At 33.8% G+C, this 128,392-nt stretch overlaps 22 protein-coding genes, 2 long non-coding RNA genes and 2 pseudogenes across 29 annotated transcripts; 17 read left to right on the plus strand and 9 right to left on the minus strand.

The window, feature by feature from the left end:
* Positions 1-2,249: 2,249 nt before the first annotated feature.
* Positions 2,250-5,544, plus strand: LOC133669334 (probable protein phosphatase 2C 73). Its single transcript, XM_062089428.1, has 6 exons — positions 2,250-2,524; positions 3,734-4,053; positions 4,135-4,443; positions 4,629-4,746; positions 4,826-5,049; positions 5,163-5,544. Exons 2-6 carry the CDS (start codon positions 3,811-3,813, stop codon positions 5,361-5,363), a joined length of 1,095 nt encoding a protein of 364 aa, XP_061945412.1. The 5' UTR covers positions 2,250-2,524; positions 3,734-3,810; the 3' UTR covers positions 5,364-5,544.
* Positions 5,545-6,890: 1,346 nt separating this feature from the next.
* Positions 6,891-13,369, minus strand: LOC133669607 (phospholipase D zeta 1-like). The gene is made up of 19 exons (XM_062089806.1): positions 12,727-13,369; positions 12,163-12,264; positions 11,902-12,020; positions 11,680-11,821; positions 11,156-11,500; positions 10,795-11,037; positions 10,602-10,718; positions 10,346-10,485; positions 10,026-10,175; positions 9,644-9,800; positions 9,058-9,555; positions 8,791-8,901; positions 8,530-8,676; positions 8,247-8,444; positions 8,073-8,174; positions 7,825-7,956; positions 7,572-7,637; positions 7,380-7,441; positions 6,891-7,285 (listed from the first exon to the last, which is right to left on the minus strand). The coding sequence occupies exons 1-19, from the start codon at positions 12,949-12,951 to the stop codon at positions 7,033-7,035; spliced, it is 3,309 nt and encodes a 1,102-aa protein (XP_061945790.1). The 5' UTR covers positions 12,952-13,369; the 3' UTR covers positions 6,891-7,032.
* A 1,280-nt stretch (positions 13,370-14,649) lies between these two features.
* Positions 14,650-18,477, minus strand: LOC133669789 (uncharacterized). Its single transcript, XM_062090071.1, has 8 exons — positions 17,872-18,477; positions 17,734-17,800; positions 17,597-17,636; positions 17,200-17,332; positions 16,767-16,838; positions 15,909-15,989; positions 15,142-15,203; positions 14,650-15,060 (listed from the first exon to the last, which is right to left on the minus strand). The coding sequence occupies exons 1-8, from the start codon at positions 18,163-18,165 to the stop codon at positions 14,994-14,996; spliced, it is 816 nt and encodes a 271-aa protein (XP_061946055.1). The 5' UTR covers positions 18,166-18,477; the 3' UTR covers positions 14,650-14,993.
* Positions 18,478-18,796: 319 nt separating this feature from the next.
* LOC133669788 (geranylgeranyl transferase type-2 subunit beta 1) lies at positions 18,797-22,437 on the minus strand. Its single transcript, XM_062090070.1, has 10 exons — positions 22,300-22,437; positions 22,104-22,157; positions 21,856-22,006; positions 21,590-21,706; positions 21,178-21,244; positions 20,906-21,054; positions 20,227-20,360; positions 20,046-20,144; positions 19,853-19,928; positions 18,797-19,260 (listed from the first exon to the last, which is right to left on the minus strand). The coding sequence occupies exons 2-10, from the start codon at positions 22,155-22,157 to the stop codon at positions 19,166-19,168; spliced, it is 942 nt and encodes a 313-aa protein (XP_061946054.1). The 5' UTR covers positions 22,300-22,437; the 3' UTR covers positions 18,797-19,165.
* A 4,826-nt stretch (positions 22,438-27,263) lies between these two features.
* On the plus strand, positions 27,264-28,623 carry LOC133670267 (F-box protein PP2-B15-like). Its single transcript, XM_062090795.1, has 3 exons — positions 27,264-27,620; positions 27,714-27,832; positions 27,937-28,623. The coding sequence occupies exons 1-3, from the start codon at positions 27,345-27,347 to the stop codon at positions 28,403-28,405; spliced, it is 864 nt and encodes a 287-aa protein (XP_061946779.1). The 5' UTR covers positions 27,264-27,344; the 3' UTR covers positions 28,406-28,623.
* Positions 28,624-29,727: 1,104 nt separating this feature from the next.
* Positions 29,728-32,324, plus strand: LOC133669849 (F-box protein PP2-B15-like; annotated as a pseudogene).
* A 6,574-nt stretch (positions 32,325-38,898) lies between these two features.
* LOC133669850 (pectinesterase inhibitor-like) lies at positions 38,899-39,417 on the plus strand. The gene has a single exon (XM_062090178.1). It carries the CDS (start codon positions 38,899-38,901, stop codon positions 39,415-39,417), a length of 519 nt encoding a protein of 172 aa, XP_061946162.1.
* Positions 39,418-40,287: 870 nt separating this feature from the next.
* LOC133670301 (small nucleolar RNA snoR69Y) lies at positions 40,288-40,390 on the plus strand (annotated as a pseudogene).
* A 3,679-nt stretch (positions 40,391-44,069) lies between these two features.
* On the plus strand, positions 44,070-48,497 carry LOC133669970 (uncharacterized). Of its 3 annotated transcripts, XM_062090313.1 has the most exons (8): positions 44,071-44,350; positions 44,435-44,549; positions 44,680-45,078; positions 45,315-45,584; positions 46,491-47,014; positions 47,118-47,242; positions 47,383-47,543; positions 47,643-48,497. In XM_062090313.1, exons 1-8 carry the CDS (start codon positions 44,151-44,153, stop codon positions 48,180-48,182), a joined length of 2,334 nt encoding a protein of 777 aa, XP_061946297.1. In that variant the 5' UTR covers positions 44,071-44,150; the 3' UTR covers positions 48,183-48,497. The 3 variants fall into 3 exon arrangements, with proteins under 3 accessions (XP_061946299.1, XP_061946297.1, XP_061946298.1); XM_062090315.1 differs by lacking the exon at positions 47,643-48,497 and having other exon boundaries at positions 44,070-44,350; positions 47,378-47,525; XM_062090314.1 differs by lacking the exon at positions 45,315-45,584.
* A 4,330-nt stretch (positions 48,498-52,827) lies between these two features.
* On the plus strand, positions 52,828-56,778 carry LOC133670130 (F-box/LRR-repeat protein 3-like). Of its 2 annotated transcripts, none has more exons than XM_062090607.1 (7): positions 52,828-54,117; positions 54,504-54,587; positions 54,692-54,796; positions 54,888-55,287; positions 55,452-55,581; positions 55,664-55,958; positions 56,337-56,778. In XM_062090607.1, exons 1-7 carry the CDS (start codon positions 53,479-53,481, stop codon positions 56,580-56,582), a joined length of 1,899 nt encoding a protein of 632 aa, XP_061946591.1. In that variant the 5' UTR covers positions 52,828-53,478; the 3' UTR covers positions 56,583-56,778. The 2 variants fall into 2 exon arrangements, with proteins under 2 accessions (XP_061946591.1, XP_061946590.1); XM_062090606.1 differs by having other exon boundaries at positions 52,829-54,117; positions 54,462-54,587.
* Positions 56,779-58,873: 2,095 nt separating this feature from the next.
* Positions 58,874-60,845, plus strand: LOC133669394 (putative pectinesterase/pectinesterase inhibitor 22). Its single transcript, XM_062089510.1, has 2 exons — positions 58,874-59,886; positions 59,982-60,845. Exons 1-2 carry the CDS (start codon positions 58,932-58,934, stop codon positions 60,650-60,652), a joined length of 1,626 nt encoding a protein of 541 aa, XP_061945494.1. The 5' UTR covers positions 58,874-58,931; the 3' UTR covers positions 60,653-60,845.
* A 1,189-nt stretch (positions 60,846-62,034) lies between these two features.
* Positions 62,035-62,532, minus strand: LOC133669851 (uncharacterized). The gene is made up of 2 exons (XM_062090179.1): positions 62,334-62,532; positions 62,035-62,213 (listed from the first exon to the last, which is right to left on the minus strand). Exons 1-2 carry the CDS (start codon positions 62,530-62,532, stop codon positions 62,035-62,037), a joined length of 378 nt encoding a protein of 125 aa, XP_061946163.1.
* A 1,418-nt stretch (positions 62,533-63,950) lies between these two features.
* LOC133669490 (uncharacterized) lies at positions 63,951-67,988 on the minus strand. Its single transcript, XR_009833899.1, has 3 exons — positions 67,346-67,988; positions 64,464-66,264; positions 63,951-64,342 (listed from the first exon to the last, which is right to left on the minus strand). It is a non-coding gene; the product is annotated as an uncharacterized LOC133669490 (long non-coding RNA).
* LOC133669489 (probable pectinesterase/pectinesterase inhibitor 21) lies at positions 64,455-66,292 on the plus strand. The gene is made up of 2 exons (XM_062089653.1): positions 64,455-65,493; positions 65,595-66,292. Exons 1-2 carry the CDS (start codon positions 64,455-64,457, stop codon positions 66,290-66,292), a joined length of 1,737 nt encoding a protein of 578 aa, XP_061945637.1.
* A 5,807-nt stretch (positions 67,989-73,795) lies between the features above and the next one.
* Positions 73,796-75,710, plus strand: LOC133668966 (uncharacterized). Its single transcript, XM_062088979.1, has 3 exons — positions 73,796-74,439; positions 74,896-75,137; positions 75,225-75,710. Exons 1-3 carry the CDS (start codon positions 73,975-73,977, stop codon positions 75,469-75,471), a joined length of 954 nt encoding a protein of 317 aa, XP_061944963.1. The 5' UTR covers positions 73,796-73,974; the 3' UTR covers positions 75,472-75,710.
* Positions 75,711-76,382: 672 nt separating this feature from the next.
* LOC133670017 (large ribosomal subunit protein eL18y-like) lies at positions 76,383-78,656 on the minus strand. Its single transcript, XM_062090410.1, has 5 exons — positions 78,533-78,656; positions 78,341-78,430; positions 77,934-78,062; positions 77,646-77,828; positions 76,383-76,744 (listed from the first exon to the last, which is right to left on the minus strand). The coding sequence occupies exons 1-5, from the start codon at positions 78,533-78,535 to the stop codon at positions 76,586-76,588; spliced, it is 564 nt and encodes a 187-aa protein (XP_061946394.1). The 5' UTR covers positions 78,536-78,656; the 3' UTR covers positions 76,383-76,585.
* A 2,723-nt stretch (positions 78,657-81,379) lies between these two features.
* On the minus strand, positions 81,380-84,061 carry LOC133670018 (uncharacterized). The gene is made up of 8 exons (XM_062090411.1): positions 83,905-84,061; positions 83,739-83,820; positions 83,583-83,650; positions 83,408-83,505; positions 82,593-82,729; positions 82,347-82,414; positions 82,012-82,075; positions 81,380-81,629 (listed from the first exon to the last, which is right to left on the minus strand). Exons 1-8 carry the CDS (start codon positions 83,913-83,915, stop codon positions 81,612-81,614), a joined length of 546 nt encoding a protein of 181 aa, XP_061946395.1. The 5' UTR covers positions 83,916-84,061; the 3' UTR covers positions 81,380-81,611.
* A 3,491-nt stretch (positions 84,062-87,552) lies between these two features.
* Positions 87,553-90,817, plus strand: LOC133669398 (bidirectional sugar transporter SWEET16-like). Its single transcript, XM_062089518.1, has 6 exons — positions 87,553-87,755; positions 87,840-87,876; positions 89,036-89,243; positions 89,863-90,024; positions 90,129-90,248; positions 90,371-90,817. Exons 1-6 carry the CDS (start codon positions 87,722-87,724, stop codon positions 90,689-90,691), a joined length of 882 nt encoding a protein of 293 aa, XP_061945502.1. The 5' UTR covers positions 87,553-87,721; the 3' UTR covers positions 90,692-90,817.
* A 1,116-nt stretch (positions 90,818-91,933) lies between these two features.
* Positions 91,934-94,556, minus strand: LOC133668926 (uncharacterized). The gene is made up of 3 exons (XR_009833826.1): positions 93,980-94,556; positions 92,563-92,677; positions 91,934-92,199 (listed from the first exon to the last, which is right to left on the minus strand). It is a non-coding gene; the product is annotated as an uncharacterized LOC133668926 (long non-coding RNA).
* Positions 94,557-96,409: 1,853 nt separating this feature from the next.
* LOC133669397 (bidirectional sugar transporter SWEET16-like) lies at positions 96,410-98,938 on the plus strand. The gene is made up of 6 exons (XM_062089517.1): positions 96,410-96,590; positions 96,675-96,711; positions 97,184-97,391; positions 97,687-97,848; positions 98,030-98,149; positions 98,263-98,938. The coding sequence occupies exons 1-6, from the start codon at positions 96,557-96,559 to the stop codon at positions 98,632-98,634; spliced, it is 933 nt and encodes a 310-aa protein (XP_061945501.1). The 5' UTR covers positions 96,410-96,556; the 3' UTR covers positions 98,635-98,938.
* Positions 98,939-103,351: 4,413 nt separating this feature from the next.
* LOC133669974 (uncharacterized) lies at positions 103,352-107,279 on the minus strand. 3 transcript variants are annotated; one of them, XM_062090325.1, is made up of 5 exons: positions 107,039-107,279; positions 105,032-106,828; positions 104,645-104,940; positions 104,497-104,559; positions 103,352-104,118 (listed from the first exon to the last, which is right to left on the minus strand). In XM_062090325.1, exons 2-5 carry the CDS (start codon positions 106,680-106,682, stop codon positions 103,489-103,491), a joined length of 2,640 nt encoding a protein of 879 aa, XP_061946309.1. In that variant the 5' UTR covers positions 106,683-106,828; positions 107,039-107,279; the 3' UTR covers positions 103,352-103,488. The 3 variants fall into 3 exon arrangements, with proteins under 3 accessions (XP_061946309.1, XP_061946310.1, XP_061946308.1); XM_062090326.1 differs by having other exon boundaries at positions 105,032-106,831; XM_062090324.1 differs by having other exon boundaries at positions 105,032-107,279.
* Positions 107,280-109,758: 2,479 nt separating this feature from the next.
* Positions 109,759-110,775, plus strand: LOC133670260 (fasciclin-like arabinogalactan protein 12). Its single transcript, XM_062090788.1, has one exon. The coding sequence runs from the start codon at positions 109,852-109,854 to the stop codon at positions 110,650-110,652; it is 801 nt and encodes a 266-aa protein (XP_061946772.1). The 5' UTR covers positions 109,759-109,851; the 3' UTR covers positions 110,653-110,775.
* Positions 110,776-112,008: 1,233 nt separating this feature from the next.
* Positions 112,009-112,727, plus strand: LOC133670269 (uncharacterized). The gene has a single exon (XM_062090796.1). The coding sequence runs from the start codon at positions 112,158-112,160 to the stop codon at positions 112,644-112,646; it is 489 nt and encodes a 162-aa protein (XP_061946780.1). The 5' UTR covers positions 112,009-112,157; the 3' UTR covers positions 112,647-112,727.
* A 3,905-nt stretch (positions 112,728-116,632) lies between these two features.
* Positions 116,633-118,492, plus strand: LOC133669587 (bidirectional sugar transporter SWEET16-like). The gene is made up of 6 exons (XM_062089786.1): positions 116,633-116,943; positions 117,052-117,088; positions 117,183-117,396; positions 117,508-117,669; positions 117,970-118,089; positions 118,188-118,492. Exons 1-6 carry the CDS (start codon positions 116,910-116,912, stop codon positions 118,338-118,340), a joined length of 720 nt encoding a protein of 239 aa, XP_061945770.1. The 5' UTR covers positions 116,633-116,909; the 3' UTR covers positions 118,341-118,492.
* Positions 118,493-120,882: 2,390 nt separating this feature from the next.
* On the plus strand, positions 120,883-122,994 carry LOC133670156 (bidirectional sugar transporter SWEET17-like). Its single transcript, XM_062090650.1, has 6 exons — positions 120,883-121,161; positions 121,266-121,302; positions 121,405-121,615; positions 121,896-122,057; positions 122,183-122,302; positions 122,614-122,994. Exons 1-6 carry the CDS (start codon positions 121,128-121,130, stop codon positions 122,782-122,784), a joined length of 735 nt encoding a protein of 244 aa, XP_061946634.1. The 5' UTR covers positions 120,883-121,127; the 3' UTR covers positions 122,785-122,994.
* A 1,495-nt stretch (positions 122,995-124,489) lies between these two features.
* Positions 124,490-125,225, plus strand: LOC133669359 (uncharacterized). Its single transcript, XM_062089459.1, has one exon. It carries the CDS (start codon positions 124,503-124,505, stop codon positions 125,118-125,120), a length of 618 nt encoding a protein of 205 aa, XP_061945443.1. The 5' UTR covers positions 124,490-124,502; the 3' UTR covers positions 125,121-125,225.
* The last annotated feature ends 3,167 nt before the right edge of the window (positions 125,226-128,392 follow it).

Here is a 128,392-nt window from a genome sequence, read left to right on the forward strand (position 1 = left end):
TGTATTTTTTTTTTTAAAAAAATTAATGTTCTGGCTGGCAGAAGAATCAAGAACGTCACCCTTATCTTATTTTGTAATAATTCTGATTATTATTATTATTATTATTATTGTTATAATAACAGCCATGGTAATGAATTTGAATATTCATTATTTTGTAAAAATTAATGTTTATTTTGTTATAATAATAATAATAATAATAATAATAATAATAATAATAATAACCGTGATTAATTTCTATGTATAAAGAAGTGTGTTTCCCTAATGTGAGCGAGGCCCACTACGTGCTTATCAACTACATAAACTAGTATCCTAATCGGGAAGCGGTGTCTATGCAATCTAAGATATTTTTTCTTAAAAAATTTGGAGGAAGATATCTAGAAAACTTGAACTCCACATTTATCATTTCCTTAGTTTTTTTTTTTTTTTTTTTTTGCCCTTAATGCACAGCCTGCTAGGTTTAGTGCCATGGAGTTTTGTGTTCTTGACCAAGTACACACAAACCCAATAAAGGATCTCAAAAATAATGCCCCGGATGCATAATTTCAACATCGCATCTGGATCATGGAAATAATAACGTAATTATTGTGTGGTTAATTAAGGATAATTTTGTTCTAAAAAATAACATGGGTGAAGAGGGTGCATGTAGGCACAATGACAATTACACTCTTTTTATTGCGTGTTTGGTATCGAGTTACCTTCACCGTGCAATCTTTATTACCGATGAATTTTTAGAATATGTTTAGTATTGTGGTATTTTTTATAAATATAATTTTTTTAAAAATTATTTTATAAAAATTATTTTTAATTAATATTGATTTGTTATTTAAAATATATTTAACATCGAGGTGGAAACACTATTTTTTATTTAAAATTATTTTTTTAATTTTTTTATATTGTTTTAATGTGCTTGTATTAAAAATAAATTTTAAAATATATAAAAAATATTATTTTAATAAATTTTAAAATAAAAATATTTTAAAAAATAATTTCTATTACAGTGTTAAAGGTGTAGCTCATAATTAATCCAAGAAATTCTTCGTACAGTAATTAATACTTTCCTGCAAGTATCCAAAATGTCAAGTGGTTTTTAAAGAAGGGCACTGAGCCATTTATGAGCAAATTAAAAGAGGAGCTAACTCAAGATACATTGTCAACTTATATCACTCTCAAATTTAATAAGTTAGGCTCTCCAAAATCTTGTTATATATATTGTCTTAATAATCCCATAAATTTTGCTATTATTAAAAAAAAGTTCAATAAATGGGTAATCTCTCCTTTATCTCATAAGAAATTCAAAAACATTGATTTTAAAATAATATTTGATTATTGTTTTTGAATTAAAGAAATGGAGATAATTGAGATAAAAAATATATTTTATTTATTTTGAAAAAAAACAAACTATTACAAAGATAAATAAATTTATTTTTTTATATCAATGTCTTCATCTATTCAACCATGTAAGTTTATATATTTCAGGACCCGTAAAATTAGTTGAGGTGTGGGCAAGCTGACCCGGACATCCACGTTAATAAAAAAAATATTTATGTACTTTCTATATCCATTTATTTATTCTATTACGAAATTCTAACCAAATATAATTTTAATAATATTTTTTTAAAATGAGATAGTAATTTCTAGAGATATTTTGAATTTTTAAACAAGGAAAGAACTTTCTATATCTACATTTCAAACATTCAATTCAATAAAATTGCAATAAAAAAGGATGTGTTTGCTTTTCAGCTAAACATGATCCATGAGTAAAACCTTACAAATAAACTCAAGGGTCAAGAGTTCAATCATCAAGGAAAGGAAAGGAAAACAACATGGAAAATCTTTGCCTTGGAAAACCCAATTTTCTTTTTGTCATAATTAGAATCATTGATAAAAATGTTCAAAAAAATAAATAAAAAAAGTCAAAATCCATCAACTCCTTATTTTTTTTCAATAATTCATCATAATTCATACCTTAGCTGATCCTATACAATAATTTAAATAAAAAATCCAGCTAAATTGTTAAAAAAAAATTCCCTATAATTGATCCTATCTCCATTCCTCAACCCTTGAGCCCAAATTATTAATATTCTTCAATATTCCAACCCCCACAAATATAAAATATAAAATACAAAATACACTGTAAAGGGACTGAATGAGAACTGTTACTTAACAGAAATTCTATAAATAGAAAAAACAAAAGCAAAAAAATAATAAAAAAAGAAAGAAATCAAAGTCCTTTACAAGGAAAAAAAGGCTTACTACAAAAGCAAAAACAGTGTTTTGTTTTTGTGCGTGTACGTTTAACAAAAGGATTCTTTCTTTCTCCCTGTCTGTCTTTGTTATCTTCTCCAAAGATAAAAAGAGAGGAGGAGAACATTATTATGGACTGTGATTTATCTCTATATCCTCTTTCTCGAATTCTCAGCTCATTTTGTCCCATTCCCTGCATCAACTTCCGGCAGATGATGTCATCTTTCTGGCAGCAGTTCCCTCTTCTCTAAGCTCTTCTCTGCTCTTCTTTAGCATCAAGGTCTTGTACTGTTTTTGTTCGTTCTTTAGTTATGGTTTAAAGGGTTTCTTTTGGTTTTGAAGAAGGACTCGGTAGCCTTCATCATTTTGTGTTGTGTGGTTTCATTGCTTTGGTTTGTCATGGATAAAGAGCTTAAAGCGATGATTTAAGAAGCTTGAATGAGCTTCTTCTTCTTTTGTTTTCTTTTTTATGAAACGTTTTTATGGGTTTTTTTCGGTTTCGGAGAAAATGTGTGAAAGTTGAAAAAAAAAAGATTTTGAATCTTAAGGTTCATATTGTTTTAATCTTTAGTCTGTGTTAGTAATTAACTATATACCTAAATTTTGACATAAGCTGTAAAAATGAGAGAATTTATCATTAATATTTCAAGTTAAAATTAAGCAAAGATTTAATCACTATTGCTTAGTAAAAAGTTCAGCTTTTTTTTTTTCAAATTTAAGAAGCTAGATTAATGATGAGTTTATGTTTTCTTTTTATGATTTGCCTTTGCCCTCATTTTCTTGGAAAACTAACAATTCTTTATATTTGTTGCTGAAGAATAAAAAGAGTAAAAGTGTGATGCCCTTTTCCTTTCGTTTTCTTTGATTCCTGCATATGCCAAATATATAGTTTTGGACATTGAAGTAGCCAGGTCCATGTGAGTGCAAATTGATCTTTGTGAAATATTCTCTTAGGATTTTGCTGATGATACAAAATATTAGAAGAGATGAAATTCAAGTTTTACCCTCCTGGTTGAATTTTCTTCGCAACCAAACACAAACAGTAATGGAATAACCTGGAAAGTTTAATGACAAGTTGCTTATTAGTTAGGCTTCTTTGTTTTTGGTTTATTGTTCTGTTGTTCTTGACTTTTCTACAAAATTCTAGATGCAAATAGCAATGTTGGGATTCAATGTCAGATTGAGTATTCAATGTGATGTACTGATATGCTTCTGATTCAAGTTTTTTTTTTTTTTGGGTTTTTACTGTTATTAAATTGTAAGATTCTTTAGCTTTCTGAGTCTGATAATGTCCTCTTTTTGCTTCACTGACTACTAATTGAATGTGATTTAAGTATCTAGCCGCCCTTTTGATTCTCAGCTAAGAATTTTGAGTCAAGAATACTGTAACAGATCTTTCTGATGAATTCTTTATAATTTCCTTTCTTTCTCGTGATCCTACACGGTTGTATGTGTTAAATATTTGTTTTTTTTTTTTTTGAATGTTCAGAGTTTTGAATCTACAAAAAGCTAGAGAACCATACCATATTGTGGTCCGTGGTGGCCATTTGAATTGAAACAAAGACGATGGGGCATTTTTCATCAATGTTCAATGGATTGGCAAAGTCATTTACAACAAGAAAAGTGAAGAGTAATGGGAATGGTGATGGAAGAGAAGCCGCAGAGGCAATGGTGAAAGATGCAAAGAAGAATGAAATGATCTTAAGATCATCTGGCTATGTAAATGTTGATGGATCGAAAAATTTTGCCTCAGTTTTCTCAAGGAGAGGCGAGAAAGGAGTGAATCAAGATTGCTGCATTGTATGGGAGGTAAGCATGGAGCATTGACAGTAATGTATTCCTTAAATGTGATTCAAGTGTGTTATAATGTCGTCTCTGTTTGTTTGGTAGGAATTTGGGTGTCAAGCAGACATGACATTTTGTGGGATATTTGATGGCCATGGTCAATGGGGCCATTTTGTGGCGAAGAAAGTCCGAGAATCGATGGCTACATCTCTTCTGTGTAATTGGCAGGAGACTCTTGCTCAATGTTCACTTGATCCAGAAATTGACTTGGAATCGGAAAAAAAGCATCAAAGATTCAATATGTGGAAACATTCCTACCTAAAAACTTGTGCTGTTGTTGATCAAGAGCTAGAGCAGCATCGGAAAATAGATTCATTCTATAGTGGAACAACTGCCCTGACAATTGTTAGACAGGTGAATCAAGTTCCTAATTCCTTTTGAGTCTTTTTTTATGCAATGCTTATAAAGTCTATACTCTCATTTTGGTTTTCCTGTATGTAACAAATAATGGGGAGAAGCTACCAGGAAAAGATCTCCTTATAGCTCAAGATTATGCTAGGATGCCAATATTAGGTGTCTGATAATGTTTTTTTTTGCAGGGTGAACATATTTTTGTAGCAAATGTTGGCGACTCTCGAGCTGTATTGGCTACAACAGCAGATGATGGAAGCCTGGTACAGGTTCAGCTTACTGTAGATTTCAAGCCTAATTTACCCCGTAAGTTCCTCTCCTTCATTCTGTCCAGCAAGGCAATATAAACAAGTCATTCTTACAGTAATGTTCATCTTGACTGCAGAGGAGACTGAACGGATACTTCAGTGCCAGGGACGTGTATTCTGTCTAGATGATGAGCCAGGTGTGCACAGAGTTTGGCAGCCAGATGCAGAATCACCCGGACTGGCAATGTCCAGAGCCTTTGGCGATTACTGTGTAAAGAATTTCGGGCTTATTTCCGTGCCTGAAGTTACACAAAGGCATCTAACTAGCGAAGATCAATTTGTTATCCTGGCAACTGATGGGGTATGCATAAGTAGCGTACTAGTAGAATTAGTTTTCAATAACTAACGTCCAAAATCTTAATCAAACCTATAAAGAACCATAACAAGATTGTTATTCTTGCTGTCATTCTTTAGGTATGGGATGTAATCTCCAATCAAGAAGCAGTACAAATTGTGTCGTCGACAGCAGATAGGGCAAAGGCAGCTAAGCGTCTAGTTCAGTCTGCTGTCCATGCTTGGAAACGCAAAAGGAAAGGGATTGCCATGGATGATATATCAGCCATTTGCCTCTTCTTTCACTCCTCCCCTCAATCTCAAACAAGTCCATGCTGTTAGCACACCAAAATAGTGATCATAAAATGTAAATGAGCAAGGTTGTTGTAGCTTCTCCTTGATGTTCATTTACTTGAGACATTTCAATGTAGTTGATTAGAAAAGGTGTTCATGCCATGCCAGTATCGCCCCCTAGCTTTTTTCTTAAAATGAATAGACTCGAAATCCGAACTTTTTGATGCTAGTTGAACTACAACTCATCGACTTCTTTAGCTACTTGGTGACATGAAGAATCTAGTAAGAAATGAAGTCGAGGTGTAATCGAAAATCAGACTAGGTTTGAAACAATTTGATGCTACAACAGCCAGCTACTTCAGTTTGTATACATTGGTCAAGAATTTCTCCGAGAGACAAATCCCATTGAGCACAACTTGCAGCTGCTTCAAAATCAGAAACGACGAAACCAAGTTTCTTCTAATGGGCCTATACTATTAGCAGATCAGTGAATTTTTTAAACAGGCCTTTGCGGAAAATGGCCCGCCATAAATTTATCATGACCCAGTTTTATTAAATTATGACTTGGCCTGTTATATATATATATATATATATATATATATATATATATATATATATATAATTTATCAGTTTTGGATTTATTCGATCCAAAAGAAATTTTATTTTCGTATTTGGATATTTTGGTTTATTTTTTTCGTTTTGTTGATATAATTTTCAATTATCTTTTGCTTTATACCTGGTTAGAATTATAAAATTAGTGACTTGCACTACATAAGAACAATTGATTCCATCGCTTCATAATTTTTCTAAATATTTTCAGCTTTCAAATTATCGATCAAACATAAAATTTATGATAGAAGAGACGAAGATCATGAAAATAGAGATAACATCTCTTCTATATTTTAATTTTTTATGTGTTAAAATTACATAAATTCACCTGGTTACTACCGCTCTACAGCAAAGGAATTTCTCTTTCGTCTAGTTATCTGTGTCCTGAATCTGATCATCTTTGTGCCAACCCTTATGTGCATGATCTGTGTTTAGCGTGGAATTAATATTGTAGCATGCATGCAATCCCATTGTGTAAGCAATTGGAGAACTACAAGGAAGACCGGAATATGATAGTGGGAATTGCAGGAAAATCCAACGCTTCATCAATCATATCTGGTGCACTCTAACTAGTTAGCGCTGCTAGCACCATCTTCTCCACTTGGTCCAGACTCCTCATCAGTTCTCCGATCATCTCATGCAAACCTGTGCAAATTTCACAGATTTTGATGATGGGAAGATCCTCGGCCCAAACCCTTTGGATATAGGTTAGGTAAACCCCAGACATGCGCGTAACCAGCTCAACGTGACTGCCGGTTAAAACATGACTCGAAGGGAACCGTGTATGTGTTAAAATCTGGGATTTTCATTAGGAGTTCTAGTCAGGTTCAAATTATAGAAATGGTGGGATGCGATTTGAGGAGGCCGGAGATCGAGAGCTAATCCTTTGAACAGGCCGAGGCTGATCGGACCTCCCATATAATACTTTTGAGAATGAATCCATATGTAATAATATGGAAAATCATGTAAATCAAAGCCAATATGCTTATTAGACAAATCCCTCACAACAAATGTTTTAATCTTTACATCTTGTTAGTTTAATCAGTTTTTTTGTTAATGCTTTTGCTGTTAATCCTATCTTCTCATCTTCTACTTTCCTACTTGATAATTAATGAAATACTTGTGGGGATGCATAAAATTCTCCCTCATTGAATACTGGTCTTAAATCTTCTTGACACATCATGAAGTCTAATGGAAAGGAAACAAGATGGCCCTTTACTAATTTTAGTCTTTCAATTGGGTCCATCATCTTAATCTCTCCATTTTCATTGCGTTCTATCTTCTCAGGAGCTATTCCTAAGTCAATGGTTGTGTGGCCAAGTTTTTCCTTCCAATGGTTCATGCTTTGTCTGAGAGCAGCTCTGCATTGGATGGAAACGTACAAGCTATGTGTGTTAGGACATTGTATGGAACTAAACAAAGAGGGGAAGACAGCTACGTTTCATGTTTAATTACCTCGAGTGGATATGATCATTAGGAAGACAAGCAAAGACATCCTGGTAAATCTTTGAGTTTTCCTATCCAAAATTAGAGCATTTCGATTACGTGTCGTAGCAGCAAAGAAAAGGAAGATAAGAAAGAAATAACGTAAATGACAATGATCAATACTTTTTTCAGCAGATTTATGAAGCATAAATTTCCACTCACCTTTGCCGTTGCCAACCATAAATTTCTATATGTTGTCTCTGCTACAGGATCACTGATTTTATCTATCTGAAGCAAGCAAGAATATATACTTTCTGTTATTGATTGCAATGAAATGATCAGGAGTTCAGGACACTATACCGGTGAAATTCAATTTAAAATCAGGTCTGAAAGAACCTCTTTTATGAGATGCCTTGTACAAACAAGGGCGTGCATAGTCAAACTATTCATGTGGATCAACTTTACTGTTACTAACCTCTCCTGAAGAAAGACCAAGATGCTCAGACCACAGCGAGCGCCGCAGGCTATAAGCAAATTTTCCAGCTTTCCAAGTTTCCCCGTTCATTGATGATTCAACAAACTCCTTGTCTTCAGTAACTATCCCAATCTGAAACAATGGTTTTAGTCAACTGATCAGGAAGCATAGCAACTTGAATCAATATGTCATTTTCCAAGTTATGAGGAAACTGCTATGTGCCTTATACAGCAACCAACAAGCAATACCTCAGAGTCTCTCGATCCAAGCAAACTCCTATCATTGATGTTAGATGATCCGATATACGCAATCCTGTCATCTACTATCATAACTTTGCTATGCACGTAAACCTGTACGCAAAATGATCAATTAGAGGGATGGAAAAAAAGTAATATATTAGACAAGTGATGCAAAAAAAATACCTGACTTGTGACCAACGGACCTCCCACAAAAAGTCTACCATACGTCCTCAGACCATAAAAAGAAATGTAATCATGTGTTTTAGGGCCAAGCAATGTGTTAAGATTGTACAGAATTGAAGTCTTCTTCCAGGAGATGGTCCGATACTGCCAATGCATGATGGCTCTAACAGTTGCTGCACCACCGTCATCCACACCTCCCTGGCAATGAATTATCCAGCTCATGACAAAGGCCAAGTATTCAATGCTTAAAATTAGAATTTAAAAACATTACCAAGAGTTTTACCTGGAAACCTGGTGAGAGTGGTATGACAATGATGACTCGAAAGCACTTATTTTCTTTGTAAGCTTGAATAACACGTTTGTATATTGCATCCAAAACACGATTCTGGATAATCTCATCTCCACAAAGTCCTGATATGAAAAATTGATTCTGCAAATCAAGCAATCAACAGAAATAGCAATATAAAGCCTCTGCAATATAAGTATCAGGAAATTTATACAAGACCAGAAGGAAAAATAATGGTCAATCTTAAAGTTTAAATACCTCTATGTAGATAAAATGTTCGGCTTTTTCAATGAGAGAACAGTAAGCCTTATGGATGCTTTCTTCATGTTGACTGGCTCCTGTTGACCACTGACTGACACTTCTGATAACCTGCAGATGATATAGTTGCTCACACTTAGAGGAAATAAATAAAATTTTACAGTTAAGATATGAGAAGGCAGTCACAAATGTAGATCTTGATAAAAGAACAAGATCATGTAATATATTATGAGAAAATATGATGAACTTCAAAGGGTGTAATCTAACCTGACAACGACATGAGACACGTGGTCCAACTTGTCCACATTCGCTGGCAGAAACATCAGGAACATCTTTTTCAGATGTTTCTGATGACCGATCTGAAATCTGCATTATGCTTTCAAGATCCACAAAATCATGTTCATCAACAGGATTTTTCACTGGTGTGTCTTGAGCCAAATTTCCATCCTTGGATTTTTGCAAAGTGAATGAAAAACTATCGCAGTGCCAAGCTGATTGATCAAGACTATCGTTATTCATGTTTTTGGCAGTTAACTCGTGATTAACACCATTAACAACTGTTGCATCAGCTTCCTGAGGTAAAAGCAAAGGGATATCTCGGATTGGAGATACTGAGGCAAAGTAATCTATTCTGCTGATGTCTTTCTGGTTTCCTTCTCCATTCTTGCTTTCAATATCTATACTTCTTCCCATATAATGAGGAAGGACCATGTGGTGGCGAGGCATCAGTAGTGGAATTGTTTGCTCATTTGGTGCTTTGCTTCTCTAAGAAGAGATCAAACATATAAGAAACTGAACTTTCTGAGTGTCAGTGTAGAATGATGACACAAGAGGTAGGAATCATGAAGTTAACCTTAGCATGGTTCCAGCGTTGAACAAAGTGCCTAGCAATATCACGGCAAGGCGGTCCCCAGAGAGAACAATGGACATCATGCCATGGCATTCGAGGATATTTTCTACGGTCCAGTTCATCCTTCATGACGTCTTCCCAAGAATTTGGTTCTGATTCTCTAGCCAAGCAATGTTGTGGAAATATTAGAACAAAATTTTGTAAACAAGCCTCCACACTACCATATCTATTACATATGACGATGCTAATCTGTCCCTAATTCTCTCTCAGTCATCACATAAGAGCTAGTAAATTATTGCATGATTCAAGAAACATCATATCACCGAAAATGTAGCTGAACCATAACTGTCATTTCAATTTAATATTCTGAAGAAAGGAAAAATACCTTGGATTATAATAGTCCTTTCCAGGCCATATGTCAGCAGAACAATCACCTACTCTATGTTCAATAGTGTCATAACGGCCAAAGCATAAATCTAATCCTCCAATAAAGCAAATCTGGTAGTCGATGATCACTAGCTTTTCATGGTGTGACCTGCATGTGACATGATTGATCAATGAGCATACGCAAGCAATCAAATTAAACGATGTACTTCACATGAATATCGACATGAGATTTTCTAATTCTTCCATTCTCTTGATAACTCTAATCCAAACACAAAATAAATAAAATTTCATACAGAACTTTATCCGCAAATCACATACCATGAGTAGACACCAGTTGAGAAATGATCAGGATGGCGCAAAACCCTCAAATTCTCATGAATGTTAAGAAGCCTTTTCTTGCTGTACATACTGTTGATTTTCAAAGCAATAGAAACCTCCTTGTAGAGAAGGATATAGATCTGCAGGGTCATTCAACTTCAAAGTTAAAACTAACACTGTTTCATTGCAGAATGTTAAAGGTAATAATCAGAGCATAATAATTCTGAAGTTTGATGATAATTATTTTCTTACGCACCTGAACCCCTTCCTTAGCTTTGGTTTCTAGCAAGGAATCAAGCCGGGAGCTAGCATGATCTTGGAAAGGCCTTCTTAGATACAGCTCAGGGCAAAGCCACCAGCCTGTGATAAATATCTGCATATAAATTTTGATCAACAAACTCATGCCAAATGTTGAACTTAATATGTCAAATGCACAGAAAGAAATGAACCTCTGATCTTGCATTCTCTATTGCAGAAGCAATTGCTTCAAAAGCTGCATGCCCATCCACAAACCACTGAGCCTGACTCCCATCTTCAGCTAAACCCCTTTGAGGAGCATAGGAACCATAGCGGTGAGAATGACACCACCCCTCACTTGTCCTTAAACCAGCATCTTCGATTGCAGCAATCCATTCTTTAACTTTACTACCACTTTTGCTTCTCAGGTTTATGCTCCGATTTCCAGCAGAAACCTTTCATGTTCCACAATTTGTTGGTAAATGTAACAACAATTGGAAGCAAAGGGCTCAGACCATAAACCTTACATTAGTATCGCATAGTTGCTTGGACAAAATTTTAAAGACTGCTTACCTTAAATGCATAATACAAAGGATTGCGTTCCTTTATCTGGCTTGCTAAATATACTTGGTTTCCTCCTTTGTCATTTGAGTTTGGCAGAACATCAAAAACAAGAATATCTATGATTTTTGCGTTGAAAGGATCTTCCAAAAGGGCCAAAAACCCAGGTTTCAAAACAGCCCACACCTTCTGCCAGTTGTTGTCACAGAAACCGAACCATTGGCAGGGAAAACATGTTATATCACTATCATCCTTGGAGATTTTTGAAAGATTCTTTGCCATAATGTAACCTTCTTTCAGCTTTGGACCATATTCCCTCGAGAAGGACAACTTAGAGACCTCCAAAAATTTGCAGACCTACGTCAAAAAGGATGGCATGAATAGATGAACAAGAAAGCATTGTCAAGTAGAAGAAAAGTATCTCGACATAAGGATCAAAGGGATGCAGATTATTTCTCCGATTCCAACTTAATTAGAGTCCAGTCTATTCATGTATAGAAATGAAGGAAAAACCATGTGGATTCAAATTGTCTTACCACTGGCGAATTTACGATATCCAAGTTTCCTAGGAAATGATTCAAATAATTCTGCATTGCCACCTTTGCTCTGTCTGAAATACCCTGCTGCCCTCCTAGTGCCGGACGAAGAAATGACAAAGCAGCAATGGATGGGACATCTCTGCATTATAAAACCACGTCAACTACAATGTACGCTAGATGCAGTTGCATGTAATGCTACCAATTGAACAAAGTTATCACCTGTTTCTAACACTTTCTTCTTGATGATGAACTGGAACAGCACCGTCATCCGGTTCATCAGCATCTTGCATGACTGCTGCGTGATCTACTATTCCTAAACTGTGGAGCCATTCTTTAACCTTTCAAAGGAAAAATATATAAAGATGAAATCGAAAATGCATTAAACAAGATAATTAAACAGTGCAAAAAACAGAACAAGACTAAAGGTGATAGAAATGCCATCTATTGGAAAAGAAAATGGCTTATTGCATTCTACCAAACCTGCTCTTGTTTCTCATGAAGTTCCTCGATAAGTGCACGCTTCTTCAAAGCAAAATGTAAGTAGAGAACTTGTGATGCTTTCTTCAGTAACTGCCACTTGAACTGTTAACAAAAACATTATCGTCAGCCTCATTTTATGCGGATTCATTCAATTGATTTTGAGAGAATCCAAGCACTACAATAAATTTAGCATTCCTTGAACAACCTCAGCCTTGATTATGAGATATAAAATTCTAGTGAATCCCTTAGCCCTGGTCTGGATAACCAATTGATCATTAATCTAGTGCTGTTCTAGACCACATTTTGTCCTCCTTTTCCATTGAAAAAGACCTGTCATCCTCCAGCACCACTCAAACCAACCACCTTGTTCCTTCTCATCAAATTCCACACAACCAGCTATTATTTTAGCAAGAAAAACAGCTCTGGAAATTTGATTGTCTTCTATATTGCACGGTCATGTCAGTGGCATATATATATATTCACCAACCACAATTTAAAAACAAGAAGACTGCCTTGCAAAAGAGAGAGAGAGAGAGAGAGAGAGAGAGAGAGAGAGTTGCATGCCTGTTTGTATTGTAATTCAATGGTGTAAGACAGAAGCATGGGGCTAAAATCTCCAGCAGTATCAGGTCTTAAGACAGAAACAATGGTTGCTTTTGGCAATTCATCAAAAATCCAACCTGGTTCAGGGAATTGCCTGAATGAATAAGATGGATGCAAATTTGCATGGACATTATCAGAATGCATAGTTCCTGCTGCTAACAGTGGCTCTGTTGTTGCCGTTGGCATCCCTCACCTGTTCTTCTTCTCACCCCAAGACCCTCCGCTTCCTTCCTTTTCCAGTCACCCTCAAATTATTACAGAAAGAGAAATATATAGAGAGAAGGGTTTTTGTTGTTCGTGTTAATGTAAAAGAACATGAATTGTCTAAAGAAGAGGGATGTTGTTTTCTTGGTTTTTATGTGTTTTAGGGGTACCTGTTTTTTAAGGTTCTGTATACCGGGAAAGTTAAGGCAGGTAGTATTTTTTGATCTGGTTACTCATACGGAATAGAGCTTTTGTCAAACTTGTTGTTTGATGGTGCCATGTGTCGGTTATGATTTAAGGCTGCTAGGGTCTTGTGTTTGTGGCAGTTTTAGAGGTTGGTTATGTGGAGATTGTGTGAACTCTATCGTCACGAGATGTTTTTGACTGCAGCAAGTGATGATTTTGATGTCTTCGAGGGTAAAATAATTTTTAGGTTTCTCCAAATTAAGGGCTAGAATGCCTGGATTAGCCCTGAATTTTCTTGGTGTTATCAAGCTTGAACCTTCCATTCATCAATGATTATGGCTTTTTTCTCATGAATGAGGTGAGGGACAGAGGGTAGTTTGGTAAAGGAGACCATGATGGATTCCTACTTGGACAAGTTGAAAGACATTCATGTTGCAAATGGCATATCCCATGGCAGAATCCCTCTTGGAATATCCAACCTTTTGTGCTTACAACTCAAAAGAATATGCTAACAGATGGACCTTATCATTAGTTCATTTACTACAATTCAAGAAAACCCACATGGACTGGATTAAATAAGTCTAAATATAGCATTAATAGCATCTAGCATGAACTTGAATCTTGATTCTTTATTCCATTCAAAAAGGGTAATGCTTTTTTTTAGATTATCTGGCAATGATTGCGACGGCAGCAGCTATATGGTAATCTGCTGGTTTTTTTGTGGTTCAGGCAGGTTCATGATGGAATGTATAATTCTCAAGATTATGCTTTAATCTAAATAAAGAAATTTAAGAACAGGAAGCAACATGTGGCTAACATTTTGTCCAATGGAATTGCTCGAAAGGAAAGATATGTTGTGTAGGTTGCTTTTTTGTTCAAAACCCTCCAGCTTTTAAAACTTGCAAGTTTCAACATTTGACTTGGCTACGCTAATATGCTTCCAGGTTTCAATTATGAGGATATAATGGGAGGAAATATTTCCTGTTGACTTTTTTAATTCTATTATAAATGTCTTATTTTTAATAAATCGAGAAGTGTATTTAATTTTAATACATGTAATTGTTTTTAGTTAGTGTTTCTAGACATAAAAAATAGATACAAAACGGAAAAAAGTTAGAGAAACAGAAATAAAAATATAAAATAAATTAATTTTTAAGATGATTTTTAAATAAATTTTTATGCTTTCAAATAAAAAAAAAATTCTTATTTATCTTGACTGTCTCCTCCGTTGATATCCATTGGCATCCCTCACATAAAAAGCATCCCTCACATAAAAAAAAATACCTCAGGATCAAACATTTATGTGTTTTTTTTAGTTTTATTTTCCCAACTGGGGCACAAATCATAGCCCTAGTCTTTTGGTTCTACTTTTGCAAAAATAATAAAGCTATCAACTCATTTAAACCAGACTCAGAACAGAAATCTACAGCCTTCTCACTTCCAACATTCAGTTTTCCAAATCTGTGATACCTCTCTTTTCTGACCATGAAACTATTCTGCAATCTAAAAGTACTAGTGATGGTGAATTATTACGAAAAGGGAGTTGCTACAATGCCTATCTTCACAATGCCGATGCCCATCTGAACCACTAGATGTGAATACAATAGCAAATCCTGTGGTCAAGATAGGTATTGGCATTGTGACAAAGCAAAAAACTTTGGCATCCTAGATTTGTCCTGTGTAAAGAAATGTAAATCGTTAATTCTGCAGGGTTCAGCAACTTGGCAGGATTCCCAGTATAAACTATACTACAAGAAACTAATATGAATGGTCTCAATATATGTGCAATCCTGTGTTTATTGATCTTCTTGTTGCTACAATATCAAACTAAACATTTTTCAGTCACTGCTCCAGTTTCGACATAAACAGTGAACCTTGGCAAGAGACGCCATATAATCATCAGACCTGGAATGAGAAATGCATCCATGAATTAAGCTGCTATACTTTTGAGGTGCTAGTAAATGTAGATGGATTTAGAATTCATACCTTTGTCCATAAGGAGACCTACATGCAGCAATTATTTGAACTTTGGCTGCCTCTGGTTCTTTCTGTATAGGTGAAAGTGAACATTAGCTGCACATATCCATGTAATGACGAAGCTTTCTCACACCAGCAAGTAACACACTTTTATAGTATAAAATCATCAATTACATGAGCCACTAATCATGTTTCAAGATTTGGTATTAAATCCCAAGAGGCTCAATTAAAGTCCAAATGCAGAAAGAGTTTTAAACAAAAATCAGATAATGATGATTTAAGTCTTGTTGTCTTATAGGATCGAAGCAATGATCTTACAGAAAAAATTAATGAATTAAGTCCCATTTAAACTGCTCTAAAGAGACAAAGAAAAAAAGGGTTGCTTCAAAAAATCATGAGAAATAAGCTAGATTTTTCATCTGTTTTTGACATCCAGAAGCTCATATTGAGAGAAACCACTACTGTCAAATGCAGGTTTCTTTGTTTTTTGAGCTCCGTTTCTGCCAACGCGAGACTTGACTAATCGGTCTTGAAATTAAGATCAGCACAAGGTTTCTGTTCATAGTTTCCGAGTAAAAATAGAATGGTGATGTGTCAGGCACTGGAAGTTCTCATTTTATACCTTCTGTAATTGAAACTATGGCAGCAATATTTCTAGAATCACAGGCACCCTTTTAGCTGCCTAATGTTTTCAATTCATAATAAAACTGAAATAATTTCCGCAGGCTTCAAAAACCAGATATAAAGGACGCTATATTTACATGTTGAGGACAAACCTGAGCTTCATGATATAGACCGGCATATAAAGATGCATAAAAATACTCATTCCCCTGTCCATTTGAAAATGCAGTGGCAAACTGCAAACAAAATTCCAATGCTTTAGTCAAATGCAATAGTCCAAACAAATGCAAGCAGGCCCATATGCAGAAAATAGAAAAATAACCGATAAGGAATCTCTTAACATAAATATTCATCATCAAGAGTTTTGAGCACTATCACTCTAGGAAGTTGATACTCTTATAGATCCTAGAAGATAAATGTTTGAAAAAAAAAAAAGATGAAGAAAATCAATCCCATCTAGGAACTGAGCACAGTAGTGATAGTGACTGTCCATAGACAGCCATAAGTAATCTGTAGACTTTGAATAGTCAATTTATAGAGTGGAATCGAAAGCTCTTCAAAATAACATGCAGCTACTCATGGTCCAGATAAATTGACTCCATTCAAGAACCATTGATGGAGGTGATTTGTTGAAGTTCAGCCTTTACCTTGTTCTTGAAGATTTTGTTTCATTACATAAAACTTCAGTTGACAATCCACTAGCTTAGTTTAGACCTTTCAATTGAGGATGGTAAAGAAATGATTGAGGTTGTATACGTTAAAAAAGGATTCTTAAACATGGGATATCTTAGAACAGATCCTTGAACATATTCTAATGGATATGGATTCTTAAGCATTATACAGATTTAACGAATGCTTCATTAATAAATATCGAATCAAATTAGATATTAGAACACCAAATAGTATCACCAAAACGTATTAACCCAGAAGAAGGATTAAGATGAATGGCCGACCTTACAAACTTCAAAAATAGTTCAAAAAAGAAGCAATGGGGTTGGATAAACAGTCCACACCTTTTCTGGGTCACCACCATCTTTAAACATGTTATAAGCTTCCCGCATAACGGGTCTTGGATCCCTACCGACCTGCATTCAGCTAGTAAGCTGCTTCACTTGAAAACATGTGAATAGATGCCCTTGGTATAAGTTAACCAAATTACCAAGCGCTATTACCTCCACTCTTGGTTATAAACCAAAACCTATACATGCATCATAATATAAATTACATTGCTGTGACGACTCCATGAACCACTGGTCAGAACTCAGCATGCATATATGCTGCTTCTCATGTATAAGAAAGCTTCCAATGGAAGATGGTAAAGTGAGGCATCATTTTTATGCACATTCCATTTATTAGAAAGCTTCCTTTCAGCAAAGCTTTGATTACCACCTTCCTTATCCTCATAATTTGGTGATTTTCTCCAGTAAACACTCTAGAGTAACTTACCTCAAGAAATCGCTTCCTTGCTTCATCAACTCCATACAATTGAGCTTCACACAGAAAGCACCATATTGACTCCTCCGTGTCATTTGGATTCTGTGCAACATCTATTCGAAACTGCTGTGCCCCTTCTTCAAACCTATTGATATGGTCACCACATTTCAATCCCTTCAAATTCATCTCAAATACTCAAAGAAAGAAGCAGTATATTCTCCTAATAGTGTCCGTGGAAACCGGTGAAAATTTGCGAAGGAAAATTATGAGGCCAACTAATTGAATTAGGCTTTCCCATAAGGCAATTTTCCAAATTGATATCGAAAATGAGAATTCCTTCTCTTTTCCAATTTTTTTCCCGGGAACCAAACAAGAAATAAAGGAAAAACAATCATTAAGGAATTAGTACCTATCAGCATAGTAAAGTGACAGCCCCCTCTGCCAAAGATCTAAATCACAGCCACCATAACTTCATCATTATACGCATTATATCAACATTCTCAACAACCCTCAGAAAACAAACAATCAAAATACCTAGAAACTTACATGCTTTTTGACGAGTATCCAACTCAATTGCCTTGTCAAACTCCACTAAAGATCCCAAAACATCACCCTTCACAACAACGACAAAACATTTTAGAATGGAATAAACAAAACCATAACGATAAAGTACTCAAAATTAACCTGTCTAAAGAGTAGCATTCCACGTCTAATAGCCATAACAGCTTCACGGGAATTGTTGTTGCCTCCTGTTAAGGCATCCCAAATGCCAGAAACTGAAGGGAGAAACAGTCTTCTGGTGAAAGTTGGTAGTGGGTTTTGAAGGTTGTGAATTCTTGAAGGAATGTTAGTGCTGAAGAAGTGTGAGTTGGTGTGAGTTTTGGGTGAAAATGGAAGTGTAGTAGTTAAAGAGTGCTTATGTTTCGAGGATGAAGAGGGTGTGGGAAATATGTGATTGAAGTTATGGGTTAAAGCCATTGAAGTAACAGTAGAAATGTGGACACCAATTTGACTGTTGGAAGTTGTGAATGTTGAGATTGTTTGGGTTCCTGTCTTCTTGGGTTTTGGACAAACTGTGGGAAGTTGCTGAGAGAGAGATAAGGAGCTAAAAGGTGACCGAACGTAAGGCTTAAACTTGACTTGAGAGATTTAATCTTTGAATGGTAATTCAGTATTTCATCACTGTTGGTTTTTAATCTTTGATGAAAAGACCGTTTCTTGGGACAAATAAACGGTGGACAACGCTAAGGACAGAGCCATCCTAGCAAATCACATGATGGTCTCTACAAATTATGTGCACAGGTGGTTCACGGAACCAGGTTGCGCCAATGCAAACAGCCATGAGGCCCATGACTGTTCTTGAAAAAATCCGTACGTGTTTGTGCTGAAGATGACATCCTGTGAGCCCATCATCCTTGAATTAACTCACCTTTCAATAAACTGCAACTCAATTGGCATGTTGTCATATATCCCCACTCACTGCAAGGACAAGATTCAGGTTCGAGTTTCCTTGTAATTACAAAAAGCAAAATCCAAGAACGGACTCTCCTGACAACGTTAGAATAACATTTTCAAAACACCAATGATGACATGAAAAAAAAGGGAAACCTAAGAATAAATGGCCGTCTCCAGTTTATATGATCGTCTTGGTTTAAAATACATGCCTCGAAATTGTTTTAGTGGGCTCATTTAATTGGTTGGGTGATACAGAAAATAAAGTAAAATCCCAAGCATACATGTTAACCTTTAAAGTTTCATATTTCCAACCAATTTGTGACGCTTCCTTGTTATATACAAGATAAGGGGAAAAGCATCCAGCGACGAAGTGTAAGATGATGACAAACTGGTTCCATTGAAGATCCGAGAGTTATTAGGAATAACAAGAGAATAGAGTTGGCACGTCTGGAAGAGAACTTCAGATGTGAAAAGATTAGTGAAAGTAATATCAGCATGTTCTTGTTGAATGGTTTTCCCATAACTATTTCTGGAAGAAAATCCTGTTTACAACATCAACGGGTAGAGCATGAGCTGGATCTATGGCTTTCAATCCTGGATATTCAAGAAGCGAAAGCCCTGCATCACAATAAAAAGGAAAACAACACAGTGAAAACATGACATCTGCAGCATGGATAAAAAATTAAACCAGGGATATGGCACCAAAGTAAAGTGAAACAATTGACCACAGTGCTTTACCATGCTATGCTATGCCAAATGTGAAATGACCGACAACACCATTTGCTATTCTACACTGGATGAGCATGCCATTCTTTTACTGAATATCAACAATCAGGTAGGAGCTTAGTAGGAGACCATATTATCCTAATCTAAAGGGAAAGAAAAAGGTGGTTTCTAATGGCAATTCAAAGGCTATCTAGTTATTCAGCCTCAAAGTTCTAGATAAAATATGCAGCCTGAAGCTTTTCACCCCTCTTGCAAAAGGTCTTACTAGATGAAGAAGATGACAACAAAGCCAAAGCTTTAATCCAAAACTAGTTGGGGCCAGTTATATGGATCCTCTTGCTAAGATGAAGAAAAGACAAAATACATAACCAGAAGAGATGTCCAAGATGCTGACTTCAGGAATTTAAGATAGAGTGAGTAGTCCTGGTGGCTTTTAAGAAATGTTTGCAATGAAAAAGGAGGGAATAAAAAGCCATTAAACTACCAGCTACTCCGAAATATGTATGGTATACATCAACAGCATCTTCTGGTCTATCTGAAATTCCTCCATTTTCTGTATCCTGTAAATTTCAACAAACAAATATTAGCAAAAGTCATCTTCATTAGAACATTAACATCTTATGGTTCTCTTGATTATTCTGGAATCATAACCATAGTCCATTCAGTTCAAAACTGACCTGACAGTTTAAAATGAACTTAACTAGCTTGTCCTTATTAATCCAATGAACTCTGTCAATCATAATCAGGCTAGAAAGAACCCACCATGAATAGCAAACCTGAAGAGATTAAATAGTCATAATCAGAAGAATATATAAGAATCTTGGTGGAAAGGTACTTGTATTTGGAAGAAATGCCCACATCAGGAAGTTTCTCGGGGCGACCATTTAGACCTCCAGATTTGACTTGGCGTTCACATAGCCACCAACCAAGGAGGTCCTTGTCAACATGATGCAGAGACCCCGTAATAGCAAGGGCACCCACACAACAAAAAACTACAGTCACAACGAAGAGAAAAAATTTAACATACTTCAAATTAAATTATATCCAGACATGCAACATCATAAATCCAAGGTGATCGAGCTACAATTTGCAGTCTTCAAGAACATAACTTCATCGAATGATTCAGAAAATTTTTAATTGCAGTTAACATGAAGTTTCATGCAGCAGTCTACACAAACTTAGTTGCTCCAAATACCACTCACTTAAAATTACTCATGCTGTCATTCTCTTCCACTAGCTCCCACCTAGATGGAGTTTCAACATAACTTGAGAAATCAATGAACTATTTGCTAATCTCACCTCATTTTAATTAAAGCTTATGACAGTCTCACCTTCCATTGCTAAATTAGAAAATATGATTGAGTACAAATATCAAAACATTGGTGATCAACTTCTTTTACCAAATAAATGATCAAAACGATGCAGGTTCACATGGTGGATCATGGATGCAGTTTTAATCGTCACCCAAGACTACGAAACTGAAGGGTGAAAATTCTGCTATGTTTCAGAATAAAATTCCAAGTGATGTGGAACATACTCTGGCCAGCATGAGACTCTCCACCAGGAGTGCATCCAAATCCACCATCCACATTTTTGCAACTTGCGATGTAATTAACTGCCTTCTCCACGTTTATTTTATCCAGACGATGCAAAATAGACAGACAACATATTGCAAGATATGAAAACCTGGGGGGGGGGGGAAGAGGAAAAGAACTGGCCTGTGAGATAATGTTTACAAGTATAACTACTCATTCCAAAAAGCATGAGAAACTGATTAGCCCAGATAGAAGGGACTGGTAGAAAGAATACCGGGAGTCTACTTCTCCCCACTCGTCCCCAGAAAATGATCCATCTTCATTTTGCAGCCCACTAATATCTGGCATAAAGTTGAGCAAACCAAGAAATGGATGGCCTGTGATATGTTGAATTGGTATGCTTAATATCTCAATTCTGTTAGCCTCATATTTTTGGAAGTCATCGACCCAAAAAATGAATGTGCATTCAATCAAGAAAAGCGAGGACAACATTAAATTTCAAACAATTGGTACTTTAGTGAACTAAACAGCTAATTATGTATACAACACAACGCAGTTGCCATATTATAATGTACTTACTCTTTATGTGAACTAAATTGCAGCGAATGATGAGTTCCTAATAAACAAAATCTCAAATAAAGGACGACCAATCTCAAAGCTCACTAAAGAAAACCAAATAAGGATACAATTTGCAATTTTATCAGCATCCAGAACATTTAGCTTATCAAAAAGGGCCAAAACTTGTACAGCACTAAGGGTATACAGCAAATGGGGGTCGTGCCCAATATTACCAGCAAATCCACCTGCATAACAAAAAGCAAAACCACCCATCTTACTGTAAGGATCCAATATTTTTACTTGTTTATCTTCCAAGTTGCATGACAAATATGTAAGAGCAGATAAATGAGATTGGTAATTAATGAAAGCAAACAAAGTCAAGTTCTTGACAAACCAGACTCATGCTGGCACTTCATGATCCATTCAATAACTTCATTTGAATCCAAAGCATCAAGCTTTCCTAAAAGATCCAAAGTAGCCAATCCCCAATACGCTCCATTCATTCTTAAATGCTCCAACACCACCGATTCGAAACTATCCTTTCTCTACGCCCACAATGAAACATAACCAAAAGATTCAAACTTTAGTAACTTTATTACACACAAAAATAAAAAAGACAAATACTTATAGTAAAAAACAAACCTTTTCAACTGATAAAATGTACTTAACATGTTTATCAACCACCAACTCTCCCATCTGTCATGATCATACAATTGGTCAAGTTGAGGTCTTTACAAGTGCAGAAACTAAGAAAAATTAAATTTTGACAACAACCCACAAGCTTATTCTGCAGAAATAAACAGATGAAAAGTGATGTAAGCGAGAAAAGGAGAGTTACCAGCGGAAATCTTGGTGGTGAATCAGAGGGAGGGACTAGGGAGGGAGATGGGGACCGGGGCGGGCGAGAGATCAGAGAAGCTAAGCTAGAATCTTTTATGGCCTATTCTTTTTTATATTTTTTGGGCTGATGGAGGCCCATTTAATGTGTGAAGATTTTTTATGTGGGTTTGTTTGCAGCAATTACTTTGAGCAAGATAAGGAAAGATGGGCCCATTACACGGTAGGAAAACAACATCATGAAAATAGAGAAAAGGAAAAAGTTTATTAGATTAATTGCACTTTATTTCTTCTTTCTATTATTGATATTTTTAATGTGATATTTTATTTTATTTATTTATCTCATTTACTCTAGATTTTTTTTATTAATGTGATCTCTCCTATATGATTTTATCATTTTTTTTCATTAAATGTAAATACATGTCAATAACATAGAATTTTAGACTTAAAATTTTTGAAAAAACATTAGAAAGAATGAGAAAGATCAGGAAAACATAGAAATAAATTTGAAAATTTACTGTTATTTTTTAAAATATTTTTTTATTTAGAAATGCATTAAAATAATAATTTTTTATTTTTTTAAAATTATTTTTGATATCAGCACATTAAAATATTTAAAAATATCAAAAAATATTAATTTAAAAAAATAAAAAAAATAAATTTTTTTAAAATGTAAAACCAACTGCACTAGAAGTATTTTCTGGCCCCGCCCGCCGCTGATGTGTCGATATTTGTTATTTTAGTATAAAGAGTGAAAAGACCGATAGGTTATTAAACATTAAATGACAGAAACAACTTGCTTGCAAGAAGAGTGAAGACTAGTCTGGTCCATGTTTTTTCAACAATGAAAATCAAATCATTCATGTCAAAATTAGACGATTTAAAAATTATTTAAGTTTATCTTCCTGTTCCCCGATTTTGAAATTGAAACTTCACATGATAAAATAATAATAATAATAATAATAATAATAATAATAATAAAGTCTCAAAATATTATCCAGGCTGACGAAGCAAAATTAATTTCATTAAGATAATGTCTGGGGAGCTTGCTTCAAATGGAATTTGTAAAAAATTTAAAAAAAATTATATATTTTTTAGTCATTTTAATATGCGAATATTAAAAATAAATTTTAAAAAATTAAAAATATTTTTTTAAAAAAAACAAACATCTACAAAATGAACACAGAATGTACAAGGAAAGTGCAGATGGGGATAAGAAGAATAGAAAAGAACTCGTGGTAAGCAATGGCTGGCTGGTTTCTAAACACTTGTTAACAGCCCCCAAAACATGATCTCGAGAGTTCTCTGTTTTAGGTTTACCTATATATGTAATTAATTAATTAATTAATTAATTGTACCATGAATATGCACACAATTCATGATTTTGATTGAGTAATTGTTTTTGTGTTATAATTAATAAATTTATTATTTGAATTTTTATATATATTTTTAGATTATTTTAATATATTAATATTAAAAAAAAATATTGTTTTAATTAAAAAATACTCTTAAAAACAGCGGCTGCAGGCACAAGTTAATGCAAAAATATTTTTGTTTTTTTTTTAAAAAAGAAATACGCAATGTGTCATTTCAATCGACATAGACGTGTGATAATGTAATCTAGTGGGCAATTTGCATTGTCATTTATAGCATTTGCCCCCATATAATTTCCTGCATTTATTGAAAGCAGATTTTTTTAGGAATAGATACCCATTAATAATTTAGATTAGATTAACTTATTTGGATTTAATAATTTGATTGTTTTTAATTGTAACTAGGATATTTACTCATGCTACACATTGAGTTAATAATAATTTTTTAAAAATATAAAATAAATATAAAAAATATAAAGCGCTAAATTCAATATAGCTGTAAAGTCAATCACAAATAGTATTGGGTTTGATTACAGAGATAGATCCAAGCCTTGGATCTGACAGGAATATCAGATCCAATAACATTAAACTCGACTAGTAAGGCAATTGAATTTGATTGCCCAGCTAGATTCAATAGCTTTAGATAGAGCAGCCACTTAAGAGCCTTGGGTGACGACCAAGTCAGACACAACAACATTTTTTAACTAAAAATAGCAAAGACAACACCTCTTAGTGCTATAATATCATCTACAGTGCAGACATTATATGCTTACAGTATGGTCCATCTTGGATCTGGCTGCAGAGTCAGACCCAGACCCAAAAAGTCTCGGGTCCGGCTCACAAGGTAATTGGGCCTAAAGGCCTATCCGACTCAAGAGCATTGGGTGGCGGCCAAGCTAGACCCAACAATATTTTTTTACTAAAAACAGTAAAGACAACACCATTTGATGCTACAATGTCATCTACAATGCAAATACTATATGTCTACACTGTGGTATAGAGTGCATATACTCTATGTATAAAGTACCCGCATAATGTTTTTTCTTGGATCTGGTTGTAGACCTAGCAGTGTTAAGTCTGGTGGTCAAACTAGACCTAACAATACTTTTTTTTTTTTAACTAAAAACAGAAAAAACAACGCCTCAAGTGCTATAATATCGTCTATAATATAAACACTCTATATTTACAGTGTGATTCATAATGCAATGGATTTATATTCACAATACTTGCATAATATTTTTTCCACGACTTTTAAAGTATAGTATAATGCATTGATCTAATGATTATTATTTTTTATTTAAATCCTGGACTGATATTTAAAAGATTTTATTTTCTTAAAAATATACTGAAAGATATATGTTTAAGAACAGATAACCCGAAACAAAAACTTTGTCACGAGCTCATCTAAAAATACTTTATATTATAAATAAAAATAAAATATATTTTCAAACCAGTTTACTTTTAATAGACTTAAATCAAATCAAAGGTATTATAATACAGTGAAGGGATATTAAAGTGGAGGGTGCCATCAAACTACCGAAATCGGAGGCTTTCCACGGTTAAATCTATCATAATGGGGGATCCATGGCAGGTCTAAATATTTTCTATGTGCTCTAAATGACTAAACTTTATACGAAGGAAAACACCGTCGTTTTTACCGTTGTTTTTATGAAAAAAACCAACGGCGTTTCCCTTCTTATAAAGTTTACTTTTTTTTTTTTTTATCTCAAGTGTTGTCGGTGGCCTGCTAATTTTGAACCCACTAGGATGTGTTTGATATTGTATTTTAAAAATAATTTTGAAAAAATAATTTTTTTTAATTAATATATTTTTTATATTTTTAAATTATTTTAATATACTGATTTTAAAAATAATTTTTAAAAAACAAAAATATATTATCAATATAAAAAATATTTTAAAAAAAATTACAACCATCAAAACTACCTTACCACAAAGAAGAAAAGAGATGGAAAGGAGGTCGCCGTCTCAAAGTAATCATTAATCTGGAGAAGTTATTTTTTGTCTAATTAGTAGTCAAGGTAAACTAATCAAGTCTAGGTTTCTTCAGGATAAAGATTAATATATTGAATGAATTTTAATGAGTAGATTGATAAAATAAAGTCTATTTATTTATTATTTTTGCTAAAAACAGACCAGCCTCTCCTTGATCAACTATTCCTCTTGCATCTTTCAAAGTTGTAATTAATAAATACTTCAATTCAAGGCAAACACGGTTGTTCTTATGAAGTTGATTATTCCTGCATCCAGAGTCTGTCAAAATTTGGTGACTGGCTATAGCTCACCAAGCAGCCATTTTTGAACACCACCTGAAGCTCTGGTGGTACGTGTGGCAACGAAAGGGTAAACATGCAATCAACGCTTCTCCAATACCTTACTACTAATCAAGTAATTAACTGCTTAATTAACAAGTAACAGGCCAAAAGCTACTCTTAATCATCACCATTTTAAAATTTTTATCGTTAATATATACGGAGCCCTTGTTAACTAAGGCTGGATATAAATTAAGCAGCTCCATTACATTAACCAGTTAGGAAACTAATGTAAAATAAATAAATCAGGATTCACCCAACTCACACATGAGTTTCTCATCTGATAAATTAAATAAAAACCTTGTTAAGATTCTAGTCAAGGCAGACATATCTATAAAAGAAAAACTCAATTTTTGAAAATCAGTGCGGGGGGGCTGTGGAGAATGACAGGTGAGGCAAGAATCCAGGCAGAAAAGGGTAAGAACAAGTGACTCACAAGTGGGTTTGGTGGCTGGCCTTAGTTGTTTTTTGGCCATGTTAGACTGGCTAATATCTATTATGGTGTGCCATCCAATACCAGACTAAATTTCCAGGTCAACCTTTTCAACGTCAACCCCAATTTTGTAAATTCTGAATCATAAAACGTGGTACTAGGATTGAACAATAGGCATATGGTTCCACTTTAGAGCACTAGGGAAAGTACTGCTGTTCTTAGCTTCTTCGATAACGCGTACATGTGTAGTAAAACCTATGACCAATATCATGTTGGTGATGAATGGAGAAACAAAGACTGGGTCACTGATTCTTAAAACAACGTGTGCGTTGAAGAAAATCAAAAATAAAAGAGAGATGTTTTGTAGTTACATTCAAGGTTCTGATATATGATTATATTCTCATAGAAACACAATTGAAAAACAAGAAAATAAATCAAAGTAAATTATAGCTAGGAAATATATACATATTGTTATTAAAACTTTATGAATTTGTTAATTTTAGTGTGAAATAAAAGAAGATAGCATAATTTTCTACGAACAACATAACTTTTTTTTTCAATTTTTTTTTATAATAATATTCATTGACAATAACTCCTTTATCTTGTCTCTTTGTGCAATCAAGTACTGTACTTGAATCCTCTCAGCAATACCTCACGTACCACATTACATATTCTTTTTACATGTTTCTCAAAATTGGGGTTGGAAAATTCAAAAGCGTAGACTTCACAATTGTTTTTTTTAATTATTATTATTAAGCCGAGACCCTACCACTTGCATTGCTGTATATAAACTCAAGGAGAGCTGCACCTAAACCACAATCACATCTTATAGACAAAGACATTAGTGCCTAAAGTCTGAGTTTTTGTCATTCATTCTTTCCTCTCAAGAAATTAACTTGATTAGCAAATCATGGAGGGCTTGATGGATCGTCATGAGTTTAACATATTGCCAGAAGGCTGTGTTTCTACAATTCTCTCCTTTACATCTCCACAAGATGCATGCAAGTCTTCATTGGTTTCAACTATATTTCAAGCAGCTGCAGATTCTGATGTAGTTTGGGAAAGATTTTTACCTACTGATTATCAAGATATAGTCTCAAGGTCAATGGTCCCTTTCAAGTTTTCTTCAAAGAAAGAGCTTTTTCTTCTTCTTTGCAACTCTCTTCTCGTAGATGGTGGCAGAAAGGTATAGATTCCTTATCCTATTAAAATGGGTAAAGCATAACTTTAAGAGATAGGATTTATTTAATCCTAATATCTCATATATTTTATGATGCAGAGCTTCAAGCTAGAGAGATCATCAGGCAAGAAATCCTTTATGCTATCTGCAAGAGATCTTCACATAACATGGAGCGATGAATCCCCGTATTGGCACTGGGCTTCTCTGCCTGAATCAAGGTCGATTTTCTTTCTTAATTAATTATCTCGAGAGCCAGCTTAAAACAAAGGCAAGTGTGTGCATTGATATATATATTTACAGTTCGCTTTCTTCCTTGTTCCAGGTTCTCTGAAGTGGCTGTGCTTAGAACAATGTGTTGGCTAGAGATTGTAGGCATGATTAAGACTCAAATGTTAACCCCAAACACAAAATATGGAGCATATCTTGTTCTAAAAATCACTGATCGTTCATATGGGCTTGATTTAATGCCATCAGAGATATCAGTTGAGGTAGGTAATAATCAAGTTTCAAGAAACACAGCCTATTTACGTCTTGCCAAAGAACATGCCAGGAAAAAACAGATGGAGAGCCTGTTTTACGGGAATCGCATGCAGGTGTTAAAATCAAGGGTGGCGGAAGGGGAAGGAAGAGTCCCAAGTGAAAGAGATGATGGATGGTTGGAGATTGAGCTGGGAGAGTTCTTCAGTGGTGAAAACGATGAGGAAGTGAAGATGAGTTTGATGGAAGTAAAAGGTCATCATTTGAAAGGTGGACTTATCATTGAAGGGATTGAAATAAGGCCTAAACACTGACAAAAATATGAATATTTTTGTTCGTAGATACTGCTCCATTAAATTCTTTTTCAAATCAGCTACTTTTCCTTCAGAAGGGATAAAGATTAAAGATCAAGAAGACAACAAAATGCTGAAGTTTTGTTCCATCTTTTTTTTTTTATCAACATTTGATTCTTTCATTTGATTCTTGTATACCAAGAGAAAAAAAATAAAATTATGTGTATAGGTTTGTTACTTTTTGTTCCGTCGATGTATCTCTAGACTTTGTATTGATTCTTTCCTTTTCATGTTCCGAATACAATGCAACCAGTCATTTGCTTGACATCACAAGGAATTACATGCCCCACTTGGATCTCTTTTGTTTATGAAGCTATCCCACTTAACTAATTAGTTCTTTTGGGTAGTATGGTGCGGTGTAAACGTTGAATCTATATTTTATTTTAATCATAATTTTAAAAATATTTAGTTAATTAATATATAATATAGTATTTTTATATGAGTCTCACTTAAAATTATCTATTAAAATCTTGATTATTAAATAATTATAATTTATTTATTTTCTTAAACCTATTTTTTTCAAATCGCAACAACAAAAACTATCATAATTAATCCCAAACATACATTTACTAACTTGTAATATTTATGACTTATAATTTTCTTGATTGAAGGTTTCAAATCATTGAGTTAATATAAAATCATTGAATATATCTTTTAAGTTTTTTGGATTTGAGGTGATTCTTTAATTAGTGTTTTTTTTTAATCAAGTGGTCATGATGGGATGTGACTTTATCATATTTATTTAATTAATTAAATTAAAAACTCAAGTGAGATAATTATGGATTTGTGTAATTAGTTTTAATTCTAAATAACTTTTTATTTAAAAAAATATATTAGATGATTTATTTAAAATCATTATAGAGGTCTCCTCAACAAATTGACTCTTGGATGGAGAAAAAATAAAATTGACATAAAATTACAAGAGGGTTAATGTTGTGATTATCCGTTATTAAAATTGCTCATGGCTTCTATAAAGAGAATTCAATCCATGAACACGTGAATCTTAGATGCCCAGAGATGTCCTCATGTCTTCAATTCATGTCGTCATGACAAGAAAAAACAAGAAAAATGTCGTCACAATAACGATATAAATTGACTTTTGTGAACTATAAATATAGCCATGTTCTTCAATGCATCAAACAATAAAATAAAACCCAGCAATATTCTGTATATTATTTTCAAGACCCATTTCTTGTCTCTTTGTATACTGTCTAGAATTTTATTTTTTTAGTAAAAAAACCCTATGAACTTCGATCTGCTGCCTGAAGAATTTGTTTTCACACATGATATCATCTGCTTCTCCTCGTGATGCTCGATGTGCTTCCCCTGTTTCCACGGTATTGGTTAGGTCCTAATCTGAGTCAGACACAGCGTGGCAGAGATTATGAAGATGTTCTTTCCAGATTAGCATTCCCATTGCCTAATTACTCTTCAAAAAAGGAGTTTTTTCCAGGTTATGCAGCCCATATTTAATTGATGGGGGTAGAAAGGTAAAGTTAGTTTGAGCGCATATATATATATTATTTGACAATGAAAAAATATATCAACATGGTTGATCGCGTTGATAAACAAAGTTTAAGTTGGAATTTAAGACATAAAAATTTTCAAATCTCAGTGTAGGGTGGTTGATATTCATAGCTTGATTTGGAAGCATGATAGTGAGGGTTTTACATTACATTATTGTCAAATAAAGATAATTATAAATTATTAACAATATTAATGTGCATAATCAGAATATATAAAAGTTTTCTCTTTGTATTTTTTTCAAAGTATATCCAAAAATAATTAATAAAATCTTACTAACTACTTTCTAATTAAACACCATATAATTTTCCTACCGACATAATCAAAATTAAGACATACACAGACTAATCAAATCATGCCATACTTTTTTCAATGCTCTAACTACTTTATAAAAAAACAATGATAATGTTTGGTAGAGTGTATAAAAATACAATATAATAGAAAAACAAAATAATTAACTTTCATTGTTCTATCAAATTGCATTTTATTACATTCTACCAACCAAATCAATAATTACTTTTAATTAGTTTAAGAATATATTAATTTCCAGTAATATTATCAAAGATTCTAGGACAGTTTTTTCTCAAGCTTGGTGATCCATGCACAGGATGTATGGATCAATCTTTAGCTTGGAGAAAGAAAAATACCATAGTTGACAGCACCGTCAAGCCGAATTTGGATGCACAGGCAGTGGAGCAAATATGAATTCTAACCTTCAGAATTCATATTTGTTCCATTGCCTGTGGATGCATATGTGGGCTTCATTAAACTGTTTTTGCACAGTAAATCGTCGGGGAGGCTGTAAATTTTGCTTGAGTTCGAATGGCTCTTTAGGCCTTTAAGCTCATCAGGAAAAAAAAATAAATCAGTTTTAATGTGTAAAAATCAGTTTTTGAATTCAATTGTTCTTGAGTGGAATCAAGATGGTTGATAATTCCAAAGCTTATCCTAAATTTAAATGTTTTCCTGCGTTTGACCATTGCCAGCTTAAGCTTCTTTTTTCTCCCATTCAACTCTAGCCTTTTTATTTGAAAAACAAGGATATTCCAGCAAATTCAATAGCTTCAATATCATGCAAAATGTAATTTTGCATAATTGATATAAAACGGTAGTGATTATTTTCCTTTTATGATGAACAGAAAATCTCATTGGAAAACTCAACAGGTAAGAAATGCTACATTTTGAGTGAAAGGGAGCTTTCAATTACGTGGGCTAACAATTCTCTCTACTGCTCCTGGAAACCCCACAGCCAGTCAAGTTTACGCTTCACCATAATTTTCAGAAAAAAAAATCACCACCATAGTTAATATTTTAAACCAAGCATGGTTTGATTTTTTTTTTGTTTTTTTCAGATTTTCAGAAGTTTTCGAGCTTAGAGCAATTTGGTGGTTACAGATCCATGGCAAAATCAATACCGAGATGCTATCTCCAAAAACATTTTATGGGGCCTATCTCATGGTTAAATATGCTGGTCGAGCTTATGGATCAGACACTCTACAATCACAAATATCAGAAGAAGGTGGCAACTTCAAATCAGTAGGCAAGGTTTATTTACGCCGGCGCCAAGACAAAAATGAACAAGCTTGTCTCTTGAGTAGGACCAGAACTTTAAGATCAAAAATTCATGAAGTAGAAGGAAGTAATTACCTTCAAGAACGTGAAGATGAATGTATTGAGATTGAACTGGGGAGTTTTTACAATGATGGGGGTGATGCTAAGGAAGTGGAGATGTGCCAAAAAGAGGTGCCTGGTGAGCATTTGAAAGGTGGGCTTATTGTTTAAGGAATTGAGCTTACGCCTAAGAAAATGGTGAGGGTTTGAGTTTAATTCTTGCCCAGATTGTGATTTGATAACCTCAAATTGTGTTCAGATCAAAATATTGTATATCATATAATTGGCAGCAAAGATATATAAAGCCATAATGGTGTCAGTAAAGTTAAAGGCTAGAGATTATAATTATCATGGGCATGAAATTCCAGAAAATGTTGCCCAAACGATCTCTGAAGCACAGTACTTTTGAGTGTGTTCTCGACCACAGTGTTGAAATTGCTCCAAAACATTCTCATTTGAGAACCTAAGGATTCTGGGGCATGTTTTTGAGACCTTTTCCTTCATGTTCTTCAGTCTGTTTGGACTTTTTGTATTTTGTCTTCTGAATTCTAGAGCCCAAGGAAGCTCGGGCTTCTTCAAATTCTTAAACGTGGGAGTGGAAGTTCTATCCATGGCTCTTGTCAAATTTACTTCAATTTAACAGCGAAAATGGCTCACCGAAAAACTTGCCAGGTTTGATGCAGGGAAGGAGACGAAGCCCGAAGCAAGCTTCAAGACGTATATGGGCCTTTCCACAATAGTTTGATGAGCTTTATGCGTTGTTGATGATGGGCTGCGTTAGTAGCATACTTAATTTTATTCATCGTGCTGCTGCCAAAAAAGTATTATAATTATTTATATATAAAAAGAACCATAATAATACTGAATATAAATTAGAAATAATATTTTTTAAAATAAAAAAAACTCAAAAAATATAATAATACAGAATATAAATATAAACATTAAATTAATTAAATAAAAATTTCTTTTTTAGAAAATATAATAATACAGAATATAAATATAAACATTAGAATGCTAATAAAAGTGTTTGTATTCTTAGATAAATTGATTTTTTTTCAAAAGGATTCCCCTTCCCATAAAATCAAAAAATTCCTAAAAAAATAGAAAAAAATAAAATTAATTAAAAAAATATTTATTTTTCTAAAAAAAAACTCATAAAAGAGATGATATTTTTTTAAGGGTTTTGGAATGTCAATCTTTCGAAGGGCTTTTATTATAGGCCAAACTTCAATAAATTTTATAAACAAGTTATGAAATTTAAAATAGATGATCATTATTGGTAATAGAAGTCCCATAAAAATATTTGCATTTTTATATATAAATATTTTCTTTGAAAGGAATTAATTCCTATAAAACCAACAAATTTCTTAAAAAGAAAATTAACTAAAAAAAATATTTTATTTTCTTAAAATAGTTCATGCATTAACATTCCTCGTAGGGCCAATAAAAGTGCTTGTATTCTTACATAGAAATATGTGTTTTTATCAAAATGATTCCACTTTCCATAAAATCAACAAGTTCTTAAGGTAGGCTTGATAGATATTTTATAACAAAAAAGGACAAAAATAATAGAGATATAAATACATTTAATTTAAGAGACAAAAATAGAGATAGTCAATTTTATTGTAAACTAAAATAAAAAAATATTTAAATATTTTTTTTAAAAAATATATGTAAGTTTGACAATAATACATATTTAAAGTAAGATAATTTTTTTAATATTTTATTCTATTTTGTCCATTATCAACCAAATAATATACAAAGATAATCACTTTATTTTATACATTATCAACAAACACAATTTTATCTTTATTTTATCTTTGTTTTGTTTTTATTATCTCCTATTATATCTTGTCTTTATTATTTCTATATTGTTTTTTTTAATAAAACAGTATCCAAACACTATATAAATATAGAATAGAAAAATAAAAATAGAACAAATATATATATATATATATATATATATATATATATATTCAAAAAAAAAAAAAAAAACTCTTACATGCATTGCTTGCACATGGCCAATAAATGTGTTTGTATTCTTACATATTAAGATTTTTCTTTAAAAGGATTTCCTGAACCTGTCATGTATATCCTGCAGCACTTACTAAAATTTTCTAAGACTAGGCCAGTGTCTGTTCTATTAATACTAACAATCAATTAGATGCAATAGAACATTACCCGCAAGAAGCTTTTTTTTTTAATTGTTTTCAGACAATGGGTTCCAAGAATCGCATCATGATTTTTGCTGCCATTTTCTTGCATCTCTTCCTGCATTTTCCTTCTCAAACAGAGGCAGGAGCGGAATTAGTGAGTAAGGTCTGCAAACAAAGCCAAGACTACCAGTCCTGCGTTCAAATCCTGACGTCCCATCCTCAAACTTTGCCAGCATCTGATAAAAAGGCGATTGCAGAGAAAGCCCTGGCACTAGCAAGAAAAGAATCGGTTGATACAAGCGATTTCTTTACTGGCTTGGCTCACACATACCCTGCATCCAAGACAGTACTTGAGCGATGTGCTTCCTATTTCAAGGAGGCAGTTACATTCTTGAACCTCAAGGGGCTAAAAGGTGGGACGGCAAGCTTGGATGTGCATTATGCTCTTGATGATGCTGAATCTTGTGAAAGTGCGTTGTCTTCAGGCCATGTTCATATTGATTCAGCTACTGCTAGAATCCAGAAATGGAAGACTGTCTATCGCGCTGCCGAAGCAGCTGTTATAGCTCTTGAAAACTGATTCCTGATTCGAAGATTAATAATGTCTCGTTTCTAATAAAGTTCCTCCTATTTCTTCACAAATATGTAGCCAACCTTCATGCATGTAATGAAGGATTTTGCTGAGTGCAGATATGTATTGATTCTTGCAGGAATTATTTCTACAGAATCTAGCGAGGGCCAAACCTTATTTCAAACCAAATACATTTAGTGAAAAGCTTAAATCCATTTGCAAAATTACATCAAACCGAATCTAAATCATAGTTAGCTAATGTCTAGATGATGTGTGATTTGGTGGTTTTTTATTTAATTTAGGAATAGATTTTTGTTCTGATTTTATGCATTTATCTGCTTTTGATTGCCACCTTTGCTTTTTGCTGTCATTGGGCTTGTAATAACACACACACACACACACACACACACACTGGTCTTGGGATGAATAGATGGATGTTCCTAGTGACGCTGCTTAAATTTGAACCTTTTAGTCAATTTTGCAGAGGGAACAAGCAATTGATCTCCTTTTCTAATTACAGTCTATTTCTATAATTTATTCGGTGAATTTTGTGTAAGCAATAGGCAAATGGAAGAGATATCAAGCTTCCTATTGGCTTGCTGGGGAAAAAATAGCTTCCAAAAGTGCCATTGCAAACTCTGAACACCTTGGTTTTACTAGCAAGGATTAGCCTATAGTGGTCACCAAAAGGGGGTGAAGCGAGGTCCACGCGGGTCGAGAGTTGAGGCCTGTCTGGATATTCCATGGAAACAGGCTGTGCATCATCATCCGGAGGGTGCATTTCACGTATAAATGTTTGTATTCTCACATAGAACTTTTTTTGAAAAAGGATTCCACTTTCCACAGAATCAGCAAGTTCCTATGGTGTAGCGTATTTCAACACCGGTCAAAAAAGAACAACTCCTTGGACCTGTCCTACATATTCTGCTGCACTTGCTAAAATTGCAACAATTTCTAAGATTAGGCCCACTTTCTCTTCTATTAATACTAACAATAAATGAGATGCAATAGAACATTACGCGCAAGAACTTTTTTTTCTTATCTTTTTTCAGACAATGGATTCCAAGAATCGAATCATGATTTTTGCTGCCATTGTCTTGTATCTTTTCCTGCATTTTCCTTCACAAACCGAGGCAGGAGTGGAATTAGCGAGTAAGGTTTGCAAACATAGCCAGAACTATGAATCCTGCGTTCAAACCCTGACGTCCCATCCACAAACTTTGGGAGCACCTAATGAAAAGGCGATTGCAGAGAAAGCCCTGGAAATAGCAAGAAAAGTATCGGTAGATACAAGCGTTTTCTTTACTGGCTTGGCTCAAACAAACCCTGCATATAAGACAGCACTTGAGCAATGCGCAACCAATTTTAAAGAGGCAGTTCAATTCTTGAACCTCATGGGGCTACAAGGTGGCACGGCAAGCTTAGATGTGCATTATGGTCTTGATGAAGTTAACCAGTGTCAAGATGCATTGACTTCAGGCCATGTTCAAATTGATTCAGCTACTTCTATAATCCAGAAATGGAAGACTGTCTATGATGCTGCAGACGCAACTGTAGCAACTCTTGAGAACTGATTCCTGATTCGAAGATTAATAACGTCTCATTTCTAATAATCTTCTTCCTATTTTTTCACATATTTATCCGTCTTCCATGCATGTAATGAAGGATTTTGCTTAGTGCAGACATGCATTAATTTCTGCAGGAATTATTTCAACCGAATCGTTTGTTTGCCATCTAGCAAGGGCCTAACCTTATTTCTAACCAAATATATTTAGTGAAAAGCTTAAATCCATCTGCAAAATCACACCAAACCGAATCTAAATCATTCTTTGGTGGATTAATTCACTTGGGGACTAAGTTGGGGTTTGGAACAAAAATTAAAAATAAAAACAAGAGGAAAAAGAAGATAGAAAATGACCATGTTTAGCTGCTAATCAATCTGTATACTTTTAAATTTTGTTTGCAGTCTGTCAACCAACAAAATGCCATTTTGCTAGATCAATTTTTTCCCCTTCGTTTTAGTGATTTGATTTCTCTGTCTGTCATGATTCTTCTGTGTGCGCTGTATAGGATTCCGCGTACCACAAGATCAGGTAGCTTTCTGTGATTCTGCGCATCCATAGCAGAATAAAATAGAAAAAAAAAAAAACTAGAAACCGTCCTACTTGACTTTGTTTTTTTTTTTTTTTTTTTTTTGATAAGTTTGTGAATGCATAGCTATTAAATCCAATAAGTGAATTCACTTGAAAAATCTATGAATCAAATTCCGAATCAGGTTTAATTTCAATTTTAACTAAAAAAATATTGAATCGGCCAAACTTGATTAATTTAGTTAAGTTTTTAGTAATTCAATTGATTCGATAAAATCAAATTAAGTTAACATCATGAAATTTTTTAAAATAAAATAAAACAATATCATTTTAATAAATAAAAAATAATTCATGTTAATCTGGTGACCTTTTAGTCGACCTAATAACCTTAATCTTTTTTAAAGTCACATCCCGGACCACGTTTGAAAAACCTGGTCTTGTGGATCTTTTTAATAGTAGGTTTTTCGAAACATATATACACAATAAAAATGATAAATTTAAAAAAACTTTCAGAAATCCTAAGGATCTCGTTAGATAAATCTAGAGATTTTTAGGGCTTATTACCTGAATATTATTTTTTTTTCTTTAAATAATTGCTTTATGGTTTGTTGTCACAAACCATAAGCTCAAATAATAATCCACACGAATCACCAATGCGAAATCTCTTAAATCCTTTTAGAAGAGATGAATTATTATGCTTTTTAAGAGCTAACTCTTTTCTTTTGTGTTTTCAGTTATTTTGTACTGTACTATTTTCTATACATAAAATAAAAGACATAACATTTTATTTATAGAAATACCTAAAACCATATAAATGATAAAACATCATTTTTCCCCCTTAATAATATCACATATATTATTTTAGAACAATTTTAAAAATTTATTCAATCAAGTCCCAACTAGATTTTTCTAGGTCTAGATTTGTAATTCTTTGTCTAAATTACATTATAGTCATCAATTTCTAAAATTTATTTACAATCAAGTCACACTTGATTAGTCTCACAGTTTGATTTATGGCCAATAATTTTTATGTGTATCACCTATTATGTTTCTTAATAAGTTGGCTTAAATATAAATCACAATACTCAATAAAATACGATTAAATAAATTAAACAAAATAATTTATTATTAATTCAATAATTTATTAATTTATATTTGAAAATCAAGTATGATATTTAACAACCTATCATGATCTTTCAAATATTATAAAAGTCATAAGTGGTTTGACTTAACCTTTCAGTGGTCAGTTTTTCGGTGTAATTACCATCCCTTCTTTAACAACGTTTCAATTTAGACATTATAGTATGAAGTGTGTTTACTTTGTCAAATCATGTTTGTTCTCAACACCATAGTCATTGATTCTTTAAATAAGATTTCAAATTCTTTTCAAATCTTATTCACCTTGCGCAAGAATTTTTAATTAATACTATTTGAGAACATGTGGAGTATTTTCTTCAATTCATCTAGAGTGATGAATCATCTCTTAATTACTTAAATATCTTCATATAGTTTATGTTATACTCAATATCTACTCATTTATTACCCTTGATTAGGACAACGTATAGTAGAATCAAAGCATAACATCTTTTATATAAGATAACTTAGTGATTACAAGTTTAAGGATCACTTACACAGCTATCATGTGAGTATTTCTATAGACATAGATAATCTCTCCATATAAAATTCTCATGTGGTTCAATTCGATGTACATTTTATCTGACAAACATCTACATATTAGATTTAGGTATTTCTCATACCTCAACTTATAAAAAAAACTGCTTCATTTTATAAAGGAAATAACATAATATATATTAGTCTCAAAGGTTCTAATTATTATCCAAATTTAATAGAATATTAACTATGAACATTTAGGAATAATATTTTGATACAATATAAATTCTATAATTATACTAACTTTATAGTTTTATTTGTAAAGTGTTTTTGTCACAAGAAATTTATATTTACTCTAAATTCTTTATTCAAAATATTTGATGAATATTGAAAATAAATAAAATTTTTATAAAAATTAAATATATTTACATAGACAAAGTCAAATAGAAATAGAAAATTAACAAAGTAAATATCTCTTTTCTCAAAAAAAAATTCAATAGAAAGATTTTTTTTTTCAAAAGAATTACACTCCCCACAAAGACAGCAAATTCCTAAAAAAGGAAGAGCAAAACATGGAAATAAAAATAGAAAAAAATAAACATTAACTAAAACAATATCTATTTTCTAAAAACAAATCCTCAACATAGAAAGATTTTTAAAAAAAAAGGATTCCAGTTTCCACAAAATTGGCAAGTTCCTATGCTGTACAGCTGTAGGCGTATTTCATCATCGGTCAAAAAAGAGAAACTCCTTGGACCGGTCCTATATACTATATTCTGCTGCACTTGCGAAAATTGCAACAACTTTCTAAGATTATGCCACACTAACAATCATTGAGATACTATAGAACCTTACCCGCAAGAAGCTTTTCTTTATTATTTTTTTCAGAAAATGGGTTCCAAGAATCGCGTCATGATTCTTGCTGCCACTGTCTTGTATCTCTCCCTGCATTTTCCTTCTCAAACTGAGGCAGGAGCGGAATTGGTGAGTAAGGTTTGCAAACATAGCCAAAACTATGAATCCTGCGTTCAAACCCTGACGTCCGATCCACAAACTTTGTCAGCGCCTAATGGAAAGGCGATTGCAGAGAAAGCCCTGGAAATAGCAAGAAAAGAATCGGTTGATACAAGCGATTTCTTTACTGGCTTGGCTCACACAAACCCTGCATCCAAGTCAGTACTTGAGCAATGTGCATCCAATTTTAAAGAGGCAGTTCAATTCTTGAACCTCAGTGGGCTAGAAGGTGGCACGGCAAGCCTGGATGTGCATTATGCTCTTGATGATGCTGAATCTTGTGAAAGTGTAATGTCTTCGGGCCGTGTTCAAATTGATTCAGCTGCTGCTAGAATCCAGAAATGGACGACTGTCTATGATGCTGCCCAGGCAACCGTAGTATTTCTGGAAAATTGATTCCTGATTCGAAGATTAATGATGTCTCATTTTTAATAATGTTCTTCCTAGTTCTTCACATATATGTCCAACTTTCACTCATGTAATTAAGGATTTTGCTGAGTGGAGACATGCATTAATTTTTACAGGAATTATTTCAACATAATCATTTGTTATAGTTAGCTAGCTAGCTAGGGAATATTTATTGTGATGAAGGAGCACATATTCGTTACTCTTAATTTAGTTGCTAACTAGCTAGTTGACTCTCACCGGTTAAAAGAAACTTAAAATTGGATATATATTGGACAATGTATTTAGATTAGTATTGAGTTTTTTAATAATCTGAATAGATTCAGATGTAATTTTTTTTGTTAGTTTATTTATAATTTATTTAAATTATTTAAATTATCAATTTAGAACTTGATTTTTTTTTACCTATCATTTTTTACATAAAAAAATATTCAGCCAGCCACGAAAACGAGGCAACCTATCTAGTTACATTCTAGTTATAAGAAAACAATTTTTTTTTTTTTTTTTTTTATGTTTAGACATAAAAATTATTGGCAGCCTTCCCCAGTGTTTCTCTTCAAGCCCAATCAAGCTAAAGCCTAACCCGGAAATAAATTGGGCCAATATCTTATGCACTTTGGGTCCGTTGGGCCTGGCGTAGCGTACATTTGTAATTAACAAGAAATTCCGGGACATACTTGTAAACAAAATATTGATTAAACCCTAAGCCTGGCCTCCCCCCCTGCTTTCTCCTTTATAAGCCTTTGTCGTCAAAGCTTTACTGCTTCTTGTTCCATCACCTACTGATTTCCCTGCTTCTCCCCTCTGGCTGTATTTTCGGTTCTTGCCCTTTTCTTCCTTTGATGTGTAATTAAAATTGTTTGTTTTAGCTATGATGATAAATGCTTATAATCCCAGCTCATTATGAGACCTTTTTGTAAGGTCTGGGAATTTACCCTATCTCACATTTATCTGAGCTCTTTCATTGTTTTTTACATAAATTCTCATCTGGGTTTGTGTTTCTACTTGCGTTTTTTCTTATTTTCTGGGGAATTAATGTTTCCTTTTATGCTTGATGCTGCTGTGCTCGTGATCATATCGTAATAGGGCATGCGTTTTCTTTCTCATCACATCTGTTTGATTTTAGTATCCAACGCTGATCTTTGGATGACTGGAACTCTCTCAATTTTGCTGAGGGAACAAACAATTTCATCTATTTTTCTTATTACAATCCATTTCTTTAATTCATATGGTGAATTGTGTATAAATAATGGGCAGTTGAAAATATCTAGCATTCAAGCTTCCTGCTGGTTTGTTGGAGGAAAAAACATGCTTCCAGAAGTGCCATTGCAAACTCTGAACACCTTGGGTGCACAAATCTAAAATCTTTTATGGGGATGTGGCCATGGAAATGCCCAATTGGCTTAGTGTTCTCTTCAGAAAGCCAGAAGGGCCTAATAAGCATTCAATCCAAGAAACTGAGCTGAACTCTAATGTGGAGCTTTGTAGAAGATATTTGGATTGATTCTGGACAGGATTGTAATGTTGATTCACAAAAGGGATGTAAAAACAAATAATAGTAATTACTAGCTAATTCATCTGTTTCATCACGTGTTCGGGTAATTTTTTTAATTAAATAAATAAATAAGTTTAAAAGGTTATGCCTGAATATAATTAAATAAATTTAGAATTATTTGTAAAAAACATAAAAAATCATTAATAATAATTAAAGACTAAATTTAAAAAAAAAACCTTATAAATTAACAAACACAATGACTTCTATTTGAGGGGTTTTAGGGGCAAACAACCTTTTTTTTTTTTTTGAAAAAAACAGAGAATTTATTATCTATTGACCTAATTAGAAGCGATCGTTTAAAATTCAGGCTATATTTTATTTTATTTTATTTATGTTAAAAATCTTGGTTTTTATCTTGTTTTTTTACCCGTGACACCTAGCAAATATGCTATACACTTTACCGAACTCATTTATGACTTCAATTAACCTAAAAAAATGATATAAGAATCCAAAATCTATTTTGTTTGCTTGTAAATTTATAGTTGTAAAGATTCTCCTCTTTCTTCCTTCCGTCAGCGAGGGTAAATAGTTTTATATCCTATTTGTTTTTGTGTTTAAAAAAAAATTAATTTTTTATTTTTTTATTTTAAATTAATATTTTTTTGATATTTTCAAATTATTTTGATATGCTGATGTCAAAAATAATTTTTTAAAAATAAAAAAAATATTTTTTTAATATATTTTTAAATAAAAAATATTTTAAAAAACAATTATAAAACACTGTTAATAAATTAAATATTTTTTAAAAATACCTGTAACAATCCCCAACCAGCTCAGCCAGTAAGATTTGAGAATCTTTCAACACATCATGCGATCCACGACTTTTGACCACCTTTCCTTGAAGGTCATGCCCACCAAGGCCTAATCTATATTTCCCTCAACACTCAACAGTCCACAGGGAGCCACTAGCTTTTGTTTTTAAATTATTTTTGTTTTTAAAATATTATATTAATATTTTTTAATGATTTTATAATATAAAATATAAAAAATTATGATGCAACGTGAAAACAAAGTTAGCGTCTGTAGTACAAGATTAATTGCTCCTTAAAATATTTTTCATATCAAAAAATGTAAAAAAATCAATTTAAAACAAATAAAAAAATAATTGTTTTTTCAGATGCACAGCTGGACAGCAGAAAGAAACTGACTCGAAGTGTATTTGATCAGTTCGGGGGTCACGTGCTGACAGTGAGGATAGATTAAAGACCTACTAGACGGTGACGGCCTGTACTGGAGGTGATTCCTTCACAAAACACGGTCCTTGTCTTGCACATCGGAGATGTTTCCGGTATTTGCCATTCCTCTTGTTTAAAAAGTTAAAACCACTCGTGGTTTCCTTACAGAGTCCTCCAACATCTTGGCAAACCTCGTATTAATCCAGTCCCTTTACTATATGTGCTTTTTAATCCAGTCCTGAAACTATTGATTTTTTAATCCAGTCCTGAAACCATGAATGAGAAGGAAAAAATTGGGTGTTCTCATGCTTAAGGTTGTTTTAACATAACCATCCAAGCAAGGAAAGATAGATAGATGAGGACCCAATTGATAAAATCAATATTCAAGAGACTCGGTTGTGGGATTATTTAAGAGCTTGTTTTTCAAAATAGTTTTTGTTTAAAAATATATTAAAACAATATTTTTTTCAAAAATAATTATATTTTTAACACCAAGATGCTAATACAATAAAAAAAACACTAAATCATTTATGAGAAGCACGATTGGACTGCAACAACATCAAGTAGTGTTTTGGTTGGGAGACTATAATAATACGAGACTCGATAATCTTATCAATACAGCCGATATCAACATATTATGATTTTAATTTTGTAGCATGAGCACTATCTCCTTCTTTCCAAATCATAATGTTATTTTTACAGTGACACTCAAATCAAGTGTTAAATTAACAAATAAATCCAACCCACCTCGACTAGTTCTTACATTTTCACTGACCTCTTTGCATTGTCCTCTACAATCCCACCAAAGAGAAGAGATTAAGCTAGGTGCTTAATTAATCATTTCTTTAATACAAGTAATAATTAAAGTAATCGAATCATCTAAGTTTTTCTATGTCTCGACAGACCCACCTGAAAGCTTGTCTCAACTTGCCACATGGCTTCATAATCTCACCTTAAATATTTGTCTCTCTTGTATTACAAAATATTCTCTTTGACCCTCGGTCTGTTTTTATCCGAGATACTGCTAGTAAGTGTATTAGTTGTTATGTTATTTATAATATCAATACATTAAAACAATAAAAAAAACACAAAAAAATCACGAAATATCAGTTCAACTGTAAAACACAAGCAGTCTTTTAGTTTTGTTGACAATACCTTGTTTTTTAATGCTTTGTTGGTTATGTTTAACTAATTGCGTGATTTATATTTTATTTTAATTATATATTTAAATGAGTTTAGCTAATTACTTTACATTTTATTTTACACAAATCTTTTTAAAAAAATTTTGGTTAAAAAACTATAATTTATATATATATATATATATATATATATATTTTAAAATTTATATTTTTAAACTGCACATGTGATACTAAATTCTTTCAAATATGGATGGGTTTGAAAATATATTTTTCTCTCATATATATGTATGTACATGTAGATACACAATTATATTTTTTTAAGAAAATGCTAAACTTAAATATATAAATTGGTCTTGAAAAAAATCTAGTAAATTGCTAATACTTGAAATTGTGGATTTTACGGTGTAAAAGAAATCAAATATAAATGCAGACAATTTTTTATTTGGTATGATAATTGTCAACAACTTAGACACACACACACACACGAATTAATATAAGTTAATCTAAGTTTTTTTTTTAAATCATGAAACAATATTGTTTTCTTAAAAGCCAAAATGATAAAAACAACTCAAAACAATATTGTTTTTTAATATAACAAAAACCAAGTTTTATAACTACGGTATATTCTATATAAATTTTATATTTTAAATGGATGGTTTATTTAAACTGAAGCCAACCCAAAATGAAATTAATTTTGAATGACAAAAGTATTGATAAAAAGAATTACCCTCGAAACTGGGGGAAAATAAAAGCATCTCCTTATAAATCAGACAGCACCCATCATTAATAACAAGCACACCATGTTTTGTTGTCCTGGCTAGCTTCATTAAAAAACAACGTTGTCTAGTTCTAACCATGTCTGCGACTCGAAACGGAACTCACGAGAGCTCAGATGTATTGTCAACGAGATCACTCAGTGAAATATCAGAGGTTGAAACAGTTCGTTTAAGTGTTGATCTTGTGTCAGCTTCAAGAAAAAATCTTGGGTTGTTGAGGACTGTTAGCGAGTCTCCCTGGCTTCATGAGAGAGCTACTATTCTTGAAGCTATAAGAAGGTGGTCAAACTTCATCACTGTACGAGCTTATACCAGTAATCTGACCGGATGGTGGATGTTTAAAGTTTGTTGGTTTTTTTTCAGGTATGACGAGCTTTGGATGCCGTTGATTTCTGATCTGATGGAGGGGTCTTCACCTCCTATGGTTCTTCCTCCTCTCGATGTTGAATGGGTTTGGTTTTGTCACACCTTGAATCCGGTATGATAGTTTAATCTCACTTGATTCTTTTACTTGAAGTTTCTCTGTTTGGTTGCTGAAAAAATGCATGAAAAAACACAAAATTTCTCCTAAAATGGTGACCGACAGTAGTTGCTGATAATCGCTACAGGTGAGTTACAGGAAATACTGTGAGAAAAGGTTCTCAAAACTGATTGGAAAACCAGCAATTTTTTATAAAGAGAACGAAGAGTATTCATTGATGAGATGTGAAGAGCTTTGGATGAAAAGATATCCAAATGAGTCTTTTGAGAATGAAGTTGATATTACTTCATCAAAGTTGCAAGACCTTCATGTTGCTCAAGATCACGAGGATCTACTGAATGAAGTTGAGAAGCAAAGACATGTTTATAGCAAATTTTCATGGCCATACATGAGTGAGATTGTTTACTTGATAGCAGCAAGGCAAAGATACAAAGGATTCTTGTATGTGTTGCAGAGATTTGCAGATGATTGCTCATCAAGATTATTGCCTAGCTTGGATATTTTGCTCATGTGGGTGACACATCAGGTGGGAATTCTTTCCCATTTTCCGTTTGTTCTTTTGTGTTGATTAGGTTCTTCCTTTAACGTTTATCTTTTAGGTCTATTTTGTTCGTAGGTGAGGCGAGAATTTCCCTTTTCTTTTAGGTTATTGGCCATATTCTTTCACCTAGTTGCTTATTTGAAAAAAAAATTCTGCAGTGCAATCCATCTCATTTTATATATGTATATATATACACATTTTTGTGATGTGAAACATACCAGAGTTATCCAACAGTATATGCAGAGGATTTGAAAGAGATGGAGGGTGATATGGGGAAGATAGTGGGCTTATGGGAGACTGTAAGAAGTAAAGAGGTGGAAGAGACAAAGAAGCTATGGGAAAGAGCCTTTGACCAGCCTTATGTGAAAGCTGGTGGAGCCATAGAATTTGGCGGGGTTGCTTCAATAGTCAAGCCACCAGTGTATTGGGAGGTCTCAGATACAGATGTCAACACCAAATACAAGTCCCTGCTGCCTAGGTTCCTTCTGGAGGTAACTTTAGTACTCTCTCCTCTCACTGGTGATAATTTTTTCTCTTTTCTTTTCCTTTCTGAATACTCTTAATATAAAAGAATGCAGAGAGAGATTGTTTTCCCTCTATGCTGTGTTTCAGCCATGTCATGGAAAATGACATCTTACCGTGCATTGGAATATAGTATTAGTAAAGTAACTATCTATAGGTGGATTCGTGATGAGTCACGCCATTTTATACTTTATTTGCTAATCAATCAACCAAGTGCGTTTAAACTTCTATTTTGATTGATGTTTTCTTTAAGATTGAACAAGCTTTATCAGGTTGCTAGATGCTATTTCAATGTTGTCATATGCTTGAATCATATGACATGGGGAAGTGGAGGTTCAACTTTTGAGCAAACTATCATGAGTTTAGTTTTGTTTTCTCAGTGGTCCAATGGCATGGCCTAGAATTTCAAAGTGGCTGGTTGAGAGCATAAAGTGAAAAACGGGAAGACCTTTAACGTGATGGCTTGTTTAATTCCGATGGGAAGTTTCTATTATCATCTTTGTTGCTGAATACATGCTTTTTCTTACAAGAAGCTAGCACAATGGAAGTCTCCTGAAACATGCCTGGATGATTTAGTCAAAGTGGTTCGGCTCATAGAATGCTTGAAGCTCAGAAACGATATGAAAGCATTAAAGGTTCCCTAGACCTCTGTAATGGAGTCCTATAGAATGGATTTTTCAAGATTTTGTTTATTATAACTACAATTAGCTCATCCTCTTTTCAGCACATCCTGATGCTAGAAATCTAGTGCTTGAGACCAGAAAGCCAGCCAATTTCTCATAAATTATCCAATATTCTGCATGTTCTAGCTAATGCACGTCATAGGGAATTCTTTTCAGTGTTTTGCATATTCAACCTGTGATTTTACAATGCAGGTATGTGTTTTCGTGAGGCTCAATTCTAGGACGAAGCCAGTGCAACAGGAAAGACAACATAATTTTCTTCGTCTGCAAATAGTAAGATGTCACAGGGAGCTGAAGATTGATAAACCAATTTCCAGCTTCTCCTCAGATACATGGAAAAAAGTAACACATCTCTACTGTGAGTTTGGAACCAAAGGACTAATGCTTGAGGTTCGGAAACATGGAGGTGGCTGTTTTAAAACAAGCAAATTGGAAGATTCTAAAACATTTCTTTGGAATGATTTATTAAGAGCACCCTCTCTTACGCTGGAAACACATTTAGATGATAAACAAGCGAGGGCTGTTGCTTCAATAACCCCACCAGCCCAAGCACCATACTTGCTGAAATGTGTACCAGACAAAGTCACAGACGATTCAGGGGCCATGGTCTCGGATGTGATTCTGAGAATGAACAATTATAAGCCTCAAGAAGGTCGGTGGTTGTCTCGCACCGTCCTTGATCATGCAGGGAGGGAGTGTTTTGTTGTCCGAATGAGGTCAATTCGAACAAATTTATCTTTTTCTTGATGTTTTAAATTATTAGGCTAGGCTAAGATATGTTGAGGTAAGTTTGAACGAATTTCTTGGATTGCCATGTAGAGTGGCAGGAGGGTTTTGGAGGAGAGGAGGTGAAATCCCATCAGCAGTCAAATGGGAGGATAGGATTATAGAGATACGCGAAGGTTCTTGGTCTTATGTTGCTGGTTCGATTGGTAGAGCACCTGGTATGTGGTTCGAAGTTGCCTTTGTTTTAGTTAATTTCCCATTTCTGAGAAATACTTTTAGTGATTTTAGAACTTACTCTGATAATCTATGTGGGAACAAATTTTAAACATTTTGATGTTCTTGTTGCCATCTAGTACAGAGAAAATAGTAGGAACGGCAACACCAAGAGAACCTCCAGAACATTGGCAAGCAGCATGGTGTTTTTCAACAGGAGATGAATTGCTGATAAGTTGGGAATCATCAACATCAATGTCTGACCTGAATTTTTGTTTGAGAAACCAAAAATCTTCTGACTCATTGGTATGCTGGATATCTCATTCTTATTTTCTGAACTTAAAAAAAATCGTACATTTTCAGATTAAAATGCATTTCAAAAACAAAACGTTCTTGACCTTGCAGGTGAAGTTGTTGAAGGGTAAGAAAATGCAATATCGAGCAAGAAAAATTAGTTCCAAGAGCAAAGAGCATGAAAAGCGAGAAAATACAGAAGAAACTGACGAGGAAGACGAAGACGAGGAAGGGTTTCTGACTCTTGTTCGGTTCACAGAAGATAATCCAATAGGAAGGCCAACAGCTCTTCTAAATTGGAAGTTATTGATAGTTGAACTATTGCCTGAAGAAGATGCAGTTTTTGTACTACTTCTATGCATTTCAATACTTCGAAGTATATCAGAAATGAGAAAGGAAGACGTTGGAAGCTTGCTTATTAGGAGAAGATTAAAAGAAGCAAAACTTGGAGCTAGAGATTGGGGTTCTGTGATACTTCATCCTTCCTCATTTTCATCTACCATTTCTTCACCTTACCTTCAACCTTGGTACTGGAATGCAAAATCAGTGATCGCACCTGATGGAGGAGATAATGTAACTAAGCAACCGGCTGTGAGTCATTCACCAGTTGAAGGTGGTGATAAGCTGTACAAAAAAGGGATTATGGCATGAAAGGAGTTAGATGACCAATAACATTTCTGATCAGTCTTTTTGTTTACAGAAATGAAGAGAGCACACAAGACTTGCTAAAATTCCCCATATGCTCTGCAGACTTGTGTAAAGTTTTTATCCTTAGCAATCCCATTTGCTAACAAGGACGGACTCCATTTGGAGTCCTCCAGGCATAGCATGTCCACAAGGCCTAGGGAAGGCTTCTTGGGCACAACCTCATATTTCTGGCCATATGGCTTTCAGCTGAACACGATGTTTCAAACATCTGAACTTCCCTTGTGATTTTTGTGAGCAATATTTCAATTTTCGAAACAATCTCAAGTCATTTTGTTTTCTCATCCCATTGAAGTATTTCAAGGCCAATGTCTTTGGATATATCCGAAGGTGCTTGCGAGAGTGATTGCAATTCCTTTAATTAGGATAATAATCTAGGCCCAGCAGAAAGAGGACATGCCTTTTTGTGACCAGATGGGCTGCACAATATGGCACAGCAGCATACACAATGGAGAGATATTTGGGAGCTCTCGGAAGTGGAACCATGATCGGGATCGTGAGCATCAGCAACCAATATGTCTCACTCAAGGATTAGGTCGCGAGCCAGAAAAAAGTCAAAAAACAAAAACACTCGCGAATCAACATCCATTCTTGGCTCCCAGCTGAATAGGAAAAACACCACCATGTCTCCACTATGCCTCTCTCCTTTTTCTAGTAATAAAAAAGGTCTCTGGTTTTGTAACCTGCCATGGATATTCTTCCACCTAGGAAATGCATTATATTATGATGATGGATTACGATTCACATGCCTTGGCAACCAGCACAATATCAAGAGATTTCACAAGTCTTAAAAAAACATCGAATGTGGTCTTGGATTCCTATCATGCCTTCTAATTGCCCACTATTGTGTAGCCACATTCTAACTGGCCAACAGTATTGGGATTTCAACATTTCTATATTCTACTTGTTTCCTTCCTCTTGGATATGAGAGTACAAAAACATTCTACTATCATAGAAAAATGAATATACAGGTTTTTTTAAAGCGGTTTTTTTTTTAAAATCCTAATTATAAATAAAAAAGTATATGCATATATTTAATTAAATAAATTAAAAACTATTTGTGCTAATAAATACAAAAACAAAATATTAAAACGTTTTTTCAACTCATATGTTTTTTGACATCAAATAAAAAATTTAATTACAAATCAAAAAGCCTATGCTAAAATATAATGCATTTTGGTGATTTAAATCAATTAAAATCTCATATGTTTTGATTTAATATGTATATTGAATATTTTCTTGCAGAAAAAAATCAAGAAATTATATCTTGAACTAAATCAGTACACATCAAAGTCCTTCAATTTTTTCAAAAGCTTGTGAAAGTATAAGAATCGAATTAGATATTACTTGACCCCTATTACTTTTTAATCAAGTCTTTCTTTCTCAATAAAACAACAAAATCAAGCAAGACAATAAAATTTTTAAAAATTGATGATAATTAAGAATTCAAATCCGACATATATTAAAAAAAAACACATGAAACAATCAGCAATTTTTGTGATTATCCACATTGAGTTTCTTTTCTTTTATTTTTTCTTTTGAAGGAATTTTCACCTACACCAACTTTTATAATTCTCCAATACTCTCACCATAGATCTACCATTTGTTTTTTTTATATATATACAAAAAAAAATAGCGAAAATCAAAGATCTATCACTTACCATTAATATAAGGGACAAGTAGAACCTAACCGTTTTTTTTAATTTCCTAGTATACAAATTCAATAACAATTTTAACCATAAAAAAATAATTAAATTTATGTTATATTATTCAACGATTAAGGAATATTTGGTAATGAGTTTTAATTTATTTTTTATTAAAATTTGAATTTTTCTGTTCTAAATTAATTTTTTAAAATATTTTTTTATTAATTTTTTAATAAAATAATTTTTTTTAAATAGAAGACATTTTAAAAACTAACGTAATTCTAAACAACATTTAATAAAGAGGTTATAATACGTGGGGCCCGCACACGTCACCACCTTCCAGATAGGTACGGTCCGTTGCACGTTGTCTGATTCCCCATGAATACTTACCGTACATAAATAAAGTAAGAAATCCTACGGCTTTCGTAGAAGCTGATCTATCTCCTCTTCTTACCCACCTCAGTAGGAAAACGACAAGAGACAAACTACATTTTGATCCCTAAATCTCAACTATGTTTTCACTTCAGGTCCTAAATTTTAAGATTTATAACATCAGAATATTTAAGCCTTTAGAGATGAATAAAAAACATAGATGGTTGGTTAAATATACGGCCGAGGTTGTATTGATATTAAAATAATCAAGAATATATGTAATTAAATAATAGTAAATTATTTAGTATTTATATATTTTTCATATATTAACTTAAAAATAATATAATGCACTCAGGAGCATTTTGATTTCGAACTATACAAGTAAGAATTTTAGCTCTAATCTTTTAAAATAGTTTGATGTGAATACTATATAAATTTTTTTTAATTGTGAAATCTGGTGTGTTAGAGCTCTAAACTCTTTTTAAAACGTGGTTTCAAACTGTTTATAAAAAATTAATTAATAAATATATTTTTCAAGCTATTATTTGAAATATTTATATTTTATTACCTGAACTATATCATTATCATGTATATAAAGGTCTCGGATAAGAAAAAAAAAGCTAGAAAAAATTAAAATTTTATTAAGTTGTACATTGTTCATGTTTATAATTGCGGATTAAGTTTGTATAATTTGTTTTTCAATTTTATTGGATTTTAAAATTGATAATGTTGGATGCAAACCTTGGTTCTTAAAAATCAATCCCAAGCACAGCTACTTTGGGATTTCTTGATAATTCCAAACTATAAGAGTTGAAATAGAATATGTTTTTATTTATAGGGGTCAAAAAGTAGTTTACCAAAAAGTCAAGTTTGCTTTTGTGTAATTTTTCCTGAATCAAATCTGCACCCAACACGTGTCACCGCAATCCCTTATGCTCTCCATCATGCGTCAATCGTACGGCAGGAAACAGTGGGGACGACTCTAACGTTAGTGCAGAAAACTTTGCCCACTTTCTGCACCTTTCAGTTACTAAAATACCCTTATCTTTCTTGTCTGGCTGAAAACATGTCCAAATACATTCAATTTAGAATTATTTTGCAAAACGACAGAGTTCGGTGAAATTTATGGAAGAATGACTTTAGAGAGTATTTAATAAATAACATATTTACAATACAGTCACCTTTTTTTTTATTATCAGTTTGTACATAACTTCGTTATTTTCAATAATAATTGTTTTATTGTATTTTAAAATATTTGTTTCTTTGCAAATTAATTAACAATTTAAATTTTTTTAATGAATATTTAATGGATAAAAAATAAAATGCAAGAACTAATAACCAAAAGAAAGAAGAGAGATAAAGTGATGTGACAAGAGAGAAAGAAAAAATATACGATCACTAGTAACACACCATGGATTCTTTTTGACATTATTGATACCGTTAAAAAGATCTTCACGAGATGATTTTATCTATACATTAAAAGATTACTAGACAAATTCATAATCAACCTTAAATTAACTCATAATAAAACTCCTAACTAATTACGATATCTTTTGATAATTTTTTAAAATTATTAAAATTATATTATCGAGATTTTTTTAATAACATCGAGTGTCTCAAAAAAAAAAAAGCTATGGTAATCCATTGTTTCTTTTTTTTTTTCCTTTATTTTTCTTTTTCATGCCACATTAACTTCTCTCTCATGCCATTAAATCACAAATCTTATCGTGGATCTTTATAAATTTTGGGTTGACCCTTGTACTTGTTAATTACCTTGAAGGAGACATGAATTTTAAAACAACACTATTCCCAATAGTATTTGTGTACAAAATATGCTATTTTTCTAATATGTGTTATTTTTCTAAATTTTTTATTAAACTGTGCTAATATGACAAAAAACCCTTAAATTTATTATAAAAATTAGGGATGTGTTTGTCAATTAATGTATTGGAAGAGTAGAGTTTTTAATTTTTGAAGTTTGTTTTTATAGTTTAACCGCTTTTTAAAATGATTTTTAAATTATCTTTCTCTTGAATAAATATAAAAATAGTAATTTTAGATTTTTTTAAAAGATTTTAATACTCCGTAGTAAAGAATTAAAAAAGTATATATAAAAAAATCAATTAATACTTAAGATGATAGTTGAACACCATAATATTTATTTTAGACGAAGTCAGGTAATAAAAGGATATAAAATACATGTATTAAACATATACAGGGTCATCACTAAATTAAAATAAAAAAAGATTAACTTATTAATTTCTCATAAAAACAGGCTAAAATCTGAGATCTTTTAGAAGAATGAGGATATTAGCATCACTTGAGCTACAGATTTATTGATTTAACATAAATTTGAGGATATTCTCATAAAAACGTACCGCTAACTAATATATATAGAAATATAAAATTATATAGATTTAATATGGGGGCATATTTAAATCAAAATCCAAAAGGATTAACTTATCAATTTCTCAAAGTACAAGGAGTAAACTATAATTTGCTCAACTAAAAAATCCGATCATTAGGGGAGTCAAATCTAGAAAATTCTACTTCTAGACCCACACAAAAACTTTCCTATTTGATACCCCAATCAAGGAAATATTTCGCTATTGTGGTCAGCCGTACACTAAACCATTCCTCCATCTTCTCCATCTCCTCCACTTCTTCATTACAATACAAACATTTTCCATTTTCCTCTGCAACTGTTACATCACCACCAACCTCATCAGATTTCCTTTCCTTCCAGAAACCCTGATCGGCCAGTGACCGGAAAAAGAAAATGATTTGGATCTTCAAGACTTGTCTCAGCCTTTCTCGAAGCCTGTCTAAACCCACCCACCACCCTCTCCTCCACCTCCGCCTCCTCTTCCTCTTTGTCCCTACCTAAACACCTCCAACACCTCTAAAATCCAAAACACCCCACAAACCTTATTTCCCTCAAAATTCCCAAGAAAACACAAACCTTAATTTCCTCAAATAAACAAGCTTTCTTTAAAAAGAAAAAACTTGCTCGGAAACTGGATTTTTTCCATAACTGAAGACAATCTTTTTCCTACGAGTTCTTCAAATCAATGTTATTTGAACCTCAACCTCTGCTCGTCATGGCAAGAATCTAAATTCTTGCTCACTTACTGTGTTCTGTTTGAAGAGAAAAACTCATTTTTTAAAAAAGTTTTTTGCTTCGAAGAAAGCAAATTCTTGGTTATTGCAAATCGTGTAAGTCAATGTCAACTCAATCAACACCAATACTTTCCGTCTTAACAGAAGATTTACTCATTCGGGTCAATGAGAAACTCGTCCAAGACTCAGATCGCAAGATATGGAGGCTCATTTGCAAAGAATTCCATCGAGTTGACTCCATCACACGCAAAACTCTACGCGTCCTTCATGTCGAGTTCTTACCGACTCTCCTCAAGAACTACACCAATCTCCACACGCTAGACCTATCAGTCTGTCCATGTATCGCGGATGGAACGATAACATTGTTACTACATCGTGTTGATCACTCGATGTGGGCAAGGAACTTGAAGTTTTTGAACTTGAGGAGGGCTAATGGGCTGAAGTTTGCGGGATTGGAAATGTTGGTGGGTGCCTGTAAGGGTTTGGAGAGTGTTGATGTGTCTTATTGTTGTGGGTTTGGTGATAGGGAGGCAGCAGCGATATCAGGTTGTGGAGGACTGAAGGAGTTGAGGATGGATAAGTGTTTAGGAGTTAGTGATGTTGGATTGGCTAAGATTGTTGTTGGGTGTGGGAGATTGGTGAGGTTGAGTTTGAAGTGGTGTATGGAGATAAGTGATCTTGGTGTTGAGCTTTTGTGCAAGAAGTGCTTGGAGTTGAAGTTTCTAGATGTTTCTTATCTCAAGGTTTGTTTGATAATCACTTATTTGATGTTGCATTTTCGTTTGATCTACTTTAGCTTGCAAGGTTACTTGGAGATTTAAGATCACAGTTTGTTTCATGAGAAAATGTAAATGCTGGAAAATGTGGGTTTATAAGTAGATGAAAGCAGGGGATATGCAGGGAAATGTGATTTCTTTTTATTGAATTTCTAACATTTCCTTTCTGTGAGGCAAAATATAGTATACGATACATGTTAAGTGAATATGGACATTTTTTTTTTCTTCTTGTTGTGTTTTTTGCAATGCACTAGATCAATTCTGTGTTGATGCATGTAATGTAATTCGATAGCTGAGTGGGTTGGCTTCAGGTGACAAGCGACTCACTTCGTTCTATTGCTGCCTTGCCAAAGCTAGAGGATTTGGCTATGGTGGGATGCCCTTTAGTGAATGATGTTGGATTGCAATTTCTTGAAAATGGATGCCCTTTACTACAGGTACCATACTTTCAATGTGATGGGAATGATTTAGAATTTAAGCTTGTATAATTGAAGTGATGAATTCTTAATTTATCGAGATTCGTATGTTCTACTGGTTGCAGAAAATTGATGTTTCAAGGTGTGATTGTGTTAGTTCATACGGGTTAAGTGCCTTAATTAGAGGACATAATGGTCTTCTACAGATTGATGCAGGTTACACCATTTCAGTAAGTCAATGTTAACAATCTGTTGGTTTTTTAGAATTGAATATCTTTTCAGGTAAAATGAACTAAATCTGATCCTTGGTCTTGCCTGCAGGAATTTTCTGCAAACTTTGTTGACTGCATGCAGGAATTGAAGAATCTGAACACCATCATTATTGACGGGGCTCGAGTTTCTGACACTGTTTTCCAGACAATCAGCAATAATTGCAGGTCTTTAATCGAAATTGGGTTGAGCAAATGCACAGGGGTCACCAATACGGGAATTATGCAGCTGGTATCTGGCTGTGTCAATTTGAAGACCATCAATTTAACATGTTGCCGTTCCATAACCGATGCTGCAATTTCTGCTATTGCAGACTCTTGCAGGAACCTTTTGTGCCTGAAGTTAGAGTCTTGTAATATGATCACTGAGAAGAGTCTTGAACAGCTTGGATCACATTGCACGCTACTTGAAGAGCTCGATCTCACTGACTGTTTTGGCATAAATGACAGAGGTAAGCTTTCAGGATATGAGTTCTGTCATGTAAATCTTTTGTTACACAGTTGATTTGATGACTTTGTTATTTGTAATTTGTAATTTGATTTGAATCTATTTCTAACAAATGTTCTATTGCTTCTGTAGTTAAATTTGATATTTTAGTGCACTTCTGATCTGCAGGGCTTGAGCACCTTTCTAGATGTTCCAGACTTCTATGTTTGAAATTAGGACTTTGCACCAACATATCAGACACAGGTCTTTTTTATATTGCTTCCAATTGTTCACAGCTTCATGAACTTGATCTATACCGGTAATTTAAGCCAAATAATTATTGTTATTTTCCTCCCTAGTAGAAATGTGAGTTGACTGTTTTATTTATTTTTTGGACACAGCTGTATGGGCATCGGAGATGATGGTTTAGCAGCTTTATCAAGTGGCTGCAAGAAGTTAAGGAAGCTGAACTTGTCATACTGCATTGAGGTCAGAGACAAAGGGATGGAGTCTCTTGGCTATCTGGAGGAACTCTCCAACCTGGAGCTGAGAGCGCTTGATAAAATTACGGGCGTAGGTTTGACAGCATTGGTGACCAGGTGTAAGAGACTGGCATATTTGGACCTAAAACGTTGCAAGAAAGTTGATGATACTGGGTTTTGGGCACTTGCCTATTACTCACGGAACTTGCGACAGGTATTGAATCAGGAACATCGAATTGGGACTGATGTCTATTGAAGTATTATTCTTTCATATGTGAATAGGAGAAATAAAAATGCATAGAAGCAGTTCATATAGGAGGTAACAGGACATATAAATGACAAAGTGGTTTTTATTTTACGGGGGTCTGGGGAATCAGGATATTGAAATGAATGAAAAGTGAAAGAATATTCATTTATCATGGAAACACAAGGTATTTCAACAAAATTGAATAGAGCTGTCTGTTTATTAAGCTAAATAATTTATAGTCTGGTTTTGTTTTCTTTTTTCCAATCAGTGGCACAATTTATTGTATTTTGGGTGTTAAGGTTGGGAATTCCATGCTAAAACACTGAAATATATTAATGGTGGCAGATAAATTTGAGCTACTGTTCCATCACAGACATGGCATTATGCATGGTGATGGGAAATTTGACACGCCTGCAAGACGCAGATCTGGTGCACCTCAGGAATGTCACTGTGGAGGGGTTCGACCTTGCACTTAGAGCCTGCTGTGTCCGAATCAAGAAGGTCAAGCTAGTTGCTGCTCTTGGTTTCTTACTCTCCTCTGAAGTACTGGGGATTTTGCACGCCGGAGGTTGCAGAATTAGATGGGATTAGAACAGTATTAGGAGAGCATTATAAAGGCTTTATGCCGTCTTAGGGTTTATAACATCACATGCTGTATCTTTTTTTATGCTGTCATGAAGTATTTCATGGCCTATAGAACATGTCGTTCATAATTGAAAGGGTGTACCTTAATCACTCTGTCTAAGACTTCAAGCAATAATAAGTTGAAGTTGACTGGTGAGATCAACCATGGTGATATCAAAAGCATTTGGAAATGGACAAGTTTTTTCTGACTGAAAGCTCAATTCTGCTGTATCACCTGTTGACACCCTCGAGAAGTCATGAGAGTGATGTATTTCGTTTGCATTCTGAATGAGTGAATGTTGTTTCCAAAACAGCCAAATGCTATGATTAGTCATGACTGACCATGCAACCTAAAATTTACCTATCTAATTAAATAAATTAATATTTAATTAAAAAATAATTAAATTCTAAAAAAAAAATTAAAAAATGAAATTAATTTAAAAAAATATCTAAGAAAAAGGCCAAAATCAACTTATATGAATCATCAAAACTCATCAACTTGTTCTTGAGGCCGAAACTCACCGCACATAAAGTAAACTCAGAAAAATAATGAAATAAAATTGTCAATAAAAAAATATTGAGTGAGAAATTTTAAAAAAATAAATTTTAGAATAATCAATTTGGTTAGAATAATATTGATTAATCCTATGCCTATGGTCGCAGGAAACTATGATCTTGGTTATGAGACAAAGAATAACCTCATAAAAAAACAACTTTTTTACAAAAAAACTAATGTTAAGCATAGAAATCGAAAAAAAAAATCGACTTGCGTTAATTTTTTAAACTTGTGACCTAGAAAAAACCATGAAATCCAATTCTCAGCAAATCAAATGTTGGAAGATAAAATTGGAAAAAAAAATCAATTAAATAAAAATATAAAAAAAATGACAATTAAAAGAATGAAGATGAAAATCAAATAAAAAATAAATCAGAGGATAACTACAAATTTTTGATTTGATGGTTAAATTGAAAGAAAAAATAGCTTTAACAAAAAAAAAAATAAAAAGAATAAGAAACAAACTAGAAAAAATAATACCATAAACTTGGATTGAAGATGAAATTGAAAATTAGTAAAAATTTTACAAAAAGCAAAGAGAAAAAATTTAAAATCAAAAGAGTAAAGATCAAATAAAAAAATAATATATAAAAAATTAAAATTGAAGAACTAAATTGAAAAGAAATAAATTTTTTTTTATAAAAAACTAAGAATAAAAAAGTTTTAAGGATTGATATTGAAATACTAAAAATAAAATAAAAAAACTTGTGTTTTCATGGACAGGGAAGAGAAAAAAAAGAAAAAAAAAACCCATTTACGACATCATACCCAACTGCTGCTGACACCAAGGAAAAAAGAATGCAGTGACGTTTTCATTGTCGCGATGAAAGAGAAATTTTGAGCATCTGGAGGTTGCCTCCCATGCCCAGGTTTCTTCCTCTCATCATTTTTTTTGTCCTGGAAGAGACAAAAAAAAGATTGCGGCGTAACAAAGAATTGTGATTTTAGTCTGTGGGCACAGTATTTTTAATAGTGTTTTTATTATGCTTTTTTAATGTTTAGAGTATAGTTGTTTTTTTTTAAAATATTTTTTATTTAAAAATATATTAAATTTTTTTATTTTCTAAAAATTAATTTTGATGCAAGTATATTAAAACAATTTGAAAATACTAAATAAAAAAATAAAAAAAATTAAATTTTTTGAAAAACCTACGTAAAACTAATCTGCAGTAAATGATTTCCCGCCGTGCTTAACCTTTTTTGGGCTCTCCCTAATCCTGGTATGATTTGTGCTCCATTCGTGCGAGCCATGCACATTTTGTTTTCTTTCTTTGTAGGGTAGGGTAGCTGATCATACACAGAGACATTGTTGGGCTTGCAGAGGCAAGATTTTGAAGTCAGAATCTTCTTTCTTTGGAACAAAGAGAAGTCAGAATCTTCATGCCAACACGTGTAGCACTCCTATTCTCATTATGCTTCAAATTCTAATTAGCGAGGGGGATCATCCCTGAGCTTGTTCACACTGCAAATTTTGCAAAGTGCAGCAAACAGTCTAGGATTCCCACGTACAGAGAGGCAGTATACTTACCTAACAAGGGAAAAGCACCTAAGCCTAAGGAATATCAAAACCGTGCCCTCAGAAGTAAGCATAACTTGATCTTCGTCCAAGGAAAAGGCATGCAGGAAGGTATCTTTTGAAACTTGACAGATAAAGCCCTTCTCTTGAAAGCAAACAATTCCCACATTCCCTCTGCTATAAAAGTTCTGTTAAAAAAATCACTCAAGCATCTCCTTTCTCCTTCTCATCTTTAATTGCCCGCATGATGGCCTTAGCTAATTTTCTTTTTATTGTATTCCTTCTACCTTCTCTTGAAGCTTTGTCCAATGTAATCCCATCAGAAGATCAACAAGAATTAAATACACAAGCTTTGATCTTGCAAGCTTGTAGTAATGTTGAAAACCTGAGCTCATGCCTGTCAAATTTTCAAGCTGAGCTTCAAAAGAGTGGTCCTCCTACTGCACAGTCAATCATCCATGCTGCCCTTAGGGCTACGCTCGATGAAGCGAGGCGAGCCATTGATACGATTACAAAGTTCAATTCTTTGTCTATCAGCTACCGCGAACAAGTTGCGATCGAGGACTGCAAAGAACTTCTCGATTTCTCTGTATCTGAGTTAGCATGGTCCTTAATGGAGATGAACAAAATCCGAGCAGGCATAAAGAATGTTCATTATGAAGGAAACTTGAAAGCTTGGCTTAGCGCTGCACTAAGTAACCCAGATACATGCCTTGAAGGATTTGAAGGCACAGATCGACATCTCGAGAACTTTATCAGTGGAAGCATAAAACAAGTTACACAACTAATTGGTAATGTCTTAGGTTTGTATACTCAGTTGCATAGCTTACCCTTTAAACCTACACGAAATGATAATGCAACTACTCCGAAGTCAAGTTCAGATAAGTTCCCAGAATGGATGACAGAAGGTGATCAAGAGCTTCTGAAAGGTAGTTCTCTTGGTATGCACGTAGATGCAATTGTGGCCCTTGATGGTAGCGGTCATTACCATACCATTACAGAGGCCATTAATGAAGCTCCAAGTTATAGGACTCGAAGATATATCATATATGTGAAGACGGGAGTTTATAGAGAAAACATTGACATGAAGAGGAAGAAATCTTATATCATGCTCGTTGGGGATGGTATTGGGAAGACCGTGGTCACAGGCAATCGCAATTTCATGCAAGGATGGACTACCTTTAGAACTGCTACCGTGGGTGAGTACTTGAATATTTATGCATGCTGTTTATATTGATTGATTTTGCTCTACATACATGCTGATGTTTGTTTTGTGATGATTTTTTGCTTGCAGCGGTCTCTGGGAAGGGATTCATAGCAAGAGACATGTCATTTCGTAACACGGCTGGACCATTAAACCATCAAGCTGTGGCCCTTCGAGTTGATTCGGACCAATCCGCCTTCTACCGATGCAGCATGGAAGGCTACCAAGACACCCTTTATGCCCACTCCCTCCGCCAATTTTACCGCGAATGTGAAATTCACGGGACCATAGATTACATCTTTGGCAATGGTGCAGCTGTGTTCCAAGAATGCAAGATCTACACTAGAGTGCCACTACCACTACAGAAGGTTACAATCACCGCTCAGGGAAGGAAAAACCCTCATCAAAGCACTGGATTCTCGATCCAAAATAGCTACATCTTTGCCTCGCAACCAACATACTTAGGGCGGCCATGGAAGCAATATTCCAGGACAGTTTTTATGAACACATACATGAGTGCTTTGGTCCAGCCTAGAGGGTGGCTTGAGTGGTATGGCAACTTTGCATTAGGCACGTTGTGGTATGGTGAGTATAGGAACCGTGGCCCTGGAGCATTACTATCTGGCCGAGTCAAATGGCCTGGTTACCATATTATTCAGGATGCTCGCACAGCTAAATTCTTTACCGTCACGCAGTTCATCGATGGCATGTCATGGCTGCCATCCACAGGCATCAAGTTCACAGTAGGCTTGGGCAATTAAGCTAGCATACATAGCACATGGTTTTGAAGTAATGTGTTTGATTTCTATCTATATTTAATTTGTATTTGATTGCAATTTAGGGGTCACACCTGGCCATGTCCAGCTAGTGAGGATCCAATAGGTTGGTATTAATGTTTATATTTGACTATGATTAAATTTTAATTTCAAGGAATATAACTTACTTAGTGTTAAATTTGGTGTTTGTTCTTTACCAAAAGAAAAAAAAAAAGTGTTTCCTCGACCATGCTTGCACAATTTGTCCAAGCCATGTAAAATAAACGCAACCTCGCTAATTAAGAAGTCTTGAAGAACCTTTGCATGATTTCTTTCCTCATGCTCTTTTCTTCACCCTTTCTTGCAATCCCGTTTTCCTCCATCTTTAATACATCAGATACCATTTGCGACAACACACGCTTCCCTTATTTTTGCAAATCTTCTTTACCATATAATAAGCCTGGAACCATACAGGACTATGCCAAGATTTCCCTTCAACAATCTTTGTCACATGCTAAAAAATTTCATGGTCTTGTTCAATATCACTCAAGGCTTCCCTCAACAATGCACAAGTCGACCATTCTTTTCCCTTAAAGATTGCCTGTGCTTAGCTCAAGAAAACATAGATTTAAATGTCAGAGATATATAATAGAAACTCTGACGTCTAGTACTGGTGATGCCCTTCTAGGTTGCCAAGCTGATGATTTAATTACAAACCTTGCTTAGTGCAATTTTGACCAACCAAGAAACTTGCTTGGACGGGCTTCAATACACAACATCATCCTCAAGCGTCAAGAATGTCCTATTAGCTTCAATCTCAACAGGAACCATGCATTATAGCTCCAATCTTTGATACGTAAACAAAATAAAGTTTCATATCAAAATAAAAATCTCAAAACTTTAGGGATTTAAAAGAAAGTCAACATAAATTATGAGAACTAATTAGAAATTTTACACGTGAGTTGAGACTGGAGCATATATATCTAATTAAATTGCTCCACAATCAAGCTTTAAAATCTAAAAAAAGACCTTTATATCTAAAAGAAATGCACAGAATAGATACTAATATCAATTGAAAAAACACAAAACAGAACACAGAATGATGAAATATAAAAAAGTTTGATGAACAAAAAATATCACTACCTTGCAATCCACAATCCATGGTGAAGACGTTCTTCACTGCGTGCATGGGTGAACAATTAATGTTTAACCCATGCCTTAAAGTTTATTGTCAATAATAATTAACAACAACAAGAATAACTAATAGAATTTGAGCATATATCTTTATTCTTTGGACTTCGGATTGAACATCATGAATAATCATTTATGATTATACATGATGTTACGATATTCGTGGCAGATGATTTGTGACAACAGATGCAATCGCACTATAAAGCTTTCCATATATAGTTGTTTCTGGTTGTAATTCCAGGAATATGAGCCTTGTCCCTCGCCAGTTCATCGTCACATGCTTGGACATCATCACCGGCAACCATGCTGTCGTAGTTGGCTGAAAGAGGATCTTCACCTAGCTCCGACAGTGCACTTTTGATTGAAGCTGTGGCTGCTACGTAAGAGGACAAACAAGTGTTGAGGGTTTTTTGTGATTCAGGTGTGGCATTCTTAAGTAGTTTCTTTATGTAATATCGGGTATCAGCTGTATTGGAAATTCCTAATTACTGGAGACTGATTTTAGCGAGTTTGTTGATATCTGCAGAATCAGCTGTGGGATCCAATTCAAGAGCAGTGACACAATCATCATACGAGCCATGGGATGTTGCTCTTTCCTTGCAAATGTCTTGCATTAATTTGGAGGGAGCATTTGCTGCCTTTGAACGGGAAACCAAGGCCAACAGCATGAACCTATGAGCTGCTAGGGAATACATTGGTCTGTTACTGTGTGGTAAGGGCAGATTTATTTGCATGGACAGAAAAGTTTTGAATGCCTTCTTCTTATATGTTCTTATAGCTGTAAGTAGGTTTCGCTTGTTAACGCAACAAATTAGGGTTAGTTTTACTCAGGTAATTATCTTTGCAGATTTTTAACTTCCTTATGCAGCTATTCTGATTTGTTGCAGTGAACATAACATAACTGGAGGAATAGAATAACATTAGAACCAGGAAGTACATGGCAGTGAGAAATCGAGCTGATATGTCCGCATTTTATAAATGCAGTTTTAAAGAAGACCAAGACACCTTTTATATATATATATATATATATATATACAGGGGATGTATGGTTTCATATTTGGTAACGCAGCAGTTGTTTTCCAGGATTGCGATGATTTATCCGCGATTACCATTGGACAAACAGTGCACTGCCATAACTGCTCAAGGCGGAGTTGATCCTAACCAAAGCACTGGCACTTCGATACATGATTTTGTCATTAAGGCAGCTGATGGAACCTGCCGGTAGGGCAGCATGGTCTGAAGATTTTGCTCTCAGCACACTTTATTATGCAGATTCAATAACATCGGTCCAGGATCGATCAGATACCACTGATAGAGTTATCATGTTGTCATACGAGACCGACGCAGCTAACCTCACCATGCCCAGCCTCGTACTAGGAGGTTTCTGGTTGCCAGCAACAGGAGTGCCTTATGTTTGATGGTTTATCTAGATTTGTTTTTCATTTTTCTGACATAATTATTGATAGAATTTAAGTCCCTCTCTTTAAATTCGATCATTTAGCGTGGCATTAATTAGCCTCAGGGGAACCTATCAGGTATCAAATGTTTGGATGCAGTTTGTTCTGATAAAAAGAAATATTTCTGTAGAAATCACCTTTCAATTATTTTGCAAGCATGGCTGCACTCCTACAGATGTGGGAAATATAATAAACTATTCGAGTTGAATTGAAATTAATTTCAGACATATTGTCCTGCTAAAAAAAATATTTCTTGTGACAGGTCAAATTAATACCAGTTAATTCATTAACCTTTTTCATTGCTCTTCCGGCTATAACTTCTGCTCGAACATTCAAGTGTGCATGTAAGGGTTTTCAATTCTTGTTATAGAAATGTTGAGTTTTCAGTTCATACAATGAAGTTCTTTTGGTCCATTTATCCGCAATTCTTTGATCCTTCTGGGTTTACCTAGTGGAGAAATCTCCCTCCACAAAAAAAAAAAAAAAAAAAACTGAGTTCTGCATCATAACACCAACATATTCTTTCTGTCAGTTGCTACTGCGTTGCCATGTACTATAGAGCAATGCTAAAATATGACCTCAGAATTGACCACAGAAGCATATAGCAAACAGATAAGCTCAATGCGTGCATCTAAGTCTAAAAATAAACAGACTAATTTTTCTTAAAATATGGATGGTGTATATGCTAGATGGTAGAGTACGAGCATTTACCAACCATTTATCCATCATTAGAACAGCTACAGATAATTGGTCAATGTCCTAAAATTAAGACGAAACACCAATAAAAATGTTCCTCGAAACTTCAAGCGGTGAAGCTCCATATTTAGAAAACAACGACAATGTTCTAGCTTGTCTTTGGTTGTCTCTTTTCCTCTGTGCCTCAAATTTTGTAACAGACTTGACTAACTTTGGAAGCCTATCTTTCTTCAAGTCTCTTATAAATATATATTGCTCTTTCTAAGATCACTTCAACTTGGTCCTTCAGGTTTCAAATTAAGGGGAAGGCTAATTAACTGAGCTTTACCCCTCTTTCTTGAGCCTTTAGCAGCTAAAAGAAAACAGAAGGAAGGAAAAGAGAGTGATCAGATTGAGCATTTTATTTTCCTTTCTTAATATTAAAAGTTATTGATATATAAATATTATTATTTTTTCCGATAAAAATGTCTTACGGGGATGATGATTCTAAGAGAAAGAGGAGATTGGCCATTATCGGCGTCTCTTCTATGCTCTTGGTAGCTATGGTTGTAGCTGTGACCGTTGGCGTTGGCCTTAACAATGACGGTAATGACGACCTCAATGGCAGCAGTCATAAAAGCACTACTCAGGTTTCTGCCTCGGTGAAAGCCGTCAAAGCCATTTGCCAGCCCACTGATTACAGAAAAACATGTGAAGAAAGCCTCCAAAAAGCTGCTGGAAACACCACCGATCCTAAGGAGTTGATCAAAATAGCATTCAAGATTGCAGAGAAGCAAATTAATGAGGCTTCCGAGAAATCAAAGCTTTTGGAGGAACTCTCAAAGGATCCAAGAACCCGAGGGGCTCTTCAGAGCTGCAAAGAGCTTCTGAACATGTCTGTTGGTGAGCTCAAGCAATCTCTTAACAAAGTAACAGATTTTGATCTTAGCGAGTTAGAGACAATGATGGCAGATGTTAAGACCTGGCTTAGTGCTTCCATCACATATCAAGAGACTTGCTTGGACGGGTTTGAAAACACAACCACTGATGCTGGAAAGAAAATGAAGAAGGGAATGAAGCTGGGCATGGAGCTTAGCGCCAATCTCCTTGACATCGTTTCCGGGATCTCTTCCGCAATCCCTTCATTGGAAAGTTTCACCCACCGCCGCCTTCTTCAAGACGATCTACCTGTTCTTGGCCATGGTGATCAATTCCCCACGTGGACTGACTTTGGAACCCGCAGACTCCTAGCTGCACCCGTTTCGAAGATTAAGGCTGACATTGTTGTGGCTAAGGATGGAAGTGGAGATTTCTCAACTATCAGAGAAGCATTGAAACATGTTCCCATCAAGAGCAAAAAGGCCTTTGTGTTACACATTAAGGCAGGAGTTTATCAAGAGTACCTTGAGATCAGTAAGGGCATGATTAATTTGGTGGTGATTGGAGATGGCAGGGAAAATACTCGCATCATCGGAAACAAGAACTTTGTCGATGGAATCAACACTTTCCACACCGCAACAGTCGGTATGTAAGCCTGATCTATTTTGAGAATTCTCTATGTTCTTCCCAAATCTAACACATTTCCACTATTATATATGTCCTGGAATTTCATGAATTGCCTGCAGCTGTCCTCGGAGATAACTTTGTGGCCAAGAATATTGGTTTCGAGAACAATGCTGGTGCCATCAAACATCAGGCTGTGGCGTTGAGAGTTTCGGCTGATTACGCTATCTTCTACAACTGCTCAATGGACGGACACCAGGATACATTGTACACACATGCCAAACGTCAATTCTACCGTGACTGCAGCATCTCCGGCACCATTGACTTCGTCTTCGGTGATGCTTCTGCAGTCTTCCAAAACTGCAAATTCTTGGTCCGCAAGCCATTGGAAAACCAGCAGTGCATTGTGACTGCTCAAGGCAGGAAAATGAGGAGGCAGCCATCAGCTCTTATCATCCAAAACAGCACTATCACAGCTCACCCTGACCTATTCCCTGAAAGGAAACAATTCAAGTCATACCTCGGCCGTCCATGGAAGGAATACTCAAGAACAATCATCATGGAGTCATTTATCGACGATCTCATCCAGCCCGAAGGATGGTTGCCTTGGCTCGGAACTTTCGGACTCAAGACTTGTTGGTACACAGAATTCAACAACTACGGTCCTGGTTCTAGCAAGAATCTTCGTGTGAAGTGGAATGGAATCAAGACCATCAACCGTCAGCATGCCATGGATTTCACACCAGGAAGGTTCCTAAAGGGTGATTCCTGGATCAAGGCCACCGGGATCCCCTACACACCTTTCTTGGTCAGAAAATAAGCTTGAAAAATGGATTGATTTGAGAGAGTTTTTCTTCTTCTTCTTTCAAATTTTAACAATCTGTTTGTGTTTAATGCCAGTTATAATGCTCCCCGTGAATAGACGTCAACCAAATTCTACCATTGATCATTATTGACAAAAATCATTAATTTAGATTAATTAATCCTCTCCCTCTCCATTAATCCTTTTTCAAGTATTGCAGATGAAAAACAAAAACATCATTTTCACTTTTCTTTTCAGATTTACAGAGATTTATTTATTTTGTGTCATATTAAAACTATCACAATATTGTACCAAACAAGCTTATAATTATAATAATCATCCGACAAGGTAATCCATTGACTCGTAACTTTAGGCGGAGTTTGGATTCGACAACTTTTATTACTCTGATGAATGCAGCAAAAATCAAAATGGTGAATCCTAGCATAATGAAAAATTCCATTATTTCTTCTTCTCATTTACAAGTAATGCTCTAGCTAAAACATTGATTAAACTGATTAAGTACTGCTAATTAATTATCATTTAATTGCTTAAATTAAAATGGAAAACGTAGAGTCATAAAAAATAACAAATTAAGAGAGTTTTTATCTGTCTATGATAGATGGACAAAATGATCCTTTTCACGTATCCAAATTAATAATGTCTGCTACGAATTTTAAATAGTATATATACCACAAAACTGGAAAAATATTAAATTAATTTTGATTATTAAAATTTTGATATCATATTAAATAATTATCTCAACTTAAAAATTTAATCTCTTAAATGAAATTTTAGAATATTATATAATTTCTATATTCTTAAAGATATTTATAATTTAATTCTTTAGCTAATTTCATGATTCCAAATGAGAATTAGGCGAGACATGGAGATTTGATTAATAAAGAAATCATATCCTAAATAGAAAATTATTTTTTATTATAACAAGGAGTATTTTAAAATCAATTTATATTAATAAGAGTTAGATTTTATTTTTAAATAATATGATACATTTATAATAATATTAAATAATTATTTCTAATACTATAATTAACTCAAAATAGAAAATCTCACCACTTTTCAGTTTTCACAGGGAAGCACACGACGACGTCAATAACTGACTTCCCCTTTTCAAATCTCCCAATCACCAAACCATAATCAATCCATCAATCAATGGCAGCCTCGTCATCTTCTCTGTCCTCCGATTCCTCCTCTCCTTCCTCTCGCAACCGTCGCCGTTGCCGCAATCGCTGGGACAGAGAAGCTCCCAAGATCCGGAAAAAGTAGTAACAACAGTAAGTCTCACTCGTAACGCCGCCGTAAACACCATCACGCATCTTCCTCGGATTCTTACTCTTCCAGGCTCTTTACAGCAAACCCATATGTCAAGTTTCTTTCCTCTTTCGATTACGTGTTTTCCTCATTCAGGGGAGTTTTGTAATTATTGGAGTCAATTGGATTATTTTGTTTGGATCGATTTCTCTGTTTGGTCATGTAAATTATGAATCTTTTGGGGGGTTTTGTGATGATTTAGATTCTTGTTGGTTTAAATTTGCTTTCCTTTGTATAGTTTTTTAAAAGAAAATGGTTGGATTTTGTGTTTGTAATCCGTAGGATTTAGAGCTTGGGGTAGTGATTTTTGCTAAATTTTGGTAATTTTTTCATTGTTATGATTGATTAATGTTAATGATGTTGATTAAGGGTGTGTGGGGGAAGGAAATGCGATTCAACTCATCCCTTGTCTCATACGTTTCGCGATTCAACTCATCCCTTGTCTCATACGTTTCGCGATTCAACTCATCCCTTGTCTCATACGTTTCTTGTCTCATACGTTTCTCGTCTCATACGTTTCTCTTCAGTGTCAATGTGTCTTTGTTTTGTGCCGCTGTGGCCACTGAGTGCACGGCAGGTAGCAGGGAAGGGATTGGTTCACCAGGCCCGTACTAAGAAAAATAAAGGAAGGGTAGTATAGTCATTCTGCTATCCTGCCAACTCTCTCTCTATATAAACTCTTCTAAGGGAAGGCCTAACTAGGGTTTTACCAGCAAAAAGCAGTTCCTCCCGCCTCCCTCTCTAAAATAACTAGTAGAAGCAGTCTAGATCTTCATCTGATTTCTCTGCCCTTTCTCTGCGAACAAAAAGATTTCGTTTTCTGATGTATTGTGATAAGCTTTGATGTTTTCTCATCCTTTTCTGTTTAATGACTCGCACATAGTTCTTCTTGGGAATCCATTTTGCAGTTTCCAGGATTTTATTTGTGCGTAAAGCAAACTGAATACAATCCTCTCTGCTTGAGCCTTCTCCTTAATATTTTTCATGGAGATGTGCTCCAATGTTATTGGATTACATTCTTTTTACTGTAATTTTTCAGCCCTTCTATGCTTTTAAAGCTTTTTTCATAATCTCATTGCTAATATAGCATTTACATAAAGATCTTGAAACATGCTGCTAGTTCTCTACGCATATCAGCAAGAAGTTATAAAGTTCAATATTAATGAATTCCCTTGTCCAGTTTTAATTCCAGAAAAAAGGCAACGATCAATTTGATTTTCAGGGACGTATAAGTGTTTCCCATATTTTGATCTGCAGAAATTTGACTGATTTTTCTTGGCTGTCCCCGGATTGGAATGACGAACTGTTCTAAACAATTAATCTAAGAATCCCGCTCCCATGATTAGAAGGTTAAAGAGAGAAACATGGTAATGTTGGCCAGTTTCCTGACAAAGGGCCGTATGAACTTCGTAATGAAAGGGAAATTTTCAGAAATGAAGACAGATTCCAGGAACTAGTACACCAAAATTCTCCAATTGCTGATATGAAAACGGATGTCTTAGTGGTTTAAAACTCATTAATTCCTTGGATGAAAAGGGATGTTTGATAAGTGAAGGTTATGACCAAACCATAGACAAGGACCTGTGCAACTCTACTGTTGAATTCTTCTGGGAAAACCATGGGCTTGGTCCCCAAGGCATAGCTTAACTTGCAGTAGAGAAAGCTTTGAATGGCAGTACTAAAGTCCACAACCACATCAACCTTCTGTTAAAAACAACTTCAGATACATACATCTACCACACTACATTCGAAATTTGACAAGATTAAGGACTCGCTGCCAGCGTTGAATTCTAAATGTTACACTAATGCTAGTACCGGGATTGGAGCTGCTGCAGACTTGGCGCAGACACGCGGGGATACTCGCGTTAGAAAGGCAAACGAAAAATCTCCTTTGACAGCTATGAAACCAGAGTTTGAGAAGCTAGTTGCTAGTGCTTTAGCCTTCATAAAAAATTTAGCCGGAAATTATCCTCTAGTGGCTCTTGCACACAAATCTACAGGTGTTTGCATTGTGCATTGAGTCTGAAAACAAGAAATGTACTTCAAAATCATAGCAAGATAATTATCACTGAAAATTTCATGGGAATGGAACAGAAACTGTATTCAATAGGAAATTTAAAGCTTTGCTATGCCTATTGCATTTCTGTTTACTTTCTTTCTCCTGCCTAGCTAAGCTTGGAGCTTTACAATAAACATGACATGGAAACATTTTTCTTTCGTTCTGTTTCATTCCTGTCATCTCTTTGCTGCAAAGTAAGAAATAGTAGCCGTCCTGACAAAATAATGATTGATCAATTGAGTAGCACAAACACAAATATATGGTTAAAAACTAAGGAAGATCTAAGGTTGGTTAAATTTGGAGCAAGGATTTTTCAGGTCAGGAACAACATGTCATTCTGATACCCTTTTCTTTCTCTTAATCCTTCCAATCTCTGATGTGAGTATAGTTGTATCTACATTTTTTGAGGAACCTATCGTTCTAATAGCACAAGATACAAAGTATTTTTCTATATTACAACATAAATTGAATAATTTATTTCTCACAGACTGTTGGAAGCCAAATTGTACACGGGAATTCATTGAAATTGAATTTCTCCACTTGTATAAATTATTCAGCCTTATATAAATTATTCGTATTAGCAGAGCTGCAACCTGCTAACATACATATCCAAAGCTCTGTAGTAGTTCTACCCTCTAGTGAGTCCTTAAAAGAACCTGAGCTCAGCCCAAAGAAATCACCAAAGCTGAAAATATATGCGACATTTCCAGATTTCAGTTTCAAATTCAAAAGTGGAACTTTATCGAAGCAGAGCAAATTACCACTCAGGCCATTGTCCCTGGAAATGCGTGTCTAGTTTCCAATGCATCAAAAACGTTAGCATTATTTGGAGATTCCTACTGAGACTTATGGTCATTTTACTGATAAGTGCGCAGGCTGCTGAAATAAGAATTCACCACAGAACCCAGAATCCTTCTGCCAGTGTTTTGCGATCGGCAACCTTTGTGGACAGGAATTCAAAGGAGTTTTAACAATCTACCTCATGAGTTGTCCCCTACGTAAAAATAGAAAGATAACAGTAAACTACTGTCAAACATTAAGGCTGTGTAATCTTCTAATCTGTCTGTCCTTTTCAGCGAACCATTCCTTTCTTCAACACATATAATCCAGCACAAGCCCGGTTGAACCTGTTGAAGAGAATGGAGTAAATTGCAATTTACGTTGTCCTAATCCTTATCCTCTCTTCTCATCAAATCCTTTCTAAACCCTGCAAGGAATTCAGAACTGGAAGTTGTGACCAAGCTCAAACAAGGACCTGTCCAGATCTACATTAAATCTGTACTGGAAAGCAAAGCAGCTGAATTAAAATTCCAGGCCAAACTTGCAGGAAGGATGGCTTAACAAATGCCACTGCAATATGTTAGGACCGTTTATCTTTGCCCGAAGGCTGAACACAGCATTTTTATTTTGATTCGGCAACTTGCCTACATTCACAGAGCAGCCAATATTATTAGATAGGAGAAAACCACAATTTACACCACTGGAGGAGGACAAACCTCTCTCTCACGCCCTCTTGTAAATTGTAATTGTCTCACCTCTTTCTCTATCACTCTCATTTTACAGCCTACACAAGCTGCCCATGGCAGCTCCTGCTGCTGCCACAAAGGCTGCAGCGCCTCTCTCTCCTGCCTTTAAAATAAAAAAAAAGAAAAAAAAAAGAAAAAAAAAAAGAAAAAAGAGAGAAAGACAGCACAGTGCCCCCTTTAATATTTTTTAAGAGTTTCATAATAGTCCTTGATAATTTAAGGAGTTTTAATTTGCCCCTTTGTTTTATAGAATTTGTCCCAAAAACTTTCTCATTACCCCCATGACATATCTACTAAAGAATGATTTATTTAGAATAATTGTATGAGATTATTAATTAAACAAATTATTTTCCATTCAATTTTAATATGATAATCTTAATATAATAATCGTGTTTAAATCTAATATTACATAATAAAGTGATGACACCTATCGAAATATAATCTTTACTCTTAAATCCTTTATTTGGAACTAATTCTCTATTATAATTGAGTTCAATTATAGTATTTAATTTGAATTTAACTAATAAATAAGTTGAATTCACATATTTGAAAGAGATAAAATTCAATTTATTTTGTTTCTGTATTACTTTTATTACCTTTATTTTATTTCTTTAAAGGTTTTTAAGAAAAAGGTTAGATGAATTTTATTTTTTAAAAAGTTACTTTTTATAGTAAAATTTATCTTTTTTTGGAATTGTAAATCAGAAGAGTTGACCTTTAATTTATTTTTATATTATTTTTAAAAATTGAATCTCATTTAAAATTCAATTCTTGTCTCTTGACACTCAAGAAGATTCCAAACATAAAATTTTATTAAAACCTCTTAATTAAATTCAATTCAGAAAACTCCAAAATCCTAGCTTCACCCCATGTTGACATTAACGCCTAACCTTCCTGGTGTTTAACATGCATATAAGAAAAATGGCTAGTCATGCATCAAGCATTAACAATGAAGTGGGGGCAGTGACGTAGGGAGGGGGGCTGGCAGGGGCCCCAGCCCCTGCAAGAAAATGCCCCTCCCTTATAAATATATAATAAAATTAATTAAAAAATTTTTTGACCCTCCTAAATTTTTTTTCTTGCTCCACCCCTGAAGTGGGGCATATGTAATTTCCCCACTGTGATTTCATATTTAATGCAAACCCTTTTCCATTCCATTAAAAATCTCCAAAGGTTACAAGAAAAAAAAAGAGCCAATGAAGTCATAGTCGATGATGGTAGATTACAATTTCTAAGTATATTTCTTGTTTTAAGCTACTAGAGGTTCCTTCTTGGCTATTTGATTGATTGATGGAGATTGTCTGTCTGTTTTTATCTTCGTGTCGTTTATTTTAGCAACATGTTTTGTTATTCTATTATTAGGGTCTCTAATCAGGGCGTCAAGAACATGGCTCCATTTGTACCTGCGTTTTGTCTTCATTAGCAGTGTTTTGATAGTATTTGATTAATTAATGTACGTTATAATTTTACATAAATCCCACTAAGAACTTTCTTTAAATCTTAATTACAAAAAGATTATAATTTATAGTTCTTCTTAGAACTGCTGTGATTACGACCTTCAGTTATCAAGCATTCTCTATTTGTGTAACCGTTTGATGAGTTTTAAAGCACTCTAGCATTGCTGCCAGAGATTCGTTTTCGTATCAGGAAATGATAATGCTATGTCTGCTGGCCTTTCTCCAAACCGATCATCACATCTCACTGCGCTGCTAATGGCAGAGGAGAGGTCTGTTTGAACAAGAAAGCAACCTGACGAATTCAGACATAATTTTAGATTCCATAGCTTTGTGCAAAGTTTGAATTCTAGAATCTAGAGAAACGGGCTTTCCTTGTGCTGCTTAAGTGGTGGAGAGAGCATGTCATTCATGTCTAAAAGTTCTTCTGGCTAGAATCCAGAGAAACAGGTTTTTTTTGTGTTGTTTAAGTCTGGTTTGTTTTTGTATTTTAAAAGTATTTTTGAAAAAAATTGAATTTTTTTTTGTTTCAAATTAATATTTGGTGTTTTTAGATCTTTTCCATGCACGGATATCAAAAATAATTTAAAAAAAATAAAAAAAAATATTATTTTAATACATTTCCGAATGAAAAATACTTTAAAAAACAACCACAATCACATTCCCAAACAAGCAGAGAGAGCATGCCATTCATGTCTAAAAGTTCTTCTGGCCCCTTCATTACATGAGATGCCTAAATATTTTCTATAAACTTGAAACTCAGCCTTGATTGTGTGTAAAGTCTTTGATCCATAGCTGACACCATGTTTCTAACATGTCTTCAAAGTTGTCTTTTATATTCTTACATATTTTTTTTTTTTATCTTTTATATCCTGAAACAGTATTAGAACGATATTTTAATGAATAGTATACGAGTTAGGTTTAATTTGATGAATGAGAAGTGACCATTAACCTACCAAAATGAGATCATTCATGCTGGTGTGTATGTACAATGTACAATCCAAGAGATTACTGACAACTGAATAACTATCCCAGCTCCTATCTGAAAAAAAAGGTGAAAACAACTAAGCTCATTTGTTGTCAGCATTTATGTTGAATTCTAGAATGGACAAAACTCAGTATCTTGGAATGCCTAACGCTTAAACTAAAATTTAAAAACTGGTATCATCACCCAGCCTCTCATTTACTGCCATTTATTATTCTGTGATGCTCCCCACCCCCCTTAAATTTGACAGCATTTTATTTATGAACCAGGCCATGCCACTAAGAGATCTCAGGTAGAGTTTAAAAAAGAAAAGAAAAAAGACCTGTAGAGGTTAGAGAAGTAGAGAGATGGAGGGGATAAGCCATAGAATGGTGAAAGTGAATGGCATTGACATGCACATAGCTGAGAAAGGCCAAGGTCCTGTTGTGCTATTCCTCCATGGATTTCCAGAGCTTTGGTACTCCTGGCGCCATCAGATTCTTGCATTAAGTTCACTGGGCTTCCATGCTGTTGCACCAGATCTTAGGGGCTATGGTGACACTGAAGCTCCAGCATCAATCTCTAGCTATTCTTGTCTTCATATTGTTGGTGACCTTATTGCACTCATTGACTATCTTGGGGTGGAGCAAGTGTTTCTTGTTGCACATGACTGGGGTGCTCTTATTGGATGGTACTTGTGCTTGTTCAGGCCTGATAGAGTGAAGGCATATGTCTGCCTTAGTGTTCCATACAGGCCAAGAAATCCCAAGATGAAGCCAGTGGAGAGCATGAAACTTGTATTTGGAGAAGACTATTACATGTGCAGATTCCAGGTTTGTGTTTTCTTTAGCATATAAAGCATGCTATAGCCTTGAATGATCATATCTTTGGAGCATACTTCTAAATTTCTTATGTTTATGGTATCTAACAGCTCCAAAGCAAGTTGAAGATTTTGGTAATGGCAAATTTTTGGATTCTAACATCTCGATTTTGGCAATTGTTTGTTTAAATCTGGTGTATGAAAGTTCAAAGTTCTCATACTACTGACATTTAAAAAGGATCAATGGTAAACTTTCAAAATATTCTCACCGACTGCACTTTCTGGAAAATCTCATACATTGAATGAATTAAGACGATTTCAATAGCGATTCTCATAAGTCCGATGGTTGATATTTCTCTGCAAGTCAATTCGGTAAGCATGCTATTTAATGTTAAAGGATTAGTCAAGAAAAAACGTGTTGATTTTTGGTATGAACTGAAGCAAAAGGACTGGCTATTTAATGTGGTAGGAACCAGGAGTGATTGAAGCTGAGATTGCATGTGCTGGAACTGAAGAAGTGCTAAAGAAAATCTTGACTGATCGCAAACCAGGCCCCCCTTGCTTGCCGAAAGAAAATCCATTCGGAATCTATCCAGAGGAACCAGTTACCATGCCATCTTGGCTCTCAGAAGCACACCTTTCTTTCTATGCCACGAAATATAGCCAGAAAGGGTTCACTGGAGGATTGAACTACTACAGAGCTCTAGATTTGTATGTACTTTTCATTTCCTTATTGGAAAATGAACCAAATATAAGCCTCAATATCCTTCCCTAATAGTTACAATCTGATTATTGCAGGAACTGGGAGCTCACAGCATCGTGGACTGGGGCACCAGTGATAGTGCCCGTAAAGTTCGTGGTGGGAGATCTTGACATGGTCTATACTACTCCAGGGATGAAGGAATTTGTCAATAGTGGTGGATTCAAGCACTATGTGCCATTATTGGAGGAAGTTGTTGTGATGGAAGGAGTTGGTCATTTCATTAACCAAGAGAAGGCTGAGGAGATCAGCAATCACATTTATGAGTACATTAGCAAATACTGATCTGTTTTATTACCTCTCAAGAATGTGTCCAGAACCATATTCTACAACCCTGGAAGCTTTGTAGTTTGGCTTTAATATGAGAATTTGGTTCCAAAGCAGTGGTTTATCAAATTAGACAAACCTTGCTCTATTGCAACTTGTTTATTTGGATTCGACTGGTAGCTGTAATTGTAATATAATTTCAATATGTCAAGCATATAAACGCTGCATAAAATTAATATGATGCATAATTACTGTAATGATTGATTAGGTGTTGAAGTAATTGTTTAGAAATCTTTGTGCTTTCAATAATAAAAAGTCTTTAATCTTTGCTAAAACACTATGAATCCTTTATATTATCACTTAATGTAAAGCCTGTGTGATATATAGATCACTTTAAATATTTTTTCGAACAAACCAGACTTGCCATTTCATTTATATGCTGGTTTCAGTAATTAAATTGAAGATTTTCTATCATCTGGTCTGGGAGTAGAAATCTGTGAAAGCTTTGATTTGAAGCCAACACTCGTCCATTACTGTCTTCTGCCACTTTTCAACACAAGATGAAAGAAAAATGAAGCCTGCATTCCTCATCCCTACTGATAGATGACTTTGAAATACCAAAGTTCAAACAAGCTAGCTTCAGCCATCTGTCCATTAAGAAATCGATTCACATTATTGCAAAATGTTCAATCCACTTCGTCCCAATTTCTACAGGTTCCATCAGCCATCAGATAGAGCTTAATAAGCACATCCGACAAAACACGTCCATGGGCTTGAACAACAAACCTTTGCAACAAGATGCAGGTGAAACTCAAACACTTGTTACAGGCTGCAATGAGCAGCTCCATCAGAGGTTTTTGTTCAACATTTAGCTGACAGATGTAGTAAAAAAATTTAACTTTGGGATTCCACAAGTTTCTACTTGAATATTTGAGGGAGAAAATTGCGATCTTCAATAATTCATTACGCATAACCAAGTGTGATATCTGAGCATTAAACAATCCATGCGGATTAATCAATAACCCAAATGGAAATAAAATGAACAAGATCTTTAGAAACCTAAAGTCGAACAAAAATTGGAACAGAGTCAAAATCAAAACAAACTGCCTCACAATTTATCACTACAATAAAATTAGACCCTGAAGCCCTTGCTGTTCCTCTTTCCTCTAGCTTTCTCAAACTTCCTTCCCTTTGCACGAACATATGGTTTGGTATGGCTGTGTGGCACACCAGGAGCTGGGCCAAAATGTTTGACAGCTTCACGAGCATTCTTTGGGCCTCTGAGGAGAACCTGAAAAAAAAAGAATAAGCAAACATCCAAAACAAGAATAATATTCGGTAATTCATACAAGTTGCATGAATTCTGAAAACGGCTGCCATTTTCCATACCAAGAAGTTAGAAAAGATACAGCTAGTGGAACTATGCATATCGTGTTAAGAGAAAGATAAAACTCCGAACCAAAGAAACCAGAAAGGACCACAGAACTAAATTGAATTTTGCATTTCATGATAAAGTGCGCTAAAACATTTATCATATTGAACAAATAAAACATTTTGAAATTTCTAAAAAGAAAAAAGACATGCACCTAAAAGAGAGATAAAATGTGGGAATAACACCTATGCCTAAGGATTCTAGAGTCCCTAGATCTAGTAGAGTAATAAATCTATGGTGATTAACAAAATCAAAGCAGAGAAAAGGATAACATAACCAACAACTTGTGTGTGTTCTCTAGACCTCTTCTTTTTCATATATCATGATTGTATTACTGTATAAAATCAAGTACATCAATAAATAATCAATCAACAGAGAATGACAATGATTTTAATACTAATTTACCAAGATTCATGCATCAACACAAATATGAGTCCTATTACAAAGCTCGGTCCCCTAGATGTTCTTGGAAATTTGCCATCATTTGCACAAATCACTACAGGCCTGTAGGCTCATCACAAACATTTAATAGAATCCCATTAATATCATACAAGCAAAGAAACCTATACTGAAGGTATTATTATAACAATAAAAGCATACTTGGTATGAACCCAAAAACAGTAATAAATTTCAGATAGCATTCAAGAAAATCAGAACCATAGAATCAGCTAAACTAAGATCAATCCATCAACAAACATAATGAATAAGCTGAAGTTCTGCAACAGAAAAAAAAACCCAACAAACTAAAAGGAGTACATACTGTGTTCTGTCCCAATGGAGCTCTCAATGCAAGCTGATCGAATGTCAAGCACTCTCCTCCTGCCTTCTCAATCCTGGCCCTAGCTGTCTCTGTAAACCTCAAAGCAGTGACCTTCAATGTGGGCACCTCATAAACTCGAATATCATCAGTTACTGTCCCCACGACCACGGCAATCTTGCCCTCCTGTAGATGAAACAAACAGTTTAAGAAAAAACCACCACAAAAAAACCACCATATAAAACCACACGATCGAGATCCAAACTTTACAAGCAAAAAATCTAATCTAACCTTTCCTTTTGTGTACGTAATAAGCCTTGAAAGAGAGAGTGGGGCCTTGTTAATCTTGCTCATAAAAAGCCTCTTCAGTATCACAGCATTGAACTTGCTCTGAGTTCTCCTCACAAGAAACCGGTACAACTAATAAAAAAACCAGTCTCAAATCAATCAAGAACACAGCACATTATACATAACAATACACTTAAAGATTATAACTTGAAAAAAATGTGCGTGGTCAGAAAAATTAAAGGGGGTCTCAAAGCCTAAGCATAACCAATACGACCAAAAACACAATAAAGACTCAAAACTTTATAGCAAAACAAACATGGATTTTTTATGTCTATCAGTAACAAAAACAACTATATACACAAAAGATCCAAACATTATAGAAAAATAAGCATGGGTTTCTCAAAACTAACCTTAACAAGAAGCTTAAGATAGATATCATCCGACTTCGGTGCTGTACGTTTGGTTTTCTTGGACTTACCTCCTGCTTTCAAATCTATCCCCTGAGAAATGAAAAAAAATATCAGTAACTGAAACATAGGCATGTAAATACGTGTAGATAAGCATATTCGTAAGGAGAAAGAAGTAAGGGGGAAGAAACGCACCATTGTTGAAGCTTCGACGCTACCCGCCGCTGCTGCTAGTGGTGCTGCTGATGGGAGTTGGAGAGGAGAACAAAAAATGAAGCTAGGGTTTTTAATGAGCTATATAGTTAGGTTTATGTGTGTGGGTGAGGTCTATTGTTTTTTATGCAGATGCATCACAAACCGTACACGTGGTACACAAAGTTTGTGATCTTAACAGGGTTTTGATTTAACTGGGCCCAACCCAAGTTGACACTAATTTTATTATAATGTTTACAAAAATTAAAATTCTCTAATAGAAGAAAAATCACATGTGTAATGTAATGTTGGGAATTTTTTTAATTTTTTTTTTGTATTGGGTTTTTTTATATAGAAAATATTGCATATAGATAAGCTGATAGCATATTCGTTAAGAAATATTTTTACATCAACATCAGCATATATACGAAGAAATATTTACTGTAATTATATTGAGATTAACATTTAAAATACTTATACTAATTGAATATAAATATATGATATTGGTAAGGGCGGAGCCAAGAATTTTTCATATCCTGGGCTACTAAATAAATATATAAATGTTTTTTCAATATCTATTATTAATTCATGTACATGAATTTATGAAGTTAATAATAAAGTCTTAATTCAAATATACTATCCAAAACATTAAAAAATAAATTTAAAAGTATACAATTAAAGTGAAAGTAAAAATAAATTCATTATCAAAGTTACATCTTTTAATATTTTGTGGAATAAAATTCATCTATAATCGAATCTGAATTGATATTGTAATAACTTCTCAACCGAGATAAAATAACAATTTAATGTTAATTGGAAAATAAAGTAATTAAATTTTTTCTCTCTCTCAATTCCTCCTTCATTCACGTGATTCTTTCTTAGATTAGTGTTTTATAAGTTGGACTTTGTAAGTTTACGAGGTTATTCTCTTACATTTCTTTTTTTTTCTTGGATTTTTTTCTTATGTTTTTCCCTTACTTTTCTCTCTTTCTTTCTCGCTTTCTCTTTTCTTTCTTTTTCTATTCTGCTTCTGCTCAGTTGGCAGCATATAAAAGGATGGAAGAGCTTCTTTGTTTTATTTTTTAATGGCAAATAACCATTTTACTCTTAATGAGTCTTTTTGCTTCTATTTAACGAGTTTTTTTTTAGCACTACCAAGCTCCCTTCATTTTAAAATTTTAACCATATTTTATTCAATATATTTGAAGGTCCCTCCTAAAATTTCAGCTCAATATGATTGTCAGAGTGAAAATTACGTCCAATAACATAAAACTTGTCAAATTATGATTTTTTATCAAATTTTTGAATTTCTCCAAAACTTCTAAAATTTTAACCCAAGTTAAAGCATCATATTAGAAGGCTCCACGTAAATTTTCAGCATTTTCTGATAACCCGATCAAAAATTATGAATTTATATAATAAATAGTACCGTATAATAAATAAAAGAAGGAAAACAAAAAATAATCTAGCATGAGGGGGATACGATTTTCGACTTTTGACTCTCTTAACTAAAAACAAAATATAGATTTTAATTAAAAAAAATAACTGATTTGATGAAAAAAAAAATTTTTTTTAACTAATTTAATTATATATAAACTAATTTAATATTAATACAAAAAAATATTAATAAAATCTTGAAGCCTTCAACATACCTCCGCCCTGGATATGGAATTCAAAATTTATATATAGTAATTATTTAATTTGTTTGTGTAAAAATAAAATTTTATTGTCTTGAGATATAAAAATTTTGGGTAGGTAATAAATATATGGTAATGCCAAATTAATCATTGTTATTAATATATTGCAAGTCCTCAATAAAACACGTAAATTTAAACAATTCTTTAAGTGAATTAAATTGGAAAAAATATTAAAAAAATAAAAAGGTAGAGTTTCAACTATATATTTACCTTGATGTGTATTTCCACTCTATAAATTGTTCATCCCACACCATATTTTTTTTTTTAAAAAAAATCATTAATAGACTACCTTATTCTTTGTCTTTGGTATAATTATGGAATATATTATTTTGACAGAACCAAAATTTATTTTTGTAATCTTTAAATTCAAATAAAAATTATAAGGAATACCATGTGCTAACCATCACCTCTTCCACGTATTCCTCCCGTGTCGAAGAGCACAAGTGATGTTAAAGCTATGTATGGTTCGTAAATATTACAGCCTTCCCTCCTTTTTCTTTGGCTTTCCAGGGTGCGCTGGCCACTCCCCGAGCTCGAAATCACTTCCCTTACCGTCACCAACTTCAACATGTCTCCATTATATCACACATAGTTACAAGACTTAGCCTGGCTTGATGAATCAGTCTGCAATTCTGACTTACTCTGACAGTCTGACTTACTGGCTTGAAGCAAATTCACTGATTTCTTACAAGTCGAAAATGTCATCATCTCGAGTGCTGATCTTCCCGTTCAAACAAAATTATGACAAGCATGTCACTTCAAGGTTGTAAATGGATTTCTCTACTGATCAGGAATCGTTTTTTTTTTTTTCCTATCAACAGAACTTGATACATGATCGAATCAGAGTATTAGGCGCATGATTATTCATTCATTGTCTACTGCTACTGTTGCTAAGGAGGAGGGTGAAGTCAATGTTTCAGCACGAGACTGTTAAAGGATACCTTACTCTTAACTTCTTTTCCCATTCTATTAACAGAACCTTTAGATTAGAGACCTCAAAAATGTCTAATTTTCGGTTCGAACAAGATATTTTGGTAATGAAATATCTCACTCCTCATTTGGCCTTATTTCAATGGCATCCATCTGATTGGTTTAACATGCAAACTAATCACACAGGAGAAAGTCAGATATAGCCACCAATGTTCTCAAGATATCCGCGAAAAGTAATATCCATGATCGACTCATTAAACGGTAGATCTACATGGTAAAATCAATTTCTGTTGTGTACAGGGAAAAAAGGTGACAACGAGCAGAGAAAACTTCACACAAACTACTTTAGCAACATCAGGAGACAGGACATCTGCGTAGCCATGTCGAGGCAAATAATATATGCTCTTTCTGTCTTTGTATAAACGACAATACTGCAGTTTTTCTGGGGGAAAACCTCAATCCAAACGCTCCATCTGCATAATGCAACTAGTAAAAATGATTACAATTGTTACCATTATCAACTACATCATGCTAATTTTGAAAATCACAAGATAATATCACTCCATTTGAAAAGGTGATGCTACCTATATATCATAAACCGCACAAGGTTCATTTATTTGTTCATAACATTTAATTACAAGCCCAACAAGTGATGCAGGAATCCTAAGTTTTGTTCCATGACATTACTTTTTTGTAGCTTACACATCAAGTTCAAAAGGATGAAATGCTCCCAGCAATATTGACCATCTTAATGGCACTTCTTAAAAAAAACAAATCCTACTATTTTATTAACATAAAACCAAATCAACAAGGCACATGGCTGAACAAGGAGTTAAAGATTTTTTGATGACCTACCTTCCAAAGACCATCATTGAGATAATGCATGTTGTCCACACCAATTCCCTTGTTGATTGTCTTCCTGTAAATCAAAGAAATGCTTCTGGTTATAACATAAACCAATGGCAAAGGCAACAGACAATAGAATCAGTGCTGATTTACCAATCTCTTGTGCACGTGTTTTATTTTATTGACAATGGAAACTATAAAATTATGCTATGGTAGTATGGTGTGAATTGCTTCATCAGTCTACTAGAGCTGGGAAAAATGCTCTGCCACCATCTGAGCCCCTCTCCCATTTCACCGCCCACAAAATTGAAATACCAGTTTCAATGAGTTAGAGAATAACTCACATGTCTTTTGCTGACATTTTTGTAAAGCCAATAGCAAGAGCATGTTGCTTTCCTTCAGCCATTATAGCCTGGAAGCATTCAGTTTGACACATTAGGAATGTATAAAAGCATTTTAATAAAGGAAAAGCAGAGAATAAACAAAACTCCTATGCTATCAGAACAGAAAAGGAAACCATAAATGCCATGATGTATGAAAAGAATTGATCAGGAATAGACATTCTAAGTACAATACAATTCAATCCATACCACAGGAGTTTCTGCATCTACTTCATCATCTAATGCACCGCCGGGAGATGTAAGTCCAGGACACATTACGTTAGCACCAGAAAGGACGAATTTTATGGCACCCCTGTCAACTTGCAATTTTTTCATTATGTTTGGATCTGTGGAACCAGTAACACATCCAAACCAAGTAAATCGAGATTTCAACTTCCAAACAAACAAGAAGTAAGAAGCATTTGACAGGTCTTCCCATTAGAAAAATTAGATGAAATACAATTGAGAAGTAAGCATCATAAAACCTATATCCACAAGCCCAATTTTTCTTTTCCTACAGACAATCCAAAGATCCTCTACCACAAGCAAAACGACAAATAGATAAAACTCCCATTCTGATTCGAAACAACACAACTACTTGTATCCTATAAACATTTGAAACTGATGCATGAATAAAACTATCCAGTTCTTCCCAAATAAATCTCACAATAAAACCGGTGGTTGTTAAGAGCAGAACTGAACCAAATTTATGTTTACTGATACATTCAAATCAGCAATGGCAAAGGAAATCAAAACATATCAAGAAAGCACACATGCACCATTATCCATATTCAAAAACACCACTACCTTGTGTTTTAAATAATCGCATTTTTCATCCGATACCTTACAACAAACAGCCTATAAAATATTCTACAACTGCATGCAGCACTTTCTCCTCATCATTTCCACATAACTATAACATTGACTACATTAATCAATCAATTCCAAACCTAAAAACAAAAGGCACACGCGAACAACACCATTACAATGCCATGTCAGACAAAGAAACAAACACATTTACTTACATTGATGAAGAAGTCGTAGAGTAGGCATGTAAGGTCCATCCCTTATATTAAAAAACAATGGCACGTTATTCACCACCACCAGATTCAAATGATTCTGACTGCATCTCAATCACAATAAAAATTAAAAACAACAAAAACCCATCAATCATTTCACAAAATTTAACAATAATATTACCATTTAACAACAATTAAAGGGGATTTCTTTGGCAGCAAATCATCCAATACTGGTTCAAGTCCTGGGTACTGCCCAAAAAAATCAAACTTTTAAGAAAAATCTAAACAAAACCGAAAAATTAAAAAAAAAAGGTTTTCTTCTTGTTTAATTTAGAACCTCATCAGCAATGCTTTGTCGAATTTTGCGTTGAACTGATGCTTTCACTTGGTTTTGTGACGATACTTCATCACTTGAAAACCTAACAAAATATAAGAAAAAAATCAAAATAAAATCCAGGAAATGAAAATACATGAGTGAGAGATACAAAGAAATGAAAGCTTACTTTTTGAACATTTTTTAAGAGAATAAAGAGTAAGAGATTGATTAAATTTAGCGTTTTTATAGGGTTTGGATCGATCTAATCTAATAAGTAATAATAATGATTTTTCTTTTTCGGTTTTGTATTTGTTTCTTTTAGCGGTTAATTAAATTAAAATTTAGTGAAGGTGCAGCTAACTCAATGGCGCATGTTAGACTAGCGTGCTTATTAAGCGGGTGACTGTGCGCGGGATCGGGGTGTGGGCTGATAATAGATTGAGCTTGATAGGTTTGAGCATTGATGGGCCATATAAGAACGGTTAGTAGGTTTTCACCAGTATAGTTATTAAATCCGGTCTAAACCGGGCAAAATAATTAAAAAAACATTCTATTCAAAAAGCATGATTCAAACTGAGTTTTAAATTAAATAAAAAACATTAACTTTATCAGTTTTCAATGATCCGACTCATTCGACCAAACCTATCTGACACAACATCAAGATAAGGTTTTTTTTATAAAAAAATCAATGTTGTTATGATAAAAATGATCGATTCAAATTGATTTAATAAAAAAAAAAATTCTAATGTATTGTTCTTGTATTACATGAAAAAATTATACAATGTGATTGTTATTTTGAATATATCTTTTGTGCGAGACATATTTTAGTGCAAAACTATTATCTTTAATTTCATTTGTTATTATTTCTCATGATGTTTTTAATAATTTGTTTGTTACTCAACAACTTTAAAGCTGCCTTGTTTTCTTCCAAGTAGTTTAAAAAATATTCAACATCTATTGTATTATGATATTTCAACTTTTTAATTAAAACATGTAATTGTTGAAAGCCTCTGTTATTTGAGTGTTGACTCAAACTTTTTAAAATCACATAATCTATAGACCTAATTTTATAATATCAAAAATAATTTGTAATTATACTATTTATGGCCTAAGTTGAGATTATGAGATTCATTGCATCTATAACATTTATTTTCTATGAATTTAAGATTCTAATTTCACAAATCTCTAAAAGATTTTGTTTAAAATCAACGGTGATAATGCATCTTCAAAGCTTTTATGATCCCCGCATCATGAGACAAGACTGAATCTTTAATGCTGTGCTACGTGGCGAGAAAAATTATTTAATATTTTTTAAAATTTTAATAGTTTTTGGATGAGTAAGACAATCTTATTTAATCTATATTGAAATAAACTTTTATTGAAAATTAATATAATTTCTTTCACATAGAAATACTACATATTTTGAACTCCTTACAGGTGAATATTGACAAATACCATCCTTAAGGAGTGCAAATACTGCATATGTTTGTTGTAAAATTCGATGGTGGAGGGCCTAGTTTTTTTATTGATGAAAGTTGATCTAAAGTTCATATGGCTAAATCACATGCATTATTATTTTATTTTATTTTGAGATTTTCATATGGTGGAGGGCTTAGTTTTTTATTAGTTAATTATAGACTTTGTTGTGGAGAATGTCTACTATCTAATTAAATATTAGAAGAATAAACTGAAAGATTTTCATGGCTTTGTCATTAAGAAATTAAAAGTATAGTTTGAAAACTTGAAAAAGGGTTTGGATCATCGGTGGACTTACAAGTCACCCTCATCAATTTAGAACAATTAGTTTTATTAAAACTAAGTCTTTATATATATATTTTAAAAATTTTTGAGATGACTTAATTAGTTGAGTTTAGATTGAGTTTTATGGGATCAACTAAATTATTAAAAATATAATAAGATCAAAATATTTTTTAATTCAATTTGAAATTCACCCTAAATCAAGTTATGAATAGTAGTTTTTTTTTTTTGAATAAATACACCGAATGAGTCCAAGTTTAATACTAATGGTTATAAACCTTCTATTTTTCTTGTGTGTTTTTTTAGATAAGAAAAGCAAAATTTTAATATCCTATATTTTCTTTAAAATTATACTTTCCCTCTAATTATATATAACATATAGAAACTCAAACAAAAAAACATATATTATAAATTCAGTCTCATTCGAGCATAATTTCTCTCTCTTCAATTATTATTTTCCTAGAAAATTTCTCAATCAGTTATTTAATTCTCCATAAATCCATCTCTTATCCTACTTCTAGAGAAATTCATAAAATCTCAACAGTCGATCGAAGCACCATCACCAATCTGATGAGCAACCCAAGAAAAAAGCCAATAATTACAGAGGCAGGAGAGTAAAAACTAAAAGAGAAGGTTGTCCTTTTAAGCTCACAGAGACAAAACACTGGTGTCTTCTTGTTCTGTAAGATCTTTCGGTTTGGACCGCAGACAAATGCGAAAGCTACTACAGAGTATAGAGTACAGCCTACAGAGACGTGTGGTGGTTGGGCAGAGAATTGTAAGGACAAACGGGCAAATTTTAGTATTTATGGTGGCTGGTAAGGGATCAAATGGTAAATTTATTACATTTAATATAAGTGCAAGGCTCATTGGATAATAAATGAAAAATAATAACAAACTTATAAATAATTAGATAATTTTTATTTATTAATTTTTATAATATAAGTTATAACATGCACATCAAAATTTAATGATTCAAACTAAAAGTTTTCAAAACTCCATTAACAAGTGTAATTAATTCCCACAAAACTCGATGATGATTTGAAAATTTTAATAAGAAATCTTGTTGAATTGCAAATGCTCACGGCTACTTTCCCAAGATTATAGTGTAAAAATCAACCATCAAAATTATCCTCCAGTAATTAATTAATTGACTGATTTGCACAGACAAGACAAGAGACCAGCACTCTTTCCCTTGTAAAAGCACCCCTCATAGCATGCTTAGCGTAAGAAAGCAGAAGAGAAGAAGGGAATGCCATGAAAGAGACTCACTGTATATATAGGCTACGTGTTTTTTTTGTGTATATCATGCAAGTGGCGTATATCACTTTGTTTACTTTTTTCTATCAATAATGAAGCGAAATCTCATTAACAATTTCATGATCTCATGCTCTTAGGCAGGAGTAGACAATCTCCCAGGTTAGGTTGATCTCAAGTGAGAATCGAAAATTTCTTGCACAGAATCACACGAATTCCCAAGCTCAACATGCAGATCGATCTGCCTGTCTTTGATTTTATAAGATGTGATGAAAAATATTAATAAAGAGTTCTACAGGAAGCCACCTAGGATGACAAAGGCTGTCTCCGATCTAGCTATATATCACCTCGGCTCTTCCATGGCCGCCTGGATCTTTTCTTTTGGTGTGTGTCAAAGAGATGAACAATAAAAATGGATGATTGGTAATTGACTGTCCCTATTTTACAGAGACGTCGCTCTTACGTGGAGCAATATTTATTGGTAATTATCTGATAAGTTAATTAATTAAGCTTATGAATTGAAACCCGGTCGACATAATTTTTTCTAGAAGGATTAGGTAATATTACCAAAGCACTAAACTATTTCCTTTTCACATAAGATATTCGACTTAAAGATTACGACAAAAGCATCCAATTTAGGTCACAAATCGCAAAAAAACATGTAAATCATGTTCGAGAAAATAAAAAATAAAAAAAGGGAGGGTTGGTCCCCATGCATTATTATCACAACGTATACTGCAACTCGCATTGCCCTTGTCTTCTTATATATCTTGAAAGATTAATTTATTAGTCCTTTATTTCAAAAAACTAAAGAGAAAAATCACATTGGGTGAAAACGTGGCAAGATTCTTGAGATTAACAGTTAAAGGCAAGATAGTGCAGTTAATCAAAGGTAGAAATATATCCACCTTATATTCATCAGCCACATTTTCTCCTTGTCTGATCTCTTCATTCCTTCAACAACCTTTCTAGCTTACACTGCCCTAGTCATGGCTAAAATAAGCTTCTTTATCGGCATCGTTGGTTAGTTTCCTCTTCTCTCTCTAGCTAGTGGTTTATTTTCACTTCAGCTTCATGGGTTTTCAGCCATTTACTTTCTCTTTGCAGGTAATATCATTTCTCTACTGGTTTTCACTTCTCCCATGTAAGTATCTTTAAACCATGAAAAACAATGGTGGCTTCACTGTTTATAAAAACATGGAATATGTTGAAGTAAGCAGGTAGCTTGATGTGTGTAGAATATGGTTTTACTGTATGGATTTTCCTAACTACGTACACTAAATTGACGCGCCTGATAAGTGAAAATTACATTGCCCCAGTTGTTGAGTTGATTAATGCAATTTTTGCTTTCATTTTCAAAAAAATATTTTGCAATTACAAGCCTTTTTTCGTGTGCTAGAACTTATTACGTTAATTTGATGTGGTTTAGTACTCCTGTCAATTGCTTACTTTCATCTTTCAACAGTACTGATCTTGCTGCATATATTCAGATTTGCAGAGAAAATTGAGCTTTCTTTAATTTTCCATGAAAACAGGAGTATTGCTTACAATAGAATTACCATTTGTGGCCTTGATAAGAAGGCTATAGCCCAAACCCATTATGGATGAAGGTGCCGATGTTGGAGTCATGTAGTCATTGGCTATATAGTTTTAAATATCATTAGCAAAGATTAATAATGGCCTTACCTTTAATCATGACTTAGCTATGTGTCTGGTCCTCACATTCTAAAAATATCTACGGGTTTCTTATTAGAAAATGGAATCAAATGTGGACCACCTAGTGTCAAATATAGTCGTCTCCTCCTTGTAATTGTAATTGGCTTGCCAAAAATAATTAGAAAACGATTCTAATCGGTATCACTAGTTAATCAGTGCTGTAATATGGAGATATTAGTTCAAATTGCAAAGGAAAATCTGAAAGTGCAGGCTTTTATAATTTTCCAAAAAATAAAACATGGGATTTAAAGAAGAGTAATAATTAATACTGAATTTGACGGGGTGCCGACTCGGAAAATCCTTATGATGCTTAGAAGTAAATATATATAATTACTCTCTAGATTTACTTTGGAAAAAAAATCAATTTTTAGACCAATCAAAGCTGAAAACATGAAATTCTCAGTGTTGCTTAGAAGTAAATATATATTATATTTCTTGGGTCAATATAATTACAATTAGTACTATCCAATTCTTTTACAAGTCATGAGCTCACCCACTACACGATTAAGATAGAGTAGCTAGCCATCTAATTTGACTAGAAAAAGTAACATAAATCCGAGCATATATGGATTAATTTCCTTTTGCAGAAAGACTTTTTGGAAGGTGGTGAAAAGGAAATCAACCGAGAATTACAAGGGGGCTCCATACATAACTACACTGCTGAGCACAAGTCTATGGACATTCTATGGACTTCTCAAGCCAGATATTCTTGTTGTAACCGTGAATGGTGCTGGCGCCATCTTTCAACTCACCTATGTCTCTCTCTTTCTCATGTACGCTCCGAAGGACAAGAAGGTGACGTTGTCTATATATGATCTTTCTTTTTTGTCTTCTACTCACCAATATTGTTTTTCTGTTTTTGTAATTTCTCGTTTACATGAAATATTTATACTGCTTAATATATAATGAGAAATTAAATTACTATTAATAAATTAATATTATTGATGTGATAAATAATATATTAACTTATTGACTGTCATGCATATCGTTAAATTATGTGTGCAATTAATCCTACATGCTCGCAACATATATATGATCGTTCCCATGTTTTAATCGCTTGACGTGAGCTCTATTTTTTCTTGCATGTAATTTCACAAAGCAGCATATATATATCAATATATATAGAGAGATTAATTAAATGCTTTTATCTGTTGAGATGTAATCAATTATGAAATTAATTTGAAAAGAATACCTGCATATATATCAAAATCACAATGGTTTTGCAGGATACCGTGTCCTACTCTTGTTACAATTAATTAAAAATGCAAAAATCATCATTTTTAAATGTTCAAAGGCTGAATTCTCAATTTGATTTTCCACAACAGTAAGGTTACTTTCTGCACAGCTTAGAAAGCTTAATTAGATTAGAGATTCTTGCAAGTGTTCTGAATCGAAATTCCTGATGTTCATTCAGATTAAGACGGCAAAGCTGGTGGCCATATTGAATGCTGGTTTTCTTGGAGTGGTAATTGCAATAACTCTTCTAGCTATGCATGGAAGTTTGCAAACTACATTTGTTGGGGTTTTATGTGCTGCGTTAACCATTGGCATGTACGCAGCACCCCTTTCAGCTATGGTAGGTCTAAATCTAGGCCTTTCTGGGTTTTGAAATCAAGCTTTGAATAGACCTGATAGTCTTAATTCTGATGAAAAATGTTGCTCTAATGTTATGCATCACAGAAAAGAGTGATGAGGACCAAGAGTGTGCAGTACATGCCGTTTTTTCTCTCATTTTTCCTCTTCCTAAACGGAGGTGTTTGGTCTGTTTATGCCGTGCTTGTCAAAGACTATTACATTGGAGTAAGTTACCTTATTTTTCATTGATCTAGTCCCAAGATTGCCTAATGGCCTTGAAAAAGTATCATAATCCCTTGAATCAGATGTCTTAAACTAACCTCTGGTACTCCTGTGTCCGATTTCAGGTGCCGAATGTTGTTGGTTTTGTACTGGGGTCAGCCCAATTGATCCTTTACATAATCTACAGGAATAAGTCAGCAGCTATGATCGAAGAAAAAGGCCCAGTCCACATCGAGGCGAAGGAAGGCGTCGAGATGCATGCGAAGGGTGATAATGATGAGGAAGCTGGCAATCTGAAGAGCAGAAGCCTAGCTGAGGGAAAGACCAAGAGCCTGCCAAAGCCATCGGTTGATAGGCAACACAGCTTGCAAAAGCTCACCAAGACACTCTCTATAGGTGCTTATGAGTTATTGCAACACTCAAGCTGGGCTAATGATGCCGTTTGATATCTATCTAGAATTGTGAGAAAATTGAAGGTCACTCTTGATGATGATGGCATGTAGCCTCATCTATTTTCATAAAACTACACCGTTTGGAAAACTATTTTTAATTCGATGTGCAGTTTGTGCTTCGCTCTAATTCCATTTAATTTAATGCTTTTTTTTAATTTAATACTAATTTATATAGATTTTATTAGAAAACTCACTTTCAATTTTTTTTTAAAAAATATAATATATATTATTTTTCAAATTTATTTTTCCAAATCACATCTATAAAAACTACCTCCCGTAAATTTTTATATTCTTATCTGCGTTTACATTAAGATAAGGCAACGATTGAGACAGTGGACGGTAGGGTTGATTCTGGTCAAATCGTTATCCAAATTACAAGTTGATATATATATATATATATATATATATAAACACAAGACATATGAGGCCCACCCCAACAATCTTTATAAATGCACCTCCTTGCCTTAAAAGCATAGGAGAAAGGGACGTCAATTGCATTTTTGACGAGTAGAATATTGAAAGACATTTTCATTATAAATTTTATAGCAATTTAGGGTCATATATAGATCTAAATAATATTTATGTGGTCTTATTTATTAAGGATAGAATAATATTTTCAGTTTGACCTATATATACTTTATTTGTATTTAGATTAAGACTAAACATTCATAATATACAGATTGTTCAGAATTCTAGCCTCCTTTCTCTATTTGATCTCAATTAATTTAACATAGATAAGTATATGTGTCGTGTGTGTGTAATCATTTATTTGATGATTTAATTATATTAATATAATTTTGTTTCAGTGTTATGGTAGCTATTATAATTATGATTATTTGTATTGTTCCTGTTAATATAATTTTTATAGCATTTTTTTTAATTTAGAAAAACTGTAACTTTTAGCTGTAGGTACGTAGCTGTAAAAATGGGTGTACTTATTTTGAAAAGGTGTTAATTTGGTAATATTCATGATAATTGTGCTTTTTGATTGAAAAGATTTTATATAGTGTTTGGTAAACATATATAATTGTGAAAAAAGGCTTTTATTATCAAAATTACTAAAAAAACACATGAAAAAAGGTATATTTGTGACTTTTATATGTTTATATATATCTTTGTTTTAAGAATTTACAAATCCACTTTAATATTATCTAGAAATAAATTTATTATATGTTCACATTATTTAAAGAATTATAATTTTGTTAATGAATTTGACTACCAATGCTGCCACAAATCAAGCAAATTCCAATTTCCTTAATGCAAAGAACAATCCACAAGTTCATATTTGCCAATGCAGACTGGCAGCCAAGAGCTCAGCATTAAATGTTCGATGGTATAGATGGAGTTATAAACATCAACAAAAGTGCAAACAAAGCGATGGGCCGCAAGGCACTTAAAGGGCAGTGTTGTTTGCGAAGTATGCCAAAATTGCAGAGGTAGCAGTTATCTTCAAGTTGCAGAAATCAAAATCCAACTCGTCAGTAGAGAAAGTGCCAGTTTCCCTGCGACGGGGAAACAATGAATTAAATTATGATAAACAGAGAAAGAATGTGTGAGAGATGTGTAATGTGGGCATGTGTAGTTAAACATAGCATGGAAGAATGACAAAGTTCCTCATCATCTGATCCTTTATTTAATTTACTATTTCTCTGGGCGTATTGAATGTTCTCAGTTAAAAGTAATCGGTTTCTTTGTGCTCTGTTGCAGCTGCAATTCAAGTTGTGAGGATTGTGTGAGCAATTGAGAATTAGATTAATATCTCCAAGTTTAATGCTATCGCAGTCAAGAATTAGATTAATTCTTTTGGAAAAAATCAGAACAGTAAAAGATGTAGTGGATTAAGAAGAGAAAGAAGCGCAACAAACCTATGAAACCCTCGAAAATAAGTGTGCGGATGACAATTTGGGGGCCTAAGCTGCCAAAGTTTTGTAGGCGAAAGAACAGTATGAGAAAGCAGGTGGTTGCAGCTCCGCAAGCCTGCTGAGAAAGTGTAAAAAGAAGAAGCAATTAAAGGGACATAGAAGGAGATGGCATGGAAGTCAGCAAGCAAGGCAGATTATTATAGCTTGTAAAGTCATCTCACAGCCCATCCATTGTCTCCATATTCATACAACGCAACATATCCAATATCTGCATACAGAGCAGGTTCCTCTTATTGCTTGCTTACAGTAGGCTATAGCGTCCAGTTAGTTTTCAAACCTTTTATAAGTAGTTTTGCCCCTTTCTCTTGTTATACTTCACTGCAAAGATATCTTATATTCTCTTACCTAAAAGAAGAGCAAGAAGTATAATTGAAAGCTATTAACATCTGATCAGGAAATATGAACACTGATAGTGCTGAATTTGCAGCAAAACCATGCCAATCCATTATTATTACGGATTAATCTCCCGTGCATTCTTGCCTTTTCAAGTGTGTGAGCTTCACTGGTTTTCTTAGTTGCAGCAAAACAATGCCAAGCCTTTATTATAGCTAGATTCAATCTTTCCCCTTCCTTTCCCAGGACTGAAAGCTTAATCTCTCGTGCATGCTTGCCTTTTCAAGTGTATGAGCTTCACTGGTTTTCTTAGTCCTTTATATTGCTTGAATATCCAGATTTAGTCCCCAAACAGTAAAATCTTTGTAATTTGACCCAATATCTCATGGCCAATCTGGGAAAAATTTCAATTCATCTTTCATTGCCCTTTGATTACTTTGACTGACAATTCTTTTTAATGTTATTATTTTCATTTTTTTCTCCAACCTGTGAACCAAAAAACATCCAATAAACTTTAGGAGATTGGTACTTCTAGTATTCCCAAAATTACTGAAAGTTTATAATTTTCAATATGCGTGCATGTACTCTGAACTAAAATTTAATGGAAACCTAGGCAAGCAAAGTGTTGTTTGCATTATTCTTTCTGCAAAACGTAACACACTGTCATCCTTTCTGCATCAACAGACAGCAAATGCTATGAAATCCTTCATACTCGAATAGTTGCAATAATTCATGAAACCCAGTTGCATCACTTTTCAGAAAATGTTTAAGAATGGCATTAACTTCCACGCGCATGTGTTTGAACAACCAACAATTTCAAGAAATAAGACTATATAGATGTTAGCCTAGCTGAATGCCACCTTACTTGAATGTAATCGAGAAATCATGGGGCAGATAGAACTAAATAGACTGGTTAAAAAGTGGAAGCCAAATTGCAAAAACATCCAGTCAGGGAGCTGACAATGCAAGGGGAATAAAAAAGGGAAAGAGCTGTGAAAAGAAAAGATAAGAAGAAGCCTTAGCAAACCTGAAGAGGGAAGGAGAAGCCCTGCACCTCAGGCCTCAGTAGACAACAAACAAATGGCGGCGGCTCCCTGTAACCAAAAAAATAAAATAAATCAAGAGAGCATCGTAACATATGAATCAGTAGAGGCTAACAGCAGCTGTCAAAGCAGAGGCTAAACTAAATAGACTAGTTAAAAAATAGAAGCCAAAGTGCAAGAACACCGAGCCAGGGAGCTGACAATACAAGGGGAATCAAAAAGGCAAAGAGCTGTAAGTAAAAAATGAAGAAGAAGCCTTAGCTAACTTGTAGAGGGAAGGAGAAGACCTGCACCGCAAGCCTCAACAGACAATAAACAAATGGTGGTGGGTCTCTGTAATAAAAAAAAGAAACTAAATTAACAGAGCATTATAACAGATGAATAAATTAAGGCTAACAACAGCAGTTTTCATGTAATCTGGAATAATTTTTATAACTAAATTATTATGTGTTAATTAGTAAATTAATCCATTGATATGAATCTACTTGTACATTTCTATAGAATCAAGATTGATGATCTTTAAAAATTCAGGATAAAAAAAAAGTTATTTAGCATTTGAGATAGTGGTTAATTAATATATTTAGACAATTAGATTTTTTCTCTTTAGATTAAGGAACATCAGACTAATGGTAGAAGTTTGAGTATCTATAAAAGCAGTCTTAATTAGAGAGACTTAAAGACTATTCCATGATAAAGTTAGTATTTTTATAAGAAAGACAATAAATGACTTAAAAAACCTTAAATTCAAGGAACAAAAATGTTTGTTCTTGAGTTTTAAAATTATTAATACTTTTTTAATCCATATAAGTTTATCTTAAGAGATGAAAAATTATGAACCCTTACTTTGATGGTTTAGGGAGTATTTATATACCACATGAACCTTGTCATTTTTAGAGAATCAAATGACTGAAAAGTTTTTTATTTTCGACGATATTAATAGGGAATAAATATTCCTTACATATCATTAATAAGTATAATAGATCCATTAAGAGACCTTTTGTATATATATGAGTATAGAAAAATCATTACATTGAATATGGATTAATTACTCGTATTATTATTCTAAATTGAGAGGCATGATGATTTACTGCACCTACAATACTTTTAATTTAAAAGATTATCCTGAGTTCGTCACATATAGTTATAGAACCCGATAACATTTGAATTCAAATATTTTAGACCTATCATGTTTGTCAGATTCATATTTATCTTGGATTCGGCTAATCACAAAACCCAAGTATTTTACTTTTCAATTCTTTAACTTGTAATTTAATATTGTCTCCACAATTTGAAGCCTAATTCCATTCAATTAGGCTATAAAAGGGTTAGATCAAAGGAAAGAAAATGAAAAACGAAAGAAAGAAAAATCAAGTGGAATTCAAACTAGAGATGATAGTAATGCAAAGATGTAGTGGACGGTATATATATTTGGTTTTACTCATCATTATCCACAACAGAAGTTCGAAAGAGAAGGCTTAATTAATGTCCATCGCATAAAAATTTCCACGGCTTAATTGGTTTCCTAATTTACACCAACAAGATGCATGCACATTCACGACCTTGCAAGCCAAAAAGAAAAGACAGAAAGGACATAAAGTGTTCGATGTGTGGATTAATGGAGGAAAGTTTTTATAGGCAATATAGGTTCATACATTACTCAGCAATCATTCAAAAACTAGTTCTTTAAGATAACTTTCATGCATGCACCTACACATATATACATATACTTTCACCCTAAAATACTTAATTTGCAAAAAAAAAAAAAAAAATCATATACCAAAGCCTCTACTTCCTAATTATCTTTAATATTGCAATAGATTGTTTGGTTGTTGATTACTGTCACAATTTTAGGATATAAACACTAATTTAAATTATGAGAATAAAAGGCAAGATTTTAATCAAAAACCTTAAAAAAAAGAGAGGGTTTAAAGAGATTTATATGTTATATGAAGGAACAAGGTACGTAATGGGAAAGAGAAGAATATAATTAATTAAAACCAAACTAATTAGTTGTGTTTCTCAATAAAAACAACAAATACAAAAGAGATATTTGGTTGAAAAGATAAAGATTTAAATAGATTTGTCTCTGAAGTAATTTTAAAATAAATTTATTGTTTTTATCTTTCATTCCAAAACAGTAATTACATTATTTTCATGTCGGCAAGTTTAATTTCTTGTCAAATAATGGAGGAAGGTATGGGATTAAAACCGAACAATTTTTCCAGAATAATTAGGCACCACCCCCAAACTAGACCACCACGCACACGGATTACCAAACCAAGCTCCTTTTAAAAGTAGAAATCATTCAGGATTAGGACAAAAGCATTCCAGTTTCGAACACAGAAAACATGTAAAGGCACGAAATGATGTTGTATAAAGTTGCTGGTCCACTTGATAATAATATTGTTATCATCAAGATTTACGTGCAACTAATCACATTGAGTGAAGACGTGGCAAAAATCTTGAGCCTAATATGCTAAAGAAAGTGCATATAAAAAGCTTGCTTCTTAGTGTCTTCATCCCTTCAAGAACCTCGATCTCTTCGATCCATTGCATTATTGATGGCTACCTTGAGCTTCTTTGTTGGCATCATGGGTTAGTTTCCTTTCTTCTCTTAATTATGAGATTTATTCCCTCTTAATTAGATTCATGGGTTTTCGTTCTTTTTTTTTGTTGCAGGTAATATAATTTCTTTACTGCTTTTTGTTTCTCCAATGTAAGTTTATTTAATTCAAAATAATTTCTCTTTCTTTACTGTTTTTCATTAATTAATTAAAATATGTTTATAAAAAAATAAAAATAAAAAATAAAAAGATGATATGATTATGAATATAGATTTTGAAGTAATCTTTTGGTCATGGAATTTACTTAAAGTAACCTTTGCACCACTCAGTACGAATATATATATATATAAAATAAATGGGAAACTTCAAATAAATCCTCCAATTATACATGGATATATTCTAAATCAATTCCTGAAAATTTCGAAAAACTCTCATTCAATGTTACTGAATTCCATCCAGAACTTCACGTTTCTTCAGGGAGTTGAGAGGGGGGGAAAAGGCGATTTAGCATAGAGTTTGGCATTTTTATAGAAAATCTGTGAAGAATAATTCGGATGAAAAACTTGACGGGGAAACTTTAGATATGGCTTATCTAATTTATAGATGGGTTTTGCATAATTGCAGAAAGACCTTTTGGGGAGTGGTGAAGAAGAAATCAACAGAGAATTACAAAGGGATTCCATACATAACCACACTGCTGAGCACAAGTTTATGGACATTCTATGGACTTATCAAGCCAGATATTCTTGTTGTATCAGTGAATGGAGTTGGAGCCATCTTCCAATTCATTTATGTCACACTCTTTCTCATTTATGCTCCTAAGGATACGAAGGTGACAATATTCATTGATGTCTCGTTGTCTCTTTTATTTTCTTATTTTGCAAAGTAATCCATGTACACAGGCCATTGCTTTATCAAGAAACCTTTGTTTGCTTAATATGAACAAGCTCACTTTTATAATTATGTGAAATTTTTAAAAAAAAAACTAAAATCAAGATGGTATGGCATTAAAAATCCTTAGTTTCCTAGTTAAACTGGGTTTTTTTTTTCCTTAATCTGTTTGTCTTGAGCTAGGCCGGGCTCAATAATAATGACTCAAATACATGATTTATTTTTTATTTTTTCAGGTTACGATGGCAAAGTTAGTGGCCATTTTGAATGTTGGTTTTCTTGGAGTAGTAATTGTGGTTGCTCTTCTAGCAATTCATGGAAATCTGCGAATTACCTTCGTTGGAATTTTGTGTGCTGCATTAACAATTGGCATGTATGCAGCTCCATTATCAGCCATGGTAAGCTTCACTAACTAGAGCTTGTAGCTAGAACTTCCTTTGAAGTAGACATATGTGATGACATTAATTGATACCTTTAAGGTTCTTGAAACTCCTTGGATTTAAAGTTCTATTGATCTTCAAAATCATATAGCTAGCATGTTCTTCATGAACCATTTGGCTTGAATGCAATGCATCACAGAGAAGAGTAATAAAGACCAAGAGCGTGGAGTACATGCCATTTTTGCTCTCTTTTTTCCTGTTCCTCAATGGAGGTGTTTGGTCAGCTTATTCAGTGCTTGTCAAAGACTTCTACATTGGAGTAAGTTCTCGTAACATTTTTGTCATTTGCCGACTCTCTGCATCTCAAAAGTATATGAAGAAAACAACTCTTGAAATGAAATCTGATGTAAAATAATGCATGTCCAACTTCAGGTGCCTAATGCAGTTGGTTTTGTATTGGGGTCAGCTCAATTGATCCTATATTTAATGTACAAGAACAAGACAGCATCAGCCAAAACAATGAAGGCGATAGAAGAAGATGGCTCGATACAACTGGTGAAAGGAAGTGTCGATATACTTGTACACAGAGACAACGACGATGAAGATGACGGTGGTATTGACGAGGGCAACTTGAAGAACAGAAGTCTCAGTAAGGGAAAGAGCCTGCCAAAGCCATCGGAACTTAATAGAGAACACAGCTTACAAAAGATCACGAAGACACTCTCTCCGAGTAATTATGAGTTGCAATATTCAAGTTGGGCTAATGAGGCTGGTATTGAGAATGGGAAACTTGATAACCCTTGATTGATGCTTTGAGTTGGTCTAAAAAGATCAAGACTACATACATGTACCTAGTTACCCTAGCACTTACTGTTTTTGGTCCTTACTTTACAAAATGGGAAGGGAAGTATCAATAATCAAGGAAAAGCATATGCCTTCCGATATGGTTCCTGCGGTGTCATAATCGGTATGCTTTCCGATGGTGCCATAAGCAGTGCCTTTAGGGCATCTTTCAATGGATGCATATAATGTGGACTATGAGCTATCGTTATGGCCTGCACAATGCTTTTTCTTGATATATCTTCACTTATTTAGACCATTTTAACTCTTTAATTTCTAAGATGACATGGAAAAAACTTGTAAATCACTCGTATAAAGCAACTCAGAACAAATTAAATGCCAATGTGTCATGTACTCGTCCAAATCGAGAAACGAAAAGTGAAGGGCTTCAGTGATTGATCAACAAGTATGTATTTAAATGTCAATAAGCATTTATTAGCTGAACTCGTAGTAGGGTTCTCTTTCTCTCAAGAGATCTTGTGTTCAAGTCTCTTCTTTGTAATAATAAAAAAAGTAAGTATTTATATGGTTAAGATTAGAAGTTTTTGTTGGGTTTTGAATATCATATACATATAGCAAAATTTATGAAATAAATTTATTTTGAAATTCCTAGAATCTCATTAGATAGATTAAAAGTTGTTTAGAAATTTATTATTGAAGATTTGATAATTTTTTACTTTGAATAATTCTTTAAAGGCTGAGTTATCGCAAACTACAAGTCATTTAATTGTCCGGCCTTCAACGGTAATCCACATAAATCACCCGTAAGAAATATTCTAAATCCCTATTTAGAAAAGAGAGATTGTTATGCCTAAATTGCTAGTTCTAATTCTGTGTTTTTATAGTTTTTCGTGTTTAAGAGATAACAACTAAAAAAAATAAAAGGCATAGCTTACTATTTATAGGGAAATCTGAAAAAAAACCCTATAAATTAATAAAATATCAATTTGCTTCCTGAATAATATTCATATATTAATTCAAGATAATTTTAGAAAGTAACTTCATGAAGTCCTTATTTAATTTTTTTAGGTCTAGAAATATAATCATTGTATTAATTATATTCTAGTTCTTAATTTCTAAAATATATTTTAATCAAGTTATACTTAATTAAATCATTTCATTTTAATTTATAATTAATGATTATTAATGAATATGACTCATTGGATTCCTAATATGTTAACCCAAATATTAATTCTAATTCTAATTAAATAGAATTAAACAATTTAATTTATTATCAATTAAATAATTGATTAATTTATATTTAAAGATCAAAGGTATCGTCTAGCACTGTGTCATGATTCCTTAAATATTAAAAAAGTTATTAGTGGTTAGACTAACTTTTCAGTGACTAGTTTAATTTCTTAGTATAATTAATATTTTTAAATCTCATTATTTTCAAATCTCATTTTACCTTGGTCAATGATTTCTCAGTTAATACTATTTTGAAAACAAACGGAATATTTTCTCTAATTCACCTAAGGTAATAAATCTTTTCTTGATTACTTAAATACCTTCATATAGTTCATATTATAACTAATGTTTGTCATTTTATTACCTCAATTAAGATAACATGTAATGGAATTAAAACATAACATTTTCTATATAAGATGACTTAGCGATCTAAAGTCTAAGGATCACTTACACAACCGTCACGTGAGTCTTCTTATAGACATAGGTGATCTCTTCATATGGAATTCTCATGCGGGTTAGTTCATTGTACATGTTTTATGACAAACACCTACATATTAGTTCTAGATATTTTTTATACCTCAGCTTATGAGAGCAATTATTTCATTTCATAATAAAAAGTACATAATATGTACAAGTCTTTACGGCTCTAATGAATTTTTAGTATTTAAAAGAGCATCGATCAGGAATATTTTAGGAACGATGCTTTGATGTAATATGAATCTCATAATTGTAACAACTTTATAAATTTTTTTATATAGCATTTTTGTCTCATATATTTTATCTTTTACTATATATTCATTAATCTAATATTATATAAATATTAAAAATAAATTAAATCTTTATTAATAATAAATATATATTTACATGAAGATAATAATAACAACCAACTTGCTACATAACATATTAAATTAATAATTTTGGAAGCAAGGAAATCAAACATTTCAATGGAACAAAACTTGCCTGGCATCCCTCAAAGTTGCAATGGTGGTTACATTGAATTTATATATTTTACCCTGCCATCTGAAACAGTTATACAAATTTCTTTATTTTTTTAATGTCTGTTCTTCAAATCATGCATTTTCTGCTTTCCCTCTTCAACAATTTCTGCAGCCGAAGATTTCTGAGAAACCACTGATTCCTTCATTTCCATTAACTTTAATTGCATGTCCGCTTCAATTCTAGCTTCTTCAAATGTGAACTGTGACAGCTTTGATTCCTCTACTTGTAATGCTAGTTTCTCTCTCTCAAGTATTGCCAGGAAATCAGGATTTTCTTTGTGAAAATTTTCAAGTTCAGATTGAGCAGTTTCTTTTGAAGACCCCATAAAAGAAATATCATGTCGTTGAGTTCAGCGAGAAGTTGCTTCATATCTCGCAGAATCAGGGTTTTTATGTCATCCCCCGAATAATGACAGATCAGAATGTCGACAGTTCTCTCCATGTCACTCAGTTGAGTAATATTATCTAAATTGGACGTTATTAATTATTCATATATCTTCAAAGCTTCTTCCATTGCTGTTCAGAATTTACAGCTCGGTTACAGCTCTGTTGACAAGTGGTGTCCCTTTTTGTAATGGCACCCTGCAAAAGAACTACATAAGATTCTAACAGTGAAAAGGGATCCCAAGGAAAGAGAGTCTATGATGCTCAGAAAGAAGATGATATCATGTAGAGTTCATCTCAGAGTGGCAATAGCATGGATTGAAGAAATAACGGGCAACATTCAACACTGTTCACAAATCCAGCAAACCTTGCTATGAAATAGACTGAACTTCACAGTGTGACGTGAAATGGAAGGTAATATAGCCAAAGATCTACAGTGCCTCCTCAGACGGTCCTAAGGATATCTATAGGATCTCGCCAGGTGACAAACAATAAATCTTGTTTTCAACTCATTAATCTTCAGCTTTGGGGTCTAAAATTTCTTTAGTTTTCTATTGTTAGTTTCAGTCTCCTTGTAATTCTAGGAGTTGCTTTTTAAGTCCTGCCACTGTTGTATATGTTTGATTCTTCATTTATGCTGGAGTACCCATTACTTAACACGCAAGACATGGATTTGATGCTTGGGCACTTGAAATCTGGTGGGGAAAATGCAGGAATTTTTTACAAATAGCCAAGACTGACATGGAAATGAAAGTGGTTCATGGGTATGGATATCCAAGTCCAAGCTGCATGCTTGTATTTTGAAATGATCCCAAATTCCTAAAGATTTTGACGTTTTGCTGATTATGAAATTCATTCATTTTCCAAAAAGAAACTGATTGAAAAATGGACCTTCAAAGGATGGTTGCTCTCCCATTATTGCATCATCTATCGAACGTGAAGCATTATCACAAGGTAATGGAGTTCTATGGACCTATTTTGAGCGTCCCCCCCCCCCCCCCCCCACCCCCTAACACTAATGGATAGCGCATACGAGGAGGAATCACTCTATATCTCTGAAGGAATGGGGCTGCATTGGGATCATTCTCATGACAGTGTAGCAAATTAATTTTGTTAATCTTCCACCAACCATCCTTTTTCAAGGAAGAAGTTACTGAAACATTACATCCCTCCCTCAGTGATGGCCTACGTAATTTGTTTTTCTTTCCTCTTGACTTGTTGGCTCCCTCTTTACTACATACCATGCTGACAGTACATATTCCACCCTTGTTCTTATCCTTTCTTGAAGTTCTGGTTCTCCATTGAAACCCAACAGCCTTCGCATAAGATTTCAGATGCGGCACCAGTGCTTGCAAACTACGAAAAACCTGCCCATCATACGATGATTGTGTTAAAGGATTTTCAGTTCTATTAGGAAAAGATGAGTGACCAGCTTCTTCTTTTTCTTTCCCCTCCTCCTCATCGATCTTCTTCTTCCTCCACACCCGACCCATCATTTGACGTTGATAGATGCGGTCGCTCAAGGAATGGGGTAGCATTCAGACCAATCTCATGACCAATCTGAAAATTTTTGATCCTCCACCAACCATCCTTGTCCAAGCTAGAAGTAATCCCCACATCACACCCGACCCTCAGAGAATTTGACCTTTTTCCCCGAGACTTGGCAGTGCCCTCTTTACTACATACTACGCGGACACCGCATATTAACCATTCTTATCCTTTCTTGAAGTTCTGGTTCTCCATTGAAATCCAGCAACCTTCGCATAAGAACGCAAATTCTTAAGCAGTACATGTAAATTGTAAACTACCAAAAGCCTGTCCATCAAAAGGTGGTTCCATTAGAGGACAATCTGCTTCCTCTTCTTTCTCCTCCTCCTCATGACCTGATCTCTGCTTCTGAAGAAATGGGATTAGAACGACATCATATTGGATTGAACATGTTTAATAAGTTTGTTTATGATCCTTGCATGGAACAACTAGCATTCTCAAGAATGATGTGATCAAAACAGCACACCAATTAATATTACCAAAGATGCTGAAAAAAACGAAAAAACAAAAAGCACATGAATAAAACAAATATCAAAAGAGAAAAAAGTAGAGCAGCAAAAGGGCAAGTAAAAACCTACATTACATGTCATTCCAATTTGAGAAATACAACGTTGAATGTTGTTTTGTTTGCTCAGAAGGCAAGAAGTACTACAAGGTTCACAATTACATGTATTTGCTAAACGAAAAGAAAAAAAAATCATTTGAACAAAACCCTTTTGGCGTCCATCAAAGTCGCGTTAATGGTTGCATTTACTTTACTCATTTCATTTCTCTTTTGGAAACAACTGTACTCTGCCTTCTTGATGCTTTCCTCTATATTCTTGAGCTCTTCCATTTTCTGCTTTCTCCTCTCAGCCCTCTCAGCTGCTGAGGTTTTCTGAGAAAGAACAGATTCTTTCTTTGCCATTAGTTTTTGGATTTCCAGTTCAAGTATAGCTTCTTCACTTGTGAGCTCTGAAAGACGTGATTCGTCAGCTTGTAATGCCAGTTTCTCTCGGTTTAGCTTAGCTGGCAGATCAGGATTTTGTTTGTGAAGGGACTCGCATTCAGATTCGGCAGATTTGATTGAAGACAAGAGAGATGGGATCTTATTTTTGAGGCCAGTCAGTTGTTTCCTTAGATCTCCCAGAATGGGGGTCTCTAACGCATCGCCTGAATGATGATAGATTGTGTCAACAGTTCTCTCCATGTTGTTCAATTGATCAGTTTCATAGATGGACTCTATTGACATGTCCATGTATTGTTTAAGCTTCTTTCTCTGTTGTTCAACATTCACAGCTGGGCCATGGTTCTGTTGAGGAGTGAAGTCACCTTCTCCAATGGCATCCTGCAAAAGAAATACATAAGATTCTAACAGTAAAGCAAAGTGCTTTGGATCAAGACAGTAGGGACTGAGTTCTGGATAATCTTGGGCTACAAATGAATCATGATTAGAAAATGCCCATCTGTTTGTCTTTGATCACCATGGTGCTCTTACATTTATCAGGTGCAGATGGAAAGAAATAACAGATAGAATTCAATTTCAACGGTGATCAGGCACCAGATGATCTTGTTGAACAAATTGCTACATAGTGTAGTGAAGTGCTGCCTACAACGGAAAGCTAAGGCTTTCTCAGTTAATACTCAAGATAATTTGTATCTCAAATTGTTCTCCAAAGCTTATGCTGTTTCTTTTATTCATTCTTTTGAAAAAAATAAAGAATACCTGATCATGCTCGGTGTTTACGGGATCTTCAGAGGATGGATACTCTTCTAATGTCATGTCATTCTATCAAGGCAAAATAAAATTTCAAGTTCAGTTTCCAAATCACTTCATCATGGACTTAAATGGCTAAGTTGAAAGAAATGTTTACTTCATCAGCAGAGGGCTTCTGATGTCGCAACTTTGTCAAAGGCAGATCAACATCATCATCATCATCATCTTCTTCTTCTTCTTCTTCATCATCATCATCATCTTTTGATGATGATGATTCTTCGCCATCTTCTACTTCTTTTCCTTTTCCTTCTTTATTAGAAGGCAGATTTTCTGATGATGACGAAGATGATTCTTCCTCTTCTACTTCTACTTCTACTTCTACTTTTCCTCCACCTCTTCCTTCGGGGGATGGTTCTAAAAGTGCTGAAACCATTCTTGCTCTACGCTTTGGAGCTGTCCAAATAAATTATCATACCAACACTAACAGTTGAGTAACAGAACTCTAAAATGTACTTGAAAAGAGGGGAGGGGAGCTGTAAGATACCTCTTTGCAACTTCTGAGTGCGTGTTGCATGGCGTTTCTTATGCATCTTCCTGGGACCATTTCCAAACTTGGAAACAAAATGTTTCTTTGCCTCAGAGACATATGAAGCAACATTTGCCCAGCACCATAACCACCAAAAATCAAAGGCATGATCTGAAGATGGGAACCAATGAATCTGATTTACCTGTGACATCGCAGACTTTCTGATGAAATAGTCCTTCTCTGCATGCTTAAGAACATTAGCAGCAACAGTGTTCCTAGAATGCCAAGGCTGGTTGATAGTTTGGTAGAAAGGGACAGGAACTGATTGGAGGTGTCCAAGTTGCCTAGCAAACTGATTTGGGGAGTAAGGTTCAAGGAAAAATGAAGGAGGACTAAAATATGCTGGTAAATCTCGAGCAATGAGAACTGCTTTCCAGGCATCCTTTTCATCTCTAGTGTGTTTCTGATGAAGCGTGAAAGTACGGAACCAGTCAGCACCAAATTCCCTTTTAAGAAATGGGTTCCATTCCTCTCCTTGGCGTTTCCTTTTGTTGTCAGTCAAATAGTTGAAACATTCCCCGAAAGTTTTCTCGCAATGAACCTGGCTGAAAATTATGTAATCCCCATATGAGTATATGCTATTAAATTTTTGTTGCCTTGGGCTTTGAAGATGTGTAGAAATACTACTAGCTGCAATAGGATTAAAATAAGCCTGCGCCCATAGCACCACCAGCCATAGAGGCCCACTCACATGTTCACTGAAATCTGATCTGAGAATGTTGCCTAGGCAATTATAGGCAAGGCCAAGTAAGAAGGGGGCAAGCGCTATTGGACCCTTTGCATGAAAGATGGTCTCAGCCACACATTGAAAGCCCTTCAGAACCATGACTGAGCGATTGCAAACAACAAACTTGCATATCCAGTACAAGTAGAAAGCCATTTCCTCTTGTTCTTTATCTCTGAGCGCCATAGCTCTAGTCACAAAATTGCCGTAACTAGATACACCAATCCCTAGATAAGTGTTCTTTACATCTGGCGGGTCAGTCCCTAATGTAGATAACTCAATGCCAACTGGGGAACAACTGGTGATTGCGACCACATCCTCCATTGTTATGCCCATCGGACCTTCAGGGAGGAGGAAAGCATTGCAACTTTTGTCCCAAAAACACATGAGTGCAGACATGAGAGGACTGTCAAAGGAAATGAGACGTGTAGACAGCATAATCGCTTCATAAATTCGGAGGTCACGCCATTTCTGTTCAAGTCTCTTTTCCAACTTCTTAACCCAATTACAGTAAGTTTCATCTGGTAGATGCCATCCAACAATTGGGCTGGAATTTTTGCACCAACTATGCCACGAAACCAAACTTGAGAAATTCTGCACCAGAATTTTGGCTTTCTCAGAAGGGTAATATTTAGACAACCTTGCAGCCACAGGTTTGTTATCTTCTTCAACAGATGATGGCGAATCAAAACACGGACCAAGCTTGTAACACCGAGCCGAACCCGAACCCGAACTCAATGAAGTGGCTGTGTCATGTGATTCATAAGCCTGCTGAACCTCAAGATTAGCAGCACCTGAAACCAGTGCCAATTCCTGAATTTCACCGCAATCACCTACTAGGCTAGGTACTGTACAAATCCTTGAAATCTTTGAATTATTAACCATAATTCAGTTCGCACCCTTTCTCCCCCTTTGTACGGCAAGAAAAGAATCCGCTAAAATCACATCAAAATACGCTTCACTTGGAGTTACTAATACTATTCTGATTCCGATCCAGTCCAAACTAGCATTTAATTTACATGAAATCAAGCCTGCTGTAATAAATAATTGATGTTACCAAAACAAAATCCCCATTTCATCTATGATTCCAATTCTTATTTTCTACGAAGAAAAAGAGATTCCCACTTCAATATCTCAAGTTCTTAAGTGAACCAAACTTATAGCAAATTAACATGGGAAATCAGTAGTCTATAAACCAGTGTGATAATCATTAAAGAAAAGGAAGAGAGAAGATTCTTGACCTGGAATAGTGGAGATGGCTGGTCAGCTAGATGAAGGAGAAACACGGGTATAGGCAAATACAGTGCTGCATTAAAGGGCACTTCTTGCTGAAAAAGTAGAGTATAGAAGTGAAGAAGAAGGGGAGACTTGCTAGGGGTTGGGGTTTAGATTTTACAGACCCTATTAAGTGGAGATAGAGTAATCGTTGGGGGTGGAGAAAGACTCCACTTTTTTCACCAAGTCGAGCAAACCCAATTTTTTTCAGTTAAATACAGTTTGAAACTTAAAATTAATATGTAGACAAACGGGCACTTTGTTCTTAGATTTCCTTCCCACCTATTTTTGGAAGTAATATCAACACATTCAATGATTTTCATTAGACGTGTTTTAAAAAGTTTACTCACATATAATATTTGTATTTTTTTTAATTATATTTAATCTATTAAAATCAAATAATATATATAGTACAGATAATAATGAATAAAAAAAACTAAAAAAAAATATCATTGGTCCTCAATCCAGATACATTATATTTTTTTTATTTTTATATTTGATATTTTATGGATTGTGTATTTATTTTTATTTTATTTAAAAACATTTTGGTTTCAAAAGTTTTGTTTGTAGACTTCTTTGTTAAGTAAAAACAAAAATAAAAAAGACTTGTCTCATTGTTGAAAGGTAAAAGAAGGTAATTAGAATTTAATGGTGGTGGAAGGTATAAAAATTAGCAATATAAATCTAACTCATAGATATCTATAATATTCACACACAAAAATTAGCCAAGCTTATTATATTCAATTCACTCAAATAAAATATATATATATATATATATATATATATATGATTTATAATTTGTAAAATATTAAAAATTAAATTAAATACAATTATAATTCAAACTCAACCAAACTATATCAATAAACTTCACTAATTTTCATACAAAAATGTCTACACTAATTCAATATTAAGACAAATGGTTACAAAATATTTTAGTTAAAATGTTTTTATATTCTTTTTAAAATATTATTTTTTTATATATATGTGTATTATCGAGCTTTCCAGCTCATTTTATTCCATTGACAAATCAAGATCAGTATACACGTCAAAATGCTGACGGTTTCTATATATAAGATGCGATAAGATCGGATAATTTTAAATCATCTAGAAATTAAAAACTAATATTTAACTTATATGTATATATTAAAATGCATTATAGCGATATGAAAGGTATATTCAATATATGAAAGGTATATTCTTAATATACATTAAAAAAAAAAAACTAATTTGTAATTGATGTTTGCGTGATATAATTGTTCAATCATGCTCATATTTTTAATTATAAGTGCAATAAAAAATATATAACAAGCACGTCTTAGACAGGACTATAAATATATTATATATTATAATATATAAAATAAGAAATAGGATTTTATATTATTATTGAAAAACATTTCATGCATGATAGTAAAAATATATTATAATTACATAACTGGTAAGAAGAGAACAGCGTATATTCAAACTGACTGCACCATTATTCAATTTACCTTTGGTTTTTTCAATTGACTCCATTTTGACTGGGTGAAGGAAGCAACAAAGAACAAGATTATTGTACCAAATCCACCATTTGTGCATTATATATAGGACTTGTCAACTCAGAAAAGAGATTGAATAAATAATTTCAATCCAGTCCTAAAATTACATAAATTCAATCAAGATTTTCATAATTCAAATGATTTGGACTCAAATTAGGAAAATTAGAAAGTTGGAGGGCTTACAAATTCAGTTATGTAGACAACTTAACTCATGAAAAATAAAAAATAACATCAAGTGCAAATGCACTGAACTAGATTAAAGTACCCAGATAGTCTTTAGAGTTATTAAACGTGACATAGTATATTGGGTCCCACCAGGACATAGGATCGAGGCATGAATTTTATTTTTTCTGATTTTATTATTTAATATTAATTATTTAAAAAAATATTTGTTTTATAATCTTTTTTAAAAAAATTCTATTAACTTAGATTTGGCTGGTTACTCGAGACAACTCGTTTTTTATTGTCTAGCTAAGTTATATATATGTTTATTTTGTTAATTCGAGTTGACTCGTGTTAATTATTTATTTTTTTTATTAAATTTTATCTTTTCATCTTTAATTCATTGAAAATTAAACAATATTGTTTTTTTTACTCTTGAAAAAAAGATTTTCTTATTTAATTTATCGAGGTCGCTTTTTTCTGTTCATTTACTATAGTTGTTTATTTTTTTATTTAATTAAAATAAAATCAATTTAATTTACTATACTAGTTAGAGTTATAATCCCAGTCGTAATTGTTTTTAAAAAAACAATACTTTCGACACCATAACATCATTTTTTTATTAAAAAAATAATATGGTATTTACCAAAAATGCAAGTGAATGTTGCACTATCTTCAGCTAGCTACCATGTCTCTGAAGGCTCTATCAATCATAAAACTATTCTTCCTGTTGATGCTGAGAGCTATAATTTTGAAAATCATTGACATCTTCATTTGCTGTCACACCCACTTGAAATCTCTTCCTGCTTTTCCAAGCAAACTAGTTAGTTGCTGCAGCATTGTTAAATTAATTTCCTTCTCCATTGACAGTACCCTCCACCTTTTGAAGTAAGATAAGGTGCTACATAATAACCTAGTTTGTAACTAAAATTGTACATTAAACCTAACTTGATCCTCTTCCCACCACTATAAAAACCTCACTCTATCCCTTCCTTACACACATCATCGACACTTCAACGATCGATCGAGCTTATTTTGCATTGGTATTTTAGTGTTGTTTCAAGATATCAGAGAATATAAAGATGAAGCAACAGTACCACTCACTCTTCTCCTTTTCATTTTTCCTTCTTTTCCTCCATTGTACCACTACCTTTGCTCAGACGTCACCAGCTGCAACCCCAGCACAGGCACCAGCTGTGGTTGTAGCACAACCTCCAGCTGCAACCCCGACACAGGCAGCTCAACCACACGGCATCACAAACGTCACCAAAATCCTTGAGAAGGCTGGCCATTTCACGATCTTTATTCGCCTTTTGAGGTCCACCCAAGAGGAAAACCACTTATTCTCCGCACTTAATGATTCAAGCTCTGGTGTAACCATCTTTGCACCAACTGATAGCGCATTTTCGGAACTCAAATCAGGAACTCTCAACACTCTAAGTGATGGAGACAAGTCTGAGTTGGTGAAGTTCCATGTAGTTCCTACTTTCTTATCGACCTCCCAGTTCCAGACCGTGAGTAACCCTCTCGGAACATGGGCTGGAACAGGTAATAGGTTACCACTTAATGTCACAAGTTATCCAAACTCCGTGAACATAACCACAGGACTTACCAATACCAGTTTATCCGGCACGGTATACACGGACAACCAGCTAGCCATTTATAAGATTGAGAAGGTGCTACTTCCTAAGGACATTTTTGCTTCAAAGGCTCCAGCTCCAGCACCGGTGGCACCTGCACCAGAAAAGCCTACAAAGGCAGTTCCTGCAGCAACCGTAGAGAGTCCCGTGGCTCCTGTGGATACATCTAGTGCACTTATGTTCACACAAAATCATGTGGTGGGATCAGTTGGCATATTTGCTGCTGCAATGTTTGCTCTGTAATGTAAACGGTTTTGAATCTTGAGATGATATTTGTTGGGGCTGGGTCTGGTTATTTTGATGTTTTATTTTCCTGAGCTGTATATATTGAATCTGTTGAATAATTCCGATTTTATCTTGAATCCAGTTTTTATGCTTTGAGTTTATGATTAAAATTGAGTTTAAGATTTTATTTAATTTCTCGATACTTATTTTATTTTATTTTTTTACTATATATATCATCCGAGTGTCATCATCTCCTACGATGGAGGTTGGATTGTTGAATCAATATTCATACGTATTAATATTTAATTTGTTTAATTTTTATAATTATTTTTTTATTATATTATTAAATAAAAAATAATTTTAAAAAATAAAGTTTTTAAACTCATTAGAGTCCATAATTAAAAATCACAAATTTTTTTTATTGATATATCTCTTATTTATTTTAGTGGACACAAGATTTTTAAGAATCATTATTTTTTAAAATATATTTTATAAATATTAAAGAGAGTTAAAAAATGTCAAAATGATATTTAAAAATAAGAAATGAAGAGGAAGTAAATCTAAGTAATTAAATAGTAACATCTTCAAGTCCATAAATCAACAACCACATATATTCACACATCAGTCACAACATATATATCATCAAATTAACCCTTGATAATTAATTTATTTTATTTTTTATTTCAACCCTTGAACTATAATGTATTTTGATTGACATCTTTTATATTATATTTTATCCAATATAATCATTAAATATCATATGTAAACCACATGCTTAAAAAAAAAGAATCATTAAAGAATATATATATATATATATAAACTACGGATCATGGCTAATTTGATTATGATTTTTCTACATTGTAAATTATTTTTTTGTCACAATATTATTAGTGGAGGTTGATTTTTAAATTTTTTTAACCAATTTTTTTACAATACTTTGATATTTTACAAGAAAACATATTCAACTCACATAATGTTATTTAATGGGAAAAAAATATAATATAATTTTTTTAAAAAAATCCATCAAAACAGTACCCTATATTTCTGAGGTTAATTTTTAAAAACATTTATTCAATTCGAAGGTTAAATTTTTCTTAAAAATCTTTCAGAGAGTGTCCATCAAAAACCTTCAAAATTCAGAGAAACTTTGCACAGATTAGCTCACAAAACATATTTATAACTTTCCAATCAAGATTAAATATCATATTAATTAATAATAATGTACTCCACATTTCACTAATAGGAAAAAGAAAATGTAACAAAAAATCAGTAATTGGAGGACTGAATCAAGAAACTATACAAAGTTGGGGGACTTTATAATGAGGTTTGCCCAGAAGAAAGACACAGCAACACATGGCAACAGAAGCAGAACACCAAGTGCTTGAACCTTCTAGCTCCTCCTTGAACCATTTAGACATTCATCATCTTTCTAGCTCCTTCTAGATATAATCCCAAGAGGAAAACCCTTCTCTATATAAGAAGACCAATCAACATCAACCCTTCATCGAGAACCAAGAAACACCATGCACACAGCAAGCAAGATGAAGGCCATTGACGACAAGAAGGACACAGTGGTGATAAAGACAGTGAGCCGAGATGAAGAAGGAAAGAAAAAGGTGGAGAAAGCCGAGCTGAAGACACACAACATAGACACCATTAAGTACGTGGAGAAGAAACTGATGGACAAAGGGGTGATGCGCATGGAAAGGCACCCTGTAGATGGGAAAGGTGGGATAGGCAGGCCACCACCCAAGTCAGGCCACGGAGGAAAATTCACATGGGAAGGACCGTATGATGAGGCGGAGATCGAGCTGGAAGCTGCAGCACCGCCTGCTATCGATGAGAAGGATCCCAACTATGTAGATGAGGTGGTGGAAGAGAAGATTGTGAAGGGTGAAGAGAAGGATGTGGCTGGTGTGGTTGTTGGAGAAATTGAGGTGGCTAAGGCTGTTGAAGGAAGGCATGGTGTCGCTAGGGTTGAGGTTGACCCTCGTCTGGTAATTGATAATTAAGGATGTACTGTTTTGTTAATTTTGAGAAATGTATGGATGTTGTTATAAGATAAATAACTAATTATGTGAACTATTAATTAAGGGGTACTGTTTTTTAATTTTCGTTAATTAGCTTTTGCATGTGTTGATTAATTCTTAATTTGGTTTAAGGATTAATGTTTATTTTTTTAATACTTCTATTTTTTAAAGTGTTTTATCAAATTAATATTTTATAAATAAAAAGTAAATTTTATTAATATTAATTAAGATTTTTTTAAGTGTTTTATCAAATAAATTTTATTAAAATTACGATGAGATGGATTATTTTATATAAAATAAATAAATAACAGTTTTTATAAATAAAAATTAGGTTATTTTAGTTTTTATATAATGTAATTATATGTAAAGCTTAATAAAAGTTTTTTATATATATAATTAAGTAAAAAGCAGAAACTATTTTAATAACAAACGATATCTACAAACCAGATACGAGAGATCTCTTGTTTGTCCATGAAAATTGCGTTTAGCAAAGAATCAAGAAGGCTGAAAACGGAGGTGCAAGCAAAACAGAGGATGAAAGAACACGTCGATAAATCTATCTACAAGAATCATATGAAAGTGCCAGTTTAACTAGCCAACAAATGAAAGAATGCCTGTCCACCATATATATTCTTTTCAATGTTGTTTTCAGTTTAATCTACTGTCCCAGCAATGCTACAGCAACAGCACATAGATTACCTGAAGTTCATTGATTGATCAAAAGCCATGTACTGTAAGCTCACATTACAAGTCTTAGGAAAAGGGAAATGAAAGATTTCACTTGAATAAAACCCTCTTGGCATTCATGGAAGTTGCTTTCACTTGACACGCATCTCTTTCTGCCATTTGAAACAAATGTGCTCATCCTTCTTGACTTTTCCATCTGTGTTCTTCATCCCTCCCATTTTCTGCCTTTTCTTGTCAGCATTCTTTTCATTCGAAGTAATCTTAAAAACAGCCGATTCTTGCTTTGCAGTTAGTGTTTCAATCTCCGTTTTGAGACTTCTTTCTTCGCAACTGAACTCTGAAAGATTCGATTCTTCATCTTGTAAATTTAATTTCTCCTGGTTTAACATTGCTGTGAAGTCAGGATTTTGTCTGCAAAGAGGATCTAGTTCAGCATTAGCAGAATTTATGGAATCCGTGAGAGAATGGATCTTATCCTGGAGACTAACTAGTTATTTCCTCAGATCTCTTAGAATTGAGGCCTCTAAGGCATCCCTCGAAATATAATAAGAGTGCCAACAGCTTTCTTCATGTTACTCTATTCATTATCCTTGAAAATAGACTCTATAGACATATCCAAATATCTTTTCAGTGTCTTTCTGCACTGTTCAACATCTGTAGGGACTGCTCTTGTGGTGCCCCTTTCTTTAACGGCATCCTGCAAAAGAACTACATCATCAGAGCAAGATTTTAAAGCAAACAAAATACCCTGTCACTGTGTCACACCATCAGGAATATTTATGAACAAAAGTTCTTAGGATGTTAAGAAAAGTATGAGGACCGCAGATATCAATTATCTTGGGCTAAAATGAATCTGCAAATGACATCCTTCCATTTTGTTCTCCTTAGATTACCAAGATAATCATACATTTATCATGCATGTGACGGAAGAAATAACTTATTGCATGCAACTAACAATGTGTTGGGAATTTCCACGAATGATTCTTCTATGAAATAATCAAATGGAAGACATGCTGATAAAGACCTCCTACATTTTTTAGAGCTAGAGATACTTGTAGGATCTATTTAACAGATGGAATAAATTTCCTTTGCAGTTCATTAGATTTTAGTTTTCTGTAGTCTCTTTGTAAGAGTCCAGGAGGTCCTTGTGTCCTAGCTCTGTGAGAAAATGATTCACATATTTCGAAGGAAAAAAGCAACGGAAAATTAAACTTCAATGTCGTGCGTGTTAAAAGGAAGTTTCAAAGGATGGATACCTCTTCCATGATTGCACCATTCAGTCAAGGCAATAAGAATTTGAAACTCAGCTTCCGAGTTAGTAAATGGAGTTAAAGGCCAAGTTGAATACAGCGATTGCCTCACATGTAACAGATTTACGAGGTTGATCCTTTTTCCAAGTTTTCAGTGCCTTCTTCTTGTTCTACAACTACCATTTTTTGTTCTTCCTCCTCCTCTTCTTCTGCCTGTCTTTCACTGCCTTCCTCTGCTTCTTCCTCTTCCTCCTTCTCTTCTTCTGATTCATATCCTTCCACGTCAACAGAAACGCTTCTCCTTCTGCGCTTCATATATCGGTCTGTTGATAAACGATCAAAAATATTAATGCTTGAATGGTGGAAAGGGGAGTAAAACAATAAGCTATCTCTCTGCAGTTGTTGCGGTAGTACCCCAGCTCGTCTCTTATAGTCTGTTTGGGAGCACTCGAAATCTGAAAACAAGTTTGCCCTGAACCTTTGAGAGATTCGGAACAACTTTAGCCCAGTAGCCTGACCACCATGAATTAAAGGCTGTATCAGAAGATGGGGACAGACGAATTTGGTGAACATGTGAAATGGAAGATTTCCTAGTCAAATAGTTCTTCTCAGCGTGCTGAAGAAAAGCAGCATCCACAATTTTTCTACGATGCCAAGGCTGATTGATGGTTTGGTAGAAAGCGACTTGCACTGATTGGAGATGTCCAAGTAGCTGGCAAACTGGCTTGGGGAATAAGGTTCAGGGCAAAACCATGAAGCATTAAAATATACCGGCAGATCATGAGCAATAAGAACAGCTTTCCAGGCATCGTTTTCATCTCTAATGTGTTGCTTGTTTAGTGTGAAATTGCAAAATCAATCTGCACCAAATTCCCTTCGGAGACATGGGTTCCATTCCTCTCCTTGATGTTTCTTTCCGCTGTGAGTCAGACAGTTGAAGCATTCTTTGCAAGTTTCTAGCCTCAACAGGACCAAAATAATCCCTGTGCCCACAGCAACTCTAGCCATGAATGCCCTGTTACAGGCTTTCTGAAAATTGATACAGTTATAGACATAACTCACATAACCAAGTAAGAAAGAGGCCAGCGCTATGGGACCTTCCGCGTTCAATTGGCCCCATTTGATCATTCACTGGGAATTGCAAACAACATATCCATGAAATCATAATTGAATACAGAAGGTGATGGAAAATCATATAATGTAGCTCGTAACAAGGAAAAAGAAAACACAAATTGCATAGTTTTGAAACATTGCCCGGTATAGCGGAGTCGACCCGGGACCTGGTTGACCCAAGATTGAAACCAGGCCGAGTTTAAAAAAATAAAGGAAGTTGAAACTCGAGGTGACCCGGCGACCCAGCAAGACCCGGTCAAAAACCTGGTTGCAACCTGTTGACTTTTGTTTTTTTTACTAAAACGATATCGTTTTAATTTTTTAAAAATATCATAATTGACCCGGGCAACTCAATGACCCGGTTAAAACTCATAACCCGAGCTAGGTTTAAGGCTCTATTAGTGCCCATAATGCTTATCAAAAATATTTTAAATTGAAATTATATTAAAATTATATTTTTTTATTTTTAATGTCAGCAAATTAAAATCATAAAAAAACCTAAAAATATATCTATTTTATTTTATTTTATTTTTTTGAAGAAAAAACTAAAAAACAAACTCAAGTCTTTTAAATTTATGCTATGCCTGCATCGATCTTCTTAAACATGTCCACGGACCATATAACTAGGATGTGATCTTTATTTTTATATTTTTCATTCAGAACATCTCCACCTACTTCATTAATATAAGACACCACTGTCATGTACTTTGAATATACAATATTCAAGACACCACTAATTTCTTCAAATTCTGAGCCAAATGACATCGTTTACTCTTTAGACGGCATCGTTTTGTGTGCACGACTTACAGCCTAAACTCTTCATTTCGTTGCTTAAACGTTATGGCAACCATTAGATCCACATCCCCTGCAACCAGGTGTCCCTTCCTTGTCAAGGACCAGTCAAAAGATGAGGGACCATCAATGTGGTCGGGTCAATCTCAATGAAATACCCATTTGGAGTTTATGAATTGTATTGATATGTACTGAGCTTGAAGGTATATCTAATTGTGTGAATTTTCTGAAGTACCCATTTCTGTTAGTATTTTTTATCCTTAGAGTTGGAGGATAAATTTGTAAAGTTCTCGAGCATCCATGAATGATGATTGAAGGCTAGCTCAAGCTAGCTATCTATCTACTCTTCAAAGTTCAAACCACAAAGAGACTGATCCATTACATTTATCGAAACTTCTGCACCATGTTTAGCATAATTACCCTTTTTGGGATACTAGGTAAAGTTGTGGTGACCAATATTTTGAGCTTGAATATCTTCTTGTAGTTTTAGATTTATGCAAAGAAAAACTCATGAACTTTGAGCTTCTTCTTTATTGTGTTTACAGGAAACATCACCACTGGTCTAGTTTACCTCTCTCCAGCGTAAGAGCTGATCGTGCGTGTGTGAAAAATCAAGACTGTTGTTTTGTAATGTAAGTTTTCCAATGAAATATTGATATGTGGAATAAACTTTCAGGAAAACGTTTTGGAGAATTGCAAGGAACAGATCAACTGAAGAGTTTGAAAGCATCCCTTACATTTGCAAGTTACTTAATGCATACCAGTGGGTCTACTATGGAATCATCAAGCCGAACAGCGTGCTTGTTGCGACGATTAATGGTTTTGGTGCTGTGGTTGAGCTTGTTTTCATCGTGATATTTCTGATGTTTGCATCTACTCAGAAAATAAGGGTAAGTTTCGATTTAAAGAGTGAAGCCAGTACCCGTGTTAATGTTCAAGAACAAATCAATATCTCTTCGTGATCTCGATCTTTTTCATCGTGTTTTTGTATGTAACATTAGGTTAGGACAGCCATTCTATTTGGAGTTCTGGATTTGGTGTTTCCTGCAGTATCATTCTTGCTCATGCAGTTGATGTTACATGGACAATTAAGGATTGATATTTCAGGCATTTTTTGTGTTGTCTTCAGTATGATCACATATGGATCACCTCTTTCAGCTATGGTAAGATCATCAATCTCCCTTTCATTGTCATGTTCTCACCTCTTCGGTGTTAGAATCAATCAACTAATTAAGAATTAATCACTGTCATCAAACCCGGTCATGCTCGCTGAGTCAATCTATAAACTCGCTGCCTAATTAACTAGGTAGAAGTTGATCTTGTCAAAATCCATCAATCCTATATCAAAACACTATTTAGTTTTAACTTCTTAAAAATCAACATGTCTAACACGGGACTTGAGTTATGTCCGAGCCTGGTTCAATAATTGTGAAATTAATGTATGGTCTGCTTGAAACGTACAGAAAACAGTGGTAGCAACGAAGAGCGTGGAGTTCATGCCATTCCTGCTTTCATTTTTTCTTTTCATAAATGGAGGGGTCTGGACTGTGTATGCCTTTCTTACAGAAGACTATTTTATTGGAGTAAGTTAGAATCTTTTCCCCGCCATCATATAATTGACAGCATGATTGCTGTCTTTATTAATGAGTGCTGACAGCAACATGTTTTGGATCATATGTAGATACCAAATGGAACTGGGTTTCTTCTTGGGACAGCACAGTTGATTTTGTATGTGACATACATGAAGCCTAAGTCCTCCGAGAAAATATCTGATAACTTGGAGGACGGAAGTAAACATGAGCCCCTTATCCCATCTTCCAATTTGGTTTCCTAGAAAAGTCGAGGATGGTGTGATGTGAGCACAATGTTTTTTTTTTTTTATCAAAAATATCTCGGATATTTTATTTACCTTTTTATTTAATGTATCAAAGAAGTGGAAGATTATCTTTGTCTGCCAAAAGAATTGGCCTCATTTTCTTTTTCTCATTTGCTCTCTCTCTCTCTTTTTTATCCTTAATTTAATTATTAAATTTTTTTAATAATCGTCTGAGTTGTTTTTTGAGCTGTGAAAATGATTAAATCACATCAAAACAACTCTTATATGATTTAATTTTAAATTCAGATTAAATAAAAAATTAGATAAAAAAATTTCAATATTAATCTACTTATCATTATGAATCGATCAACCGGTTGAATAAGAAATGACATAATTTGACTATATTGTGTTTCTCTTAATGCTATTTTATGAAATCTTTTTAAACTTACATTAATTTTTTTAAATTTATTGTGCTAATTTTATAAAATAAAATTCTAAAAGTTTTCTTAATTATGAAGAGAAAAAACTAAAAGAAAGACTTTTGACATTGTTGTATTTTTTTAATTTTTATCTTTCTATATTTATTTATTTTAAAATTAATAATGATGGTTTGTTTCAACAAACTCCCCGTGAGATTCACAAGAGTGCAAAACAAATATCATTCGACTCATGCTTGATTTTGCCTAATATTATTTGAGTCTTTTTGTTTTTCAAGAAATCAAAACTCAAGGGATTATAATTGACAAATGAAAAAAAAATCAATCCTTTAAAAAAAAGAAAAAAAAAAACAAAAAGCCATGGAGAGAGAAAGAGAAGGAAAATTGATCGTCAACGCCACCGAAAAGAGAAATAATCGCCACGCGTTACTTATAATGGAAGTGATTGTAAAAGAACTCATCACTTGATTCTCGAATTTCATCCAACGTGAGCCCAAACCCTTTTCTTTTAATTTAGTCCCTATTTATCCAAAACATCTTCAATGTTGGCTCAAATTCCATCCAACCCAAGCCTAAAGAATGCCATTCAGGAAGAGAATGAGGGTCGGGGAACCAAAAAAATAGATGATTGACTAGTTTAGCGCATTATAATCGTGTTCATGATATGCGTTGTGAATTTTACGTTTAATCCAGGTTGATCAAGAATGATTTGTTATGTCTTCGCATCAAAATTAAAATAATAAAATATATCATATTAATTTTTTTTAAGATAATCCATGTTCTTCTCGGTTATTTGAGTTATTTCTAGCCCATCAAATTGACTTGATCATGTTGAGATAGCTTTCACGTTGATAATTTGATCAATGGGATCGGAAGATTAAAATTTGACATTCTGGATAGATTCTAATGATATTGTCACAGAATTTCTCACAGCCTCGCGTTGTATTATTATTTTTGCGTCCAATAAAACAAAGTCGCTTAAGATTTTCATCTTCTAAATTTGATTTTTACTCGCATCCGCCACGACCGGGTTATCTTCGTGTAGTGTTTACAAAAACAAACTTATATTGATGTCACAGACACCTTCAAATCTGTATCTGCAGCGAATCGCAGAAAACAGAACTAGTTAATTCTATAACCCAAGCAGAACTTGGAATTTTCAAGAGCATTTTTCAAAATTCTGCAATCTGCACCAGACTAATTGAATCACCCCACTAGTAACCTCTGCTGAAGAGGATTTGCCAGGCACAGCTTCAGCCTTCTGTTCCTTGCCGTCCACAACCTATTCGAATTTTAGCACACCAAGAGAGAAAGCTTTTCTGCAAACAAAATTTTATGAACACTGCACCAAAAATGACAGCAGACAGCAAATTAATGACATTAAAAAGAGATGCTTTTGATTTGATAGGCAATGAACCTGACACAAAGAAAAGGTACCTTCATTGGGCATGCAATGTTTCACCAACGAGTCAACAAACCACTTTTCAACAAACCATTTAGGCTAACTATTCAACGAAACATTCCCTCCAGTGGCATTCCCCTGGCAAGTAAGTACTGCTAATTTTTCACCCAAAGTTGTCGATCCTTTCCCAAATCATTGGAAATATTCGACTGAATTCCCTTTCTCGAAGGTGATTGTCAGACTAATTATGATACAGGAGAAATTACTGATACAAGCATGTGATTAAATTTAATGTAACTCTATTTTATAACTTCAGAAATAACTATCAGAAAGATCATAGGATCTTGTTAAATCATTTGGAAATGATGTTTGATGCCATTCCCTCTAGTTTTTAATTCATGTCATGTTGAAGATTTCTTAAATTACTATATCATGAAATTAATTGCTTAAATGATTCCCACATGATTCATGTCTCTTTTTATATATATATATATAGGAAGTTAACAAGTCAATTCATAGGTAATATTTTTCTTTTCTTTTCTTGATAAAATGTAAAGAACAAAACATTTTAAAGAAAAGAAGATCGGTTTTGATCAATTTAATTATGATTGAATTGGTTAAATTAACTGGTCAATAATACAAATAGTTCAATTAAAATACAATATTTATTTTACTATGGAGAACATTAGCACTATGCTTTTAATAAAGTCGCCATTAGACCTTTAAGAAAAGACATACAGAGACGAGAGATGATTGAGTAGCACTAACTTGCATGGTGGATGAGCTCTAAATTAAGCCATATGTAGTTCTACCTAATTTTCAAAGCTAGGCTTCAGAGACTCTCCTCCAGCAAATTCTTCGTCTTCTTCTTCTTCTTCTTCATAATCCCTATGATCAAGCTTCATTCAACAAATTAAACCCCACGATATATACAATCCCTTTTGACAATTACATTATTTCGACAGCATGGAACGTCTCAGTTTGATTATTGGAGCACTAGGTAAAAGAAAATGTTTTGGCTGTTTTTTGCAACTACATATATTTCCATTCAAAGAAAATTAACTAAATGGATCTTTGCTAATATATATATGTTATTACGTACAGGTAATATTATTTCAGTGTTACTCTTTCTTTCTCCTGTGTAAGTCAATTAATCTATGTTCATCCTCGTAATCTAGAATATTGATCTCTTTTCTAGTCATTGACAAATTCAGATGATCAACCCGTATTTTAAATATTTCAGGGGAGTATTTCAGCGTATTTTGAAGCATCGATCGACTGAAGAATTTGAGAGCCTTCCTTACATTTGCACACTATTAAACTCTTCCCTGTGGACTTACTATGGTATTATCAAGACTGGAGAGTTTCTCGTGGCCACTATAAATGGGTTTGGTGTTGTCGTTGAGATTGTTTTCTTGACATTGTTCCTTGTTTTTGCACCTCCAAGAATTAGGGTATTGATCTTTTCGAATTTTTCATTCATCACAAAAAAATGCTTTAGAACCGAGAGATCATCATCTCATGGATTCTCTGTTCTAATACTCTACTGAGAGTTATAATTATTTATCAAATTTGTTTCTATTTAAAGAAAAGCTATTGGATCAAATGACAAAAGGCATTTTCTGGTTAATTACTCAATGTCATGATCATGAATTCGTGACAATTGATGTAAAATATTGAATATATTATGTTGATGAACATATATGCTGACCATTCCTGACAAATTACTTGTAGGCAAAGACTGCCATGCTTATTGGGATTCTGGATGTGGGGTTTCTAGCAGCAGCAATATTGGTTTGCCAGTTCTTATTGCAGGGTAATATGAAGATCGATATCACAGGATTCTTGGGTGCTGGACTTAACGTTGTCATGTATGGTTCTCCTCTTGCAGCCATGGTGAGAAGCTCTGCCTCTTCCTTGATAGTCAATTAAAACATTTCAATCTGAAGTTGACCTGGTTTGATCCTATTAATCCAGCGGGTCGATTCACAATTCAGTTAAATTTGTCAATTTGATTGCAGAAAACAGTGGTGGGGACTAAAAGTGTGGAGTATATGCCTTTCCTCCTCTCCCTTTTCGTTTTCTTGAATGGAGGGGTGTGGACTTGCTACGCCGTGCTAAAGAAAGATTGGTTTCTAGGAGTATGTACAACGACACCATGATCATCTTCTTCTTCATGATATTTAATATTAATATATAATACAATATACCATAATATTTTATAACGCAAATAAATAACTTTTTCCCTTTATTTATTCAAATAGATATTTTATTATAAAAAATAATGTTGATTGACCACGATCAATACATGGCCCATTTCATAATCCTATTTTTTCATATTAGATTAATGTTAAATAATAATGAATAGAATTAAGAATTAATTTAACAATCTAATATGTAATTAACCTATCTACTCACAAATTAATTAATCCGAGCTTGGGATTCTTTATAGGTGGCAAATGTGGCTGGATTTTTTCTTGGAGCAGCTCAACTAATACTCTATGCAATATACTGGAAACCCAAGTCATCAAAGAATACAGCATCAAAGGATTCAGAGCATGGTTCACAGCATGAACACCTTTTACCATCTTCCAGCCATTTTAGAGAAAATAATGAAGCATAGAGGCCTTGCCTGTTGGTTGCATGCATATCAATAGGACTAGACCAGATAGGATTTTTTTAATATTTTTTTTAATGGGAGAAGGGAGGGTGGACAGAAATAAAATTGTTTGTTGGCATGTTTATGTGCAGTTAAACCTCTATAAATCAATACTTTTAAGATTATAAAAATGTATTAATTAATAATAAATACATCATTTAAACTTTAAGTTTATGTCAGGACAAAATAGAAATGTTATTTAATAGAAGGTATTTGAAAGAAGAAGCATAACCCATCTCAAAGCTCAAGACTGAGAACAGACAAGGACCCATTTCTTCGAAGCCTGTCTAGACAAGCCCTAACATCACCTTAAACCCAACAAGAAACCGGCCCATCTAACCTTAAACCAACTAGATTACAGGCCCATCTACAAGATTTTTACTTATTGTTTTTTTTTTTTGTGTGTGTGTTTTAATATGGTTTTTAAAGTAATTTTGGATGAGTTAAAGTTAAAATAAAAAATAAAAAAAAATATTTTAATATATTTTAATTGAAAAACATCCAATATCGTAATAATAAGAAATAAAGCTTTCTTTGTTTTTGTAATGTAATGCGGTAAAATATTTGATTAATTAACAGACACAGTTTTGCATGAATTTTGTCAAAATCATCTTTTGAAATCTTGGTTTTAAAAAGTTATAATTTATATATTTTTTAAAATCTATATTTTCAAAACACAACTGAAAAAACTGCCACAATGCAATGTGTTTGATAATGCAATGTATGTTGTTTTTGCAAAAGTAGTTTTCAATTAAAAATGTATTAAATATGTTTTTTTAAATTTTTTTATTTTTAACATTATCACATCAAATTCATGAAAAAAAACATCCACATGTTATCACTTTAATATTTTTTAAAAAAAATTGTTTAAGAGACATTTTCAAAAATTAGATTGAACTAAAAAAACAAATACTACCTAATAATCATAAATAAAAAAAAAACTCAACTAATCACCGTCTGAAAAAAAACTTTTCATTGACAGAAAAAACCAAAGAAATAGGAGGTTTTATGATTTTCTCTTTTCATGATACTATTAACTTGAATATTTTTTTTTTACTAATTTTAATCCATATTTTTTTTATTTTAATTATATATTTTAATGTTAGGTTTATTAAAAATTAAATTTTATAATTTTTTTAATTTACTTTTCATGAAATTATCTTATATTTATAACTTAGACTGCGAGTTTAACTGGTTAGTTTGGTATTAAAGTCTTTTTTTTAATTTTTTTTATTTTCACTATCCAATATTGAATTTATTAGAAATTAAATTTTATAATTTTTTTGATTTATTTTTTATAATACTATTTTGATTTCATAACTTGATATGCATATTGACAAGTTGATCTGGATCAATTTAATATATTATTAATTTATGTTTATTAAAAAATTTATATTGAATATTTATTTTAATACAAATTATATTTTTATTGGTTATCAAAATTATTTTTAAATATGTTAAGCCGATTAAGTTATATTAAATATATGTTCAAACAATTTAAATTTTTTTTTATGAAAACAAAATAACAATACCTAAATAATCTAGTCAAAAAGTCAATTAAATATTATTATTATAATGGTTGTTTTAAAATATATTTTTTATTTTAAAATATATTAAAATAATAATTTTTATTTTTTAAAAATTATTTTTATTATCAATACCTAAAAAAAAAGTGCAAAGCCATGTCTCCGTTTCCTTCCCGTAAACAAACTCTGTTCCTGTCTTCCCAAAAAGAACAACCCAGGAAACCCAATCAAGAACTCCAGAGAAAGATGGCTTTGCCTTTACTATTTACAGCTCTTTGCCTCATTCTCATGCTTTCACAATCTTTACCATCATCATCTTTATTGCAAGAAACAAACTTTCTCGATCAAAACCCTACAGCCTATGATATCCTGGGTGACTACAACCTCCCTAAAGGACTACTTCCTAAAGGAGTTGTTGGCTATTCTCTTGACACAACAACAGGTAAATTCTCTGCATTCTGGAATGGAACTTGTAGTTTTTCTCTTGAAGGATCTTACCAGTTAAGGTACAAGTCAACTATCAATGGTTACATATCAAAAGGGAGGCTTTCAAAATTGGAAGGTGTTAGCGTGAAGTTGTTTTTTTTTTGGGTTGATATTATTGATGTTACAAGAAATGGTGATGATCTTGAATTCTCTGTTGGAATTGCTGGTGCTGATTTCTCAGTTGATAATTTTGAAGAGTGTCCTCAATGTGGTTGTGGTTTGAATTGTGGTGGTAAGACCAGGAAAGTGAGCAAGATTAGATCAAACCCTTTTGTATCCTCTTCTTAGAAAGATCTGTGTATTTCAATCATTGAATTGTTCTATTGGGTTTTTAAAACTGTGATTCTCGTTTGATTAGAATGAATTCAATTGGTTTGTAATTTTTATCGTAAATTGTCTCAAAATTCTCTCTTTCGTGTGGGCTGTCACAGGATTATGCCCTTTATTGCTGCTCCTTTTGTTATTAATGCCCATGTTTGTGTGATTAGAAATAGATCAGTGTAGAAACAATTGTGGGGATTTTTATTTTGGTTAAGGAATTTATTGAATTGTGCCTAATTCACAACAGTTGTGTTGAAACTGAAATGAGGGTGCATGTCATTGAAATGATATTTTTTTGTGATGAAAATGATTGGATGGTTTCTTGGTGGAATTTGATGGGAATGAAAGAGTAAGAATTTTCAGCATTTAGTCGGTGATGAGGTTTTCTTAACCTCTAAGAAATGGGGATGGCACTGTAATGAGGTTTGTTGTTATTTATTGTTCAAATCAAAGCTAGTTGTTTCCTTATATCTTCTCCCTAGCTGTCATTTTTTAGGTTAGAAAAAGGGTATCCGTTGCCCAGTTCAAGGAACATGGAATAAAAAAAGAGCAGCATGCTTGAATTGGAATAATGGCTTTATTTGGTTGGCATTAACTGATAATACTTGTGCTTAACATGTTGAAATAATTCCAGTCCTGGTTTGTATGATCAGATGATTGCCTTTACTGTTTTTCAACTTGACAAAATTGTTAATGGAATGAGTTTTCCTTTTTGGTGATTTTGAATCGATTGAGTACTAAGTTATTGGCATGGTATTAATTGAATCTGCTACCAAATTGCGAGTGTTGGTGTGTATGTGCATTTGCTCCTGCATATCTATGCCGTTGTGTTCGTACATACTTAGGGAGGCGGGACTGAGTTATGTATCGGGTTGGTTCCAAATAAGGTTACCTTTTCTTTGCTTTCTATTAAAATTTAGTCAGTCCTCTCTTTTGTCCTATACCTGAAGAGTACCTTAGAGAAGTTATTGTCAGAATGGATAAGCCAGTGATGGCCTTTGATTTGCTCAAAAAGAATTTAAGGAGTCCATTATTCTGCTCTCTGCCAATGGCTTTTTTATTTGAGTACATTTAGGCGATGTCTCTTTTTGCCTTCACTGCTTGCTTTTGATGAGGAAACCACCACAACCGCTATGATTGTGATGCAGCCCACTATATAGGTCCAGGAAATACTGCTTTTTACCAAGTTTTCAGGGTTAGAAATATGGTATTACCAATGTGTCATCCTTCTTCTCTTGTGAATTCTTGTTTGCTCTATTTTTTTCCTTAGCTTTTGGATCTACTTTCTATGATGCCTTTCAGAGTGTATTCATGCTTGAAACTGGTAGCAGGCATGCTGATATTATAGCGAACAAGTTCATGTGTTGCAAGAACATTGTAATCCATGCGATTTCTTCATATCTGCATATAGGCAAAATTCATGTTCTCTATGGCATTGAACACTTCCAGTTTGGATTTTGGAATGCTTTGATTGGGACTTATTTTACTTCCAACCAGCTCCTACCTTTTTCTCTGGCATTGCATGCTTCAAATTAAGTGGAATGTGAAAGCCCTCTTCCAAATATTCATCATGCAAAGGGCGAACCTCGTTTCGTTCTTTTTTTTCCCTTGTAAACCAAAAGCTTTTGAATTGTGAAGGATTGTATTAAAAGCTGAATGTCTAACATGATGAATTGACGAATATTGCCAGGTGAAGAAGAGACGTTATATGATAATCGATATCATTGATTAAAATTACAATCTGCTCATCAAACTTGCATAATCCCAGAAATTATACTTTTGCGAGGTGCGATCTTGTTCTCCATTATAGCAAGAGACTGATAATATGGTTGTGCTAGTTGAGTCCATTCACAGTAAACAGGGAAGTCTCCCAATTAAGCTTATTTGGGCCAACAGGTTCTCTAACTTGCATCAGCCATTCTGCATGTTACCCTGTATAATCATCCATCTCTGTGGCCATGCCTGACTGTATGTTGATGAGTTGAGTTATCATCATAAGCTTCTATGTTTGTCACAGTTCATTTAAAAAGTTAATTAAATCCGAGGGGTGTTTTTCAGTCCTGTGTTTATGGTTGCACGCAACAGAACAGACATTAATATTTGGCAATTTGGCATAGATGGTTGTTGGGACAGGAAATCAGTGAAAATTTCCCTGCTTTTACAGGGTAGAATGCACTCATTGTAAAGGAAATTACTCTGTCGGTTACTTGTCTGGAGTGGAGTATGCGGTCATCATCCACCTCTGATGTCATACCATGCTTTTTGCTGAGTTCATAAAATGTACATATTCCAGGAATTTCAGCTCAGAAGACCTTTTCCTTTTGACATGATGGCTTCTAATATGTGCACTCTTGAGTTTACCTTTCTTTATTATGCTGCCATGATTTCACCCTTAGCTTTTAAGCATTACTGATAATGGATTTTTGCTTTCTGAAGATCGTGCGTTGTATCTGGTTAGTGTGCTGTGATAGAATGGATAGAGACTTGAATATTTGAAATATATTCTCAAAATAGAAAATATTAGAGAATATATTTTCTTTTTTATTTTTACTACCTCGGTTTTTTTGTTGTTGTTTCGGGATAGGAAATAAATGCTATAAAAAAAAATTTCCCGGGATATTAAATGAATTTGAGAAAAGCTTAAAAAATATTTTCTTATGAATATAAATAATTCACTTAAAATCCCATTGAAAAAAGAATTAGTTTATGTATCCACAAGAATCGCTATAGCTAAAGCCAAAAGAAAACCGATACTGCATATTACTATTAGAGTTGTGATTTCAATATCAGCACAAAAATAAAATCATGAATCAATCCACCGAGTCAAGAGGGCCTCATTCATGAACAGTAAAGTAGAAGTCATTCTAGCTACCACAAGCTAGAATGATGAATATTAAAAATTATGGATAATCATTCTGTAAGTAATTTAGTAATAAGAATTTCAGATTAAAAAGATTTGCTTTTTCCTGTGGTTTAAGATTTGAGCTCTATAATTGTTAATATGATGACTACTAAAAATTTATATAGTTTTTAATTTTAAGTTCTATGAGATTAGTTGAGATATATATAAACTAATTCATATATTCATGATAATAAAAAAAAAAAAATGGATGCAGAGTCATGTTTACACTAACAAGCCACTTGGCTTAAAGTTGGTCGTGCTTTTCATGACAAAAATAAAGAAGAAAAGGACTTACAGTTTGTAAAATAATATTTTTATTGACATCTAACATCATAGG

Source organism: Populus nigra, chromosome 12, assembly GCF_951802175.1.
Source record: "Populus nigra chromosome 12, ddPopNigr1.1, whole genome shotgun sequence".
Classification (NCBI taxonomy): Eukaryota; Viridiplantae; Streptophyta; class Magnoliopsida; order Malpighiales; family Salicaceae; genus Populus; species Populus nigra.

What these genes read in the sequence shown, in the direction of transcription:
- LOC133669970 (XM_062090313.1), top strand. Translation starts at nt 44,151, where the DNA reads ATGTCTGCGACTCGAAACGGAACTCACGAGAGCTCAGATGTATTGTCA. An exon ending in TTTGTCACACCTTGAATCCG is followed by an intron (nt 44,550 to 44,679) that starts GTATGATAGTTT and finishes TAATCGCTACAG; the next exon opens with GTGAGTTACAGGAAATACTG. An exon ending in TGCCTAGGTTCCTTCTGGAG is followed by an intron (nt 45,585 to 46,490) that starts GTAACTTTAGTA and finishes TTTACAATGCAG; the next exon opens with GTATGTGTTTTCGTGAGGCT.
- LOC133669607 (XM_062089806.1), bottom strand. Translation starts at nt 12,951, where the DNA reads ATGCCAACGGCAACAACAGAGCCACTGTTAGCAGCAGGAACTATGCAT. An exon ending in TCAACTGGTGTCTACTCATG is followed by an intron (nt 10,176 to 10,345) that starts GTATGTGATTTG and finishes TGTCACATGCAG; the next exon opens with GTCACACCATGAAAAGCTAG. An exon ending in CACTCTCACCAGGTTTCCAG is followed by an intron (nt 8,445 to 8,529) that starts GTAAAACTCTTG and finishes ATTCATTGCCAG; the next exon opens with GGAGGTGTGGATGACGGTGG.
- LOC133670130 (XM_062090606.1), top strand. Translation starts at nt 53,479, where the DNA reads ATGTCAACTCAATCAACACCAATACTTTCCGTCTTAACAGAAGATTTA. An exon ending in TAGATGTTTCTTATCTCAAG is followed by an intron (nt 54,118 to 54,461) that starts GTTTGTTTGATA and finishes GGTTGGCTTCAG; the next exon opens with GTGACAAGCGACTCACTTCG. An exon ending in ATGCAGGTTACACCATTTCA is followed by an intron (nt 54,797 to 54,887) that starts GTAAGTCAATGT and finishes TCTTGCCTGCAG; the next exon opens with GAATTTTCTGCAAACTTTGT.
- LOC133669489 (XM_062089653.1), top strand. Translation starts at nt 64,455, where the DNA reads ATGTCTTACGGGGATGATGATTCTAAGAGAAAGAGGAGATTGGCCATT. An exon ending in TTTCCACACCGCAACAGTCG is followed by an intron (nt 65,494 to 65,594) that starts GTATGTAAGCCT and finishes AATTGCCTGCAG; the next exon opens with CTGTCCTCGGAGATAACTTT.
- LOC133669587 (XM_062089786.1), top strand. Translation starts at nt 116,910, where the DNA reads ATGTTTAGCATAATTACCCTTTTTGGGATACTAG. An exon ending in TACCCTTTTTGGGATACTAG is followed by an intron (nt 116,944 to 117,051) that starts GTAAAGTTGTGG and finishes TTGTGTTTACAG; the next exon opens with GAAACATCACCACTGGTCTA. An exon ending in CATCTACTCAGAAAATAAGG is followed by an intron (nt 117,397 to 117,507) that starts GTAAGTTTCGAT and finishes ATGTAACATTAG; the next exon opens with GTTAGGACAGCCATTCTATT.
- LOC133669397 (XM_062089517.1), top strand. Translation starts at nt 96,557, where the DNA reads ATGGCTACCTTGAGCTTCTTTGTTGGCATCATGG. An exon ending in CTGCTTTTTGTTTCTCCAAT is followed by an intron (nt 96,712 to 97,183) that starts GTAAGTTTATTT and finishes GCATAATTGCAG; the next exon opens with AAAGACCTTTTGGGGAGTGG. An exon ending in TCAAAGACTTCTACATTGGA is followed by an intron (nt 98,150 to 98,262) that starts GTAAGTTCTCGT and finishes GTCCAACTTCAG; the next exon opens with GTGCCTAATGCAGTTGGTTT.
- LOC133669851 (XM_062090179.1), bottom strand. Translation starts at nt 62,532, where the DNA reads ATGTATTCCCTAGCAGCTCATAGGTTCATGCTGTTGGCCTTGGTTTCC. An exon ending in CAACAAACTCGCTAAAATCA is followed by an intron (nt 62,214 to 62,333) that starts GTCTCCAGTAAT and finishes CCTCTTACGTAG; the next exon opens with CAGCCACAGCTTCAATCAAA.
- LOC133669359 (XM_062089459.1), top strand. Translation starts at nt 124,503, where the DNA reads ATGTCTCCGTTTCCTTCCCGTAAACAAACTCTGTTCCTGTCTTCCCAA.
- LOC133670018 (XM_062090411.1), bottom strand. An exon ending in TCTACGACTTCTTCATCAAT is followed by an intron (nt 82,730 to 83,407) that starts GTAAGTAAATGT and finishes CTGGTTCCACAG; the next exon opens with ATCCAAACATAATGAAAAAA. An exon ending in AAAATGTCAGCAAAAGACAT is followed by an intron (nt 82,076 to 82,346) that starts GTGAGTTATTCT and finishes TTTGATTTACAG; the next exon opens with GAAGACAATCAACAAGGGAA.
- LOC133669974 (XM_062090325.1), bottom strand. Translation starts at nt 106,682, where the DNA reads ATGGTTAATAATTCAAAGATTTCAAGGATTTGTACAGTACCTAGCCTA. An exon ending in CACTCAGAAGTTGCAAAGAG is followed by an intron (nt 104,941 to 105,031) that starts GTATCTTACAGC and finishes TTATTTGGACAG; the next exon opens with CTCCAAAGCGTAGAGCAAGA. An exon ending in AGAAGCCCTCTGCTGATGAA is followed by an intron (nt 104,560 to 104,644) that starts GTAAACATTTCT and finishes TTGCCTTGATAG; the next exon opens with AATGACATGACATTAGAAGA.
- LOC133669394 (XM_062089510.1), top strand. Translation starts at nt 58,932, where the DNA reads ATGATGGCCTTAGCTAATTTTCTTTTTATTGTATTCCTTCTACCTTCT. An exon ending in CTTTAGAACTGCTACCGTGG is followed by an intron (nt 59,887 to 59,981) that starts GTGAGTACTTGA and finishes TTTTGCTTGCAG; the next exon opens with CGGTCTCTGGGAAGGGATTC.
- LOC133670156 (XM_062090650.1), top strand. Translation starts at nt 121,128, where the DNA reads ATGGAACGTCTCAGTTTGATTATTGGAGCACTAG. An exon ending in TTACTCTTTCTTTCTCCTGT is followed by an intron (nt 121,303 to 121,404) that starts GTAAGTCAATTA and finishes TAAATATTTCAG; the next exon opens with GGGAGTATTTCAGCGTATTT. An exon ending in AGAAAGATTGGTTTCTAGGA is followed by an intron (nt 122,303 to 122,613) that starts GTATGTACAACG and finishes GATTCTTTATAG; the next exon opens with GTGGCAAATGTGGCTGGATT.
- LOC133669334 (XM_062089428.1), top strand. Translation starts at nt 3,811, where the DNA reads ATGGGGCATTTTTCATCAATGTTCAATGGATTGGCAAAGTCATTTACA. An exon ending in TTTCAAGCCTAATTTACCCC is followed by an intron (nt 4,747 to 4,825) that starts GTAAGTTCCTCT and finishes TCTTGACTGCAG; the next exon opens with AGGAGACTGAACGGATACTT. An exon ending in TTATCCTGGCAACTGATGGG is followed by an intron (nt 5,050 to 5,162) that starts GTATGCATAAGT and finishes GTCATTCTTTAG; the next exon opens with GTATGGGATGTAATCTCCAA.
- LOC133669850 (XM_062090178.1), top strand. Translation starts at nt 38,899, where the DNA reads ATGGGTTCCAAGAATCGCGTCATGATTCTTGCTGCCACTGTCTTGTAT.
- LOC133669398 (XM_062089518.1), top strand. Translation starts at nt 87,722, where the DNA reads ATGGCTAAAATAAGCTTCTTTATCGGCATCGTTG. An exon ending in CTTCTTTATCGGCATCGTTG is followed by an intron (nt 87,756 to 87,839) that starts GTTAGTTTCCTC and finishes TTCTCTTTGCAG; the next exon opens with GTAATATCATTTCTCTACTG. An exon ending in CTGGTTTTCACTTCTCCCAT is followed by an intron (nt 87,877 to 89,035) that starts GTAAGTATCTTT and finishes TTCCTTTTGCAG; the next exon opens with AAAGACTTTTTGGAAGGTGG.
- LOC133670269 (XM_062090796.1), top strand. Translation starts at nt 112,158, where the DNA reads ATGCACACAGCAAGCAAGATGAAGGCCATTGACGACAAGAAGGACACA.
- LOC133669789 (XM_062090071.1), bottom strand. Translation starts at nt 18,165, where the DNA reads ATGGCTTTAACCCATAACTTCAATCACATATTTCCCACACCCTCTTCA. An exon ending in GAATGCTACTCTTTAGACAG is followed by an intron (nt 17,801 to 17,871) that starts GTTAATTTTGAG and finishes GTTGTTGTGAAG; the next exon opens with GGTGATGTTTTGGGATCTTT. An exon ending in GGATACTCGTCAAAAAGCAT is followed by an intron (nt 17,637 to 17,733) that starts GTAAGTTTCTAG and finishes GCTGTGATTTAG; the next exon opens with ATCTTTGGCAGAGGGGGCTG.
- LOC133670017 (XM_062090410.1), bottom strand. An exon ending in ATCTTAAGCTTCTTGTTAAG is followed by an intron (nt 78,063 to 78,340) that starts GTTAGTTTTGAG and finishes TTTTTTTATTAG; the next exon opens with TTGTACCGGTTTCTTGTGAG. An exon ending in TTACGTACACAAAAGGAAAG is followed by an intron (nt 77,829 to 77,933) that starts GTTAGATTAGAT and finishes TTTCATCTACAG; the next exon opens with GAGGGCAAGATTGCCGTGGT.
- LOC133669788 (XM_062090070.1), bottom strand. Translation starts at nt 22,157, where the DNA reads ATGGGAGAGTTGGTGGTTGATAAACATGTTAAGTACATTTTATCAGTT. An exon ending in ACATTTTATCAGTTGAAAAG is followed by an intron (nt 22,007 to 22,103) that starts GTTTGTTTTTTA and finishes TTGTGGGCGTAG; the next exon opens with AGAAAGGATAGTTTCGAATC. An exon ending in TGCTGATAAAATTGCAAATT is followed by an intron (nt 21,245 to 21,589) that starts GTATCCTTATTT and finishes ACTTTATGCCAG; the next exon opens with ATATTAGTGGGCTGCAAAAT.
- LOC133670267 (XM_062090795.1), top strand. Translation starts at nt 27,345, where the DNA reads ATGGAGGGCTTGATGGATCGTCATGAGTTTAACATATTGCCAGAAGGC. An exon ending in TCGTAGATGGTGGCAGAAAG is followed by an intron (nt 27,621 to 27,713) that starts GTATAGATTCCT and finishes TTTATGATGCAG; the next exon opens with AGCTTCAAGCTAGAGAGATC. An exon ending in GCTTCTCTGCCTGAATCAAG is followed by an intron (nt 27,833 to 27,936) that starts GTCGATTTTCTT and finishes TCCTTGTTCCAG; the next exon opens with GTTCTCTGAAGTGGCTGTGC.
- LOC133668966 (XM_062088979.1), top strand. Translation starts at nt 73,975, where the DNA reads ATGGAGGGGATAAGCCATAGAATGGTGAAAGTGAATGGCATTGACATG. An exon ending in ATTACATGTGCAGATTCCAG is followed by an intron (nt 74,440 to 74,895) that starts GTTTGTGTTTTC and finishes TTAATGTGGTAG; the next exon opens with GAACCAGGAGTGATTGAAGC. An exon ending in TACTACAGAGCTCTAGATTT is followed by an intron (nt 75,138 to 75,224) that starts GTATGTACTTTT and finishes TGATTATTGCAG; the next exon opens with GAACTGGGAGCTCACAGCAT.
- LOC133670260 (XM_062090788.1), top strand. Translation starts at nt 109,852, where the DNA reads ATGAAGCAACAGTACCACTCACTCTTCTCCTTTTCATTTTTCCTTCTT.